General features: G+C 39.1%; 7 protein-coding genes across 8 annotated transcripts in view; 3 read left to right on the top strand and 4 right to left on the bottom strand.

Annotated features, from left to right (window-relative positions):
- Positions 1-46,050, bottom strand: part of LOC146393244 (insulin-like growth factor 1 receptor) — a 60,519-nt gene extending 14,469 nt beyond the window's left edge. Inside the window, exons 1-8 of the mRNA XM_084928444.1 lie at positions 44,984-46,050; positions 35,630-36,196; positions 4,939-5,245; positions 4,460-4,596; positions 3,281-3,425; positions 2,065-2,273; positions 1,705-1,831; positions 920-1,155 (exon numbers count right to left, since the gene is read on the bottom strand). Coding sequence (XP_084784570.1) covers positions 920-1,155; positions 1,705-1,831; positions 2,065-2,273; positions 3,281-3,425; positions 4,460-4,596; positions 4,939-5,245; positions 35,630-36,196; positions 44,984-45,074 — 1,819 coding nt within the window. The 5' untranslated portion in view covers positions 45,075-46,050. The remainder of the gene's footprint in view (positions 1-919; positions 1,156-1,704; positions 1,832-2,064; positions 2,274-3,280; positions 3,426-4,459; positions 4,597-4,938; positions 5,246-35,629; positions 36,197-44,983) is intronic.
- Positions 46,051-58,701: 12,651 nt separating this feature from the next.
- On the top strand, positions 58,702-68,900 carry ap3s2 (adaptor related protein complex 3 subunit sigma 2). Its single transcript, XM_084928433.1, has 6 exons — positions 58,702-58,897; positions 62,469-62,560; positions 63,048-63,159; positions 65,191-65,262; positions 66,398-66,505; positions 67,940-68,900. Exons 1-6 carry the CDS (start codon positions 58,829-58,831, stop codon positions 68,063-68,065), a joined length of 579 nt encoding a protein of 192 aa, XP_084784559.1. The 5' UTR covers positions 58,702-58,828; the 3' UTR covers positions 68,066-68,900.
- An 81-nt stretch (positions 68,901-68,981) lies between these two features.
- On the top strand, positions 68,982-95,554 carry LOC146393242 (aminopeptidase N-like). 2 transcript variants are annotated; one of them, XM_084928411.1, is made up of 21 exons: positions 68,982-69,326; positions 82,286-82,996; positions 83,651-83,793; positions 84,080-84,216; positions 84,388-84,514; positions 84,602-84,756; positions 85,151-85,264; positions 85,413-85,556; positions 85,892-85,957; positions 86,139-86,204; positions 86,343-86,518; positions 86,880-86,956; positions 87,098-87,231; positions 89,478-89,533; positions 89,610-89,757; positions 89,868-89,959; positions 90,052-90,162; positions 91,106-91,273; positions 92,132-92,272; positions 92,517-92,598; positions 92,728-95,554. In XM_084928411.1, the coding sequence occupies exons 2-21, from the start codon at positions 82,392-82,394 to the stop codon at positions 92,878-92,880; spliced, it is 2,895 nt and encodes a 964-aa protein (XP_084784537.1). In that variant the 5' UTR covers positions 68,982-69,326; positions 82,286-82,391; the 3' UTR covers positions 92,881-95,554. The 2 variants fall into 2 exon arrangements, with proteins under 2 accessions (XP_084784537.1, XP_084784546.1); XM_084928420.1 differs by lacking the exon at positions 68,982-69,326 and adding an exon at positions 74,966-76,755.
- Positions 95,555-95,886: 332 nt separating this feature from the next.
- On the top strand, positions 95,887-111,072 carry LOC146393241 (aminopeptidase Ey-like). The gene is made up of 21 exons (XM_084928400.1): positions 95,887-96,395; positions 99,578-100,196; positions 101,010-101,152; positions 101,481-101,623; positions 102,193-102,319; positions 102,402-102,556; positions 102,643-102,756; positions 102,865-103,008; positions 104,443-104,508; positions 104,628-104,693; positions 106,068-106,240; positions 106,360-106,436; positions 106,522-106,655; positions 106,736-106,791; positions 106,883-107,030; positions 107,222-107,313; positions 108,873-108,983; positions 109,208-109,375; positions 109,587-109,727; positions 110,579-110,660; positions 110,781-111,072. The coding sequence occupies exons 2-21, from the start codon at positions 99,580-99,582 to the stop codon at positions 110,937-110,939; spliced, it is 2,916 nt and encodes a 971-aa protein (XP_084784526.1). The 5' UTR covers positions 95,887-96,395; positions 99,578-99,579; the 3' UTR covers positions 110,940-111,072.
- An 867-nt stretch (positions 111,073-111,939) lies between these two features.
- On the bottom strand, positions 111,940-112,840 carry LOC146393240 (uncharacterized). Its single transcript, XM_084925191.1, has 2 exons — positions 112,175-112,840; positions 111,940-112,026 (listed from the first exon to the last, which is right to left on the bottom strand). The coding sequence occupies exons 1-2, from the start codon at positions 112,838-112,840 to the stop codon at positions 111,940-111,942; spliced, it is 753 nt and encodes a 250-aa protein (XP_084781317.1).
- A 4,867-nt stretch (positions 112,841-117,707) lies between these two features.
- LOC146393239 (uncharacterized) lies at positions 117,708-118,620 on the bottom strand. The gene is made up of 2 exons (XM_084924614.1): positions 117,868-118,620; positions 117,708-117,761 (listed from the first exon to the last, which is right to left on the bottom strand). Exons 1-2 carry the CDS (start codon positions 118,618-118,620, stop codon positions 117,708-117,710), a joined length of 807 nt encoding a protein of 268 aa, XP_084780740.1.
- A 5,243-nt stretch (positions 118,621-123,863) lies between these two features.
- sv2ba (synaptic vesicle glycoprotein 2Ba) lies at positions 123,864-143,439 on the bottom strand. The gene is made up of 13 exons (XM_084928388.1): positions 143,295-143,439; positions 138,785-139,513; positions 134,436-134,616; positions 132,598-132,749; positions 131,131-131,264; positions 130,553-130,642; positions 129,252-129,365; positions 129,033-129,121; positions 128,735-128,899; positions 128,508-128,641; positions 128,211-128,411; positions 127,953-128,112; positions 123,864-126,677 (listed from the first exon to the last, which is right to left on the bottom strand). Exons 2-13 carry the CDS (start codon positions 139,260-139,262, stop codon positions 126,494-126,496), a joined length of 2,082 nt encoding a protein of 693 aa, XP_084784514.1. The 5' UTR covers positions 139,263-139,513; positions 143,295-143,439; the 3' UTR covers positions 123,864-126,493.
- Positions 143,440-144,179: the final 740 nt, after the last annotated feature.

Here is a 144,179-nt window from a genome sequence, read left to right as displayed (position 1 = left end):
TTCAAACCACCAGAGGTCAGTGACAGTATGGCAACAGCCAAACAGTAAGGCCAGAAAGCCAGCTGAAAACAATGCTATGCATTGGTGGGGATACCGTAATGCCCCTTTGGGATTGTTTAGACCAAACGATAGAGGGGAGTCGAACAACACATACAAAGCTACAATGCAGTGGTGGTGAAAACATGGCCACAGCAGGATACCTGCAATTCTGCAGCTAAAGATATGGACAAGGTAAATGTTTTTTTGGTTTTTTTGACTGATTAGTTTACGATTAGCTTTGGCACTAAAACCAAATGATGAATCTTTATTTTTGGGTTGGGTTAAACGGCACCAGTTGTAGTTTGCACGGTTGCCTCATGGCAAGAAGCTTCCTGGTTAGATTGTGCTGTTTGCTTGTGTTCCCTGTGCGCATGTTGGTTCTCCCTGCATATTCTGGTTTCCTCCCACAGTCCAAAGACGTGCGTGTTAGATTAATCAGCGATTCTAAATTGATCATATGCATGAATGGTTGTTTGTCACTCTGTGCTGGCCTTAGGATGGACTGGTGACCTGTCCAGGGTGTACACTGCCCTGGACAGATGGTTTTGAAATAGATAACACACTGAAGAATAAAGCAGTATATGAACGTGTGGGTGAAAATGGGGTTTGCAGTGTCTAGCACTGAGAAGTCAGTAACACCAGAAAAGTGCTACATAAATGTCATTTTATTTAAATTTCCCTTCCCATTTCAGCTGCTTATGTTGAATGAAAACAAAGGCATTACTTGGGGATATTTAGTGGTGGCTTAGTCAAACAACAATTTTGCTCTTTAACTCCCTGGTTATTCTAACGAACAAAAAAGTACTTTCTCCACTTTCAGAGAGAAGAAAGTACAAACTGTAATAGACTAACTTTTGATCTGTGCTGTTGTGGTGTTTACCTGAGGGGCTGGTGCGGATGTAGACCACCTTGCTCTTGGCTCCTGGCATGTGTCTATCCTCCACTGTGAGTGTGATAGCTTTAACAAAGATAGCATACTGTGTCCACGGCTTCAGGTTGGACAGAAGAACTCCAGGATCTGACTCCTTGTCAGGCCTCAGCTCCACATCCACCATATTCCAGCTGTTGGAGCCACAGCCATCCTGTCCCTCAAACTCTGTGATGTTCTGGTAGGGCCTGGAAGAAAAGGGCGAATTATTAATTTATTACTGTACACCCATTTAATTCACGTGTTTTTTTATTACACAACTGAAGAATGTCAGCAAAACACAAAAATCTCATCTTCCTCAAAATAATAGTTAACACAGACAGAAAGACCACATTTCCATCGTGTTTTTCACTTTGCTGTATTTGTTTGTTGCCTGGCTCACCATTTTTAATACATCATGTCTTTGCATCAGTTTTTCCCCTCATTCTTCTGCAACGATTTAACACTTAAATGTCCACTTAAAGTCAGCTCCTAATATTTGCCCAATAGTTGTGGCTGGAAAACCATTAAGTGAGATTTCCTATTGCTGATTCTCTGGACATTTGTGAAACTACGTACCAAGTTAATATAAAACTTGATTTTATGTAAAATTTCCTGTATTTAAAGTCCTGTTAATGTTTCTGAAACCTAACCTCTGACAGTTAACTTAAAACATGTTGGCTGATAAAGTGGTGGGATTAAGATTCAGCTCAGTAACACTCAGCCTGCAGATAAACTAAAATAAACAAAAAACATACGCTTCCTTGTAGTAGACAATGAAGCTGATGAGGTCTCTGTAGTCAGGGGGCCGGTAGCGCTGCCATGTCAGCTTGATCCTCGTGCTGCTGGTGCTGTTAGACTTAAATTTCAGAATAGTGCTTTCACCTATGGAGGGAGCAAGGAGAAAAAAAAAAGCGCTTCAGTATGTGTGCATTAATATGCAGCAATTAGTGTTGACAGAGTGGCGCAGTAAATACTGACATAAGAAGCAGAACAGCATCACGCTCAAAAGAGGTGTTTGCAAACTTCTAGTAAACTAGAGTAACTTCAGCACATGAACTGGACATAGCAATTTAAATGTTTGTGGTTTTCAAACTGAAGCTCATTTTGACCCTTACAGCTGGCTCTGTCGCCGTTGTTTCGGAAATCACTCTCATCAAAGCGGGCCTGGATGCCTGTTTTGTTCCACATTTTGCGGATCTCGGACATGCACAGCTTAGGGTTGGCTCTGAAGAACAGCTTTCCTGTTTTGATGGTCAGATTGTGCTGCTTCCAGTCCCAAAGATACTGTAACTGTTGGTTGTCGAATGCAGAGAAGGCATACATGCTAGAGGGCAGAAAGAGGAGGAGATGAATGGATTACAGTCATCAATATGCTGCTTCGTTCTACATTCATTCGTGTATGTTTATCTATGAGTGTTTTGTGTGTATAGTGATTCATGCTAGGCTGAGAGCCAACTTTCCCACCAAGGTTAAGGCCTTATTTTCAGCACGTAATGGAAAACTACAAAACATATCCACTAGTGACTTGTCTATTAGGGGAAGCTATGCTAATTGAACAAAATGTAGCTATTTTACTCTTCTCGGTAGATCTCTCTTCTAGCTGGAGGTTTAATGACCCAGTTAGACAGCAGAGGGACTGCTTGACAGCAGGATAAAAATCACCTGGCAAATCCGATTAACCAGGGGCTGACATTTTTTTGTGTGCTGGAGAGGAGGGGTTTTTTTATGATTCTCTGGGTAACACCCAGACATCAAGGAATGACTGTAATGTGGGCCTTGGGACAGTAAGATTCCTGTGAACACAAACAGATGGAGGAGGGAAACGAAGGCCTCTCAATGACCCTGAGAGAACCTTTCCTGGGACTGTTGGAGGTTATACCTCATTCACAAACAAACAACAAACAAGTGCACTTGTTCAAGTTTTGTTTAACTTTTTTCACCAAAGATTGAACATCTTGAGGATGTTGGATCACATCATTCTTATATATTAGCTGAAAATGAAGTTACTCAAGAGTTGTGTTTTTTGAGCACTAATTTTTTGTGGTTCCTAGAGTTTTCAAAAGTAAAATGAGAGAGAGAACCACTTTTACCTTTACCTTACACTATAAAGCACCTTGAGGCAATGTTTACTGTGAAGTGGCACTAAACTAATAAAACAGAATTGAATAAATGAATAGAACTAATTAATATTCAGGTGAATCCTTGAGAAAAGTACATGAGAAGAAATGAGCTCAGAGTGTCCCAATGCACAAACATCTGTCTCCACTGTAAGGCATTGAGATTAAAACCTTGGCTGTATGTTTATCCACGTAGAGAAGTGTGTGTTCTTACTCTTCATGGAGGTTTTCTCCATCGATGTATCTCAGGCTCCGAAGGAATGCAAGGGAGCTCAGTGTGTGCGAGTGTATGATCCGTACGTAACCAGTCACCCTTTGGATCAGACCTGTGAAACTTTCCAGCTCTGCCACCATGTTATCTAAACACAGACCGTCACAAACACATTCATTTATCTATTGATGCATTTTACCCTTTAGTATTTCATTGCTGGCTTAAAGGGGACTTATTATCATTTTACGCATTTCCTGTCATATATATGCTGTTACAATGATGGATGCAAATTTTTAAACATGGCTAAAATTTCAGCATGTGTACAAGCAATCACCATGAGTGAAAACTATGAAATATAAAATGGGCTAAATGCTCCATTTCAGACGGTTGACTATACTGTGTGAAAGTAAGCAGATATATGTAATATGTTTATCTTAGGCACATGGCCAGGACTTATTCCTGGAACAAAATGGACCTTCAGACATATGACTAAACAAGTGTGTTTCATCCAAAAGGTCTGTAGAACCTAATTAACAGAGGTATCAACATTTTCCTGTCATTTCTGGTCATATGATAATCATAAATGCATTAAGCTTGAGAACATTAAGCCCCGCTTACAAAAAACAAACCTGGTTATTTTTCTTTGTTTAAAGTTTAAAACTGCTTTGGAGTGTGCCAGCACTTTTCATATGGGTTAAACCCTGAGAGCTCTGGCTGTGAGCACAAAAGCTCCACCCACCTACTATTTACAAACCTTCTATTTATGAAGGGAAGCCAATAAGAGAAAAGGTAGCTTAAAGGTAGGGACAGGGGAACTGAACCAGGTTGTTTCAGTCAGATTAAATCACAGGCTGCACAAAGGCCCAAGAGGAGACAAATAAGGATTATTTTGAACTGGAAATGACCTTGTTACTGTAAAATAATGTTATTATAGAACCATTTTTAAGCTGTTGTAATCCATGACGACAGCTTTCCTGAATGCACAATGAAATATATTCAAATTGTTGAGTTCTCATGTGACTTTCTCAAGTAGCAAAATCTGTGATAACTTCTTTTTGCGTCCGATTTAACGGTGTGAATATAACAGATCTTTATAATGTTCTACACCAGCTCCTCAGGCCTCCCTCACAAAGAAATGCGAGTATTAACAGTCGTATTGCTTTGTTACACCGCAGTACTTACGGCCTCTGCGGATGTTGATTTGCAGGTTGCCTTTGATAACAGTGCAGCCTTTGAGAGACTGAGCAGCAGTCATGGAGTCGATGACCTTCCCATCACATACTTTATCACACAGACCATCACAAGCTGTGCAAAACATACTGGAGACAGACAGAGAGAAAGGCAGGAGACAGTGAATGTACAGCGTCGTTCCTGACAGACATCTATTTGCCAAACTGGTTTAGCGGGGTTTTTTTCTTTCTTTTTTAAAATTTCTGTCCCTGAAAGATTTGACGTCAACATTTCACAGAAGCAGCCAAAGCATGTCTAGGTGAAATTCCTCGGCATGCTTAACGGCCTTCACTATTTTGAAGGCCATACAGAGACTATGATGGCTGGCTGTCTCTAAGCTAACAGTAAGAATTGAACTAAATTCAATATTAGCAAAGCAACAATAAGGAGGGTGTTAAACCAGGGTAAATTCAGGTTGAACAGCAGCTCACCTGTTTGGTGCAGCGCGTGTGTACCCAGATGGACATTCAGGCATGCACTCTCCTCCATGGATAACGTATCTGTCAAGGTCGGTAAATTGGGCTTTGGAGCAAAGCTCGGCACTGATGCAGCTCCAGCCCTCGAACTTGTAGGTGCCTGGGGGGCAGTCAGCCATGCAGCGGCCTTGGTAATAGTAATGCACACATGCAGTACATGCTGTGTCACTATCGGGGACTGTGCAGCTGCCCAGACACTGAGGGTGGCAGCACTCGCCGTCTGCTGTGCACGCTCGCAGTGCACACTTCTCTGGGCACCCCACTGTGGAGACAGAAAGAAAGGGGGGTATTTTAGTCAGACAATTTTCCCCAGAAAATTATAAAAAACAAAACAAAACAAAACATCAGAACATGACATTAATTTTTAGGTACATGGCCTGTAGTTAAAAATAGATTTTCTGCTTTACAAGAATTCAAAGCACTTTTCAGTGTTTCTCATACACCTATCCACACAAACTCATATACATGATGGGCTAGCACAGCAGCACTCCCATCATGTTGCTCAAAGACACTCTGGCCTATGGAGAGGCTGAGGTTCCAACAGTAAACCCTGAGTTGAGTTGATAACATGTTCTATTACTTGAGCCCCAGTGGTCATTTAGTAAAGATGACTACAGATTTAACTGCTCCCTTATACGTTTCCTATGTGAATGTTTTGCACAGATGATGCACATGTAGGTTTGCTGCAGCAGGAAAGATAATCTCACCCTGAAGGCAGACCAAAAAAGTTTTCAAATTTCCAGGTTTTAGCACAATCGTAGAGTGCCATTATTATTTACCTGGCACACTTAAAGAACAACATAAATCTTTTAATCAACATGAAACAAAAAAGCAAACATAAACTTCTTAACAAACAATTGTGAGGAAGAAGAAGAAGAAGAAGAAGCAGCAGCAGCAGCAGAAGAAGCAGCAGAAGAAGAAGAAAAGTAAAAAGCATTAAAACCTCAGCCTGGTTTAAAAGTCAAAAAATAAACACTGTGTTTTAAATGACTTTTAAAATAACTCCAGATGTGAAGGGGGCGTGTGTACCACCATTTAGGAGCAGCTACTGCAAAAGGCCAATATCCTCTATGTTTTAATTTGGACTTTTAAAAATATTTTTATTTAATATTCTAACGTCACACCATTCAAAATGTAATATTTTGCCCTTAATACCACTACAAACAAGTTAAAATTTTGGAGCAAACAACAACACTGATTTATTCCCACTGATGCAAATCCATATTTAACAACCAAACAGAGCTTGCAGTGAACCTAAAACCATAACACATAAATATAACCAGACAGCCTTCAGTGTGAACATGCCTCTCTTATGACACTACTGGCTTCAGTTCTGAACAAATGATTTGCATTTACCAGTGAATGACTGACAATGCATGCATGCACATCCGCCCAGATTAAAGCTTTTAAATACACCAAGAGCCACATATGAGGTACTCATGCAAGCTGCTTCATATCCAACCAACCACATTTGAATTTTTGTTTTCTTAGTCTTACTATTATAAAAGGCAACCCAACCATGGGGAGCCACAAGCCAGTGTACTCTTAATGCATGTCTCGATCTTGGAAAAAATGGGGATTGTTGTGTGAGGAGGAGCATCTACTGTAAAATCTTTGCCAAATCAAACACACAGATTACAAAGAACAAGATTTCCATATCAGATAAGTTGGGGTGACAGAGGAGGACGCTAAGGATAGGGTACGATTGAGACAGACGATCCACTGTGGCGATCCTTTAAGGAGCAGCCAAAGGAAGTAGTCGTGGTAGTAGTAGTAGTATTCTTAAAATTACAGAATAATTATAATTATAGAATTCTAAAAAGGTGCTTCAGCTGTGCTTTCATCCCTGATCCACTCCGGATTTTCCAGCCAACAGAGCTACAAATAACTCGTCCAGTTGCTGTGGTGTTCCTCTAAATAAGAGGATATTGTAACTGATGACAGGAAAAAGTGACTGAGGAGTTCCAGAAGAAAAACACCATATTGACATACATATAGAGAGCAGCCACATCTTGTCATGGCCTTTGTCTCTGCAGCGGGGGAATTTAAATGAAGCGTGATAGACAACAAAACACCAAGGCAGCTTATTTGACTAGCTGACACATACCTTTCACCATCACCATCACACAGCTGAGCAGCAGCAGCCTTTAACCCACCTTTACTGTCGGCAGCTCACTGCTTCAACATGACATAAGCTGATTGGCTCAAACTGACTCTAAACAGTAACGTGTCTGCCACAGAAACAAACACTAACTGCTATGGAAACACTGTAAATCCCTGCTTGAAATTATTTGGTTGTGTGTCCTTTGAGGCATAAACAAAGGGACAGTGATTTCTGAAGCCAAAGAAACTGTAATTTTGATTGTGTCATCCACATAGGTTAGCCAGAGGCTGTTTAAACCAGCACCAAACAACACAAAGTTATAAGAAATGATGTGTTGTTTATAGAATGCTGAGCGATAAAACACTGGAACACGTTTCAACATGCTGCCACCACCAACTCTGTCAAACAAACCAAAGACAACAGGCCAGAGCAGATGCGTATGGCTACTCCCCTTTATTTATATTTCAATGATTTATCCACAGAGACTTGTTATATTATATTGAAAGATCTGGACACACAGTATAAAGCATTACAAGACAGATCGTAGTGGATGATAGCACAGACTAAAACACAAAAGAAAGATTGAACAGATGGTTTTAACCTGTTTATGTTTGTGCTTAAAGAATAAAGATTAGGAAGTTTGTGTTCGGTTCAGGGGTTAATGCTGCATTAATACAATTTCTGAACAACTCTAAGACACTAAAAAGCAGCAACTTACAAAAGCATACCCAAACTGCTGTATTTATTAACTGTTAATCTGCTTTTGATTTTCTTTAAGTATAAGTAGCAGAAAGAATAGCAAAGGTATTCAGGAAAGAGGAAATCAACCAGTACAGGTCGGCTTTTCTGCTTTAATATGATTAAAAACAGAGTGCCATAGTAATTGACAAAATTGTTTATTTTTATTTTTAGATGATTAACCAATCAATTCATTTGACCTTTGGTGCATTTCAATTTCACATTTGAAATGCACCAAAACTACATGTCAACTGTGAAATTACATTCACTTTGGCACTACCTATTGGTTTGTGAAGTCGCGTTTTAAAGCCTCAACACTAACAAACCTGGTACATAAGATGCCTTCATAAAGTGCATTACACACCATTGTTGTATGTCCACGTATTGCTATCCACCCCTTATAGTGACAGTTACAGTGATTCAGAAATGGTTGTCATGAGGGAGTTTAAGTCCATTTTAAAGGAACGAGAGAATAACTCTTTCAGTCGGTGTGACCGTTTTAATGTCAATCTTAATGATCAGCTGTTGTATATTTTTCACATATTTGTACTCGTTTGTATGGACCGTTGTATTTGTTTTTAATTGTTATGTTGTTATGTGTTGTTTGTGTTTTGATTTTTACTGCCATGATGCCAGAGATTTGAATCTCTGAGATTTTGCCTGGATAAATAGAGGATTAATAATAAAACATCCAAAAGTGTGGGGGCACTGAAAGACCGGCAGCTCTGCATACAGCAGGAGAGAGGAGGGAGACACTGGAGAATTTATTTACCACGTTCAGAAAGGAAGTACCTTATGCAAAGAGCACTGAATCTTAGATCACATTGTTTAAATGCAATGATAAAAGAGTCAGTCTTCCTTACATGAACATTTAAAACCGTATTAGAGCAAGCTGTTTATTTGTATGTATAAAAGCAGTTAAGAGGCACAGTAGCCTAATATGATGTATTAGATAAAGAGTATTAGGTGTTTCTACAGTAAAGGTAGGAGTCGTTAAAGCAGATGGTCCGGCATATTTGATTTGACACAGATTTTACGCATGATGCTCTTCTTGACATAAATCTTCCATTTATCCAAGCTTGGGACGTTCACTAGTAGTACACTTGCTTGTAACCTCCTGAGGCTCGTTTCTCCTCCCAGAATCTAACCAGAGGTCCTTTGCTTGCAAAGCAAATGCATTAATCACTACACCAAGCATACACAACTATTCCATGGTGTTGGGGACCTGCAGATGATGACCAGGCTTTAAAAAGGTTTTGTTCCAGGGTGAAAACCTGCTTATTTTTATTAGAAAGTCGGACATTTTACCATAATAGTCTATAGGGAGTGACTCACTTTTGGAGCCAGCTTTAAGTGGCCGCTGGAGGAACTGCAATTCTGCATTTGCTTCATTTTTTAGTTCCAGATGCTGCTGCTTGGGTTTTAGATTAGATTAGATGAAACTTTATTAATCCCTCAGGTGCGTTCCCCCGGGAAATTCAGTAATTTCCGTTCAGTTTCAACACGTTTAAACATGAATATCACATTTATTTTTGTTTACAGAATTAGAAATGTGAGACAGAAACAACCCAAAAAAACCCCAAAAAAACAACAACAACACAGTGACCTACAACTTGCAAAAGCTGCCAACTATTTGTTGTTCAGTTTTGTGATTATGATTTTTACCCTTAATACTACTACCGTTTGCATATTTTGCAAACCCTGCATGACCAAATATTGAATACTGACACCATCTAATACAGAAACCTTTCAGTACACTTGCCTAGCAAATTCCTAATTATAATGTTAACTAGGGCTATTTGATATAACGATATATATCGGAGGACGATATGAAAACGTCTATCGTTTCATTTTACGCTATCGTTTGTTTCGTGGTGTCGCAAAATCAACTGTTTACGGCAATATTTTTTCATCGTTTTGATGGTCACTGTATAATTTCCTGAAGTTCTCTCTTCCTCTTATATTTAATATAAGCACACTACAGACAGACAAGCCATTGTTTTTATGCGTTGTAGTTAGCAACAACGACGGTAAAACCATCGTGTGGCTCCGCCGTCCACATGTTTATTTTCCACATAAACCTTTCACAAGAAAGCTGAAGATCCTGTTGAGATTTTTCAAAATAAACTTAATCACGTGAAATAGAATGCAGTGTTTACGCATGAGAAGCTAAAAAGAGCCGTCAGGTGTTAAAAAAATAAAGCTTAGAACAGGCTTTTCCCCGCAGCACACCGTGTAATAAATACTCACAAAGAAAATTGAGGCCGTTTCAATTTATGTAACACTCGACTCCAGGTACACGACGCCCACCTGAAAACACTTCACGCAAGTCGACTGGCCCGAGATTCACAGAATTAGCTGAAAATGTAAAATTTTTGTGATTTATATCGTTATCGGGATGATAAATGTCTTATATCGGGATATGAGATTTTGGTCATATTGCACAGCCCTAATGTTAATTTCAAATCAAAAATCAACTACAGAATCCATTTGTCAGTTATTTTAAGTATCACTGGCTAATTTTTCTTATTTGTCATTTACAGGAACACAGGAAGTTCCTGAAAACTGCTGTCTTTCCCCGATTGGCCAGTGACCATGAGATGACCTTCTAGCCCATCTCCCAACTGACACAAAAGCCAATCAGAACCTTCAGACTGTGTGGTCCCACCAACCATTCAGCAGGCTGTTTGTGCTCAGCAGGAGGAAACGAGCGCTGCATTTCACAGGCACAAAATGTTCTTTCTCTGCTCACAGCGTCTGCCAGTCCCCCAAAACTCCATCTTGCCCTCTGACCTCTTACAATGGGGTGATGTGAGCTGGAAAGGTGTAATTCTGAAATGCAATAATGTACAGCCCGAGGTCCACTGAGGGTTGGGTGAAAAAAGAGAGAGTCTCTGCTTAAAGTTTGACTCAAGCTGGGGCTTTTTGCATGCAAACCCCTGAACACAACTCCCTGACTGACCAGTGGCGGGAGGTGGAGAGGTCAGTGGGTGCATACAGTAATGCAGATCAGCATTCAGCTGGACATCTGCAACATAAAGCTTCTCACTTTCAATCCCCCTTACTACACTTTTAGAGACAGGTTGATGCAGCGCTGCAGCACAAGGCAAGGAAAAGGAAACAGGAAGAGAATGAAAAAGAGAAAGCGTAAAGGAAAGAGAAAGAAAAACTGCAGGATGAGGAAGAGATGGGAGCAAGGTACAGAGTGTGAAGAAGTGAAGTGGTGAAGTGAAGTAGAAAAGGAAGGAATTTAAGACGGAAATGAAGATATTGCATCTTTTTCACACACATACACACGTAATGCAGCGTCTGTAATCTACACACCACAAATTAGCAGATGAGGAAATGAGATCAAGTTTTTCAGCTACAATTTACAGATGTCCTCTAAACACATCACAAGCAGGCAACCATTTTGAAAGCTAAAAGGATCAACTCTATTGCGATTTTTCTAAATGTGGCTGTCCAGAACCAGTGGGCTGAGAGGGGCAGCTTTCTTTGGACCCACTCACCCAAACAACAGGAGAAGGGAAGTTGTTGGTCAGTAAATCAAAACGAGAGAGAGGGGGAAAAAAAATAAAATAAAATGCCCCGCTATCTTGTGTGAAGCAATTTGAGTTTCAGATCACCAGAGAGCAATTAATCTTCAAAAACTCCTTACCATTTTTAAGCATTACAATTTGTTTTATTTATTAATCTTTTTTCTATACAACATTAACACCATCCCAAAACATCAGTGATGTAGTAGTTAATGCAGAAACAAAACAAGCCAAAACAATTATTGTAAGGTGGGAAGTACAGAAAAAAGGTGATAAGTTTTCTTGTCATTGGTTGATTATGTTGCACAAATTAATGAGAGTTAAAATCTACTGAGAACAACAAACATGACCTTCACTCTGAGCAAAATTCAATTTCGGTTCATCTAATGATTATTGTGTACAAGCCTGTCTAACAAAAAAAACGTACACCAAGTAGCCATTCTTGCAAATTGTGCACTGTTGGATGACAGATATCTTGCTATCGCCTGAGCTCTTCAGTCCTTCAGTCAAAAGAGCCAAAGAAGATCGAAATGTGATTTTACTTCAAAGTTTTGTTTGTTTGTTTTTTCCTGAATGCAATGTTGGTGATCTACTCTAAACATTTAGCAGACTATTAAAACAAACACTTGAGTTCTTGGTGACCAAGTATATGTTCGCTGTGTGGTAATCTGGTTGAATACTCATTAGCCAGCTGTTCTGAGCGTGTGCTACATATATCTTACTGTGGAAAGTTACCAGACACAGCAGAGATTGTGTGTGTGTGTGTGTGTGTGTGTGTGTGTGTGTGTGTGTGTGTGTGTGTGTGTGTGTGTGTGTGTGTGTGTGTGTGTGTCTCTCTCTTGCTGTACTGGGCTGTATTTGAGTGATGTCAGTATTTCCCCTAACCTCAGAAAACAAGCTGGTTAATAAAATCATGTAAATTATCATGGAAGTGCAGCTGAAAGGAATAAAACTGCAAAAACAATGAATTAACAGTTTGATCAAAACATGCTGATTGCTGGCAAAGGTGGTTCTCGTTGTTATCACAGCATTTGCATGGGAACAGGTTGTGCTTCATATTCCCATTAACCAGTAAGGATTAGTTTGTTTGTTGGCTTGTTTGTTGGGGGTAATTGAGAGTTAAGTGATGGGATGTCAAAAGTTGTTGTAGGCAGTTGTATAGTTGTTAATGTCCATTCGGGGAAATGGTTTACCTTCTCCACTCCGTCATTATAGAGCATTCTGGCTGTGGGAGAAAGATCACTTGTTGTGCGTCAAAAAGCCAATACAGCGCTTCCAGGGAAACAGAAATACCAGCCCAGTGGGAAGGCTGGCTGGGAAACTCACACTAGTCACCACCCTAATGGCGGGAAAATGTCTGGATTTTTGCCTCTACCCCTCTACTTCACTACAAGTAAATACCACAGGATCAAACAGTACTTCATTTTACATATCTTGTTGTGCATGCCTGCTAACACTCCTCGGTTTTCCCAATATTTCAAGACCATCTGATCTCAAACTTTATTATGAATGTTAAGGATGCATGCATCAGTAAGCTTCTCATGTTCATAATGGTACCCGAGTTGCCAGATTGTCTATGAAACACAGTCTACACACACAATCCACACACTACAGACAATTTCAATCCATCTGTCAGTGTAACCTGGCAACCACCAACCAGACTCAAACACACCATTTGGGTACTGATTGAATTAGGTCACTATCTTAGCTATTGTTAGACCATTTCAACTGTCATTACATGCACACACATACAGTATGGCTCAACTCACCACTATTTCATTTAGTAAAGTGGCAGTTGGTAAGATATTCTTCAAATCAAGATTCCAAAACAGAAATGCTGTAAAAACCCAAACAATGCCTCTCTTTCCAACTGCACAAAATTCCAACCACTTTCATACAGCTTGAACATATTGATGAAAATATTTGCTCGATGCAAATAAAACAAAAAAAAAAATGTATGTAGCATAGTGTCACCAAAATCATTTTGCACATCACTGGTGTCCTGTAGGTTATGCTATCTTCATTTGGGAAAACAGACTTTTACCTGTTTATTTTTATTAGGAAAAATACTGAATTAGGAATACTGAAAACTTAATTGTTATGTTGTCATCAATGACAAATGATTTTAATGGTATAATGAATATCTTTTAACAATTACACTGGAAATAAAATGCTTTTATTCAAATCCCTCATCTGACACCACTGTTTTCTGTATGTTTTTCCTGCTTTAGGTGAATGTGTTATGCGTTCTTTACGCATATTAAATAATTACCAAGCCACCTTGACTAATACGTTAAGTATAACCAAATGCAAAACTCTGAAAGCCATACACAACAGCTTCAAAGTGGCCACTGAGAAACTGAGGCAACAGATGTTTCCACACTCACTGTTTTCCTCATTTTTTAGGTTTGGTGTGCGTGCAAGCTGTGTGAATCCAGTGAGCGTGGAAGCATCCCCGCCCTTTCTCTCAAGTTCACACACTCCATGGCCTCCCAGTGTGTTCCAGCACTCAGACTGAATTGGGAAGTTCTTCTTGGGAAGAACTTGATGATGTACAGAAAACACAACAATCTCGCTGTGTTTCCAGTCTCATACAAAGCATATTCTGTACTGGCCAGACAGACTGTCAGTGTACAGGTTCAGTCAGTGAATCAGTCATTCAGAAAACCAGCCAGTCAAAAGTCTGTGTGTGCTGTCTACAAAAGCAAGAACAAGGGTCTTGATTCATTCAGGCCATTCACAGCTCTACATGGCTGGCCACTATTGTGCTGCTCATCTTTTGAATCTCCAAGTAGATAACAGACATCACAACTAGCCATCCAGTGGTCAAGTACAAGAGACCTCCAACACATGTGACAACCTGCCTGTCAGTTCAGTCCGACAAACAGGCTGTTCAAAAAGTGCTTAGCGCCATAGAGAAAACAATGAAGACAGAGCACGCTATTGACCTCAACAGCTGTGTTTGTGTTTGGGCTGCCGACATCCATTAACCATCAATGGAGTTAGAGTTCCTAGAAATGTTTTAGTTGTGCAACTCTAGAGCAATCTTGAGAACATATGTGCCACAAAGACGAGAGCTGAAGTGAAGGTACAGTACATAATCAGTTTGTTTACTTACACAAGTTTACCCAAAACATTACCAGGAAGACTTTGGAAAAACCCAAGGCTTAAAATATAAACAGAAAAATATATTAAAATTTTGTACAAATCTAAACAAAAATGCTTTAAAATTGTTTATTGCTTTAGCTGAAGATGAGATCTGATGGACTTTGTTTATCCAAAAAACAGGAAAATGTTTGGCTACACTTAAAAAGTCTATTAAACATACCTTCCACAAAGCAGAATATGCTGATAAAATGCAGTTTTACAAAATAAAAAAGCTTTTAAAAAAAACAAAAAAAAAAAAAACAAACCAACTTTGACAGAGCACCATGTAAAATGGAAATAAAATGCATACATTGATGGAGTAATTAAGACATAATGAAATCAAATGGCAGATATTTATTTGATTAATTTAAAACCTAAATATAATTTGTCTTTGTTGGCTCTTTTGTGAAAAACTCATTCACTCAAACTGAAGAATAACATTTCCAAGTTCCTTTAATGACACCATTCGCTCCAAGTACACACAGATCGGGAGCTTTAATTTGCTCAGGAACAGGAATATTAGACGACATGCTGGATTTCTTCCTCCTCCCTCGCTCCTCCTGGCGAGAGGAGTCCCCCACTGGAGATGTGTGGTCTGAAGCTTCCTGTTGATAATTACAGTGTGTTTGAAAGCAAAACACTAAGAGATCATTATTCCTGTTAGCGATAAAAGGCTAAACTGGATTCTCTTTCTAATTTACACTCTCAACAAGAGTGGATTCACACACATCTGTCAAGACTCTACTGAGAAGAATACATTGCATTAAGTGTCTACTTTGCCCGTGTGGGTGGTGGTACAGGTTAGAGAAATGGGTCAAAATAAAGAGCTAAAGATTTATTTTGTGTAGCTATGATAAAAACACCTGCAAGATGTACTGGTGAGAAGATGAAATACCAAGCAGGAGGCCCACTTTGAAGGCTTATTAGATACAAGGACGACTATTTATTTTCGTTCAAGGCAGAACTGCAGACCTCTGGAAAGTGATTACAGTAGCATTTATTTTTTTCCCCCAATATCTTTTAAAAACAGCTACCTCCATATTTTCCATAGTTTTGAATGTTACTTTAGACACTAGACATTTCTAGTGTCTAATGACCATTCCACAGGTCTAGCCTGTCAATGTGCACACGCAACACAGCTCTGTTCATCCAGTGAACACATCCAGTGTTCACTGGATGTGTGCATTATGATTGATGGGAAAGCACATACAGACCTCAAAGCTACAAAGCTTCAAACGACGCGTCGACTATTAAATCAGTCGTCGACGATTTTGATAGTCGACGTAATCGTGACTAGTCGACTAATCGTGGCAGCCCTAGTGTACATAACTGCACAGATGTTCACATGGTCGGTTAAACGAATTATCAAAGCTAGCTCATTAGGTTCTTCTTCGTAAAATGTTTTTTATTGAAAAGTAAGTTTTAACAAATAAATAATTGGGCAATATAACCAGAAGCTTCTCCAGTAAATCTTAAACTTTATTTCATCCTCTTAGACTACAGCTGGCAGTTCTCCACCTGCTGCAGGTTCCAGTTGTGGCCCTACTACCAAACCAGGTAAAGTCCAAGACAGTTAATTTCGAGTATTTTTTTAAATCCCTGGAGACTCAGTGTTGTAGTGGACAATGTCATTTGCATTTACGCTTGTGTGCTGGGGTGTGTTCAGCAATCTGCCTTCATGAGTGAAACTAAGATGTTTATGTTGGACATGGAGCTAAATATTGATCAACAGTTAACTTTGTGGGAAGGAGAAAATATTTCAGGGTCAACTCTGAGTCTACACCTGGACTGTTTGAGCTATGAAACCGAGAAAACCAACATCTGACTACATCGACAGAATACTAGCTTTTTATATTATTATAGTAAGCGGGCTTCATACAATTACAACCTGTTACATTTTTTCCACAGAGGTGTTATCCTTGTGTAAATAAACATACTGTGTTTACATACCCCTTGAGCTTGTTGAGGTCTGTGTCGATATGATGTGTAGTTACATTGCCTAGGAAGTGCATACCAAACTATATAGGTTTTAGGGCTACACCTTAGCCTTACACCTTAGCTATGACTTAGATTTAATACAACACTGTGAAGTGGGTAAGCCCATTGAACAATCAGACAAGAACTAAATGACATCAATGACCATCACAACAGTAACCTGACCAGGGAGACAACTGGAACGGAAAACATGACACAGGAAGGGATAGAGTTAGCATGTTAGAAATGACTGATCGTTTAAAATAAGACACGGGGACTGCCCACTTGTATTTTCCATCACGGAGTCTGTTGGGCAGGCATCAATATACCTGACTAACCTGTTGAACTGAAGTTTTTTTCCACAGGAAACACTGCTTTTTGGTGTAACACACCATTCTCATTCGAGGGTTGGCAGATAAGCAGCATTTAAATAATGTCTTTAATATAATTTTTTAATTTTAAGATTATCAAGTTCTATCAAGACATAGCAACACAATAACCAGTAAACAATGGCTGCTGGCAGAACAAATGATAATGCCATTCCTTGCAATTACTAAATAACATCAGAAAAATAGTCAGTTAAAGGTAGTCTAAACAGAGCCAACCGTCAACCTTGTGACTCTTGTTGAAAAAAGTTAAATAAGTACAAGACAAGTACAGACAAAAGGAATTTCTGGCATCCCTGTGTTGACTGACCTGAGAAGCACAAAGCCAACCCCCTTTGGTCCCCCAAAGGGCACACAATACAAAGGATCTATCACATTAGTTTCTTGGTACCTGGAGTTTCACGATAAATTCAGATTAGGATGGATATTGCAGATTACAGATGCAGAGGAAAAAATAGTTTTACAGAAGTAACAACTGACACAATAGGAGTCTGCCACTTCTGGGAGTTATGTCTAGGTCAAACAAGCCTGCTGAAACCTTAGCCTCAGAAGATTTGGCCTTAGCACATAGTTTACATGCCAACCTTTCAAGAAACTACTCACTGTGTGAAAAGGGAAGAGAGTAAGGGTTTGTACCCATTATGAAACAACTAAAGATTAACTCAAAATTTCACTGTAAATACTGAAGATAATACACAAGGACATAGAATAACAAAATAATAACTGAAATGATCTCACTGAAAAGTGTTATAAAATATGTGAAGAAATCAACAAATAAATAGTTATGTTATGTCAGTTAGTCAAGTGGTGAGGAGGGCTGATATTTCAGAACTGACTGAAAACCTGATAAAATATCACATCAATGCAGGTCATGCCTAAATTCTCAAAAGTGTGTTATGAAAAGCTAAAAGCCTTTAAAACAGGACAGGCAGTACAATTTTAAAACAAAATGACTGGAAAAAAAAAAGTATCTGCATGTGCCATTTTAAATTTTACTATTAATGTTTGAATTGTTAAATTGCAGGCTGCTTGCACAAAAAAGACACCACTTATCCGGTTAAGCTGCGACAACAAACGATACTGCATACAGTTCAGGTGTTAGCTGCACAGCAAGTCGGTTTACTTTGCATAAGGGTGGAGTCGCATGTTGAGTCACCCAAGGTGGTGACACGTGTTGATAAGCAACAAGGTTAAAAAATATTAAATTAAATTACAAAAACAGTGTAAGAGTGTCCATAATCTAATGCTATACAAGAAACAAATGTTGTGCCTGGGTATTTCCGGTTTGGAAACTGCAGTATGCTTACTGGAATGCATGCAGAGTCCAGCTGGATGAGTGCAATATTGTTTTGGTCAAGCTTTTGAATTGTTTGGCTTCTCATAATTCAATGCACTGAGAAGATATTAGGGGAAATTTGAGCACGTTTACAAGAATGAGGTGGATAGACAACCATAAAATGGCTCTCCCTACAGCTGTCACCAACACAAAGACATTAAAAAAAAATACTTGGGGTTGAATTTTTTTGGCCTAGTTCCCCAGCACATTGTATTAAAACTGAACGTAGACTTTACTAGCAAAGTAAATGTACAAACAAATGGAATTTAACTCCAGGTCTAGTGCCATCCCACTTACAAACAATGTAACCATATGTAGGAGTGCCGCTCAATCAGTGAAACTGGAAAAACACTTCATGAATGCCGTCCATCTATTTACATGCAAATAGAAATACATAATAGAAGCAGCAAGATCTATAGTTCGTATAAGTAAATATGCCGAAATCCTGGTATGCATCGTGTCCACATGGCCATTACTACTATACAAACCAGGAATGTTTTTAACCTTAAATGTTATATTTCACTGTTTCTCCTCTTAACAATATGCCTTTTTGTGGGAAAATGTCAAAATAGGGAAAAGAAACGAGGATTCGTCTTTGCTGGGTCTCTTTCATCAAGCTTGCTGTTTTGTTTTTTTAATTATTTCTCGACCTACAGAGCGAAGCAGAAAAATCAATGTAAAACAATGTCTTTTTTTCAAAGTTCTCGAACCTCCTAAATAGTAAATTTGCGGAGTTCAAACACTTCCATTTAATGAGTGGATGCACAAACATGTCAGAAGAGATTCAAAATCTGAAAAGTTTCTTAATTCCTAATTCTGCTGGCAAGAACCACCAGGCACGCATGCCCTCCCCACACACAGAGCATCAGAAGGAGTTGTCCACATTCCTGATTCTTTGTGTTTGTGGGTTTGTGTGTTTGGCGAGGGAAGACAGAAATATCCCTGGAATTTGATGGAAAGGATGAAGGAGGCTGAGTATAAGATTCCCATTCACCTTGTGGCATCCTGGTCTGTTTGGCTGTGCTAAGGACCTACAGTGATTCTCCGACAGCCTTAAAACAGGCTGAAAAGTTTCATCACAACCAGAATGCTTTTTTGCCAAGCTTTCTCCGATAAGCACACCTAATGAGATCAGAGAAACGATGGCATGTAGTTTGATATTAATACTCTTTCACTGATTGCTCTTTTTACTTTAAACTGATACCTTGCTAGACTGGATAAGACCTGGTCACCGGCCCCTTGCCTGTCATACAAAAAATGCATTAGGAAGGAGCTTCAAGTCACATCACGAGTGTCACCATACAGATTGTTTATATATTTTTTTCCCCACGAGTGTTCTTTGCCAGCTTTGAATTCACGAACAAGACCTGAGACCCTGGTCACACCGCTCATCCAAAGCTAACGGTGTTAACAGAACACAATTAAAGGCCACATAATTACAGTAGGCACTAAAACACAGCCAAACCAGCAATGTTCTCTTCCAGGAATTCCAGGGATGGGTGTGTCCGTTCACTAAAAGCAGTCATGGATGTGCCTGGTTTACAAAGTTACTGCTTTTTTCCTCCTCTTACTGCTATTGCTGGACAGAATAACGTTAGTAGTACTGGCTCTCTAATTTAATGGTCTTTCTTTATTTTCATGATTATTTACATGACTCAAAACATGTTTTATATTTTATATTCTTCAAAATAGCCGCCATTTGCTTTTATTACAGCTTTGCACACTCTTGGCATTCTCTTGATGAGCTTCATGAGGTAGTCACCTGAAATGGTTTTCCAACAGTCTTGAAGGAGTTCCCAGAGATGTTGAGCACTTGTTAGCCCTTGTGCATTCACTCCTCGGTCCATCTCATCCGAAAACATCTCAGTTGGGTTTAGGTCAGATGACTGTGGAGGCCAGGCCATCTGGCGCAGCACTTCATCACGCTACCTTCTTGGTAAATGCCCTTACACAGCCTGGAGGTGTGTTTGGGGTCATTGTCGTGTTGAAAAATAAGCGGATGGGATGGCATGTCGCTGCAGGATGTTGTGGTAGGCATGCTGGTTCAGTGTGCCTTCAATTTTGAATAAATCCCCAACAGTGTCACCAGCAAAGCACCCTGACACCATCACACCTCCTCCTCCATGCTTCACGGTGGAAACCATGTATGTAGAGGCCATCTGTTCACCTTTTCTGCGTCGTTGATGTAGAGATGTGTCTGCTACTGGAATTCTGTGTGGCATTTATCTGGGGTCTAATCTGAGATGCTGTTAACTTGTGATTTCTGAGGCTGGTGACTCGGATACATTTATCTTCAGCAGGAGAGGTGACTCTTGGTCTTCCTTTCTTGGGGTGGTCCTCATGTGAGCCAGTTTCATTGTAGAGCCTGATGGTTTTTGCGACTGCATTTCGAGACACATTCAAAGTTTTAGCAATTTATCCAGCTGATTGACCTTCAGTTATTAAAGAAATGATGGACTGTCATTTCTCTTTTCTTAACTTATTGGTTCTTGCCATAATTTGAATTCTAACAGTTGTCAAATAGGGCTGTCAGCTGTGTACCAACCTGACCTCTGCACAGCACAACTGATGATTTGAGCCCATGAAGAAGGCAAGAAATTCCACATATGAACCCTGACAAGGGACACCCGTGAAGTGAAAACTATTTCAGGTGACTACATCATAAACTTCTTGAGAGAAGGCCAAGGGTTTGCAGTGCTGTCAACAAAGCAAAGGGTGGCTGCTTTGAGGAATACAAAAAATAAGACATATTCAGAGACTATTTATCAATTTTTTCTTTGCTATTCTACATACCTTGCTTCATATATTATATGTCTCCAGTATGTGTTTACAACATAGAAAGTAGTAAATATAAATACATATAAATAGGGAGCATATCACAATGAATATGAGACAACTATGAGATTGCTATGTGCTGACAAAATGGAAAACAACAGGTGATCTGATCGAAATTGAAAGGTAGGCTGGCCACAAGAATGACCTGCCAATCAACAATCAGTGTCAGTGTCTGGTATATGACAGATGCTCAAATTCAGCAAGAAGGGTCTAGACAAAGCCCCAGGGTTACCTTTCCAGATATGTGGCTCCCAACTGTGGTAGGGAGATATCTAGTTTTAGGCTTAGTGACTTTACTCTAAGCTGCCCCATAGCTCGCAACCAGCCATTGCTGTCCGGACCAAGCTTGCAGTGATGAAACAGTAGAGGAGGGCAAGCTTTACTTCTGCTTGGGATTACTACATATAAATATACATGTTAAACCATGGGCCAGCACAGACACTTTATGGTTGATGAACTGGGACAAATATAAGTGTCTAAAACAATAGTTTGGTCGATGGCTATTTTTAAAAAAAAATTGTTATTATCTACTTATTCCCTTTTGTGCCAGAGAAGTAAAAGGAATGGGTAGTCAACACCCCTGGCCTGCTGATATGTGTGGCTGTGATGCTACTGCAGGAAATTCAATGATTGGCAGATGCAGCCCACAGATTCTGTACACTATTTTTTCCCCCCAACAGAAATTACCCAAACCTCTGCTAACAACACTACACAATAATCATTTCTCAAGCCTGATGAAATGCGGGCTGGTTTTCAAATCAAGGCAGAACTGTCTCCAGACTAGCAACCCCCAATAGTACCATGAGGGTGGAGAAGAAGCAATGGAGAGCTGCTCACTTAACCAAACAAGAATCTATGTCCCACACAGGTTACCCACACAAGCACCTTCCTGAATGAGAAGACAGTAACATGACCTATGATAGAGTTAACATTCAGTAAAAGGTTGTTTTTTTGATACTTTTTGCAGGGTTTTTCTTTTTTTGTTTATTACTTTTTTTTGTCTTGTAAATCACCAAATCTGAAATATGATGTCGGGGAAAATTCAAAGTAAAAATATAAAAGTAAACAGATTAAAAAAAATAAACAATAATAATAAAATTTAGTGTCTCCCAGAAGCCAAAGAGCACCTTAAGTTCTGAAACCCTTGCACAAGCCCTGACTACCACATTTTACTATATACCTTCTAAATTATATTTATTTACTACCCATTTACCTGCCTTATAAAGCTCTATAATTGAGGCATTTTGGTCCAACAAGGGTTTTTTGCTTTTGCAGTTGCAAAACAGAGTAAGACTCAAAATCACTCTGTTTCACTGGTTTTCAATGACTGAGAAAATACTGTGATAAACTTAATTAGAATTTCTGGTGGAAGTAACACATCTCAGCATGCCATCACAGGTCTAAGCCAAAAGATCTAATCAAGAGTCCAAGATGTGTGCAGCACTTTCAGAGTCTATTGTGTGTTAAATGTATCCAGCTTTGCATGCTGACAGAAATGCTCAGCTCTTCAATGGGAGTGGGTGTTCACTGACAATCAAAAGCTCTTTTATGAATGGTGAGGACACACCCACAAATGACCCAAAGAAGGTAATGTAGAAGGTGTTTTGTTGAAAAAGTCAAGGTGATTTCCCAAAATCGCGAGCTGATTGAAATTCAGCCAGTAGCACTGGTACATCTCATAGTATGGTGAAAAGTAAGAAGAAGATCTCTCATTCACTTTAAAGCCAGGGATTTAACCACAAGCAAGCAACCACATGGTCCCAGGGCTGCTTCATCCATCTCCAGCTTAGTATAAAGTGAGAGAGTGGATGTCTGTACTTTGTGCATGATGGCATGGAGCTAATCATAGCAGAGATTAGGCAGACTTCAGCAGGAACTTATAGTCACTGGGCTTCCTTAAGCCTTAAGCACTAGCACTGGGTCACACAAGTCAGACTGGATAAGATGACCTCTCTGTTGACCCAAGTATCTCTGACTTTTATTTACAGTGATCAAAAATACCACAGTAACTTCCATTATCTTACATAATGTGTTTACTACAATATGTTACCACTATTCTGTTTGTCAGCATGCATTTTGTTACTGCTGTATACAAGCGGCTTTGCTGTCATATATGTGTGTGGTTTCGAAGCAAGCAGCAACCTTTGGTGCTGAAAAAAATAGGCTCAAGTGGAAGTGCCAAAAACTGTAGCTCCTGGAGCAGCCACTTGTGCCCATAGTTTCCCACGTTAAAGGGTCCGACCTGATTGCAGGAAGAGGTATTTACAGCCATGCGTAAAAACCAGCATTGTGTGAATTTGGATATTATTAATGCTTAAAGTCAGGGGGTGGCCACTTTGACACATGGGCCAACTGAACTGAGAAGTGTGCTGTGCCGATGGTGCCTTTTGGAATATAGAGCAAAGACTTGCTAAATTCATACAATGTCTAAAAGATAGATGTTGTTATTGATCAGTTAGTAAAGTCTTGTTATGCAGCCTCCAGGTGAGAGTTTTTGCAGTCAGCATCTTGGGTGGATCTGATTTGTGTTCACTGGCTAGCGATTTCTGACAAATCGTTTGCCAATAAGCATGCCATGGATTGTCTACATTTTCATAAATACATAAATCCAAACATGATCATTTCTGAAGTGCAGGAATTGGTTTAAAACCTCCTCCACTGAGGCTGGGTGATTTGATGACTATATCGACCATCGGCGATAGGCTGAGGCTTCAACCAATCGTTTTTACAAGAGCAATTTAGTTATTTATTTATTTGCCTGTGGTTAATTTGCTAATAATGTTGGCTGACGCTAAGAGAAGCAGTCAACACAGTCAAAATAATAGCGCTGTTCTAACGGCACCCTCTTCCAGCTGTGAGCAAATGCATCCTCGTCAGAGTGTGCAAAATGCAGCCATTCATTTACACAAACTCATAACAGAAAGAAAGAAAGGCAGTAGTCTACGTTGAGAAAAAAACAAAAAACAAACAAAAACGTTTTATTTAAATTTAAAAAACAAACAAACAAAAAACACAGGGAAACAAAGAGAAACTGCTTCTTTTTCCCCACTATAACCGTGTTTACAGGCCGTTCCAGTTTTTATCTGTCATACACACTCGACCAAACAACAAATACAAAATTAAACAAAAAGTTAAAAATCAAAAAGTCTCTTTAAGTGAACATAAAAAAACCCCGTAATGTTAAGTCTTTTGTACGATTTGGCGCATCTCAAATATATAAACGAATAATCCAAAAAGTAGCTATATTAATACTGAATCGAACAAGACAGGAAAGTAAAATATTCCCTCCAAACAAAACTTCTAAATTCTAAACGTGACCCATCAAAAAAAAAAAATCACCTGCGCGAATATATCGTCAGTTATTGGACTGATGAGTGTCGGCTGGAAAAATTTTACCTATCGCCCAAACTCATCCTCAACCCAGAAGTCATTTTACTCTGAATATTCTCACACCTAAAGACTATGTAAACAATAAAGCTTCACCTTCAGCATCATACCGCTGCAAATCCATCAACCACTGCTGAAGGCTATATCAAACTCGGTCCAATAACTAACTATGAGTGCAAGTCCCTCAAGTCCACGCTGAGCTTGGAGGAACTGCATTTAGTTCAATACATCCTAAAAATGAAGTTTTCCAGTAACCTTTGGTCTAAATTAATGATTGCTAAATATTTAGCTCCTGCTTTTTTGTTTGTTTGTTTTTACATTAGCCTATTTAGATAGCAGCTCATATCTGGTACTTATTAATATTGATGTATCTTTTAACATGTGTATCTTTTCAAGATATTTTAAGTAATCCACACAATTATAAGCCCTTGATTATTTTTTGTGTTGAAATAAGAAAGAAGTATCATGAAGCAATGAAATCATCATATCATGAAAGAAATGTGGACTTCTGCAAACACTGCAACAAACTAATTAAGGTATATGTCTCAAATAATTAAATAAAAAAATAAAATCAAGACTTTAATAGAATCCATACAAATCATACTGGCAGGGTTCAACGGGGACAACGTACTACTGGAACACTCCAAAATGTCTGAGGTAAAAACTGAAAAAGACTAGTTCACATTAAGGAAATCTGTGTTTAAAAATGGCCTCACATTTAGCACTAGAGAAGCACTGGGCAAATAAACACTGGATCTACGACATCCAAAAGCAACCAGAAAACAGGAGAGGGAAGGAGAGGCTGGGACCGAGTCCACCGATTCAGTGACTCACACACTGTTGGACTCTCTTTAGCTCTTTCACACAGTGGAAGTGCGTTTTCCTGCTAGACAGCTGATAGTGTGTTTCCTACATGCCAGCTAACATGCACAGTTTCGCTGATACTACAGACGGGTGCTCAGAATCTGCATTTTGCAATCTGTAGTTTGTTTTAAATATTTGGTGGGTACAGTGCCAGGACCAATGCCTGTAAATTTGCCAGTAACTGAAAACAACTGCATTAGGGGGCTAAGAATGCACTCTGTTAAGTTAGCTCTGTTGTCCTACCATAATGCAAACTGTGTGGCTCAAACAACTACTGCTACCGGTGAGATAGAAAATAGACACATGGAATGAACAAGCTTATTTTGTAATTTTTTTAAACTTAATGATGTGAAAATGGCTCATGAGTCTCTCCTCCACAACATTGCAGAGAAACAGATTTACTACCTCTTCTCAAACACAGTTACACTGCAGCAAAAATAAATACCCTTCCCATTTTCACTCATTTATTGATAATGATGGTCAGTGTTGGGAACACTGATCAATAAAAATAATGCCTTAAGTTACTGATTTACTCCACTGCTTCTTCATTATGACACAATATAGCCTGATATGGACAGTCACATTGTTAATATAAACTTTAATTTAATTGCCAATGCTGTTAGCACCTTCAGTTTTAGCTGAGGTCTTTGATGCTAACTTTGCGTTAGCATTATAGATTGTGTATAAACAAGATTCCAAGCATCTCTACAGAGACAACATGCCAAAGAGCTGATATACTGTTACAGTAGCAGCAGGTTGTTTTCTGGGGCATTTTACTATCAAGTTCTTACCCTTTTGTGCAATAAGAAATAATGTAATGTTCATATCTCCTCCAGAGTTGTAGAGCTCTCTACTCTTTCTATCCTTTGCCTACATTAATTATTATTAGCAGTACAGCTTTGTTTTCTGTCTTCCCTTCAGAGATAAATAAAATAGGGCTGTGCGATATGACCAAAATCTCATATCCTGATATAAGACATTTATCGTCCCGACAATGATAAATATAGCAAAAATTTTACATTTTCTTTGAATCTCAGGCAACTCGACTTGCATCAAGTGTTTTCAGCTGGGCGTCGTGTAGCTGGAGTCAAGTGTTTTGACCAATGCATGAAACTATCCATTTTTAGGCATAAGTTGTAACGGCTGCCATTTTCTTTTATTACACTGCGTGCTGCGGGGAAAAGCCTGTTCTAACGAGTCTAAGGTTTATTTTGAGCACCTGACTGCTCTTTTTTGCTTCTCATCCGTAAACTCTCTCCACACTCTTTCACGTGATTCTTGCGTAGGAGATAGAAGAGGTTTGCCGTGTTTGAGTGTGAGGTGGGGACCGGTTTCCTGCATAATTTGCATGGTACAGTTTTCTGGTCCGTGCCAGACTTTTCATATCCAAACTATGTCCATGCTACAGAGGTAGCACCTCGTTTAGAAATAAGGTACTTGATTTGTTTTGACTGGTCTTTCTGTTTGTCATTATTTCAGTTTATTTTGAAAAATTTCAACAGGATCTTCAGCTTTATTGTGAAAGGTTTAGAAAATAAACAAACGGATGCAGAGCCGCACGCTGGGTTTACAGTCATTGTAGCTAATGACAAGGTGTAAAAACAGCTGCTTTCCGTCCGTAGTGTGGTTATTTTTTAAATATAAGAAAAAAATAATTTAATATAGCCACTACAGTGACTATCAAAAAATGAAAAAAATATTGCCGTAAACAGTTTATTTTGTGACACGATGAAACAAACGATATCATAATATGAAACGATAGACGTTTTCATATTGTCATCCGATATATATCGTTATATCAAACAGCCCTAGAATGAAATACTAATACTAAAAATATAGAACAATTACAGTAATGTAATATTTTGGAAAACATTACATGAGAGCATGTGTAGTCAACCATACAATATTATCAAAATTCTTCACTTATGATACAATATTATCGCACTTTTGAACATTTTGTTACATGCCAGTTATTGCAACATACATTCCGATTTATAACCTTTATTCAGCTTATATACGTCTTAAAAACAATAAATGTTGCCAAATAAAGCAGTCAGTCTGTTAGAGTCAAATTGTTAAATGCTGTCATTGTGTTACTTAAATTTTTAAGTCTTGGTTCAAACTGTATGATCAAAGACATTCCTTTGTTTCTGACCCCCTCCTCAGCCTGTTGAATGGTGGGGGACGCTATAGTGTTTTATTATAGGCATCCTAGGTGAAGGTTCTGTTTTCTTGTTTAGTAAATTTCCTGCCTTTATTACCCTTTGGTGAACAGGAGGTCACACAAATGCACCCACAAACACACACACACACACACACACACACACTCACGTGCACCTACACACACACACATTTACAAGGGCCTGACACACCACAGGGGGTGTTACAATGGGTGGTGCCTGTGTAAACTGTAACTGTATTCAATAAAAAGGCTGCAAGGAAGGCTGTTTATTTGAAGTTAGCTAGGAAACAAAACTGTGCATAAATCAAAACTGATTGTGACCATGCCACATCCTCAAGCTCTGGGCAACCATTTAGTTGTGAATTGCCGTTGGTTACATTATGAAAAAAAATTCAATGGAATCATCAGGCAGCCACTGCTTTGTTGTACATGCGAGGAAGTTGATGTTCTATTTCACTTGTGTCACTGAACCATTTGCTTACTCTGGATTAAGACGTATATCAATTAAGACTATATATTCCTGAGGGGCCTGCAAATGGGACTGCAAAATTATATAAAGAATCACTTGCGCAAATATTGATTTTGATGATCCCATATAAAAACAGCAGAATGTTAAAAAATATAGTGATACAAATTCTAGGTTTTACTAGCCCACAATCATTTATTTTCCCCATTCATGCTAAGAAGTCAAAAAAAAAAAAAAAAAAAAGTCTTCTCAAAATGTCTGTGAAATTGTGTCAAATAGTCTATGCCACTGCATTTTTGAGTCTACCGCTACAGGTCACCAAAGACAGAAACTCTACAAACAGGTTTGGAAAATTGCTTCCATCCTTGATTTTTATCTTGATGTGCACATAAGCACATTCCTTTTGTATATATGCACTAATAATACTAACGCACAATGCACACTGCCTCATCGGGAGGGCATGCTAGCTTAAGGACTATAAATGTAAACGCTCCAATACTGACACGCCAGGTGTGGTAAACTAAGTTAACAACTGAATGAGCAGCACCGCTAAAGACAATCCTTCTAGTTTAATGTGTAATCCCCTCAGCCAGGGGTTAACAAAAGACAAAAATTCCTTCCAGTAAATCCCAGAAGTCCTACTTTGTACTTTAATGATGTGCTTTCATCTCCTCAGACCGTACAAAGCACCGGAAAACATCCCCCATGCTGTTCGATGTGTGAGAGAGTGTGTGGATTCGTGTGCTTGAGAGCGCGACTGAAACAACGTGTTTGCTTCCCAGCATGCTCGGACATGGCTCTTCTTTAGAAGCAGCCCATGAGTTATGAAGGAGACAAAAACACCCAAACCAGATTCCAAAAAACAAATGAGGAAGTAAACACAGGAGAATGCAGCCCCCCACCCCCACCAAACTTTCCCAGAGAAGAAAGCAGGCTTTGAACCTTCTTTTCGCTGTAACAGTTTTATGAATGAGTTCAGTCTAAAGGCACGTCCTTTATATAAACTCTCTGAAAACAGGGTTAGCACTCTTTTCTCTCGTCATATACTGATCCCATGAATGACTGTGTCTGGAAATAAAATGCCTTTGAATACAAAGTGCTGGCACAACAGGCTTGTGAGCCAGACACATATTTAAACAATAGCTTCCAGATAAGATTACTGAAGCTTGATACAGGGCGTTATCACAGGAGACAAATCGTGATGATGAAGTATGATCCTGTGTGGCCGCAATGTTTGCTGCTACAATTGCATAAACAGAACCAAGTTTTGCTCTATTTATTGCTACATACTATTAACACACAGGATTGCACGTAAAGCCTCTGAGCTGCAGGTAGTGGCCAGACAACATGCTTGGTCAGCCTGCTCAACTACTCCAGCCATTGGCCTTCCTCACTTAATGAAGCCTAGCTTTACTACCAGCAGACTTTTCCAATAAAGTGCCTAATAAATAGCACAACACGCAGTCTCTGCAGTGAGAGCAGCAGTGCTCATGTTGTCTGAGATCAATTCTGTTTTAAGGCAGCGGCGGCAGCAACTGATGGCCCATTTGCCCTGGCTGACACACTCCCTCTGGAGCCTCTGGTAGACTACTTACGCATCTTTGCAGGGTCATTCGCCACCCTATCTTTAGTCTAGTTAACAAAAAGGCACGAAGATGCCAGCTGAACAAAAATACACAAGTCATGACTAAAAGTGTCCAGTTAGTCAGGTTCTGAAATATTGTTGCTGGGGGTAAACAGCAACTTAGATGCTTTAGAACAAGAGTGGTGAAATTACCGGTAATTGGAAAACAGCAGACTTTTCACCCAGACACCACGTTAAATGTGCTGGCACCAGTTAGCCAACAGTATAGCAGAGCAGAGGTCTCTGTCTGTCTGTGTGTTCTGCTCTGACCTCATACAGCTGCAAACAAGAGGAATGTGGCCCCGAGTACTAGTACTTCTTACAGTAGTGTTAACAGTGGTTTTAGCAGCAGAACTTGTAGTCTTTGTGGGAGAAGCAGAAGTAATAGTACTAGTTGTAGCAGCAGATGGTTTAGCAGATGAAGTAGCAGTGGAAGCAACTTTCGCAGTGGCACTGGTAAATTAAGTACTGAGGCATTTAGGATTAAATTATTAATTTAAAAAATATGCAGATACATTTGCTGTAGATACAGCGCGCGCACACACACACACACACACACACACACATACACACTTACTTTACAGCTGAGGTCTAGTAACAGCCACCTAAGTTTATTTTTCACATTTTAACTTTTATTGTGCACCCAGGAATGATCACGGCACTCCTACGCCACTGTTATTGTTAACAATGGTTGCGCAAACTGTAATGAAATGTACTCGCATTTTTAAGTCTTAATGACCATTCAAAGCACTTTAAACTACAAGTCCTATTATGTTAACGTCACACTCTTGCAGCATTTTACTTTGAATGCTTTAATTTAGGGGTGGGTTTCGATAATCGATTTTCCGATTAAAATCGATTTTAGCTTGAATAAAGTGACATCGATTCATTAAAATCCTGAATCAATTTTTAAATATAAAATCGAGACGCCAGACTCTCAGGTTAAACCTCACAAAACCAAACTGCTCAAAAAAATAAAGGGAACACTTAACACAATGTAACTCCAAGTCAATCACACTTCTGTGAAATCAAACTGTCCACTTAGGAAGCAACACTGATTGACAATCAATTTAACATGCTGTTGTGCAAATGGAACAGACAACAGGTGGAAATTATAGGCAATTAGCAAGACATCCCCAATAAAAGAGTGGTTCTGCAGGTGGTGACCACAGACCACTTCTCAGTACCTATGCTTTCTGGCTGATGTTTTGTTCACTTTTAAATGCTGGTGGATGATTTCACTCTAGTGGTAGCATGAGACGGAGTCTACAACCCACACAAGTGGCTCAGGTAGTGCAGCTGATCCAGAATGGCACATCAATGTGAGCTGTGGCAAGAAGGTTTGCCATGTCTGTCAGCGTAGTGTCCAGAGCATGGAGGCGCTACCAGGAGACAGGCCAGTGCATCAGGAGACGTGGAGGAGACTGTAGGAGGGCAACAACCCAGCAGCAGTACTGCTACCTCCACCTTTGTGCAAAGAGGAACAGAGCCCTGCCAAATGACCACCAACAGGCCACAAATGTGCATGTGTCTGCTCAAACGGTCAGAAACAGACTCCATGAGAGTGGCCTGAGGGCCCGACGTCCACAGGTGGCAGTTGTGCTTACAGCCCAACACCGTGCAGGACGTTTGGCATTTGCCAGAGAACACCAAGATTGGCAACTTCGCCACTGGCACCCTGTGCTCTTCACAGATGAAAGCAGGTTCAAACTGAGCACATATGACAGACGTGACAGAGTCTTCAGACACCGTGGAGAACGTTCTGCTGCCTGCAACAACCTCCAGCATAACCGGTTTGGCAGTGGGTCCGTAATGGTGTTGGGTGGCATTCCTTTGAGGGGTTGCACAGCCCTCCATGTGCTCGCCAGAGGTAGCCTGACTGCCATTAGGTACCGAGATGAGATCCTGAGACCCCTGGCCCATCCGTTCCCCAGACCTGAATCCCAGACGGATTCCGCAAAAAGACGTAAACACAAAGCGTGGACCCGACGCATCAGAATCTGTGAGCTGTCGGCGTTCTCACCCAACGGCACGTACACAGGCACGCCGTCGGTGCTGAAAGCCAACAGCTCACAGATTCTGAAGCTGCAGGTTTTGTCACTCTCCAACCAAAACTGACTGAACCAGCACCAAAAGAAGATCAAAACTACGCTTCACATAAACATCGTCATGAATTCCCTCTTACTTTTGCTGCTTTGCTTCCACCGCAATAAAAAAAAAATCACAATTCCTGCACAGCTCTGTCTCTCTTTTTCTCTCAGTGTACTTCAAGAACAGTTTCCAATCTCAAATCTGTTTTCTGTATTATTTGCTTGCTTATTAACCACCAGTGTACCGTTGTTCACAGCACTGTCGGCCGCTGTTTTCTTTTTTTTTTTTCTTTTTTTTTAAATGACTTCCAACAAGAAAGCCTAATTTCTGCTGTTCAATACCAAAGAAATTTAAACTTTTTTTAAAATTATGCCAAATTGCAAAACGCTTAGCTGCGTCTCTAATAAAACCTCTGTAACTTTGCTCTGCTTCACTTCAGCACCATCAGGTAATGTTCATGTGTTGATTCTTTGTTTTCTTCTGTTTTTGTTCTACTGCAGAATATTTTTAAGGTTATCTACTATAAAAAGCCAGGCCAGGAAAATCTCCTTCATGTTTTTCTGTGTTTTATCCTCAGTTACTTTGGCACAAAGGCATCTGCTATGATGCTTACACCTCTGATGAAGTCTCACAAGTGTCAGTACTGATAAATGATCAGAATTATAATATTTCTGACTGTCTGAGTCAAAACTGAATCTAATCGAATCGTGTATCGAATTGAATCGGGACCTTTTGAATCAGAATCAAATTGATTCTAGAAATCAGTGATGATACCCACCGCTACTTTAATTACTTTATGCATCACAACTTTTAATGAAATATAATTTACTTAGTTTTAAGAGTTTCAATCATTTGTGTTTTGTTAAATTAGTCTTCAAGTGTATAAATAGGCTGGTCCCAGAGTGTCTTAATAGATACATCCAAAGACAAGATAGTAATCGCATTACTATAATAGGGCTGTTCGATATAACGATATATATCGGATGACGATATAAAAACATCTATCGTTTCATTTTACGCAATCGTTTGTTTCGTGGTGTCGCAAAATAAACTGTTTACAGCAATATTTTTTCATCGTTTTGATGGTCACTGTAGTGGCTATATTAATTTCTTAAAGTTCTCTCTTTCTCTTATATTTAATATAACCACACTACGGACGGACAAGTGCCTGTTTTTATGCGTTGTCGTTAGCAACAACAACGGTAAAACCATTGCGTGTCCGCTTGTTTATTTACCACATAAACCTTTCACAATAAAGCACAAGATCCTGTTGAGACTTTTCAAAATACACTGAATCACGTGAAAGAGCGTGCAGAGTGTTTACGGAGGAGAAGCAAAAAAGAGCCGTCAGGTGCTAAAAAATAAACCTTAGACTCAAACATTAGAACAGGCTTTTCCCCGCAGCACGCTGTGTAATAAATACTCACAAAGAAAACAGTGGCCGTTAAAACTTAAGTCTAAAAATGTATCGTTTCATACAGCGTTAAAAAAGTCGACTCCAGGTACACGACGCTCAGCTGGAAACACTTCACGCGAGTCAAGCTGCCCGAGATTCACAGAATTTACAGAAAATGTTAAATTTTTGTGATTTATATTGTTATCGGGACGATAGATGCCTTATATCGGGATATGAGATTTTGGTCATATCGCACAGCCCTATACTATATAATATAATTGCAAAATATCGTATCGCAGATCTAAATTTGGACAATCAGCATTTTCCATAAAGGCAGCCCAACAAGGGACAATGGTTGGAAATTAGCAATAGCTATAAACTTTTGTGCAGTACATCAGATTCATGTTGTATACTTGGACTATGTTAAACTGGACTGTCCCTTTTAAATAAAGAATTATTACTATTATTATTATTGTTATTATTATTTGTCTGATCTTTTCCAGCTCTTGCAGGGTCTCCCTCTTAGTTATCTGTGAATCTCTTTGTCCTCCATTGATATATCACCTAAAGACACCACATGTACCAGGTTACAAAACTTAAGTGGTGTAAGACAAGCTGAAGAGACCATAAAGTGCCTGCCAGCAGTTGAAATGTCACTTTAGGCATGTGCCGTTGGGCAGCGACAGTGAGCATTATGTGCAGGCAGCTCCAGAGTGTCCCTCCTTTAGTGGCTGGAGAAATGTGCACTGCAGCTGGTGACGATAGCTCCTTCAACTAGAGAGGTTGAAGAACTGGTTCATGTGCCTGACCAGAACAAAGACTACCGCTGCAGTTTAAAGCACTGGACTTAGTTGAGAGACAGCTGATTACTGCATTACTATAAATTGGCATTATCAGTTTTCCCACTGTCTCCACAAATACAATGTAATTTGTGCAGTCATTGTGACATTCTGGGACATTTATATTTGTTATATATTCTGGCTTTTAAGCCAAGAAGACAAAGACAAAATTTTAACTTAATCTTTAAAATAAGGATTCAAGTCCTTAATCACAACATCTCTGAATAAGCACAAATTCAAAACATTCAAATTTACGAAACTGGATTCCTAGTACATTTACTAATACATTGATGCAATAAAACAAACATGGCATTGTTGAATGTGCGCAGACTTGATGTATAAAATATTACCCAGTGCCGATGTTCATCAGTGAACCTAATCTACTGTCCTTCATCTTCCTCTGCCCCTTGAAAAACAATATTACTATCTCCGAGTGAAGACAGAAAGATGGCCTTTTATCGGAAGAAACCTTATTGTTTCTGTACAGCGCGACACTTGATCTCCTCGCTGACTGTGCAACTGGTATACTAAGACAAAAAAGTTGCTGACTTCATGAAGCAGCAGGTGGGGCGGCACATGGCCTTCCTGCAAGACACAACTTTAGACAGATTGCTTGTGGTAAATTTTCTAGGTCATCGTTCATAAAGTACTGAATGATAAAATTATCTTGTACTTTCTCCTTGTGTCTAATGCAAGCAGAGGAAAAGTCTCTAGACAAAGACTGTCCATTTCTCAAGAGGAATGACAAACAGTAAGCATTATTCTCATCCACCTAACACCTCCTCCATCCACATCCATCCATTCATCCATCCGACACATCCTCCTCCAGCTCAGTTCACCTTCTGATTTCTTTCCCATCATGCCCACACGCTGTCAATCCAACAACTCACGAAGCAGGCCATGCGTAGATGTGCTTGTCAGAGATATCTGCATATGTAATTTACCTGTTTATGTGTCTATATCTCTGTATGTGCTGTGAATGCGTTTGATGATCATTACCGTGTGTGCACGCATGTATACAGACATGCTTACAGTCCAAGCGAGCCCAGCGACAGTTCTATGTCACAAGGCAGAAAACATCAACATGCTGAGTCTGCAGCAAGGCGCCAGTCACCAGGGAAACAATTCAGACAGACACACACGCACACAGTCAGCCAAAACACATCGTCTGAAAAGCACCAGCAAAACAAGTCATCTAAAACGCTGCAGTCGTAAACACAAAATTAAAGGCCGCCTTCGCACTCATCGTAACCGGAGCGGTTTAATTAAGCTCTGTAACATTTACTCCTTCACCTAGTGTTTTCATTTTTTAAGGCAGGTGAGAACTACTGGACCATACAAAACATCTGACTGTGATATGTGAGCTACTATTTCTTTTTGGAAACATTTAAAAACATATTTTTGTAAACAAGCAAGTATACGTTAGCATTAGACAGACTAGTAGTTCCTAAACATTACACAACAAAACCATGGGCTGAGCCAAAAGTGCAGTCTGAAACGATGCCACTGTTGAGCTCTGCAGATAAACATCTGGGAAATTGCAATGCAAAGATCTGCAGACAAGTTAATCTTGCATAAAAACATCATCGCAGCTTTCCTCCTTCCTTGTGTCAAAATACAATAAAGCAGTTAAATAGACAGGTTGGTAAATTCAAATCTACACAAATCAGACCAAAGGCTGCCCGGATGATATTTACATTTTAAATCCCTGATAAGCTTTTGTCTGTAACACTTTCCTTACCTTTTTGGCAATGATTGGAGTTCCAGCAACGGTAGTTATAATTGTTGTTGAACATGGTCTTGCTGCACTGGGGGTTGTTCTCCATGATACCTGGGCAAACATCACTGCACTCCTTCGACTGCTTGTTTCCAGCAATGTAATTGTTGAATTCTGCATCCATGATGAGGGACCAGTCAATGGAGTCCAGGTAACAGAGCTCAGGGTTTTTCTCAATACGGATGGCTCCACGGGTGATGTTCCTCAGGTTGTACAGGCCGATGTCCTTCAGGCTGGTCATCTCAAAAATCACCAGGGCGTAGTTGTAGAAGAGGTTACGACCATGAATGACAGTGAGGTTGGGAAAGAGCGTGCTCAGACTGTCCAGGCCGGATACCCGGAATAGCAGCAGGTAGTCTGTGATCATGGTCAGCTTGGGGAAGCTGAGGGAGCGGAAGACTTCCTGGTTGTTGATGTTGTTGTTTTTGTCACCAATGAGGAGGATCTGCAAGTAGCCCTCCACCACTGTGCAGTTCTCCAGACGCCTGAATTCAGTGATGTCATTGCCAATATCAATGTTGGGTCCACAGACTGCAGGGGAGGAGAAAAAACAAAAACAAAAAAAAACCCAAAATAAAACATAGGTCAGTATCAGTTACATCGAAAAGAAAATATGTAACACCTCAGGTATTTCACTGCTATATAATACAGCTGCTCAACTGCAGCAAAAGGCATGATCCCAGTATTTTTCATTATTTATTATTTTACCATCATGCCAATGACAAAATTGTGAAAAATATGAATCTTATTGCAACGAATTTCCTTGAATGTTAAATATAAATCAAATGAAAAACATGAGTGAGGTGGTTGTCCCAGTCTGAAGAAAAATTTCAACCATGAAAACATCTCTTAGTAATCAGAGCAGCTGAGCCATCTAGAGAAAAACGGAACTTCAACAACCTTTAAGTCTTTCCATAACTTAACCTACAGAAACATTGCGAGTTTTACGTCTTCAAATAGATATAGTTGACCAGGTCAAAACTAAACTGGGAGTGACTCTGGGCTTTCAAGGACAAAAAGGCACTGCTGAGAGATGCAAAGAGGTCCATCTGATTATAACAAGATAGAAAATGAGGTTTGTGTCAGAATTAATGCAAAAGAAAAAAAAAGCAACTCCCAGCTTCTTCTTTTTTTTAAGAATATTTAGCAGAAGCCACAATTGCAACTAAAGCTGTATTGTGTCCTTTAATTTAAAGTTCTGGTCAGGAACCAGAACAATTTCGTCTTTACAATTGCATTCTCGGCTAAATCAAAACGGTCCTGCCTGATCTTTAGAAGCTAGACAACAAAACCTTGTTTAAAAATGATGGAGAATTCATAACTCATGGACCCACCCTTAGCAATAAATAGCTGTTAAGAATATCAGTGGTTTCCAGCTCTGCAATAGCGATACCTAAAGGTTTATCCAGTACATTTTTTTAAATATTGACAGTACATTTGAGCCGTGCTGTTGCTGACAGAACGTGTTTGCCTTGCAGCTCTCATTTCAATGGCAACTTAACATGGTGTGACAAAGTAAACACTTGAGTCACGTTCGATCCAAGCTTAGGTTAACAGTGCAATAAAGTTTTGATTGCTCTGCTTTGAGACTGTTGTTACACTTGCAGCCATTTATTACAACCACAGTATTTAGTTTCGCTGTATGTTTTTATCAACCCTTCGTAACGCATCAACATCAAAGGGTTAGAAACTATTCGACTATCAAAGACATCGTACATAAAACATGTACACCGTGTCATTTGATCAAATACATTATGTGATAAAATAACTTGTCAAACAAAGGACATAATTAATGATGACAAGGTTTTACAAGTACTGTAGTAACATAACTCTTCATGAAACAAGAGTCTGGAACTACGTGAGGTGAAGCTGTGCTTCAGACCAACAGAATCATGATGACAATGCCAAAAACCTGTATTTAGCAGTTATAATGTTTATGACTTTCAAGATTTTTTAATCAGCTGCAAAAACATGTCATCATTTCCATCTGCAACACTGTGTGTTGCACAGTGGACTTTGTATTTTGTACTATGACTTTACCTTGTCTGTGAATGTGCATTCCAGGTGTACGGATTTTATAATCCATAATTTTGTAATGGTGTTCCTTCTTGGCCAGCTGTGCCTTGACCAACAGATTTAAATCTCAAGAGAATTCCTTGTTTAATAAAAGTGAAATGAAATAAAATAAAACCTAAAGTAGCAAGAAATTACTACAAAAAGGCAGTTTTGAATACTTTTATAGGCATTTATTGCCACTTTTGATGCTTCCTCAGATGAGATGTGACAGTCTGTGGAAACCTTTGGTCAACATGTGTGTGTTGAGTATGTTGTGCAAGGTACATCTAGAAACTTGAAGATTGAGTTCAAGGATGATGTGGTCCTACCCATGAGTACATGAAGTAGGGCGCTAGAAGTAGGTGAGCCAAGGTGGTGAAGTTAGTGTGACTAATGACAAACTGGGCATCCTTTGTACTTCTGTTCTGTTCTTTTTCTTGGCAATCATCTGGGTATACAATGCCCCTTTCCCACTATACACACAGTCACACAGTCTTTTTTTATTTAAATGCATTGGTATCTTTCCATATAAGGTTTATTTATCTAGATATTTTTATATTTTATGTGAAGGCAATAGAAGAAGGACTAATCGATGTCAGTGGGATGTACAACTGTCTCTCAAACTCCTTGTGAGACGTGCACATTTTCCACACAAGCTGAAGATGACAACTAACCAACAACTCATTCAAGAGCAGCTGAAAGCAACGACCTTAAGCAACTGCTAATTACACTTCCTCAGGTGCACCTATAGAAACCTTTCACAACTTCTAGATACATCTTGGTGACCCAAACATTCTGTCATCTGAACAAAACTGGGAGTGAGCATGGAACTTGTAGGAAAAAGTTAGGAAATAAGAGTAACAGGTTATATCCTCTGAGGGCACACTGACAATAATGGCAATCCATCCAGTGATCAGTTTCCTTCACCACTGTCTTCTGGGTCACCCCATTTTTTACCTAATTTGTGTGTCCTTGTTTAATTTCAGTGCGGTGTCACAGCATTTAATGCATTTTGGACTCATATGCGTCCTTACCAGTTTCTCAAGTAGTTTCACCTTGTGTATGTGAGAGGGGAGAGGGATAAAGTAGAGCACACAGAGCTGTAGTGCATAAGAGAATAGTGCAAGTTCCCCTTAGCTTGTTAGCCTTTGACAAAAGTTTCCCAACAAGTGTCATTTAGCTCTAAAACAAAGATGGACCCCTAATGCCTCTAACCCCCTAAAAGCCGTGATCCATGTCTCGCCCTTTAGTATTCACTACATACACTAAGATGTAGTGAACTACATTAAAAGTATTATAACTATTAGAAGTATTTGCCAAGGTCAGAAGTGAAATGTTAGGGCTTTTGATCAAAGCACAGACAACAAAGGACAGCTGCCAGCCCCTCTGATGAGAACTAATTGCAAAAACATGCATTTATGTACTTTTATGTTCAGTGTAAAAATAGATTTGTTCACATTTGTTTTCTTTTTAACCTCTTGAGAAGTATTTTATTTACTGAGGCAGTCAGTGGGCTGATTCTTTTTAGACAAAGACAACCTCTAAACCAAACAAACTACAAAGTGAAGGATTTAAAAGAGGCACTGTGCTGGAATCTATGTGGAATAAAACCGAACCAGCATGAGGCATAGTTTGGCAAAACAGGTGATGATCGGTAGACTGATTTTGCCTTTCCAACTTTTCCTCTCACTTTAGGTGTGCACAATACTTAGCCTCAAGCCCCACAGCACCCACAGAAACGCGGAGGCCATTATCACACATCACTGTGAGGAGGATTTAGACTTCAAAAAGCTGGAGGGCACTGAGTCATGGAAAACTCACACCAACCAGCTAACAGGTTGTCACACTGCTACTTACTTTACTGCTGGTCTATAAAGTTTTACTGTACGAAAGCAACACTGAGAGGGGGAGATCGTACATTCCCAGAAAAAGAACTATTGTTTTCTGAGTTAATACATTTTGTGGTTAAACATTAGGTCTGGTGCTACTTAAGACTAGAAAGGGGAGTTTTGTGTTGTTCTGTTTTTTTTAATCTACCATAAAAGCAAAGGTATAGCTATAACAAATGCATTGTTTCATTTTAAACATCCCTTCAGTTTTCTAACAAATCATGTTTTATGTATGATTATCATAAAGAGTAGACAGACGGTGCGCTACAAAGTGATACTGAATAAATAACCCGAGCAAATGGCTCTCTGCAAAATGTCACAGGATCAGTTACAGACAGTACTGCCGATACCAAAATATAGAACTCTACAAAACATATGTGGTGTTTCTTCGCTCTTATTGAGGTGGAACAAAGTTTAATTTCAAAAAGAACACCATGAACCTTTCTGCTGGCAGAATGTCTTCCCAAACCACTCAATGCAGTTTAGTGGCATAGAATAATGTAATATTGGCAACACTGCAATAGCACAGTGTTCCACGTTTTACTCTGACAATAACTAATCATTTACCTTTGAATGAGGACATGTATTTAAAGTTGAAATCACCCAAAATTGAAAAACTTTGCAATGAAACCAGATCCAAGAAAATCTGGATTTTCTGGATTTTTAATTCCTCAACTGAACAAATGCTCAGAGGTCATTAAAATCATTGTATGACACCATCACAATGCAAACTGCAGGCAAGTGATAAAATCAGAGCAAGAGCGTTACTTCCCTCCAACTGTAAGCCAACTACTTGTTGATAAAGATGATCTTTTAAAAAAAAAAAAAAACAGGAAAAAAAAAAAAAAAAAAAAAAAAAAAGAGTACTTTTCACTTTGGATTATTAAGCTTTCCAAAATATGTTGGAAAATATATTAGTGACAATGTCATCCTACGTGACGTTTACAAAAGACTTGCCAATACAAGGGTACAAGTGAAACCAACATCTCCTGGATACAAACCATGAGCTACACACGGAGCTGGAGGTTTCTGTGAACTAAAGTAAAACCTGAACTGAATTTGATTTTTTTCTTTAATTTTGATTTTTAGTTCTGTTTCAGTTAGTTTGAGTAGCTGGCTTCCTTTTTATTGTTTGAAAATGTTTCAGTTGTAGTTCAGCTTTTCATCAGTTTCAATGTTAATTTTATAATCCCTATTTTAAGCTCTTATCTATCACAGTCATGATGATTGGTCCACATATAAGGCAAAGAGTCTGCATTTCATATTTTCAGCCATTTGATGAATACAAATTTATTAAAGCTTATGTAAATTAAACCCCACTTAAAAAATTATAATGAGCTGAGGTCAAAACCTCTTTTTTAATGCAGGAAAAATCTGTGGTGGTTTACTGCACATGTACACATGACTGGTCAATGTACAGTACCGGTAAAGGCACCAACCCTGTGAACTTCTTTGACGGACATATACCATCTATGACAATGTGATAGATATTCTTTTTACTCTAAGTTTAGAAACTATTTTCTTTATCTTCCAGTTTTAGTGGAAACACTGTGCTTCCCTTAGTGTGTAGAGTGTGTAGACCTCTCTAGGCAGGGCTTGAGAGCCCTTGGTGTGATTTAGAGCAGGAAGCGTGCTGCATGATCGTTATGTCTTTCTCTGTAATCTACTTGTCAGCAGGCTTCAGTGAGCCGCATACCTGCTAATACACTTCCAACACCCAGGACTGTAAAAAGACACACTGCCTGGTGACGTTACATCACCACAGGCGGCCTCATCAGTTCACCCTCTGTGGCCTCACTGCAGCACCAGCAAAGCCATCTTTCATGGGAACTGCTCCCATCCCGCTTGTGAAAAACAAAAGCTCGTGATCAAAATGTATGTTGTGCGCATCGGCTAAGTGAAAATACCAATAGCAGGTTTAGCAGCTTAATAACTCCCCCTCCCTCTCCTTCCACACTGACAGATTTTAAACAGCTGAGTACACAAGCCTATCTCTGCAGCTCTGATGAGCTTCCAGATCACATATTTACTTTTGATAACCTTTTCCGAGCCGCCTGCAGCATCCAGACTGTCCACAGACAATCACAGGAAATCCACTAGAAGCTCCATGAGACAAGAAATAGGAAGCAATACAGGCCTCTGAGCTGGTGCTTCAAACGCTGCCACTAGACTGCAGCAAGTCTGTTTACTCCTCGTTTCCGTCCCGTTAGTGACAGACTGCCTGAGGGGCAAGCGTAGTCATAAATACTTTTCCACATGAGAGGCAAGGTGAGAAGAAACGTGATGGAAAGCTTTAAGAAAGAGATCACCGGTAACAGATAAAACTTGTTTGGGGTAATGTGAAAGCTCCGTCTGCAGCAGGACTTAATCAGAGCGGTGTGCTACCAATTAAGATGAAGGTGTTGCAAAGGTATGTCAAGCTTAAAATCTGAGTTTTATGTATATTATTTTATTTCGTTTTTATGGCTCTCTTTTTACCTGGTTAGTAACTAATGCCTAGCACATAGCCTTGTTCAGAGTTCTGGTTTAACATCAGCTGAAAGCACCACCTTTTCACCCTTACTTTTAATTTTTAGCATGCTCTAAGTGTGATACAGACAATCTTTTCTGTTCATTCAAAGAATACATTATATGCAACCTTTTGAGCTGTGTCTAATTATTATCACATAAAGAAGCACTGCAGAAAAGGTACAGCCGTGCAACCTGACATGCACCTGACAAATGCCAACAATGACTCTGACTGGTTACAGTGTAGGGTTAACAGAAGATTCCAGTTACATCATAAGTTACGATGCAAGTTACAGCATAAGTTCCAACTTCTGGTTACATTGTCAGACTGTCAGTGCTTCGTATGTTTGTTTGTTTTTTATTTATTTGCATTTCTTTCTACTCTGCTTTCATCCTCTTTCCTGTTCAAACCCACTTTTCAATCATCACCTGTCTAATCTACCTGTCATCACCGTCAGGCTGTGTGCTTTTGTTTTATGCACAACTGCGTGCAAGCACACCATATCCAAAATCCTTCATATTGCAAAAGCCAAACACCTAAGCAAAGGCAGTAACCTGAAATCCACTTCAGACCTGACTGTCATTTAACTGGATCAATTTTAAAGTTTGAGTGCTAATCTGCAGCTTTCTCATTAGACATTAAAATCCAGAACCCAGAGCCCTCTGAATGTAAAAATAAATATATTTATGCATGAATTCACAAGATTTATGATTGCGCTCCTCCTAATGTCGGATCTGCCTCTGATTTATTTAAATATCCCACAGCTGAGTTTTTTATTACCATTTCTCTTATAATTTCTGATTGGCTTAAATGACTGAACAAGACATTGAACGCACCTTCGTTATGTGAACATGCACAGAGTTTGAAGTAGGAGGTTTAGGGTAACCAAAAACATTATACCTGTTATCTCCAACTGGGCTTTTAGATAAACTAGCTAACACAAAGAAAGCCCTGCTCTGCAGAACTTGCTTCATAGTACACCCTTCATGCCAGATGAACTTCAGTGCCATCTGATACTGTAAATCAGTAAAAAGGCTCAAAGTTAAGCCACACAAGGAACCTTTACACAGCTCCACACCAGAGTAAGAATAAATGCAGGACTTCGAGGGGAGAACCTCTCTGCAGCTCTCAGGTTTGTCCTGTAACCAAAACCCCATAACACACAGTTCACAAGCTCCTCAGTCTTTCCAATCAACAGAACTTGGTCTGTGTTGCTTGTGAATGTACTTTGGCTTGTTCTATTTTAAAATCCAGACCCTGGTTAAAAACCCACCTAACCCAGCCCTCCCCAGCACGTCACCATGAATGGGATGAATCGGGAAGCCCAGTTTACAGTTTAGCTGGAAACATGGAAACGTTTCAGATGGCAACACATAAAAAAGAAATGTAGGAATATAAATTTATAGACGATTTAACTGCATCAGATTAAAAGGTTTACAAGCTGACAGAAGTCGTAAGGTTTATGTGCTCAACCGAGTTTTATTTATTGCGAAAAATCCATGCAGTCTGATTAGCGCTCCTTAAAGTGCTATCAACTTTTCATTAAAAAATATATTATAATAAAAAAAGACCCCACAATATTCTAATATTCTTATCTGTGGCCTCTTGTCGCTCAAATGATTTGTGTCTGGTATTCATGAAAGCATTTCCAAGGTCAAGGTATCCCCAGGTTTGTTTGACAAAAGAGAATAAATGACTGTACAGCGAGAGGGAAAAAACAAAAAACCTGCATTAGTTTCACTCAGCCCCGAGGGAACATTACTAAAAATTACAACCTATATTGTGAATAACATGCACACAAAACATTGCCTAACTGAATGTAAGGTCCGTGTTTAACCAAGTCAGTTTCAGGTGGACGCCGTTTTCCTGGAAAACTTGAAATGTTAACGAAATATAATACGCTTACAGGAAATAAATGCTTGGGTGTGCTTCTTCTTTTTATCCTCTAAATGTGATATATGATAAGATATATAAAAGGTGAGATCTTGTTTGTTTTTCTCACCTGAATGTGAAAATATTATTTCTCAATTTTAGGGTCAAACTAAACTCAAAAAATTAAATTTTAAAATTCCTAATATTCCACTTGTTTGATGGGGTTTTATATTGGCATACCTCCACTTTGTTTGTTCTGATTCATCATGCTATGAGTCACAGTGATGTATTTAAAAACAAACTAAATGAATAGTCATAACGCTGACTCATGTTTGTGATGTAGTTAGAAACGCCAAGTAAAATATTAAAACGATCTATTATAATCAGACCAAAAAAAAAAGTTTTCACCAAGAGTTAAAATTATATTTCCTTTTGTCTCATAAAAATATTTCAAGGTGTAAAGCGCAAATTCCATGCAATAAGATAAGTGTCGGATAGAACAAGATAAAGTTTAGTTATTCCAAAGTTGGAAAATTGCCTCTAAAATAAATTCGACATAACAAACTAGCCTACATATGTAGAAAGCCCCCAAAAATCTCTCAGTGACTTAAAAGCCCATTTTGAAATTAAAATAAATACAACAACTTAAGATAAATAAATATATACACCGCAAATTGAATGTAGAAAAGTAAATCATCATCTATTAGACCCAAATAATGCAAAACTATAGTGAAACCATAAGTGACATTCCATATTTTTTTCGTTTCTAGTAACAACACACCTGTTTTTCACTTTAAAAGCATAAAAATAATGTGCAAATAGCGGAAAAAACACTCTGCTTACACAGTGCAGTATTACATGTGCGATATTTACAGTAAAACACTGTTTTTCGGGTTAACAAAAATGACCCTTTTCCTCGTGTTTGAACACTAACGAAGCATGGAAAAACACAGTTTGCCCGTGTGTGTAGTAGCGTAGAGAGGCATTACTTACTTTCTGCGGTGGCGGGCCGGAGGCAGGACGAAAGACCCAGCATCAGACCCCAAAACAAGGTCAAGCGGCTCCTTTCCTTTCGAGACCTCATCCCCGAATGAGTGAATCACACTTTAAATCCTGTAAATAAATATGCTGTGGGAAGGAAACGTGGGGAAAACCCAGTCAGAGTTATCAAAACGCCTTTTAAGCTCCAGCCAGCACCTTTTAGCTGTTAGCCGGCTAATGGAGCTAATAGCTACTACAAACAGGCTAGCAGGATTGCACTCTCACGTTTCCTAACGGGAGTCCAGTCGTGCTCCAAAAAAAATAAAATTAAAAAAACATATATAGAGAGCGATATCACCGATTTAGTCCCGAGGTCAGAAAATATGTATTCATAGTTATTCTTCTCTTGGATAGCGCCGCACTGGAGAGTATAAGACCACTGTATCTAAACTAGCGGCGGGGATTCCTCTGTAATCCGCATCTTCACACTCCATATCTGGAGGAAAAACCGTTCACCGTCCCGCTGCTGTTGCTGGAGGATCCTCAGGAGGCAGAAAACGGGTCAAACCTCCCCTAAAATTGGGATGGACCGAGATGGACTGGGGCATACAGTAACATATTCCACTCGTACAGTGCCCCGTTAAGTAAACGACACGGCGTTTGTTTCGAAATATCCAGGATAAAATCTGGCTTCAGACCGCAGCCTCCTTCTTCTCCTCCTCCTCCTCCTCCTCCTCCTCAGCCGCTCATCATGCACACACGCACCGCGTTGTTGTGGTAATTCACCTTCATACCAGCGGGCTAAAATGAATATTTGACCTTTTTGCTGCGGTTGAGGTCAAATTCTTTGGTTTTCTAACGCCCTCGGTCGATAGATAAGTAAGCGGTTCGCGCAGTTACATGGAATAACTCACAGGTACATACACACACACACACACAGTCTCCTTCGGTCAGTCTGCAGTCTGCCGTGTTAGCCGTAAACACGGCGCCATGCGTACAGATCGTATATGCATCGTGTGATGAATCACTCCGCCTCGGTGAAAGAGGGCGTCGCTCTTACTGCAGCTTAGCCACCATGGAGAGCAGTTACCATAGTGACTGCTGTGGCGCTCATTGGGAGAAATCCTCAGTTTTTAACAGTTTCGAGCATCTTTGGTCGAATTAAGCGTAAAACTACATACACTGCACACCCTATCGGATTATTTTAAGTGCATAATATCCCCACAAGGCGTGTTCGCTACGCTATTATTCTCATCAAACACGGCAGCAGGGATTATAAGGAATAGCGGGTCTCTGAAGAAAAATGGCTTTACAGGGGGATGCAATTATTCGTCGGAGCTTCTATTAAAAAATCGGATGGAAAAATGTAAACAGAGTGAGACCTCTCGTCACCTCTCGGGGCACCGCCGTAGCGACTACCTTTACGATGATGAGGTATGAAGGAAATCAGGGATACTGATCCAGGATCAGGATTGTTTTCCGCTCAAAAAACACAGTGGAGGGCCACCTATACAATGACCGTGTCTGTCTGCACGATTGCAGGGGTGTAGTTGTAAAGGGGGTGCGCAAAAGTGCACCCCCCCTTTTTTTAACAGTGGCGTGCCAACAATTTGTGACCAAGACAGTGCAATATGACACAAATGTAATAATTTACAGAAACGGTATCTTACCAAAGGCTGGACTCGGACAGAAAATATGATACTTGTTAACTGGCTTATACATTTAGCATCCGTTTTCCCATGTTCCCTAGGATGCAACAAAAGCTAAGCTCATAAAGTGCTTAGCCTGCTAAAAGATTTCTAAATCTACCACTTTAAGTTTGCACCTTAAAGAGGATTTCCATTTACAGTGAACACAGCATGCTGTTTCTGTGGTCTTCACTTGACCTTCATTAAGAATCAAATTATCAGAAGGGAAGAAAACATACGCTTTTTTCTGCCATGTTCTTACTGCCATTGGTACCCAAAGCAAATAATATTTGTGTTCCAAAAAAACCCACAGAGTTCAAGCTGTTTACTCTGAAAAGGTTGTGTCGTGTTTCAGAAATGTTAATTACTGGTTATACTGTTAGCAGTTACTTGTAAATACACAAGGGGAAGCAAGGGTTCAAATACACAGAAAAAAAATACTAACCTGGTCACCGTAGGGAAAACAAATCCACCTGTGTATCTTTAGCTGTATAGACCAATTTTTCCACATATCTATGAATGCTATCTGTCTTTTCCTATAGGATGATAACCTATGTAAGCACAGGTGTTACTAGATAGCGATATGGTGCTCGGGTATTTAGTGTTTAGTGTTTTACAATAATAATAATACAATAATAATATTGTTTTGGGTTGTTTTTTTGTTTTGTTTTTTTACAACAATTAAAATCCCTAAATTGACTTGATCTTACTTAGCATACCTAATACCAATTATTCAATAAAATGCTAAAAACAAGAGATGGAAAAAGTTGAAATTTGTGGAAAATTAACCTCTAAAACCAATAGTGATAAATAACAAAGTACTTTGTTACTGTATATAAATAGAAATTCAGATATCTATTTTTCTGACAGTTTTTTTTTACTCTTACTCAACACATTTTAACACAAATATCCAGACTCTCTACTTCTTATATTTTCAAAACTGGCTTATTACTTTACACTTATGACATTTCAGGGGAATCATTATTTCCTCTCACCTCACATCTTGAAATACCAAATTCACTTAAACCTAAATAGAGGGAACGTGAGTGTATGCATCACTGTTGTTTATTACGTCCAAAGAGATAGGCGAAAGAAAAAACAACCAAACAAAATAGCGCACCAGAAAAGGACTGAGCATAAAGGCAGTGACATGTTTTTTTAAGTGGTAGGTAATTTAAAATGCAACATTTCTACCAGCTCAACAAATATTGGCATTCACATAGCTGTTTCTGTGCAGTTTGTCACAAAATTTGTCTGCTAGCTAGTGCTACAACTGCCACATTTCCCAGGGAGAGAAAAGAATGAGAGGTAACATCACTCAGAGGAAGAGAAAGATGTATGAAAGACAAGACAAGAGAGGAAGAAGAGAGGTTATTTTAAAAATTTAAGGACTGCTCAGTGACATTTGATGAACTGGGTTATATCATGTGATGTTCTTGTTAATTTGAGCATTTGTTTAAAATACAACTTTATATCTCAAGTTATGTTTTCTTTTTTTTCATATTGTGAAACACCCTGCTAAACAAACTGAAGTGTACTAATGTTATTATTCAGAGGTTGCATGAAAATCCTGGCCAGTTTGGTGCAGGCTTCACTGGTTGGTTTACAATACCACAATGAAGTTTGTGCAGGGCAGTTGTGTTGTTCAAAGTCAGTGTGATATCACATCAAGGGTAGCACACAAATTCAAGCTGATGATGCTGATCAGATTCACTTGTGGTTTATACTAGCTCTATAGTAGGTGTGTACTGATTATAATCAATTTCATTCTGTAACATTGTGTTCTACGTAACAGATGTTCAAGCTTGGTAAATTCATTAAAATTAGAATTAAAGTTGAGGTTTCTCTTATATTACTATTGTTTAATTATGATATTAATATGACTTGGCTTGGGGGAAAAAACGAAAACAAATTTCAGACCTGTGCTTTGTCACACTTACTTGAATAAAGAATCAGTATTTCAGCTTTTATCAGAGTATTTTTTAACACAATTATGTTTTGTTTGGTTTTTTTTAATAGTACAAATACTTATCTGTACTTTCACTTAAATGCCTAATGTGTGTCTAAAAGGTATCATGCTGTCATGGCTTGTGGAGACTGTTGTAGCATCTCCTGCAACAACAAAGGAATGAAAAGATACTGAAATGCTGCCACCTTGAGGGGAACAGACGTAACTGAGTGTGGGACAAAAAAGACTGAATGGAAAATTTTATACCGCTTCTTTTTTTTTTCTTTTTTTTTTAAAAAAGAACCCGACATATTCCTCTTAAAGTTATAGGTAACATGTGCCTTTTTTTACATGCCACATGGAAGCTGTGATCCTTATAATCCTTTCCTAGGACAACATATTGATCTCTATTTGAAAAAGCAGCATAACTAAGAGGAAAAATGTAGACAGGTGACAAGTAGAAGAAAAACTAGCAAACAGTGTATTAGTAAAGTAGCATATAATTGTTTTTCAGATCAATTTCATACAGTTTAGGGACCTCCGGTGTCCTCTGCATGGGGGCATTGGCACCCTGAAAGCGACCACTCCCATCAGGACTTTGTACTGATATGAACAGATTAATCCCTGTGAGGGACAAATGATAAAAGAGCCACCTGATTTGTTCTGCATCTTTGTTATACTGTAGCCCTATGAGCTGAGTACAGGAAAGCCGAACAGGTTTCTAAAACAACCCATTAATGAAACTGACTTTTACTTACATTTGATTCTCAGACAGATACAACTGCTGTGATCTTTTGAGGTCTGAGGCCCAGCCAGAGGAAGTGGAGGGCCAGCAGCTTGTGATGCTGTGAGAGAAGCAGACAGTAAACAAAACCATCCATAGAAGAGCCCCTGACAGTTTTGATTATCCCTGTAATTACAGGCCGCTTTCATCACTTCAAGAGCGGAGCACAGAAGCATTATTTGAAAGCCACGCATTACCTCAGCTCTGGCAGACAGCACTCAGCATCCGTCACAATCCAACAATTAGCACTGAGGAGAAAAAAAAATTCACATTAAAAATGAAGTGAATATCAGTGGCCACCCAAGAGTCCAAATACAGTGAGTCACCCTCTAACAAGTGCTCACTGTACCAACATGACCCCCTGTGCCAGAGAATGTTGTGCCTGTCCACTTGCATTTGTTAAGTCCCTATTAAAGTCCCCATGAAGGCAGCCGGCGGGCCCACCTACCTCGACTGTCCCGGTGGAATCCATTCTCGCACTTCACTCATGTGGAAATAAGCCTGTTTACCACCAACGGGTCACACATGCTAATGAGCGTCTGTTTGTTTTCCACTGTGCTCATGCAAGAGGAAGGGAATTTAGGGGGGAAATAATAGATGATATGCAGACAACAGCCTGGGTGGCTTTGCAGCACTAATGATGAAAAACGTACAACAGAGAATTAATGGAAATGAAATCAGAACAGGAAATGCGGTGTGACATTTTGATGAGTCTGGGCCTGAGGTACAGAATGGCGTCTGGCCCCATGTGAAAGTAGTAGCTGCAGGTCAGGCACCTTTGACTGTGTGTGTGACAAATAAGTTGTAATATACTGTGCAGAATTATATACTTGTATGCACAATGGAATACACTAATGAGCCAGTGCATTTTTATTGTGGGTAGATATTGTAAACCCTCACAGGCAAACACCCACACACTCTCTGGGAACCACAGCGCCAGCATACTGTACGTCATATAGCCTCAAAGGGATGGACAGTAAGAATCAAGAAGAAAGTTCTGTGAAAAAATATTTGCCCCATTGCTGATTTCTTTCTTTCGTTCTTTAGGTCAGTGTTCATGATTTTGCAGAAAGAAAGAGGCTGAAAAAAAAAATGGCTTCCATAAAAAAGGTCCAAGGCAAACCCCACAGCTGACCAAAACAACACAAAGATTCGTCTCACACTGGACAAAAACATCTTGATGATCCCCATGACTTTTGGGAAAATATTCCGACAATATTCAGACTGACAAGATCTATTATATCTGGCTAAACTAACACAGGATGTCATAAGTGGTAGTGTGATGGTCTGGGGTTGCTTTGCTGTTTCATGACCTGGATGACTTACCATAATTGATGGAATCAGGAATTCTGCTCTCTGCCAGAAAATCCTAAATGAGAATGTCCGGCCATCAGTTCATGCCCTGAAGCTCAAGCGCAGTTGGGTTAAGAAGCAGGATAATGATCAGAAAGACACCAGCAAGTCCACCTCTGAAGGCTTAAAAAAAAAAACCAAAATGAAGGTTTTGGAGTGGCCCTGTAAAAGTCTGGAGTTGAGTGGCTTTCACATGAGCACATGATCCGGAAAACTCTCTAATATGGCTGAATTAAAACAATTCTGCAAAGAAGAGTGGGACAGAAGTCCTCCACGGCGATGTGAAAGACTGATTTTTAGTTATTGTAAATGCCGACTGCAGTTCTTGCTTCCCAGGGTGGCACAACCAGTGATTGGTTTTAGGAGGCAGTGACTTTTTTACACAGGGCCAGGAAGGTATGGATTGCTTTTCCCCCCTAAATTACTGAAATAGTTATTTTAAAACAGCACTTTGTATTTACTTGCGTCATCTTTGTCTGATTTTAAAACAGGAAGGCAGAAACTACTTTTCACTGTATACTGTAGAGGTGGGGACATTGTCTTGCACAATGCGTAATATTTTCCTCATTCTGCTACTCAAACTCAACACCTGCATGTAATCTTTAACTGAGCTTTGTTTTTTACTTACAAATGACCACATTGTCATCCTTTCTTTAGTTAAGACATGTTTCAAAAGATCTTTTTATTTTTCATTTGACCTTAAAAAAAGCCACCCATGCTTTCATCTCATCAAATTTGGACTCTAATAATTCCCGCTACTTTGGTCTGAGCCAAAGCCTACCTCCCACCTCCAGTTTATTTAAATTTCAGTACCCAGAATTTTCTTCAGTACACCACACTGACTATCTATTAGATATCAAACTGATTTTAAGCTTTCATTATATATTAAATCAGACTTTATGAACTGAGCAGCTAACTGTGTTCCACAGGTCAGAACTTCTCAACTGCTCCCCGAGCTGCTTCACTACAAAAAGGAAATTTTCTGTTGCTGCTGAAGTCTTTACCAGAAGGATCACTCCTCTCAATATATTTTACTTAATATTCAGACTGATATCTACGTGAAAAGTAAATACAAGAACTATGGAGGTTACATGTCTGGGGTCAATTGTGTAAATGACAAATACACTCTATTTTATTTTTATGCAATCAATCAATAAGAACTACACACAGAGCAACCTGTTGTAATAAAACTACTATTTCAGCCGACTGTCTCTCTGGTATTCATCTTTGGTTTTCAGTAGGGATACTTCTAAAGATTAGCTACATGTTTATTGTGAGATTTATCTGTTAATGCTTGCAAACTAGAGCTAATTAAAATGTAGGATATTATTTCAGTTTGTGTTATGGGAAGACAAATACTGTGCAGTCCCACCTGAACCAGGACACCTGCTCGCCCTAAACAACATGGAGGTTTATTGAGCTGTACTCAAAGAAATGGGATTACCTTGAGGTACATGCCTCACTTCCCATTCATACATTCTGCATTGAAACTTCAACAACAAAAATTAAAAAAAAAACTCTTTTGTTGTTTGTTTTTTGAAGGAGTTTAGATTTTTATGCAACTTGTTTAAAGAATGCTACTCGAGATGATCAGAGCATGAGAAGTGCACAGGCATTAGTCCCAGAAGCATATAGTATTATACAAAGACATTGCAGCAAAAAATCAGAACTTACTTGAAACACTTATGCCTCTCCTAAAGTTCTGGTACCCACTGAAGCTGACTCAGAGAAAACTGTGAAGACAGGTGGGTTTTGAAGAGGTTTTGTCATTTGCTTTTTGGACTTTGGTCCACCCACTCCTGGTCTTCTTTCTGTCCTGAATAATTTCCTTACGTGTGTCCTTTTTCACAGCTTGGCTTACTCGTGTCCTGCTTATGATGTTAAAGCTTGTGATATCCTTTTTTCCTCTGTCACCCTCACCTGTTAAATCTGTGCTGGAGCAGATGGATAGTTTGAAAGTGGTTTAGCATCCCGTGAATAGAAACATTATGCAGCAGCACTGCCACTTGGACACCTTTGTGTGACGGAGCAGTATCTCGGGAAGCAGCTGCAAGGATGTCTCAGGGGTATTTCATCATCAGCAGTGTCCTCATGCATAAACAAAGTGACAAGCCTTGGAGTTTCAGGTTGTAGTTCAAGGGATTTTACGATCTGTGTTTTTGACCTTGGTTTATGATTTCTCTCTCATTGGTAATATTAGAATTAAGAAAATCTATTGTTATTCTCATTGAAACATTTATGGGGACTGTTTTTTCTTATGTGTTGCAGCAATGTAAAACACAACAGATTGCATTTGGTCTCTTCCTGAAACTAAAATAAGAAATCATTATTTATACCTTTTGGTTGCTCCCAAACTGATCACTTCATCTCTTGTCTTGTTTGTATGTTTTAACAAAGTATAACAAAGGAATTATTTTATTTTATATTAAGTTCATTTCATTCTGGAGGAAAGGTGATGAAGCGAAGGATACCTGTAAGTATTCTGCCCGATCCCAAAGTCCATGATTGTGGATGTTAAGGTGCTTTCCTGGTAAATAAGTAAGTAAGGACTTTTAGGTTTTCCCCACTGTCAAATTATAGAGTGAGAGCTGGTAGGGGTGGGGGAAAAAATCGATACTGTGTAGTATCGTGATATTTTGTTTGCTAATAATGTATCGATACAGGGACAGCAGAAATCGATATTTTGTTACAAAAAAAGTTTTTGTGGACTGGAACATGCTCTGACTTCAGAGCATGTTGATCAGCTCCTTTTTCTGAGCAAGAATCCTGACACTGTCCAAATGTGTTTAACTTTTTTTTTGGCAGCAATAAACATGACAGTTTACTTATTTTAATTTAAGACATGTTTTATTTTAATTAAGTTTAAAACTTTTTTATTTAATGTAAAATTATATTTTGTTTTAATTTACTTTCAAATTCTTCAGTTGCTGAAGGGGCTGCATAGTTTTCATAAATTTCATAGTTCAGAATAGCTATAATTGTACCAGATGGTTGCATTCAGTTAAGTTGGACTAGACTGTAATACAAACTGTTCAGTTTGTCAACAATAAAACTGACTGAGATGAGAGAAAGACTGAGTGTGAGACTTTGATATTAGATAAAATGAATATTGATAAAGTTTACCTTTATGTACAGAATCTGAATATCGCAAAATATTTTAAAAAATTGCAATAATATCGTATCGTGCGTTAAGTATTGTGATAATATCGTATCGTGGGATGTATGGTGATTCCCACCTCTAAGAGCTGGTGTGCAATGAGTTGCCGTGTTAGAGGATTATGCATAAGGATAGGGTGAGATGGAGGCAGATGATCTGCTGCGGCAACCCTTATTGGAAGAAGCTGAAAGAAGAAGAAAAAAGGTGGCTATTAATATTTTGAGCCCTTTTGGGGTATTTTCTATATGCATGCATTCCTGGAAACTATAGATTTATCCACTGTTAATATAGGGAAAGAACATAAAAAGGTATTAAATATATCTCTAGAAGGAGAATCTGCATATTACAAGAAAAAAGTCTTTATATAAAAGTGCAAACATGTGCACCTGTTTGTTTTAAAATTAACCAGCTTCTAGTGGCTGTATGAGCACGTAAAATGCATGTTGGTTTAGTCATTCTTAGATATGTTGAAAGTGTCGCCCTTAGAAACCTAAAGTAAAGAGTTTTTTTTTAACATTGAGCATGTGATGTATTTAAATTGTATATTGGACACAGACACCTTGATGCCACCCAAAACCTTCTGTGAATCCTTCTGTGAAAATATACCTCTTGGTGCTTTAAAATTGGATGTCATGAACACAGTCTGTGTTTCACTTTTATCAAGAACACCGCACACCTGAGGAGCTTGTAGTATCAACATGTATATAGGCTTACCCTACCTACCTTGCTTTATTGTGCGTTTTTACTGTAATAGGAACCATAGTTTGCTAAATGAATATTATGTTGTATCCAGTAAGACACAGACAAAAACATGGCTTGCCATGGGCTCCCCCGTGTCACCTATTGTAGCCAACCTTTACATGGAGGAAGTGGAAAGGAAGGCTCTTGGCTCTTTCCAAGGAAGAGTACCCAGCCACTGGTACAGATATGTGGACGACACCTGGGTCAAAATCAAGACACAAGAAGTGGAATCCTTCACTGCGCACATTAACGCTGTGGATAAAAACATCAAGTTCACCAGGGAAGACACAAAGGACAACTGTTTGCCTTTCCTGGACTGCGCTGTGCACATTGAAGAGAACGGCAAACTCAACATCGAAGTTTACCGGAAGCCCACACACACGGACCAGTACCTCCTCTTTGACTCCCATCACCCTTTGGAACACAAACTTGGAGTAATTAGGACCCTACACCACCGGGCAGAACATGTTCCCTCTAAGCCTGAAGGAAAAAAGAAGGAACACACACATGTAAAGGAAGCACTCAAAACGTGCGGCTATCCTAAATGGGCGTTCTTAAAGTCAGCAAAGAGGCACAGAAAAGAAGACCAGACACCAGCGAGGGAGGATAAGAAGGACAGACGCAACAACATTGTCATCCCCTATGTAGCCGGTGTATCAGAAAAACTTAGGAGAGTTTTCTCCAAGCATGACATCCCGGTGCATTTCAGACCCAGCAACACGCTCAGACAAAAACTGGTTCACCCGAAAGACAAAACGCCAAAACACAGACTTAACAATGTGGTGTATGCTGTACAGTGCAGCGAGGAATGCCCAGACCTCTACATTGGAGAGACCAAACAGCCACTTCACAAGCGCATGGCACAACACAGAAGAGCCACCTCCACAGGACAAGACTCAGCAGTCCATCTGCATCTTAAGGATAAAGGACACTCTTTCGAGGATGCCAATGTTCACATTTTGGACAGAGAGGACAGATGGTTTGAAAGAGGAGTGAAAGAAGCCATCTATGTCCACTGTGAGCGACCATCTTTGAACAGAGGCGGGGGTTTACAACACCAACTCTCTGCCATCTATAATCCAGTTTTGAGATCCCTTCCCAGACGCCTTAACGCCCACTCACATCCTGGGCCATCTGACCTCAGGAATTCGCATGATAAGGTGGGGCCAGGTTTCACAATGAACACACCCGAAACTCTGGCTGATTGGGACCCACACCCAGTTTCACACCTTGGCTCAGGCGATTAGAGGATCATCAGGGGGTCCTTTTGTCCCTCTGTGGGGGGATACTCCCACTAGGTTTATATCTGGGACTCTCCACCATTTGACCGTAGAACTGAAGAAGCTTCTCGGATGAGAGGTGAAACGTCTTCAAGTAACTTAAAGAAGTCCAGACGCTTTTCTTTGCAAGCTCCTTTGACTACGATGACCTGGATGACTGAGAACCTTCACAGACATATCCAGTAAGATTTTAAACTAGCTAGAGTCCATAAATTTATCAGGAATGTTTTTTCTGAGATCATATATCAATGGACTTAAAGCAGGGGTCTCAAACTTGCAGCCTGTATATTGACATGAAGGAATATATAGCAATTTGGCCCTTCAAGTTACCTTTTTAAGGAGGATTTGTTTGCTGCTGAGTGCAATGCTAAAGTAAGTTCTTTAAAAAGCAAAAAATTACTTAATATGATCACAGTACAAACATGTTGAGGGATTGGCCGTGTTAGTTCAGTGAGAGTTATTTGTAAAGAAAACAATTTTTCACTAGTAGTCAAAAACTAATGTGTACACACATGTCTGCATTTTTTTGTTAAATAAGAACAAAATTATAGCATAAGTGCTGCCACGTGTCTGACCAGAAAGAGAGTGAGGGAAAGAAATTGCATTCACGTTTACAGTTTTGTCTTGTTATACAAGATCTGAAATGTAAAAAATCACAAAACAACCCCAAAACAAAACACTACATTTTCAGAAATATTTGTAGGTGTTTTCTTCTTTGTTTGTGTCACGGCGATTGTGACAGATTGGACCCAGAACAAATCCAACACAGAAGCGAAATGTACGTGGCAATAACTTATTACAAAGGGTGAAACCGTGAAAACACTAGTGCGAAGAGAGAGAAAACAGGATTAGTACAAGTATTTAGCGAGAGCAACCCCCCAAAACAAAACAAAACACGCGCCATTATTTTTTGTACTCCGTGAACACTAAAGTGGCCCCCCAATGAGATGAAAGTGCCAGCAGTGCCCCATGGCTCACTTAAGTTTGAGACCTCTCATTTAAAGGGTTCTGTACAGCTGGACTTCCTTTTGGAAATCAGAGTTTCCCCTCTGGTGGACAATATATAGAATGCAGGCTGATGGCTTTAAAATTCAGGCCTGGTCTACCCGCATCTGCTACATGGAGTCATGCAGTACAATTCGTTATCTAGCCCAAACTAATTTAATTTCCATACGTAATCCTTGTCAAACTAAATGAAAAAGTAAACAATGGATTCAAAATATGCAAAATGAAACACCGATACAACTTAAGATATAATCTTAATGTCATCTTACAATGACAGCTTTTCTTTATGGAAACATATTTTATAGTAGATGATTAAAACCTCCAAGTGTACTAGAAATGTTTAAATACCCTAAAGAAAAACTCAGCAACTTCTTATTTTGTCTCGGCAGAAAAAAATAAAAAACAAAAAAAGATCTTCAAAGCATGCTAACATGCCATCTTTCACCCTTTTTCCATTTGGGTAATTAAATTTTCCTGTTTGGCACACATGTGTTAATTGTTGAGAACTTTTGCTACAATATTACATAATTTGGGTCTTGATCCGGTTTTCTGACCACCCACTGTAGATCAAAGGAAAAAGAGTTTCCAAGGCGGTGTGAAGCAGCTGACCCAAGTACAAAGGTTCCAATAATTAACATGGTGCCTCAGCTGATGGTGCATTAGTCATGAAGACCCCAAAATTACATAATGTGTCAGGTGGATAGCCTCACAAAGTGAACAGTATAGACCACCACTGTGAAGACTGAGGACTGGGTATACTTACTGCAACAAAATTTGAATGGCTGTCTGATAGGAAGCCAAAAACTGCAGACATATTTAAGCAAGAAAAAATTAATATGTGATTTTATGTGGGTTTTAGAGGTTTTTGTTGATGTTTTTAAGCACTTTTAGCTAAGGCTTACTAAAGTTATGCAAGTGATTTTACAAAATACACTCACTGGCCACTTCATTAGGTGCACATACATTTGCCTTTACAACTGCCTTCATTCTTTATGGCATAGGTTCAACAATGTGCTGAAAACATTCCTCTGATATTTTGGTCCATAATGACATGATGCCAGATTTATCAGCTGCACGTACATAATGTGAATCTCTTGTTCCAACACATCCCAAATGTATTCTATTGAATTAAGATCTCATCACGTTCACGAAACCAGTTTAACAGGATTTAAGGATTTGTGATATGACACATTATTCTGCAGAAAGTAACTATCAGATGATGAGTAAACTGTGGGCACAAGGGAACGGGCGTGGTCAGCAACAATACTCAGGTAGGCTTTGCCATTTGTTCATTTGTTACCAAAGTGTGCCAGGAAAATATCTCTCACACCATTACACCATCAGCAGCCTGAACTGTTAATACAAGCCAGTATGGAGCCATGCTTTCATGTTGCTTACACCAAATTCTGACCCTATTATCTAAATGTCACAGCAGAAACTGAGATACAACAGGGAACTTGTTTCCAATCGTCTGTTTTCCAGTTTTGGTATGCCACTGACACTTATAGCCCCTGTTCTTACACAACTGGAGTGGCACCCAGTGTGGTCTTCTGCTGTTTTAAGGTTCAATGTGATGTGCATTCAGACCTGGTTTTGTTGTATATTAGTTTAGCTTTCAGCCATAAATCAGCAACACTATAACAAACGTACTTGCTCAGGTTTTGGGTTTATTGACGTTAATTATTTCTTGGATAGCCTGTATGGCAGACAGACCCAGAAAAAAAATCTATGCGGAACCTTTTGTCATGAGCGGGTCTGGCTGACCGCTGCGGTGCAACCGGATGTAGCTGAACGAGATATCCGGTTGCAGGGAGCTCGGAAGCTAACGTCGAGCAGAGAGTCAAAATCGTAACATTTTGAGAATTTTCCACGCTGTACTTCGATAACGCCAAAGAACAGAGATGATTAAAGCCATATTAATTTTTAACAACCACGGGAAGCCGCGGCTGATCAGATTCTATCAGTATTTTGTGAGTATTGTAGCAAATACTGCTGAAACAATTTGTTTACCTTACAATCTGTATTTGATTAGCGTTTGTGACCTTTCGTGTAATGAGCAGCACCACATATATTTCAGAAATCCTGACATATTATGAGATATTTTCCTGTAGCCAAGTAAAACTTTTAGCGGATCACGTGAGCAAGAAAGGGAACAAACTTGGAGCTCAGTCACTCTTCAGTTTTACTTCCTTTCTATTAAAATAGACCTCTCTCTATATTAAAGTATATAGGCGTTATATAATTAAGGAGTAGCTATCTATGAAGATAAATCCACTTAAATCGTACATATGTATGTATTAGCCGGACTAGCTGTCCTGAAATCACTGACTTTGCATCATCGTTGTCTGTTTAATTACATAACATACAACATAAATAAATGGTTTTACCAAGAGAACTCTTTTATCGTAGTTATCAAAACTCTCATTTAAAAATGGCGGTAGTGACTGCAGATTTGTCTGTAAGTAGGTTTATTTAATGTGTTTACTGTATAATAGAAATCAAGTAGACTTGCCTTTAAAACATATGATATGGGTTTATATCATCTTATATATTTTTATTTATAAATATGAAAAATATGACAGTGTGGAGTGTACTTTAGTCATGGGAAAGGAATTAGGATTTTATTATGCCCAGTGTATACAAGCCATTGCTTATTTATCTGGCTTCATTTACCCTAACATCATTTTGGTAATATCACAAAAAATAATATTTTAAACACAAGATGTAGACTAAAGGCAACAGGTGTATATGTGTGTGAGCAGTGTGTAGGATGTAAGCTATACGCTTAGAGGGATCTTTCCGTATCTACAGTTTGTATTCCATTCAAGTGTTTCTTGGATGCAAAGTGGTTTTAAAGAAAGTAACCAATCAACTCTAAGTAGGCTTGCATGCAAATTTTATATAAAGTCAGCAAGTACTTGTCTTAGGTTCATATTCCTATTTTAAGGTTCATAATTCAATTAAAATGTATCTATATAATGCCAATTTACAGCATCAGGCATCTCAAGACACTTCATACTGCAAGGTAAAGACCCCAACATTAAGACAATTCCTATTAGTAAGCGCTTGGCAACATTTGGAAGAGGGCGATCACTTTTAACAATTAAATGACATCAAAGTTGCTGACAGCTGCAGGGAACACGAGGAATAAAGTTACTCCTCATGATCTATTTACTTACTGATGTACATAAGAGAATGAACCTCAGTGAGCTATCAGGTTACTGAGGTTCACAGGCTTTTCCTGGAATGATGACGTTATTTTAGAGAAAATTGATTAGTCAGTGTGAGGTAGTTCTGTGTGTGTTTATGAGTTATTTTGAACTGCCTGCTCTGGAGCAGTTTACGTGTTCAGCATAAGTTACTGCGGACATGTACAAAGTGAGCCACCTTCCCATCAGGTTTTAACCCCACAGGGTTAAAACCTGAAGTTACCTGGCTAAATCCCTAATCCTTCCATGAAGTGTAGGCCTCTGCTCCACTCTTTAAACCAACTGATGGCATCTCTAAATAATCATGTGCATTTTTTCTCTCCATTATTTTATATTGATAAAACTTATTGTATAGGACAGCAGGGCTCGCAAAATTTCAAAATCCCTGGTAGCCCTTCGGGCAGGGACTCTTCAGTTTTTGGTAGCCCAAAATAAATGTAAGTAGCCCGAATAAAAAAAGAGAGCAATTTTTTGATTGATGTTTTGTTTCCTTTACAATATTATACATTAAAGTATAATATTGTAATGGAAACAAGACATTAATCAAAAAATTGTTGAAACACAAATTACAAAATTGTATAAAAATTACAATAATCAACTCAAATACTTGGTTCTAATCGAACAGAAATTTCTATGAACTTGTAAGAACTGTAGAACATGAATCAGTCTGTGTCAGATCCTGAATTTGAAATTTCCACCGAAGTCACGGGTAGGAGGCAAGTGGAACCAAGATCTAGGTCATTTGCTTTTTGAAGTTTGCAAAGACTGCTAAATTTTGCCAGTGGTAGTTCACTCTTTGCAACATAGTACGCTGTTCTAAACTGATTTTTCAGGTTTATTTTTAGTATGTTATTTGCAATTGGTGTTTGTTCCGGGAAAGATATTGCAGACTGAGCAATAATGCATTTCTTGCATTTCTCATGGGTTCTAATGGGGGCCTTTCTTAAAATGACTGGTCCCAGTAACAAAGGCGCTTGTCGACTCAGAAATCGAATGAAACTCACAACACACCCGGCAGAACATTATGTTATTTACACGGGTGCACATAAGTGGTCCGCATGTGCGCATTCGCTATCAAAATAAAAGACGCGCACCAGATAAGAAGTTGCAACGCGCGTTTGCGTCCATATAAAAGGCACTGTTTTTGTCCGCTAGAGTGGGATTTTCACGGCACATTCTGCACCACATCTCATCATTTGTTTGAAGCCAGCTCACCTCCTGCAACCACTTTTCTGAGAATACGTGCTTCTTTTGTGGTTCGGACTCCTTCTGACATTTCTTTGGAGGTGGAGGAACACCAAAGTAATTGCTTAAAGGATTTTGCTTCTTCGACATCTTTAAGAGTTCTAAACAAATGTCTGTCCTCCTCTAGAAAATCTTATGTACGCAAACACGCGTTGCAACTTCTTATCTTGTGCGCGTTTTTTATTTTGACAGCGAATGCGCACCTGCGGACCACTTATGTGCAGCCCTGGTTATTTAGCTCGTCATATTGCAGCCACAGAAATTCTTTTGTCCATGAAACCATAAAGCTGCACTTTCTTTTTGCCTTATAGTCTGATTTGTCATAACTTTTCCGTTTTGTGGTAAGCTTTTCTTTGGCTGTCACTTCTTCACGCTGACCTGTCTTATTTGGCTCAGGAGAACTAAAATATATATCCTGCTGCTTTTACACAGGCACTCACATAACGCTCAGCGATTCTCTGCGCGATCAACCTCTCACATGTTTAAGCTTGCTGCGGGAGATTTCACTTGTCATGTTTGCATAGTAAGCTAACGATTGATAAGACGATGTCAGAGGAATTGGTGCGCAAATTATCGTCACTCACCAATCAGTGCTGTCGCTCTCTATACACAGTTCGCGCGATTGCAAAGTGAAAGCAAAAAACAAGCGCAAATTCAAACGCGATTTCAATATGTCACATATTGACAGTGGCTCACCGATGCCAATGACATAATTACCCAGCTACATTTCCGAAAGAATGCAAAAGCACTGACATATATTTTTCCTTCTTATGACAGCCCGACGGGCAGGGCAGAGATAGATTTTGGTAGCCCGACTGGAAAAATCGCTAGCCCCGGGACGTCGGGCTAGCGATTTTGCGAGCCCTGGGACAGCAAATATATCAAATCTGTGATGGAGCAATATTGGCTAACCGATATATTGTTCAGGTCCTACTGTAGAGGTTTTACTTCTTAACGTGGTTAAAAATAAGTAAAACTCTAAGTAATGCATTATTGGCAAATATATTTAGACTTTTTAAAATTAATTTCTATTTATTTATTTTGACAATTTTGGAGTTAATGGAGTTTGTAACGTATTTGCTTGCAGGCGGAGGACATGCAGCAGCAGATCATTCGGGAGACTTTTCATTTGGTATCTAAAAGAGATGACAACGTCTGCAACTTCTTGGAGGGTGGAAGGTAAGTCAGGTGTTCTTTTATGCAATTCTGTTTGTATCACAGGTTACAATAAAACAAATCCTCTATAAATGCATGTGTGTACTCTAAGTACAGCTATAAATGATAAGGTTGTTACTGCTTAGCTAGGCACAGCTGTCACAAAAGCTGGTTTAATAGATCTCTGTCAGAGTGTCTTGATACATGCTCACCTGGGATCTCTGTCAGAGGCAGAGAGGCACACTTGTTGTTTGACTAGTTATGTGTTGTCACATTTTAATTTGACAAATACTAACTGTTGTAAATCCTGAGCCAGGTTTGGGCATTCTGACATTACTTTACAGCAGCTGTGGATGCAGTGGTCTAGCTTTAACCACTAGATGGAGACAAATATTCAAAAGTCTCCATCATATCTTTCAAGTGAATTAACAGCAAACAAGTTTAGTCTATTTCAGAATGAAGCTACTCCTGAATGCCTTTTGAAGTTGTTCTTTTTTTAATCTGCTTTCAGTCTCATTGGTGGCTCTGACTACAAGCTGATTTACCGACACTACGCCACTCTATACTTTGTTTTTTGTGTCGACTCATCGGAGAGCGAGCTCGGCATACTGGACCTGATCCAGGTCAGCTGCTCTTTTGTTGAATGGCTCTTTGGAAATATTTGACATGGAATCACACAACCACTACACCAAGTGAACAAAGCACCAAAGAAGCTTCTTCAGTTGTGAACTGAAGAAGCTTCTCGGATGAGAGGTGAAACGTCTTCAAGTAAACTTAAAGAAGTCCAGATGCTTTTCTTTGCAAGCTCCTTTGACTACGATGACCTGGATGACTGAGAACCTTCACAGACCTAAAACAACTTAGGTCAATAAAATAAATGCAATGTAACAAAACAGCTTGGAAGGGTAAAAATTACACAAATAACAGATCTCACTTTAATAGAAAATTAAACAAACAAACAAAAAAGAAAAAGCCAAGAGAACACTGATTTAAAATCTTAATGTGTTCTTATCACGTCCATTGTTACTGGTCTGTTAAATTAGTCACCTAGGTATGCAGTCTGCTTCTACAAACATTTGTGAAAAAATTTGTGATAGATAGATGAGTCTGGGTTTGGCGGTTTCCAGGAGAACGGTCCTTGTCTGACTGCACTTTGCCAAGTGTAAAGGTAGACACACGGGTGGGTGGGGGTGTTTATCGTGCAGGGTTGTTTTTCAGGAGTTGGACACGGCCTCTGAGTTCCAGTGAAACAAACTATTAATGCTTTGGCATACCAAGATGTTTTGGACAATTCCATGCTCCTAACTTTGTGGGAACAGTTTGGGGATTGCCACTTCCTGTTCCAACATGACTGCAGACCACTGCACAAAGAAGGGTCCATAAAGACATGGATGAGGGAGTTTGGTGTGGAAGAACTTGACTGGCCTTCACAGAGTCCTGTTCTTAACCTAATAGAACACCTTCGAGATTAGAGTGGAGACTGTGAGCCAGACCTTCTTGTCCAACATCAGTGTCTGACCTCACAAATGCACATGTGGAAAAATCGTCAAAAATTCCCATAAACACACTCCTTAACCTTGTGGAAAGCCTCCCAGAAGAGTTGAAGCTGTTGTAGCTGCAAAGAATGGGCTGACATAAAATTAAACCCTATGGATTAAGAATGGGATTTCACTCAAGTTCATATGAATGTGAAGGCAGACAAATGAATACTTTTGGCAACATGGTGTATGATACAAGAAAGAGCCTACTGAGTGAAATCTTACAAATAAATCCCTCTGTTATTATGCTTCTGTTAGCAGAGTTGAAACAGATGTGAGAGGTGAGAGGCACAGTTATTTGGATGACCTCAGCTAATGGATGAATCCAAACACTGTGTTGATCCAAACTGAATTCAAACAGAAATGATTCGAGGAAATTCTTTCAGCATCTATTGCAAGCATGGATGCATTCCAGCAGCTAACAGTTAAATATCCAGGCCAGAGAAACATTTTTTTGCAGTGAGGTGTCTAGGATTATGCCACTTTTCAATCAGAACTGGTGTATCCACATTTTATCTTATCACTCAGATTACTGTTCCTGTTCAGCCGAAAAGTATTGAAGTTTGGGAATGCGTCGGTGAAGACACACTGTACAACACTCACTGTTCTCTGTGTTCCCAGTATTCTAAGATGCTGCTGCTTTAACAATAAATGGCTTAATATGATTGCGTTATTTTGTTTACATCCAAGATTAATGAACAAATTTGGACAATGTTTATAAACGGAACCATTTAAAAACAAATTCCTTTTACTGTATTTTAAACTGACATCAGTGTGTCTCCTTGGAAACAAGTAAATTTTCACTTTTTTATGTCTTAAATTTCCTTTGGCGGTTGTGTTAAAGAAGTAACTTGTTGAAAAGAAAGCCTGTTATCTCAGATACAGGCTGTACAGACCTCTCAACAACATTACTACGCAAAGTGCTGATGCACTCACTTTGATTAGGGCTCACATCTGGCTTCACATCTTTATTGTCCCTTTGGGAAATTTGGAAGTTTTTCTACATTTGGCCTGTGACCATCTTAACTATATGTACTTAATCAGCACTCAGACAGTAATACAAATCTGTTATTGAAAATATTTCCCCTTTTGACCCCATTGTTCTCTTCACTGCAGGTGTTTGTGGAAACGTTGGATAAATGCTTCGAAAATGTCTGCGAACTAGACCTCATATTCCACATGGATAAGGTAAGTGGGGGATAGGGATGCATTTCTGTAGAGCTGCAAGTATTAGTTGAATAATTGCTCAAAAAAACTAAATGTGTCAGTAAATGTTTTCAGCTTTCCAAATGTGCGAATGTGGTTTCTGGCAGTTTTTTGGCAAAAAGAGCCGTCTCAATTTTCAAGAATTTTAAAGACAGTGATATAAAATGTTTAAAAAAAGCACAGCTTAGTCGGTCTGTCTTGTATTAAAAGCACAGAGTAGGAGTAGGCTTCCATATCGGAGCAACATACACTGGTGTTTCGAACTTGTGGGAAACTGTCCATAAATATTTGAATGTGACATTAACATGCTGCCATTACAGAATAAACGCTGTCTTGATATTGACGGTAAAGCTGTAGCAGAATAATTGTGTAGGAGCTGTATTCATGGACAGCTTTTTTCTCTTTACCCATTCAATGAAAAGGTTGAGATAAAAGGGAAGTTTGTGTTTATGACTGCACTGTAGGCCTGAACCTCAGGTAATGTGCAGTCTATTAGTCTTAGCTGTGCAGCCAGATGCTTTTTTGGAACAGCCTCTTTGCTTAACCTTTTCACCTCAGAAATTAATGATTGCATTTCAAATAATATATATCACAGTACATAATAAAGATTTTTAAAACTGTGTGCAGGGCTTCTTTAGAATTGAAGATGTATGTATGTGCTTCAGGCTACATGTAGATCTGTTTTTCTCTTCTTCTAAGCCTAGCTAGATGTGTTGCTGGAAACTAATCAGACACATCCCCGGCCATCTTGATTGAATTTTCCCAGCAGGAAATGGATGTCATGTGGTGTTGTTAGGTTTGGCCTAAGGAATTTTCCCAAAGTGAAACCTGGAAGTGTTTCTTCTTGAAAGAAAAACATGCTCTCGTACTTCTCTGGAGGATAGACGCAACTAACCTACATGGCATTGTAAAAATGTCATTGATACTTACAGTCAGGGGTTTAAAAGAGGCTGACAGATTTGCAGTAGAAGACAGTTTTATACTGCTGTAAGCATTTTGTGCCCACAGGAATTCAAACATCTGAAGGTTGTGATGGAAAGCTGCTTTGCTTTCCAACTAAACTGTATGCATTTCAGCATTGCTTAGTTTTAATTGCCGTGCTTTGCTCTTTCTGCAGGTCCATTACATTTTGCAGGAGGTGGTAATGGGAGGAATGGTGCTGGAGACTAACATGAATGAGATTGTAGCTCAGGTGGAGGTGCAGAACCGCATGGAGAAGTCAGAGGTCAGATCCGTTCTGTTAAAGGAGCGCACTTGAGGGTTATTGCATGTTTTAGCTTGAAAACAGAAACTCTTGTGAACCCGTAAAATTAATCCTTCATAATAACTTTGGTAATTGAACTTTAAGTAATAATGATTTACTGTTAGCATACAATGAATTACAAGTAATTGATTTGCAAACCTTCTATAAACATTAACTGATGGTTCTTGTAAAGTTACACTTGCTGATTATGAAACTTTGTAAATGTTTAATGTAAACATGATTTAAATGGTTGTTTTAGAACCAAAACTGATGTTTATAATACTGGAATTTGTAAGTAGGCAAGTAGCGGTGTTGCGTTGTTGTGAGTTGGCGTACTGTTTTGGTCACCATTCAGAAATCGTGGTTTAGTTACAATATCTCTTGTCACAATACGTTGGAAAATGATGCACCAAGGGCGTCTAAATGTGTGTGTTTATTTAACTCATTTTTAGAATAAGAGCACTGTGAGCACTCACTTGACGTAAAGCGACTATTTGCACATATGATGACTGAGCGTCCACTCATAATACTAAGAAGTTAGTCTTACTGTAATATACGAAAATTCTTTTTCTGCATGATCAGGAGTTGTGCAACCAAAATTAGCACATGGGCATATCTTAAGCCCCTGAAGTATCTATATTAGACATTATGATCTTATCATGTTGCATCCAATTTTGGGTTAAAATGACTCATTTGTAGTGTTTTTGCACCTATAACACCTTATAAATAATTTTAATTTCACGACAATAACAATAATCAAATTTATATTAAAAAAAACCCTGAATGTTGCCTGATGTGTTATGACATCATCGCATTGCTAACAGCCCACTACCAGCTGGCTAAAATCCTACACCAGATGGCACCGGTATGTACAAGTAGACAGAAATATAACTCCTATACAAGGTAAGATTACGTCTGCTTTAAGATTAGCTTTTCAGATTAAGATGACCTTACTTTAAAAATGCTTCATGTAAAGGTGCACCACAAAGAAAACTACTGTAAACAAAAGGAGATTTTACACAGCAAACTTGCAGCAATCTGTATTTCCTTGAGCATTGAGCAAATCGTCTCACCGAGCCAAAACAAGACCGTAGCAGTTCAGTTAGACTTTGAAATGGTCAAGAATAGCCCTTTATTGTCATTGTACATGTACACGAAATTATGGGAATCAAAGCGTGAACACAGTGTCAGTCTGACTGAATGAGGTTAATGAGGTTCTCATTCAGTCACATGATCCTTTCATAGTAAAGTCTATATACACAACATGTGTAACTTAACACTGTTGCAGTTTTACTACAGGATTTCCCCCCGCAGATGCTTAGACTTGTGCCATTACAGAGGATTTAAAGATGAAACGTGATGATTCCACACATGAAGGCTTTAAAGGTGTTTTCTGTGCCATGTTTCTCTGGGCAGGGAGGTCTGTCAGCGGCTCCAGCTCGTGCTGTCTCTGCTGTGAAGAACATGAACCTGCCCGAGATTCCCCGCAACATCAACATTGGAGACATCAATATCAAAGTGCCGAGCCTCTCCCCATTCTGAACAGCTTTCCCGCTGAGCTCTGCAGGGGTGGTGCACTACTGATATAGTCCTTCTCCACCCAGCTCTCTGGTCAAAACTGAGAACACTGTTTTGTTTATTTTTAATAAATGTACCATAAAACCACATAAGTTTACTTTCACCTTTATTCCTGTATGTACGGGAGGTAAACTGTAAGTGATATTTGATGTCTGTTGTATCCATGTTACAGATTATTTGAAGGATTTGCACAATGATATAAGGTTTGATTCTAGAAAGCATTATGCGTGCTGTTATTATATATGTACTATTGTTTGTGGGGATTTTGGGGCCACCCAATTTACCTTCCTTTTCTAAAGGATAAATAAATGATGTCTTAGCCGTGTGTATTTTTCTACACAGCTCTCCCAAATCTGTTTTCAAAGCATTCCCTCCTTTCTGGGTTGAGTTTCTGGACTACATTCAGTTCACTGAAATATGATCTTAGGCTTCTGTTTCTGGCAAACTTATTGGTTTTTGCCACTTATCCAATTTCTCTTGTTTTCATTTTCCATCTCCTTTATATATTTTCCCCCTGATGTCTTTGCGATTTGTGACTAATGGTGTCGTTCTCCAGGGTGCAGAACATGCAAATGATGTTTGGTTATGCCCAAATTTTTAATGTGCTACTGCAAGATCTTGCCAACATCTGGATCATTGAAATGTTTGTATAAAGTATATTTGTGTCTCTTTGGCTGTATTTAGTGGTCAGGTATGTTCAAATTAAGACTTTTATCATGAAATCCTTTTTAGGAAGGAAATGTGTCCTGGTGTCAAAGACCTTTCTTGCGAAGGTAAATTAAATGAATGAAAATCAAAATCCCTGTGGCTGTGCTTTATTCGGTTTGCACATAACAAACCTTGAGTTTTTCTTGGATATCAGCAGGTAAGCTGAGGCACTGGGGCTGGGGTTTATGTGCGTCATATGAAACCTTAATCAGAATGATCAGGACACTCTGTACCTCTGAGGATCGGAGCTCTTTCTGCTTGACCACAATGCAGTGTTGATACAGCCGCATTCTTTCAGTCCCCCCTTCCCACTAATTTAGGGATTTTGGGGGATAGAGGAGATTGTTCCCTCCCTACATCTCTAGAGAAACTTGTCATAGCTCTCGCCACCTCCTACCTCCGTTCCGCCAGATGCCGACTGCAAGTCTTTAAGCCTGGGATCATTCCAGCTCAACTTGAACGTCTTTTGTGGACTTAATTCCGGGCGAGCGGTGGACATGCAGCTATACAAGGTTTGGTAGGTACTGTTTTCTATATCTTTAGTAAAAATATGACCAAAGAGACCAGTCTTGTTGATCCAGTCTTTTTTTTTCTAAGAAAAGTAACATTAGTTGTCTTTTGTGCAAGTTTTACAGCCATCTGGTAAATTGTTGCACTGCTTTTTCCCTTAGAGTTTCTGTGCAGCAAGAAGTTGGTGTAATTGTTCACAAATGGTCTGAATGGATCAAAGGCAGACTTTCCGCTGTGAAGTACAGTCTTGTGATGCCGTTTAAGAAAATCCATGATACTTTGAGTTATGCTGCTCTTACTTGATATCAAAAACCAAAGTATGCAACGGCAACTCAGTTTGCAGTGAGTGCAAAGTAAATACAAAAAGCAGCTGTGAGATAAATCAGTGTTTGGCTTTAGTGGCTGTGATGTGGATTTATTAGTCATCTGTTAACATCCAGCATGGGCTGTTCTGGATGTAAACTCTGCAGCCCCCATAAACTGACTGTAGCTTATCTGTTCAGCGTGGAAGTGAGTAAACACAGAGTTGATAGTGTCGGTCACAGGTTCACGAACAGGTGGAATGATTGCATGAGTGCTAAAAGGTATTTTTACCTTTAAATGTCTGAGATAAGTCGAAATTTATTGATGGATAATGATAAATCTTGTTAAAAAAAGCTGAAGGTTAAAGTGTGATGGGACACGGATGGAGCACACAAAAAAGAAGGTGCGCTGTCCTGCATTTCTCAGTCTTCCAGTTAATCACATGATAGAAAAAAGACGTTCTTCTGTGGCTCTTCAAAAAGAATACATAGCACTTACAGAGAATGTAAGCGGAAATGCGCCTTGTCACATTGCTTTTTCACAGTCATTTTATTACTCCATGAAAATATGTGACTTTGCCCTCCCCATGATAAACATTCCCACTCCGGCTCTCAGTTGGCAAAGAGGAACGTTCTCGTGATTTGTTTGGATTATATTTCTTATTGAATTGGTCTAAAGTGACTTTAAGGGGATTTATTTGAAAGACTGATGATTAAAATTCATTCCCCTGATTGATTTCACAGACATTTGATTTACCTCCCACTGCTGAAATGGGAAAGAATAGACTTTATAACCTGTTGTTTGAAAATTAGATTTCTATTCAACATTGTTTATAAGTTAGCACCAACAAAGAAGCCGAGCCTTGTATGCTATAAAACTTTTCCGTCATTAAAATGTAACACATTGTGCGATTTTGAAGCTTTATGCTGTAATGACAGCAATACCAATAAAAAACAACAAACAATGTATAAAAGCTTTATTTCATTAAATCTATATTCTTTCTAATACCCTGCAGGGGGCAACTCCACTGTTTGCCAAATTAAATCAGATAACCCAGAAGTCTATGAGAATATGTTGTTTTTATGACTCCAATCTATGGTTTTAAGTCTTATTAAACATCACATGTCGGGACAGAGAAGTTGCTACCATACGAGCATATAGTTTTTTCCTGGAAAATTCACCTTTGTCATATCCAGTTTTATAACAGCAAGGTGCTGATATACTCACAGCTCCACAACAGTCCACATGTCACTCTCAATATAAATATGAATAGTCACACAAACACATCCCAGTGACTGTAAATAATCAAACTCATGCTCCCAAACAAGCTTTGTAAATTCCACACGCTGGATAAAACAATTTCTGTGACCTACCCAAACCCTCGATTGAATATTTATTCAACACAATGCTAAGTCTTCCAAAGCCACATTTGTAAACTGTGTAATGGGGACGCAATAATATTTTTTGAATTCTTCTTGTTATTTCCATCGATACATTCAGCTCTTGCGGCTTGCTGTTTCTCCATCAGCACCTTTTCTTTGGCGCCTAAGAAGCGCTGCTCTATTTCTCTGCCACTAAAAAGGTATTCCATTAATAACACAAGAAATAAGCTTTGAAAGAGATATAGACAATAATAATTTGAGTGCATTATTGTTATGTGGCAATGACTGTTCTGTAAAAAAAATCATCAAATTATAATCTTTCTACATGCTGCTGTGTCTTCCAGCCTGAGCTTCTGTTCCTTTTTTGTGTGTAGTCTACAACTATAAGTCAATCTTTCAAACAGTAGGCTTTTAGTTCATTTTTGTTGCGTGGGAAAAGCTCAGACATTTGAGAGCAGGCTTTCTAAGCCAGCTCGAAGAATAACTCTCTGTCCTGGCCCGCAGTATTGCATTCCAGTGTATGTTCCTCATGTTCTCCACCTGTAGGTTGTTGAGTTCACATACCACTGACTTTAGTGGGTCTTTGCATACTCAAGGAACCGACTGATCTTTTAAATCAATTGAAGTAAGCGGGGTAAGTGTTTATCGTTGTTTCCCCTCTCTTGGTCTATAAACATAAAAGCTGTCGCATTTTATTGTTTTAGCAACTCATTTCTAAAGAAGCTGAATCATCATGATGTGGATGTTATCATGGCTTTGGACTCACCTTCTGATGAGTGTTACAAGCTATCATTTCAATGGGCGATGGATTATTATCAACCATCAGTTATGTCGTTCTTAATTAGATGTTTGTGAACAAACCGAAGACACAGCTCTGTGTATACTTAACTGGAGGAAGATACAACTGATCTTTGTTAACACTTCACATCCAAACTAAACTAAGCTAAATAACACAAGCAGAAAGAGTGGCAAGTTAAGACTAAAATGTGTTAGCTCAAAATGAACAATAGCATCTTAAATAATGATGGTTTAATACACACTTAACACCATGACTCATTTTCCTTCACTTACTCGCTTTTATGACTGATCGGAAAGTTAGTCATTATGGCCTAGGTCAGCTTTTCTAACAAGTAAACAGATAAAATTGGCTCGGATGTCATCCTGTAATGGGTATCAAATTTAAGTCAAAGTCTAAGTCATAAATAAAACTTTAACACATAACACTGATGTATTTCTTCGAATACAAAAACGAAACTATTAACCTTCAACTTAAAATATAAACCTCCTGTGAAGAATTATGATAGATTCCAAGACAAGGTATTTTCTGTACACAATTCAGCCATCAATTTCTTTTTAAACTTATCCAATTTAGCGTTGCAGTGTGCTACAGCCTATCTCAGCTGTCACAGGCCAAAAGCTGGCGTACAACCTGGACTAACTGCCAGGCTGTCACAGGGCTAACACATAGAGAACTGCAGGAGGGAGCCAGAGTTTACACATATAAGTACAGGGAAGTCATGAAAATGCCACACAAAAGGCCCGAGCTGGCTGGTGGATTCAAACCCAGGTGACAGCGCTAATCACCAACTAGCTTTATTAAAAAAAGATACGATTGAAAGCATATATATCATATATATATATGCATATATATAATATATGCATATATATAATATAAATAAATGTAAAACTATATAACAACCTCATATATAGATATAAAATACTCTGTCATAAATAGAGAATGAAAAGCCTTCTTAACACAGAACAAGTCATGAGATATTTAACACATCTGTCACGGCGGGGTACGCTGCTGTGTTTTGTTGCACGGACCCAAAAACAGACACCGAAGGAAAGAACTGCATTCTCAACAAAAGAAGAAGCTTTCTGGCCAATTCTGGCCAAACACATGAACTAAACCAAAAACAAGACCAAGTCTACACGAAGATAAACAGACAAGTTCGTATGACATGAACTAAGACTATGACTTGAACTATGACTTTGACTGTGACTAAAACTGTGACTATGAGTAGATAACATGAAGGAAAATGGGCAGATGTCCTGACAGCAAACAGTTATAGAAAAAGGACTTAAATACGCACACATGAGGTGATATGGGGAAGTGGAGACACATGAGGAAACAAATGACTAGAATGAACATAATGACGCACAGAAAAATGAACACGGCGAGACGCAGACATGACACGAACATGACAACATTAACCGTGCAGACATAAAACATGACAGGCAAGACACTCAACAACAAGGGGAACTTTAACACAGGGGTGAATACCCAAAGGACTCTAAATGAACGAAGAAGTACAACTGAGGAACCTGGGTGCTAATACCAAAAAGACTAAAAATAAATAATGAATTTAAAAAACCAAGAAAACCAAGGGCTAGGTTACACGACCCAGGACTGTGACAACATCATGATGATCCTGTGTTTCAGGACACTCTGATGAGCAGTCACATGGACATGCTGTCAGGCAGGAAGGAAAAGTGAGACCGTTCATTATGAAATAAATAACTACATGGTCAGGGTTTTGGTTTGGTACAAGTCATAAGTGACACAGAGTGCTTTGACTTCGGGTTGTATTCTGTTTGTTTGTTCACTAGCAGATATAACTAGACTCAATTTCACTGAAAATACCGATAATGTGAGAAGATTCTGAAAGAAAATAGTCTCTTTTCTATATCTTTCTATATCTCTTCACTCTTTAACTGGTAAACAAGGTATTATTACTTCTATTGCCAGTTGTGATGTCTAAATAGTACAGAGGTGTTATTGTTACATTACTCTCTTTCATTTCTCTCTTTCATTTTCAAGTCAAAACCTGGTGAAGCAGACAGAATTAATAGAAAAATCTTATATTCACTTTCATTTATAACTGTTACCCTGTTACACTTTATGAACTCTTGTGCCAAGACTCCATAAAACTCGGGATACAAAGTCTTCCATGGAAATAATCAGCTGTAAATATTGAGAAATTATTGATAACAGGTTCATTAGAGTGTTTTTATGATGTCATGGCATATCTACCAGTGTAGAGGTGAAGGCTGTCTGATCTCCTACTGTTAAATATTAATGACACAAATGGAAATGAGTTAATGACAAAGTGAAGTGGGAAAAGTTACTACATGGAAATATATATTTGAATGCTTAAAACCAAAATGGACAGTCCAATATTAAAAATGGAGCTCAAATAAATACCTGAGGCATTCTTTAATATACAGCAAGTACCAGTTAATACGGTTTCTTTCATGGTCCTGGGTCGTGTGACCCAGTGTTGAGTTTTATGTATCTTTTGTATTCATTTATGCTTTAGCTTAGTTCGTCTAGTTAATTTCTAGGGTGCTGTTTAGCCCTTTGTTTCTTAGTTGTTTATGTCATCTCCCCCTGTACTCAGTCTCCCTGGGTCGTGCGTCTACCTGTCATGCGTCATGTCTGCGTGGTTATGTTTAGTTCATGTCATGTCTAATCTCCATGTTTCCTGTTTTACTTTGAAAGTCTGTATTCAATGTCAGTGTATTTAGTTTCACTTCTCCTGTCCTGTCTTTAGGTTCATGTGTGTCAGCTGTGCTCCCATGTGTGGCCACCAGTGTTGGTCAAGTTACTTGAAAAAAGTAATCAGTAACTAATTACTGATAACTTCCCCAAAAAAGTAATCCCATTACTTTACTGATTACTTATTTTCAAAAGTAATTAATTACTTAGTTACTTAGTTACTTTTTAAAAACACGATTTACAACCTGAATAGGTGATAAAGCGATAAATCTTTCAGCCCAATTCTACTTTTTTCTACATAATCCATCATACAAAATGTAATCAAATGGAAAAGTCCCTTTTTAAAACTTGTTTTATTAGTTTTAATCTTTTAACTTTATGCATCAAGCAAAAATTTTATTATATGCACCATTCACTGACTGGAAGAAATTTGTTTAATATTTAAACCTATTTTCTGTACATTCCAGCACATAAAATATTTTTTTTGTGTGTGTGTTTACACTCACTCTTTCAAATAGATGTAAGTAAAACACAGCAGAAAATAAATAAAGTCAAAGACTAGCGGTCCTTTTGCTCTATTTTCACCTGTAAAGCAGGAGTGGGGTAGGCGGAGGTTTACCCTGGTGCAGGTGTGCCGCAGCGGTCAGTGGAAGAATCCGCGAGTTTCTCTGTGAATTTCCCATTACGTCGTAGCGCACTCGACGTAAGTAACGCGTTACTGCCCATCTCTGGTGGCCACTTCCCCTGATCATCCCTCATGTGTATTTAGTCTCTGTGTTTCATGCAGTCTGTGTCGCGTCGTCTGTGTTTCCCACCCTCAATGTCCTCATGGCCAGGCTTCGTCATGGTTTTCTGAGTCTTCATAGTTTATCAGTATCCGTTTCCCAGTTTAGTTTAGTTCAGTTTTGTCACGGTATTTCTGCTTTGTTTGAGACCTGTCTTCAGCCATAATAAAGGCTCGCTTTCAGTTTAAGTTACTCCGGTCTACTCTCTTGTGTTCGCACCTGGGTCCACCACACGCACCACCGCACGGTCTGTCTCCTCAGATCGTGACAGTTTCTTTTTTTTCCTCCTGTGTTTCCAGTCTTTGTGCTAAGCTTGGCCTACCTATAGGTTTGTTCCCTGCACCCACATAAGGATGCGGGGTAACAGAGATTTTGAAGCCACTTGGCCCGACCTGTAGAGGACTTAGCATGATCCTGTTGAGAGCTGACAATATATCTACTTACTTTAGCATTTTAGCAACACATTTTGTGCCAGCTGAGGTTTTGTGTAACATACTTTTGAGTCTTCTTTTAACCCTATTTTAATTATTGTGCAGTTCTTGCTTCATATAAGGGTAAATGTCACTTTTTGCACTGTACATTTTGTGTTCATTATCTTTGTTTTCTCTTCTGTCCTCTTTGTATTGTCTTAGACTGTTTTCTGTAAAGCATCTTGTGATTGTTGTCCGTGGAAAAAAAATGTTTCCTTGTTTGCTAACTGGCCACTGGCCCAATTTCATGTTTACTGTACACACATGAGTATTCTGTCAGTTTCTTTACCTCTTGAAAAGAAAGTGAACAAGCATATTTACCAAAATGCTTTTGAATTTAGATGACTATAAGGCAAGATTACAGTCTTTGGAAACGTATGATAATATTCACAGAGGTTGTGACAAAGAAAAATTCCTTTTTCAGTAAAAATGTCACAAAAGGTCATGGCGATGAGACAGGATTCTGTGGATTTGTGGTGAAGAAAAGAAAGGAGTAGGTTTGTATGATTATAGGCCTGAAAGACAGGATGATATGAATAAATGACATATGGTGAAAACAACTCATTGGAAAGGCATTCTTGTTTACAAAGAGGCTAAATGACTGTAACTTTTGCAGGTAGTGCAGGAAAACCTGCTGGTTGCCTGCTAAAAATACAGAGAATTCAGAGTTAAGAGTTGAACCATTTGATGCAAATAATGTAGGGAGATAGGATGCACTGGTCTGCATGCAGAGTGCTTTATGATACTGATGAGGCAAGGAAGAGACGTAGCTGGAAGGTAATCTAACAGCACAAGCTGAACCGAATTGGCAGCTAATGAGTGTTCTTTGTCGTGTCAAAAGGAGTAACAAGAACTGGGATGACACTTTTGATTTCAGCAACGTCTTTTGGTAAAATTAGAAAGAATTCAGAGTCGAAGTTGGATGCATGCTGCTACTTTCTAACCAAACAGGAGTTAACAAGAAGGAATAAAGGAGCTACACGTCTCGTTGTCTGTAGGTGAAGTTTTAAAAATAACAAGAACTTCTTCTCATTATCTCTGACTCATTTAAAAATAATCACTGTTAGAATTTTAGGAATACATGACTGCAATTTTGGTTACAAAAACAAAAAGGTCAATTTTGGGTAATGTCTGAAATTTGGAACGACAGAAGAACCCCAATCGGGTACTACCTGGATTCAGGTAGAAGTTGGATTTGTGGGCTTTTCTAGGGTTGGTCCTTGACTGGATTAGCTTTCCATTTTCTGACCATAGACAGTAGACAGGTTAAAAGCTGGATGTAGCCATGGTGACATTACCCACTGGTCTAATTTTTGCTTTTTGAACATGTATTGTTATCTTTTTGGCCACTGCCACGTTTTGTAGCCAGAACTTACCTTGTATTGATGAAAGAGTGGTGTTATTTATCATATAAATTTAGCAAGCTGCATTTATAAACCATATGGGTGCAAGGCACAGACAGATATTGGTCTAATAAGTACTATGAGCTCATTAAACACTAGAATTTTATTCAAACTGAAGCAAAAATTTCTTAGGCGGTCTTTAACTTGTAGCAAATGATGATATCTGTCAGGTAATCCATTAACAACAGAGTGAAAAGGTCCAGTTTAACTAGAAAGTGCATTTTCTGAAGAAACTGCAGTGTGAATGCTTGAATCTGAATGTATGCACTGAAATGAAATAATTACTGAATTTAAGTTAAAAATTTTGAATGAGATAAAAAAAAAAAATCTGAATTTTTAAACTGAAAACAAAAGTGCTGAACTGCTAAAAGCTGACAATCACACAGAAGAAGTTGGAAAATAGCTGAAAATGTTTTAAATGTAAATGAGAAAAACCTAAGAAATGAGAAAAGAAAATTTAGAGTCAGAAAACATCTGAATGAATATTAAAAGTTCATGTTCTTTGAATCACTGAATGACTCAAATGTGATCCCTCCACTTGGATCCACACAGTTTAAAAAGTTGACATTTCTGAGCTTTCAAAGACACAGTGTTGGAAAGAGAACAACGATGGCGACGTTTTGAGGGTAAAATGATGGCTGTAGAGCAAACACTGTGGACACAGCAGCAGTTGAAAGAGAAGTGTTTAAGATGAATCTTGGCACAGTGGCAGGCAGAGCTCGTTAAGCAGGCAGGTGTGAGCCTGGTTGCTATAGTGACTGCACCCAATGGCTCCATACACACGGACACAGACATGCACCTCACTTTTGCTGCTTAAAATGAACAGAAAAGTCAGGCCGAAACAAATCCTTCCCAAATGAAAAGTACAAGTCGTATTGACGAAATTCTTTCACCGTGAGTGACAGCAATGTCTAGTCTACTGAATTCTCAGTTTTCATGCCTGTGGAGTTTATTATATGGACGTGGTGACAGTGGAAAGACACCATGCTCTTCTGATTTTCAAACGAACCTTCTGAGCCATTTTAACATTAGAGTCTATGGAAGAGTTGGAGGGAGGAGGCTGTGCATTGGTGACATTTATGAAAGAACCATAACACCTAGTACAATAGTAAACACATTGGATGAAAGAGGACAGCGATGGCTACGTTTTGAGGGTAATATCATACCTGTAGAGCAAACGCTGCGGACACAGCAGCAGTTTTAAAAAAGATTTTAAGATTAATTTTTTTGCTCCTCTCACTCTAGCAGTTGAGCTGTCTCACTCTAGCCCCAACATTCCGTCCCATACACACCCATTATAAACTCTGAAACGGGTGAAAAAACATCATGAAACTTAAACTGGAACTGAAGAAAAAGTATAAGAGATATTGAAAAGATAAATACAAGTTCATTAGTTGAATGTCTTGTCTTCGTTTTAAAGTTTGAATGGTGGCTCTATGTCAACGTATGTGGAAGTAGTAAGAGTTTACAGTTTTTCTCAAATGTTAAAACACAAAAGCCAATCCTGTAACCCAAATGACCAGTAGTCTAAACACATTTACTAAATGTAGCCACCATATTCCAGTACCATAAACACACGTCACATGAAGACACAATTCACAAAACACAACCCTCTGTACTCATAAATCTAAACACATTTTTCCTTGCTAAAACACATGTTGCAAAACAACTCTGCTCATATTCTCAAATGAAAGCCCATGTGATGCAAAATGCTTGCCACAGTCACCAATCTTTGAACACAGGGAACACACCTGGCGTCAGTCACTACACACAACGACTCAAAATTGAAGACACCTGTTGCTAATGATGTGACCCCACCTATAAAAGCATAGTTTGGTGAAGATGCCAAACAATCACAATGGATGAAGGCATTCGAGTGTGCGGAAGGAGAAGAGCTGCAGGCCAAAGAGGAAGAGGGGTTGAGATCAGAGGAGGAAGAGGTGAAGGCCTAAGAAGAAGAGGAGTTCGGAGTAGAGGAGGAAGAGAAGGAGGCCAACAAGAGAGAGGAGAAGGTCCAGGTGGGAGAAGAAGACAACCTCGCACCATCATAACAGATGATATGCGAGCAACAGTAATTGATCATGTCATTGGCCATGGCATGACAATGGCTGAAGCGGGACGAAGAGTACATCCAAACCTGAGTAGGTTCACCGTGGCCACCATTATCAAGGCATTTAGACAACACAACAGGTATAGTACGCTATTGCTTTCTTTGTCACACTACAGTTTTACAGGCCTGTGAAAGTGGTCTGTTACTTTACATGTAGTTTTACATATAAATCAGTCAATTGACAACACATGTTTCTTTCTTTAGAGCTGAAAGGATGCCACATAGAGGTGGGAGGGTTGCCATATTCACAGCGGCACAAGAAACCCTCATTGCAGATATGGTCCGTGAGAACAACTGCATTAGACTCCGCGAGATCAGAGACAAAGTCATTGCAGATAATGTAAACTTTGAGAACATTGATGCTGTCAGCGTGTCCACAATAGACCGAGTTCTCCGGCGCCAACAGATGAGGATGAAACAGGTCTACAGGGTTCCCTTTGAGCGCAACTCTGCGCGACACATAGAACAACGTTACGAGTATGTGCAAGTACGTATACATCCATGTCCACAGTACAGTTAGTGGACATACTGTGTTGCTTAGTGGCCTACATTACTTCTGGACAATACTGTGCTACCTGATTGACCGTTCTGAACACCTGTACGCTTTTTCATGTTCAGAGGATAATGCAGTTGGACGCGATGGCCAGACCCCATGAGTACCTCTTCCTGGATGAGGCTGGCTTCAACCTCCAGAAACGAAGGCGAAGAGGCCGTAACATCATTGGCCAAAGAGCCATCACTGAGGTTCCTGGCCAACGGGGGGGTAATATTACTCTTTGTGCAGCTATGGGTACGGAGGGGCTTACAACACCCAACGTCTCCTCACCTTCCTAGAGGAGCTAAAAGACATCCTCCTGGACCGTCAACAACACCATCCTAGGCTAGCACATCACATGTATGTGATCATTTGGGACAACGTCCGCTTCCACAAAACACACCAAATCAGAGAGTGGTTCACCACCAACAGTGACCACTTTTTAAACGTCTGTCTGCCACCCTACTCCCCTTTCCTGAACCCTATAGAGGAGTTCTTCTCATCATGGAGATGGAAGGTGTATGACAGACAGCCATACACAAGAGAGAACCTCGTACAGGCAATGGAGCTGGCCTGTGCTGACATCCCAGTGGAGGCCTTCCAGGGATGGATTCGCCATTCCAGGGCGTTTTTCCCACGGTGCCTAGCAAGGGACAATATAGCCTGTGATGTGGATGAGGTGATGTGGCCCAATGCAGCTCGGCGACATGATGCCGCACAGTGACTGTGTGTAATACTGTAAAAAGACCGTGTAGACAATAAAAAAGACTTCACACCCTGATCATGTTTCCGAGAGTACTGTTGTGTGCGATAGATTCTGTTTTTGCATTGAGTTGTGTTACAGTAGTGTACGTACATGCAGGATGTTTTTATAGATTTATAGTCTTCATGTGAAACTCACAAATCTAAATGCCTAATCCTCTGCAGGGTTCTATGACGATCCGTTACTGTACAGTTTATAAAAATATGCATTGGCAGTTATGAACCAAAGAACCTTCTCACAAATTGAGCATTGTGTTTTCAATTGTTTTGCTGTAGTGTGTAATGCTGTGTATAGTGTTTACAGTTTTGACAGCTTCGAGCTGCTCTCTTGGTGTGGGAGTTTGAGTTTTGCAGTGGGAAGGTGTGGTTGTGTTTATGTAGCTTTAGAGAAGGGTGTTGTGTTTGGACATTGGGGGACCTGGTGGTAACGTTTGTGACATGTGTTTTAGCATTTGAGAAAAACTGTAAAAATGAGTGAGTTGAAGGAGAATTTGAAGGGTCTCCCCATTGAAATACATGGGAAATTTTTGTTGAAAAAAGTTAAATAAAATTAAAAATATAAATGTTAAAAATGAGAAAAATAGAAGCACACTTGTCCAAAAGAAGAGGAATCTAATGGTGTTTGAATGGTTTTTCTAAGTTGAACGGTTTTGAAGGAGTTAGAGTCCATAAAACGTACGGAATATATAATAAGCGATAATAATAAAGATTTGAAGAACAATACTGTGAATGCTTTTACAAGCATTCACACTAATTAATCAGCTTCAAGTGATACCCACAAGAACTGCCTGCAGTTTTTTCCCACTTGCACACTGGCTTCATTTTTTATCTTCAGAGGTTGACAGAGATTGACTTTGACCCAAACTACCCCAGCCATCAATTACAGCAGACAGTTCCTCCCTTTTCCTCCCGTCCTGTTTTCTTCAGCTCGATGATCGAATAGCACTGATGTTTTGATAGTGTGGGAAAATGGAAAAGACTCAGAAAATAGAACAGGGATAGTTTGAATTTACCCACAGAAAAGCTAAAGGCACTCAAAAGATGAGCTCTGGCTTAATGCTTCATTATTCAGCTTGCTGCCTTTGTGACAATATTTACCCCCAATATTTCTCAGATGATTTTTTTTTTTACGTTATAGTACCACTGATCATTTTCGTTGTGATACATAAAGTTGTTTTTCGGATCGACTTGTGATGCTGAAACATTTTTGTTTTGCATGAGACCAGCGCAAAACACCAAAGCCAAGAAGTCTGAGTAACAACATCTTCAACCCTTAGGTGTCTTTTTCAGTGTTTAATCCGCTGCCTGCAGGATGAGGAATAATGATACGTTTTTCAAGTAGTACTACTGAGAACTGTTTTATGAGCCCCATATTGTTATGAGCCACCTTCATGGAATGCAAATATGAATTTAAAAGCAAAAAGGTTTTTTACAGATTTTTTTTTTTTTTTTTTTTTTTTTTTTTTTTTGTTCACACAAAGTGAAGTGCTGTTTGGAGACCAGTTTGGAAGTCTGGTTTTATAATGCATCACAGAAATGGAATGATTTATTAATGTTACATAACTCTCTCAAAACAGTAACTATGAAACTACATGGCTTGTTAAGCATCCTTGACGTTTATTACAAAAAATAGAGATGCTAAGTTATAGATTAAATGGCTGAGGTTTTCTTGTTTTTCCTCCTTTTTTTTTTTTTTTTTTTTTTTTTTCGGCAGGTGCCATGTAAATAGCTCACCCATTAACTGAGGAGGAGGAGTTCTGCCGTGCTGACATAAGCAGACTGAGATCCCTCTGATTCCTGCATTGACCTTCTGATCAGACATGGGGAAAGTCTACTACATAAGTAAAAATGTGGGCCTCGGGATGCTTGTACTCGCGGTCTGTGGACTGGCTACAATTATAGCTCTTTCTGTTGCTTACGACAAGGAAAAGTCCAAGAATCAAGGTAACGTAGGAGATGGAGCATCAGATGGCACCAGTAAAACTACACCCAGCACCACCCCTGACACCCCAAAGGAACCCTGGGACCACTACAGACTTCCAGATTCCCTCATCCCCGTCTCTTACAATCTGACCCTGTGGCCACGATTGAAGCCCAATGCAGAGGGCTTGTACATCTTCACTGGACATTCAACAGTAATTTTTAAATGTGTGAAAGAAACAGACCTCATCATCATCCACTCCAAAAAACTCAACTTTACTACCTTCTTTGGGCACCACGCTAAACTGAGCAGCCAGGGTGAGGCCCCAGTGCCCACTATACTGAATTCTTGGCTTGTGAAGAAAACTGAGTTTCTGGTTATTCAGCTAGGCAGCAGATTATCGGCAGGAGAATCCTATTCACTTCACACAGAATTTCTCGGGGAGCTGGCGGATGACCTGGAGGGCTTCTACAGGAGTGAATATGTTGAGGATGGCGTAAAGAAGTAAGACTTGTCAACACATTCTTATTCCACGGTGTCAAATACTGCTGTTCTGTCAGATGCTGCTAGTGAGATATTGGGTTCTTTTTGGAGAGCAAACATGTCAGTGTTAGGAGGTTGCAATCACAGAGCTGTCAGACAGGTAACCACTGTTAGCTTTATGTTTTGAACCTGTTCTCTGCTTATGGTTTTACTCACTAGCTACGTTTCAAGGTCAAGATTAAGGTCATATTTGTCATTTAACATGCACATTTCCATTATCGCAAGAATTTCTACTCCTGCAGAATGAGCCTTTACCCATATTTGTTGTTCTCAGTAGATTTTCATCACTTTGTGCAATACAGCCAATCAATCAAAAGAAGACATATCACTTTCTTTTTGTACTTCACACAATACAGTAACTTGTGAATTATGATTGTTAGCTGGATGAATGACTGTGTTATCGATGTTCTGATTTATTTAATATGTGATGATTTGTGTCTAATATTTAGTGAATCACATGCAAACACCAAATGAGATTGTGCATAATTTTAAGATGCCAGTGTCTGTGATAAAGCTGCAGTATTATTTGCTTAATGTTTCTCTTGGTCAGTTTTTGAAGGCTTTTGGTTTGTTGGTGAATGTTTTCCATTAATGTGTATTTCCAATGTTTTGCAGAGTTGTTGCTACCTCACAAATGCAGGCAACGTACGCCAGGAAAAGCTTTCCTTGCTTTGACGAACCAGCCATGAAAGCAGTCTTTACTGTCACGATCATTCACTCACGAGACACTGTGGCTCTGTCCAATGGCAAGGAAAAGGGTTCGTTGGATAAACAAAACCATTTCAGTTTTTAATTTTTTTTTTTCAGTGCAAATGGAAAATGGAAAATGGAAAAACAAGCTCAAAATGAGAATAGATATCATGTTGTAAGTAGTAGGTAATGTGATTGCTTCATAAACCGGTGACTGTAGAAAAGCCAATGACTGTTTCTTCAGTCATTGGTTGTAACTAATAAAAAACACCTTGTCCAAGTTATTAAAGTAAATGAGCAACTAAACACTGTTAATGCTAACAGAGTGTTTAATATTTTTCTCTGCCTGCACAGAAGCTTCAGAGGCTGTCATTGATGGTGTGGCTGTCAAAATTACAACATTTGAGCCCACGCGGAAAATGTCAACATATCTACTGGCATTTATCGTCAGCGACTTTGTTCCCATTGAGTCAAACCAAAATGATTTGTTGGTAAGAAACCTGGATTACATATTCACTTAAATCCCCAGTGAGGCCAGGATCCAAAAAGCATTTCCTAGCTTATATGTTCCCAAACATGATCTTGGGAAAATTAAAACGAGCATGAAATGGTAAGGAGCACTACTTTTTTTGGGACTCAAAGATTTAAATTACTTTTTGCAGATTCGAATCTGGGCTCGGAGAAAAGCAATAGATGATGGGCAGGGGAGCTATGCTCTCAATGTTACAGGACCCATCCTGAGGTTTTATGAGCATTATTACAACACATCATATCCTCTCTCTAAGTCAGGTAGACCATTTTGCTAAATCATTTCATTTCAATGATCTCCCTGAGCACAGCATTTTTTTTTTTTTTTTTAACCCTTCGTCTCCACAGATCAGATCGCTTTGCCCGACTTCAACGCTGGAGCAATGGAGAACTGGGGTCTGGTCACATACAGAGAAACGGCCCTGCTCTATGACCCCATCCTTTCCTCCACTGGAAACAAAGAGAGGGTCTCAACTGTGATTGCCCACGAACTCGCACACATGGTACAGCATTGGTTTTTAACCCAGACGGTCTTTTTTCTCAAAGCTTTAGGCATCACAAACTAAAGCAACATTATATTATAAAATGAACGTGATTGCAGCAAAGTCTCCCTCCTTCACTCAATAAGGACTGTAAAAATAAATCTACTTGTGTTACTCCCTTTTGCAAGAGCAGATGACAAATCGTGACAGTGGAGTAATTTCACCCTGCTCTCGACACATAACAGATGGGAAATCCTGTGGTTTGAAATGTTTTAATCCCCTGCTGATTCGGTTATTGTGTTGCTTGGATGTGACTGATAGTGCTAATGTTGGCCAAAGTCTAGGTTCATGGAAACGTTAATTCCCTGGTCATGGCAGAAATGCTCATCTGTTTACTCCTCGTGTGTTTATTTAGTGGTTTGGAAATCTGGTAACTCTGCGATGGTGGAATGACTTGTGGTTAAACGAGGGGTTTGCATCATATGTTGAGTACCTCGGAGTCGACTACGCCGAGCCCACCTGGAACATTGTAAGAGACATGCTTGCATCTCCACAGACAGCAAAGTTCAATAGAGTTCTTAACAGATGTACACTTTTGTGTCACAGATTGGTAACTTTTCACAGATGTTGTTGGCTTATAAAACCTACCCTGGTTCTCTTTCTCTGCTTGGCTGCAGAAAGATCACATCGTCCTTTATGATGTTCAGAAGGTGTTTGCTGTGGATGCCTTGGCCTTCTCTCACCCACTGTCACGTGGAGAAGAGGAAGTCAATGAGCCCGCTCAGATCAGTGAAATGTTCAACACTATCTCTTACAGCAAGGTCTGCTCCTCCGATAATTTTACACAACATTTTATGCAAGTTGATTCACAGAAATATTCTACAAATTCACCCACATTTGCAGACAATATAGCCAGATTTGAAGCCCATATGATTTTAAACTCTCATGTTTATTAAATTATATTACTTTGTGTTCAGCTAATTTGCAGTAAAACGCTCAGTTTTCCCAATTCAGTCAGTCTTCCTGCGTCCGTGTGATTCATATCACACCATCAGGACAGCAACTCGTTTTAATGTTTGCTTTGGGATTTGTGGAAAATCCCTTTCCGTTATGAGAAATTCAAGCTCACCAAATTCTGGCGGTTTGTTTTTCCAAGGGTGCAGCAGTGCTAAGGATGCTGTCAGAGTTTCTCACCGAGCCTGTGTTTGCTAGAGGACTCAGTGTGAGTATATCATCACTTCATCTCTGCTGCCATAATGTGTGTGCGACTGTCAGCAGACTAGGAATTAATGATGCTGTGTCTGTGGTTATTTAAGCCAAAAAATGTTTCCTGGTAAATTCACACTATTTTCCTTTCCTCGTGATTGCATCATATGATCCTCATCTCCGTTTTGTGTCTTCAGTCTTACCTGAACACATTCGCTTTTGGTAACACTGTATATACAGACCTGTGGGATCATCTCCAACAGGTTGGTTAACCTGCATGACTTCACTGGTATTGTGTTTTTTGGGTGTGTGTGTGTGCAATTATCTTAATTTCCTGCTACCCGTGTGTGTGTGTGTGTGTGTGTGTGTGTGTGTGTGTGTGTGTGTGTGTGTGTTGTCAGGCAGTTGAAAACACACCAGGAATACATATTCCACACTCTGTGGAAAATATCATGAACCGCTGGACTCTCCAGATGGGCTACCCAGTCGTCACTGTTGACACCCGGACAGGAAGTGTCACACAGAAACACTTCCTGTTGGATCCAGACTCTACAGTGGACAGACCCTCTCAGTTCAAGTAGGAAACTGTTTAACCTTGTGGTGCAAGTTTCACTCAGATGAGAAATGAAGGGATTTAGGCTGCACTTACACATATGTGCTTTAGGCTCCTGGTTCTCATTCACATTGAAGGGGCTGATGTCGTGTGTTGCTGACATGAGATGTGACTCTGATTTGTTTGTGTTTCTTCTACCTAAGCTGATTATTATTATTATTATTATTATTATTATTATTATTATTTATTTTATTTTTTTTCAGACAGCAGCCAATAAGAATCTGTTGTATTAATCCAGTGTACCCACTAGCAGTGAAATCGTAATATGGAAATGACAAACAATAAATTATCTTTATTCTTTTCCCATTATGTCTTTTCTGTCTAGTTACACCTGGTATGTCCCTATCAAATGGATGAAAACGGGTGTGCAGCAGCCACAATACTGGCTCCTTCAAAAAACAGGTACACTCATATCATGGTGCTGTATTAGTTCTGCATACAGACTAAAAAACAAGACATTTCCTACTAGATTAGTTGGTTTAACCACAGCTCATTAAATTAATCAAATCTGCTGTGCGTCATTCTTTTCTTTTGTTTAACTAGACACTCATATTCCGATGAGAGTGTCAGGACAGGACTGGGTACTCGCAAACACAAATGTATCTGGATACTTCAGGGTGAACTACGATCCTGATAACTGGGACCGTCTCCTTTCCATGCTCAACACCAACCACCAGGTGAGTCACAAGTGTTTTCCTGTTTGTGCTTTATGTCCACATTTAGATGGTATGACAACTAAAGACTGTACAACGGCTATTCAAATAACCAAAACTGGATGGAATAGGTGCATAAAAATAAAACCAAACTAAACTAAAATAATAAAACAAAATAAGATTAAAAAAATTTAAGAAACAAATTTACTCCAACTATATCTATGAATTTCCCCTAGTTTCTGTTGCCTATGTTTAAGGTCGGTTTGTGAATTTGACTGAGGTTCATGTGTTTAAATGGCTTAAGGCAGACAGCACCAGACTAGGCAAAGAATCTTAAAAACACAATAACTGCACAAAAACTCCAAGTTAAAAGTCTTAGCAGAAAAAAGATATTTGGTACAATCTATGCATTTTTGCCAAATTTACACACTGAGCTATAGACAATTTGAACTGCTTTCAGTATGTGTAACTCTTGGGTTTTGACTAAATTTTTTTTCTTTGAGTGCACCGATCAAAGTTTGTTGTGGAAGACAAGACAAGAGCTGAATTTGTTACATTTCAGAAACGTATCAGCTGTCCAATGTTGATATTTTCTGCTTTTTCTGTCAGTTATTTGAGCTCTGAGACTACACTCACTGACCACTTTGTTGAGTACACCCGTTCTGCACATTAATGCAACTATCAGATCCACAGCCACATGGGAGCAACTCTTTAGATTTAGATGCTCAGTTCTATTTCCACCATGCCTAAATGCAAATGATTTAAGTGATTTTGAGAGAGTCATTGTGACACACGACCCACAGATGGACACTTCTGCGTTTGAGAGTTTAACGGTGCTTTATTTACAGTAGTGAATTTCCCTGCGGTTTCTGGCTCTTGCCCCGGACGCAGCCACTCCGTCACTCCCGTTGTCCCTCTCGCTCCTTCTCACTGCAAGACATAAGAAAAGTCTCTCCTCATCAAGTCAGTTCTGGGCACCTGCTCCTTCCCGCCTCTGCGCCGTCCTTTTAATTCTTATTCTTATTTTTATTTTCATGTCTATTTAAGCGTAATTTATGACAGTATGTTTGCACTGAAGCACCGCAGCAATTTCCTAATGTTGTAAACCTGCTCAACATTTGGCAATAAAACCCTTTCTGATTCTGATTCTTCTGAGCTCACTGCGTCTCCCCTCCTCTGCAGCAGGCCAAAGACCACGCCCCCGCCACAGGCATGCTTGTTAGTGTCAGATGGGCTGGTCTAAGTGTTTCAGAAACTGGGAACTACTGGGATTTTCCCACACATCTGTCTCTATGATTTACAGAGAATGGTCAGAAAGAGAAAACATTCAGTGAGCAGTAGTTCTCTGGGTGAAAATGCCTTGCTGATGCTAGAGGGTGATGTCCAGGCTGCTTTGAGATTGAAAAGTAACAGAAGAGCATTTCTGAATACACACAAAACACATTGAACCTTGAAGCAGATGGGCTAAAGAAGCAGAAGGCCAAACTTGGTACCTCTACCATCAATTATGAACAGGAAACCAAGGCTACTATTTGCACCAAAATTGGACAAAAATGTTTCTTGATCTGAGTCTTAATTTCTGCTACAGTATTCAGATGATAGGGTCAGAATTTGTGATGAACAACATGAAAGCATGGATCATGCTGCTTTGGATTAATGGTTCAGACTGGTGCTGGTGGTATAAACTGGTGGTGGTGTGAGGGATATTTTCTTGGCACATTTTGGGCCCATTAGAAGCAACCAAGTGTTATTTAAATGCCACAGCTTACCTGAGTATTGCTGCTGACAATGTCCATCCATCTCCCCATGGCTGCTTTCAGCAGTATAAGACGCCAATTTACAAAGCTGAGATCATCTCAAATTGATTTCTTTAATATGACAATGAGTTCATAGTACTTTTAGGTCGGTACCCAAGCGTGTAAAATCACAATCTAAGTCATCCAGGCTACCCTTCAGTGGCAAAGCAATTTAAAAAACCAAGCAGTCAAGTCAACAATCTCACTTTTAGCTACCAGGCAACCTTTGTGAATGCCTTTTCAACTGCTGGAGTGCAAAACAAACAAACACATGAGAACAGAGTCCTTCCAGCTGATCTGATAAAGCCCAAGGTTTCAGAGCTTTATAAGACAGAAATATGTTGGCTTTGTTCAATGTCATTTTTCATATTGCATTTTCAGTGTATTACATTTCATAATTTTAAATGTTAAATTAAATTGTTTTGTCTTATACGTCTTATACGCTTTGCATGTGACTTTTTTTCTTTCTTTCAGGCTGTATCAATCATCAACAGGGCACAAATTATCGATGATGCGTTCAATTTAGCAAGGTAAAGAAAAAGAAAAATCTTAAGTTAAAGTATTAAACAGTTATGTGTGAAAAAGCATCCTTTTCTTTCCCCCCAGAGCCAAAATAATCAGCACCACACTGGCTCTGAGAACTACCAAATACCTGTCAAAAGAGCGAGACTACATCCCCTGGGAGTCGGCTTTGAGAAACCTCAACTACTATATTCTCATGTTTGACCGCAATGAAGTCTACGGAGTTTTGCAGGTTAGCCCTACTTTAGTTTACATGCTAATTATTATTCTTGCCTATTGTGAGTGTTTAAAGTAAAAGAGTCAACTGACAGGAAAAAAAACTAACTCTAACTCTTATTTTAGGCATACCTTAAGAAACAAATACAACCTCTATTTGAGCATTTCAAGACAATTACATCTAACTGGACAAGAGTACCTACAGGACACACCGACCAGTAAGGGCTCTTTTAAACACAGATTTTTGATATAAAATCAAAAAGCTAAGATTTTGTATATATTGTTTGTCTCTGTAAAAACTTTTTCTCAGGTATAATCAGATAAATGCTATTGGGATAGCCTGCAGTGCGGGAGTGGAAGGCTGTAGGGAGCTTATAAAAAGCTGGTACAGAGAGTGGATGAAAAATCCAAGTCGCAACTCGTGAGTACAAAGTAGTTTCGATCTGTTCTTTTGAGCCCATGAAAGTTCTCATACAAGTTTAAGGCTTTTATATCTGTCTTTTACTACTCAGTCTTGGCAAATCTTGGCAGTAACAGGTGTTTTTAGGGTTAGGCGGTTATGATGCAGCTCATAACCAGCAACATGAAATTGAGATTGACACCACAGATTTTAGAAACAAGACCTGCAATTAGTGTAATGGGTCAAATGCACTGACCCATTAGTGTAATGGGTCAGTTCAATATCAGGACAGTAAGGGCCTGTGCAATACTGGGGCGTGTGCAGTATAATTGATGTTTCTGTTATTGTTATCTATATTGTCCTCTATATCCACTCTTCTTGTCATTGTTTGTTCTAGTATAATGTGATCACTGTTTTTGTCCTTGTCACATGACCTGTAAATAGTAAAAACATACAGAGACACTAACTTGTGTTTAACACCAACCTACCAGAGGTTCTGCAGATGGAAATTAGCCCAAGGCTATAATCTGGCATATTTACATTTGTTAAAATGTTCATTAATATGTATTGCCCCTCTTTCTAAATAAATTTAAATGAATGCATCTTCATAGTTACAAATCCAGCAGATCATGACATGCAAGTAGATATGTCATTCCCATGCCGACCTCAGACATGCCACACTTTGTCAGACACTGACGATTTGCAATTGTCCAAAGACTCTTGCCCTGGCCACTGCAAGAGCAGTAAGGAATTTAGAGCGGTGTGAGAATTAATATTTCTTATAATCTGCCATAATTCAGACCTCTTAAATTTGACTGCTGAACTGTTTACAAAACTGTTAAATAGCTAGCGACCTATATGCCAAGTATGTCTGTGTGTGTGCATTCAGAGAGAGGGAGAGGAGTGAGCCAGTGTTCTAGGATACATTTGAAATTCATTGCATAATCTTGTTCATGTTCACCAGGATCCATCCCAACTTGAAAAGCACAGTTTATTGCTACGCCATAGCCTTTGGTGGTGTGGCAGAGTGGGACTTTGCCTGGAACATGTTCAAGAATGCTACTCTGGCATCTGAAGCGTCCAGGCTCAGGTCTGCACTGGCCTGCAGCAAAATACCTTGGCTTTTGAACAGGTGTGTTGTGGAAGTATAGTAATGTATTAGCAATGTAAATGCTTTTCAAAGAAGCTAAACTGATTGTTTATTCAGAATAAAACTCAGTTAATGTATTGAGTATTTGAACACAGAGAAAGAGAACCTGCTTTGCAGCATAAGAGCAATTATAGCAATTACATCTTAATGATAGAACCATTAAAAACAGTAAATGTAACACTGTGAACTGGTGGTGAAGAGATTCACATCATAGCAGAAAAACAACTGTGTCGAACTGAGCTTTCCACATTGGCTTGTACTCTATTTACCACCCATCATGGTGCTATCTAAACAGTACTATTTTAATTATATCCTCACAAACAAATAAATCTTGCTTGTGGATGCTGGCCACCAAGCGTGTTTTTATCTTGTCTGGGATGAGTTTGTTTTTATGCAGTCCCATAAACTCATCAACAAATGCACGGTAATTCATTTTTAATCAGTTTGTCAGTTCGATCAGGAAGCGAGTGGGTTACACTCCCTAAGGACCCCTTTCCAAATAATGAGGGTGGCCATGCAAATTAAAGAAAGCCTTTAGCAGCCCCCCCACACCTCCAAGATATTAAGCTGTGTGTTATTGCCTATAAATGTGCTATAATTTTGTTAAATATTAATGTGGTCACAATAGAAAATAGTTCCCATATACCATTAATGCTACTTTATCTCCTGGTCTCTGGTTGTTGATTCCCTCCCTTATAGTTTAGTGCTGCATAAATAAAACTGAATTAAACTGAGCAATATCTATAGCAGGCATTGTGCAGTCACAACTTTGAATGATCTCAGATATTTTCCATTTTCCCTCGGAAATAATCGTTGTATGTGGGTATATCGTTGACTCAGGTATCTGGAGTACACACTAGACCCAACTAAGATCCGTAAGCAAGACGCCACCTCTACCATCCAGAATATTGCCCGAAATGTTGTGGGGATGCCGCTAGCATGGAACTTCGTCAATGCTAGATGGAGTTACATCTTCCAACAGTGAGAGCTCTATCCTTTTGTTTCTAAATAGTCAGTACTCACAAGCTAATTGTTAAAGACAGAAAAGAATTTTAAAAGCTGAATTTAACAGCAGGATTTAAGTAGTAATCACATTTCTTTAGGTGCAAATCCTGCTGTTTTTTTTCACTTACTTGCCCAGTTTGAGTTTTCAAGCATGACTACCTACCTATTCCTAATTCCTTCTGCTGAACTACAGCTTTTTTTTCCTTTTCTTTTTTTTTAGATATGGAAAAGGATCATTTTCCTTCTCTAATCTTGTCAGTGGAATCACACAGAGATTCTCTACAGAGTATGAGTTACAGGAGGTATGGAGCCAACAAAACCACAACCACACAGAAAAACACAGAATTTCCCTTTGGGCATTTGGGAGAAAATAAATACAACGATTGCTCAAATTCTGATTTTGTCTGTTTTGTATTTGCTCCTCTCTCCAGCTTAAAAGATTCAAAGAAGAAAACCTCAGTGTTGGCTTTGGTTCTGCCACCATGGCCCTAGAGCAGGCCATAGAGAAGACAACGGCTAACATCAAGTGGGTGACAGAAAACAAAGCTGAAGTGCAGCGGTGGTTTGCTCAGGAGTCCACGTGAGAACACCAAAAGCCACCACAGTCCTTTTTTCAGTACTGACAGTGATATGTAATTAATGAAAATCACTATAATCATCGGAAACAACAAAAGCCTTTTCTCTTGACAAATGCAGAAGGACTGTTTAACTGTTGTCACACAATAGCCCACTTAACATCAGCTTTAGTGCAAGGGAAGAGAAGAGACCAAGACAGCGTGTTTGTTTTCTACATAGTTTACATTATAAGTTGATGCTTATCATGATTTATACTATTACCTAAGTCAGTAAATTTAATGTAGAGCAGTAGAGGCAGAGATTAATGGCAGCAATTCTACAAGTGGTTAAAATCTGTTGACGACAGCTGTTTTCATGCATGTGCTTGAACTTTCCTAGACAGAGGTGCATGGGAGAAATGTCTGATGTGGTGGGATCAGACATTAAACAGTCTCTATCCTACCAACTTCCTAGTACAAAGTGCATATGATGTGCGGTTGAAGCCATGGTAGAATTATACTTAAAATAATTCACTGAATTACAGCAAGTGCTAACCACTAAACACAAAGTATTTCCAGAAGTAAGAGCACATCTAAAGTTGTGTACTTCCTGTCACCTGTGAAAAAGGACAGCTTTAGACAAATGACCTCATTCACAAAATTTTAATTTTATGTTGCTCATCATCATGTGATCGTTTGCTTCCATCATGTGACATCATGTGTCACACCAACACTGTCCTCCTCCTTCCCTGCATCCATAAACCTCCTCTATGCTTTTCTTCTTCTCCTGCTGCTTGGCAGCTCTATATATTTGACATCCTTTGTCCAATATATCCACTATCTCTCCTCTGTACATGCCCAAACCATCTCAGCCTTCCTTCTCTAACTTCACAACACCAACCAAAAATACATGGTCGTAGAAAGAATAGTACCCATGGACACCTTTTTAGGTGAAGGGTTTCAGGCATGGTTCTCTGGGAGGAGACTTGCGAACACCTTGGTAGCCCTCCTGAAGAGCTGGAGGAGGGACCTGGGGGTTTATGCTTCAGCAGCTACACTGTAACCGCAGACCCATCTCAAATTCTATAGCCTAACCTGTGTCATAACTGGATGTGCATCTTCCCAGAAATGTAACTACACATCAGGCTGATGCAGCTCACAACTATTGCGATTGTCCAGTTCAGTGCGATTCCTCCCATGCATTTCTGGCTACTTTTTTACAAAATTTTTTAATTTATCAGCGAAAGAATAACATTGTGTCAATACAAGAAATAATGATCATAGCACCAATGTAAGGGCTCACAAACTTCAGCAAATTGTTGCAGGGAGATTGCTAAAACTATCTGAATGGATGTGAAGGAAGGTCCAAAGAAGTGGTTATGTTTACCCCAGAAACAAAGAGTGAGGGGAAAAAGTCCCAGTATTTTATTTATATCTATAGGCTGGCGGATAGTACCACAAAAGTAAATGCCGGCAGCCACAAACTGTTTCAGGGATAAACATTTTACTAATCAAGTTTAATTTTTTTTAAACCATCATTCTCAAGTAGACATTTTAGAAAGGTGTGGGTTTTCTGATTTCCTCCTCAGATACTGTTGTTTTATTTTCCTTAGTTGTCAAATTCATCAGCTTTTTTGCTTTCCTTACAACACCTTCATGGCTCCTCCATGACTGGCATTGAGATACACAATTTTCTTCCTTACAAAGAGAGGTGACAACATGCAGATTCATAAGCCAGTCACACCTGTCTAGCAATCAAGCAAAGATCTCTTACCTGGATCTGATTCACAAAGGCGCACTCAGTTACTGTGCTCCTGTTCTTTGGAACAAGCCGGCTGCTGACCTGAGATCAGTTATATCTGCGCTGACCTTCAAAAACAAACTCCAAACCTCTTTGTTCACACAGGCCTGTTTTTATCTTCTGTGTTAAGCACACTGAGCTTACATATGTATATATTTTCCAAAGTTCATGTGTGAAAACAGCTTGCCTTTAATCCAAACTTCATGTCACATTTCAAACTGATTTCCCATGAATAAACTTGCATTTGTACCTGTTCTTGGTGTGTTTATTGCAAACGGGCAGTAACTATAGATTCATCTTTTCTTCCCATCGTTGTTTACTGACAATTTCTGCAGCTTTTTTGAGTTTTTAATTGTAGTGGATGAGTTTACATTTAGAATAATAGTACATGTTTCATTACGCATTTTGGCTTTTTTAAACTTAATTGTTACATTTTTAATCACCTGCCAAATCAAAATAAAAGACCTGCAAACCCTAAAGAGTTAACATAGATGAATGGAGTCATTTTCCCCCAATGAGCAGTGACAGGTTAAAAACTTTCCCATTAAAAAATCTCATTAGAAACATAATAGGTCATAAGAAGGGTTGTTTTTCTAAGCTGAGCGCTTGGATGAACTTTCCCTGTCAGGATCATCTCACTGCAGGTCTAATCCTGACAATACAAGCTTGTACTTTTAGCCGCAGGAATGTAATCAGATGGAAAACAGAGTATGTGATCAGAGTCTTTTCCGATATATTTTTAAAAGGAATCATCTGCCGGCTGCCTGAAATGCTTTTGTTACTTTTTCTGTGTAATTACAGTCTTACTGGAAGCCTCAGCATCTGTCAAAAAAGATATACGGGATAAAGATGTCAAATTAGTCATTCTTGTTTCTACTCGTTTGAAACAGATGTTACACTTCAAGGTGAAAAGATGAGCTGATGAAAGTTTTTACCAATATGTTTAACATTAACACTAAGGTTAATAAAACATTATTCACTTTCCTTTTACACTCTATTGATTTTTTTTAAACTCAGTCTGTTTGTAATGACGGTGAAGCTGCTGGTATTCAATTTAATTTAATTAATTTAATTTCTTACTTATCTTAGCTTAATTTTAATTACTAAACGAACAAAAGAACAGGACAATTTAGGATAAGAGCGGAACAAACAATGCATGCAAATAATGACAACAACAATGATAATAATTATAATGATAACAATCATTATCATCATCTTCTCATAGTCATGGTCGTCATATGATCATCTCGGGCACATGCGGTGTATTCCTGCATCTGTAATGTAGTGCATTACACAATATCTACAATATCCACACAATAAAGATGGGAATACAGATGGAAAATCGATATAATATAACATTATAGCATTAACGTAATTGTAATAGTAATAATACCTCTATCATGAAATACCTGGAACACAGGTGTGCTGGAGAAATGCCAGTAAACATAACATTGACCTTATCAAGACAAGACACAACAAGTCCAGAAGTATCTGCAGTTCTAGCTTTATGACATCAGTGCTTGTGTAATAGCTTCCCATGTTATTTGTACGCAGTCATTGTTGGCTCAAATCTGAGAAAGTCCCAGCTGATTCAGTAAGTATTTCCCTTTATCATCAAAGTAACAGGACATATTTATTCTGGTTAAGCAGCCACTTTGCTCAAAGTTTGGAGGACAACAAGATAGTTGGATCCACAGGTGAAAAGGAAACTGAAACCAGTGACTTGATGCTAAGTAAATTCAAGGTAAGAAAAATGTTCTACTGTTTGTGTTTCTAGCTGAAGGTTTAGAGTTGCAATGTATTTTTAGTCATTTTTATGTGTGTATGTGTGTGTGCGCACTTTGTTTGACCATTTCAACCGTGAAGTATGAAAAAAATCAAGACTATCCGAAGTGATATATATCAAAAATGTTTTTGGTTTTTTGCGAAAACTACTTTAAAATAGAAAAAAAAGGACAGAGAAAGAAGATCTTTTTCGCTTTTCTTCAGAAGAGAGGGTTGAGAGTAGTGTTTGGGTTATCACTTTAGATCTCACACTTAAGACCACCCACACAGCAAAACTCATTCATAAGATGATCAAGAGAACGTTGCCAAATATCTAAACGTGAAAGATGAAAAACCTTTGAAGAACATGTCTAAACGTTTAAACGTTTAAGGACACTTCACCTTAGATGACCACCAGAACGTTTTTGAACCAAATTTAACCCCATTTTAGTCTTGATGGGTTTGTACTATCTTGACATTTTTTTTCACACATCTAGTCAACAAAAAATTGTGCTCTGAGTAAACAAGGGGTGGGGAGAAAGATCAAAGATAAAATGTACATTTAAACAATTTATTTAGCATCATAGAAACATTGGACAGTTATCTCATTAACTGCAACGATTTGCATACTTTTCCAGAAAAATAATTTAAGCAAAGGATAGAGACAAGCACAAAACTCTCATTTCAGTTTACTGTTATATTGGAGTCAAAGCATTTTATTTCTGTTCCTACATTAATCAGAAAATATTTTTGTGAGTGAAACATATTTCATATAAATCCAGCTCTAAATGATACAGTGGCTTGCAAAAGTATTCGGCCCCCTTGAACTTTTCCACATTTTGTCATATTACAGCCACAAAGATAATTGATTGATGAATGATTCCACATGAAAGATCAATAGAGGTCTGAGGATCTGAAAACTGCTGTCCATCTAATCTGACTGAGCTGGAGCTGTTTTACAAAGAAGAATGGGCAAGGATTTCAGTCTCTAGATGTGCAAAGCTGGTAGAGACATACCCTAAAAGACTGGCAGCTGTAATTGTAGCAAAAGGTGGTTCTACAAAGTATTGACTCAGGGGGCTGAATAATTACGCACACCCCACTTTGCAGTTATTTATTTGTAAAAAATGTTTAGAATCATGTATGATTTTCGTTCCACTTCTCACGTGTACACCACTTTGTATTGGTCTTTCACGTGGAATTCCAACAAATTGATTCATCTTTGTGGCTGTAATGTGACAAAATGTGGAAAAGTTCAAGGGGGCCGAATGCTTTTGCAAGCCACTGTATGTACAACTTTCATATTTTAGACAAGATGGAACTTTAGGTTCATGCATGTAAACTGGAGATCTTTGACTAGTGTGAGAAAAACACTAATTTAGGGAAAATAGCCTGAAAAACTCATGAATTGTTTTAAATGCATGGATAGCTGCTAAATATAATCCTGTATACATGTAAGATTTTGGTCCTGTTATGTGTTTTAGATTAAAAATAGTGAATTTTTAAAGAAAAAAAGATTATTTTGCTTCATGTTGCTCAGTGCAGAGGGAGCTGGATAATATAAATGTATATTATGTCCACAATATGATTATGAATCTACCCTAAACAGAGGCCACTGCGTGAACTTGATCTGCCTCAGTGGATGGTGACAGCACGTTGCCATCCTTTGCAGATAAAACCACAACATTTTCCAGCTGACAAATATCACTAAAAGGCCAAAACCAACAATGAATTGCAATAAATATGTTAAGCTCCCTTGATTCACAGTTACAATGGATAATATTTGAACATATGGGAACCAGTTTATTAAAAAACAGTGACAGAGAAGAAAAATGATTACACTCTCACTTTCCAGAAACAACTTTCTGGTTGTGAAACTTATGGGATTTGGTGATAATAAGTAAGAAAAAATTGAAAATTGCTCAAGTTAAACAAACATGCAGCTGGACTTCTCATGCAGTGCTACTGGAGCCTTGAATGCAGAGTTTTGCCTTTTTGAGGGCATACGGGAAAACATTACAAAACCGTTGTGAAATAAACACAAATGCTGTATAATATGCAGCAGTTATGAAAAGAACTGTGTGGCATATGCATGCTCTACAGCTGCCAAATAACATGGAATAAAAATAAAGTTGTGCCTCAATGAATAGTGAATATTTTCTGATGGGGACCAGCTACCCCAACACCGATTCTGTAAGCCTTTATTCTGACCCCTGCGTTGTTAGGCCATTAGAAACAGACCCATGTGACACATTATGTCACATGGGTCTGAAGTAGCTCAGATGTGACTACTAAGATTTTTGTAGATGTAATATGATATAGCTAATGTATTACAGAGAAATGTAATGTGATCACAGTACTATTTTGCTTTGCAATGCATCACCCTGTGCTTGTGGCAAAACAACCTGAATAAATGCATCCTGTGGCGTGGGTGATGTAGTAACTACGGTGGTGCTGAGCTGCTTCTCAGCACTGACTGACTCATAAACCACATCTCATTATTACAGTAAACTTTTAAAGATACATGACTCACATACGCTGAAATGACGTTGCCAACAGTATACCTATGCTTTCTGTTTAAGTGACACTCATTTTTGCTTTTCTCCTTCTCCTTGTTGACCTAAATCCAGAAATTCAACAAAATACTGTTGAACTAATCTAAAAGGCATGTGTTTTCATTTCTAACCCTACAATTTCTCTCTTTTTTAACATCTCCAGTCACTTAGCTGGAGTAAATTTAGATTTTTCACAGCATCTTGGGAAAAAATAAAAGTTTATGGCCTTGTGTAAACCCATACTTAGCCTATTTCATTATGTAATTTTGGCTTCTTGACTTGACGTTTGAAAATTATGCACAGACACATATGCAGACAGACACATAGGAGGCTCTGCCGCAGATCTCCCACCACATAGTTTACAACGCACAGAGACGAAACAGGCCAGTTTCTACAGAGGGCCTTTGTTCAGAGCCTTTATGCAGATAAAAAGTTTAAAGATTAGTAGAGCTTACTCTTATCGCTGGAACTTTTTACAACTCAATATTTTTGACTTCAGGACATTTTCTCCGCCCAGGAAATGAATCATTAACTTTGAATCCAGCAAGGTAGGATATAAATTACAATCACTCCCTAATTTCTGTCTTTCTCTTCTTCTCTGGTGAAGACATGGGTAAAGGCTTCTTCATCAGCAAAGTGGTGGCAGTGGTCTGCGTGGTTGTAGCCATCAGTGCTGTGGCCACCATCATAGCCCTCTCAGTTGTTTATGCTCAGGAGAAATCAAAGAATCAAGAGACTCCGACGACTCCGACGACTGCAACGACTGTAACGACTGCTGGACCTGGCGCCCAGACCACCACACCCTCCACCCCAAAAGAGCCCTGGCAGCACTACAGACTTCCAGATTCATTTTCTCCTATCTCATACAATGTGACCTTGTGGCCCCGGCTGACTCCCAACCCTGATGGCCTCTACATCTTCAGTGGATACTCCACGGTGCTGTTCACATGCGTGAACGAGACTGACCTCATTCTCATCCACTCCAACAAGCTGAACTTCACAATGTTTGACGGATACCATGCACAGCTGAAAGCTGTGGATGGAGCCTCTGCACCCCAGCTGAAAAAGAGTTGGCTGGAGGTTCCTACTCAGTATCTGGTGATCCAGCTCAGCAGCCCTCTGCAGGCCGGCAGCACTTATGAGCTCTTCACAAAGTTTGTCGGAGAGCTGGCTGATGACCTGGGAGGATTCTACAGGAGTGAATATAATGAAGACGGCGTGCGAAAGTATGAACTTCTTTTTTTATTAAGCTTAAGTTCATGACATGATTCAAATGAGCAAAGTGTTGCAAGTTGGACAAGTCCTCTGCTCTTTCTAAAATTTAAATGACAGAATGTTAAATTAAGACTGTAAACATGGGGAAACAGCTAAACGCTCACGAATTAATTTGTAATGTCTAAGAAGTTGCCTCATTCCCAAATTTAAGAATGTTGCATCTGAGTATTACCTAATAGCCACTCCTTAATTTTAACTGTTCTCCCACCATTAATGAAATATCAGATGTGCACTAGTTTAAAAGTAAATGGATGAATTAATACATTTAGAATAACTTCACTTTAAATCAAACCACTGGATGTTTTCATTTTTAATTCATTTTAAAAATGTAAAGATTTAATTGTCTAATCACAATCACTTTATGGTAATTTAAATATATATTTATTAAAGTGAAAAAAACAAAAAACAAAACCGTATGTATTGTTTATGATCACTTGCAGCCTAAATGCAAGCACCTTCACAGCAAGGCTATGATTCATGGACATCAACCAATGTAGTTTTGACAAAACCACTAATATTATGAAATGAAGTCAAATAAGAATTCAATACAAAACCAAGTTTTACTTTTGGACCTCTGTAATTAAAGCTGATATGTGTAGGATTTAAAATACAAAACACTCATCTTGATAAGGATTTAATGAAAGTCACGGTCAAGTTTGTTTTAAACTTTCCATTTAAAGAAAATCAAGTACGTCAAAAAGAATTCAACACCTGACTTGATTATGTGGATGTAATTATTACGTTCTCTCTTCTTCCACTATCAGAATTTTGGCTACGACTCAAATGCAGCCGACGGACGCGAGGAAAGCCTTCCCCTGCTTCGATGAACCAGCTATGAAAGCCGTCTTCCACATGACTCTCATTCACCCCCACGGGACTGTGGCTCTGTCTAACTCCATGAACTATGGCAAGTTCTTTTCTTGTTTAGTGTTCAGAGCAACATTTAACGTATCAACTGTCCCCGTGGGACGACTTTAAATTAATCTCAATTACATTTTATCCGACACCAACTACAGGACATGTAATTTTTAAGGCAAACTCACTGAAGTGACACTTTTAGAAATACACTCTTAATTTCACTTTATTTAAAATATTTCACTACTGTATATTTAATTGTTTAGTGTCAAATCTATCAATACCACACTCTTATCATTACAGCTTCAACTAGAAATGTCTATTTTCCTCTGTTTTCCTCATTTATCATTAATATGGAGCTGTCTCTGACCCCAAAACAGAACCTATAAACATCACCACTCCGGATGGTTTGAATTTAATCCAGACAAGCTTTGGACCCACAGAGATTATGTCAACCTACCTGCTGGCTTTTGTTGTGTGTGACTTTGGATTCATTCAGTCAGATCTAGGTGCAGATGTTTTGGTGAGTATTTACTAAAGCTTTCAGTTAGAATCACAGAAACTAATGGCAACATATTATTTAATATTTTTGGTTCCTTTTAAATAGATTAAAATAAATAAATAAACTACTATCTCTGGTCTATGTTAGGCCCGATAATTCAAGTTGATCTGTGCTCATGACAGTTTGAATTAAAATGAGAGCAGTGAGGCCTCATATAAAAGATTTTAAAATATATGCAATGCTCATTTCTGCTCTGGATTCTGGTACATAGGCTGAAATGGATAAATCATGGATGTTGAAGTAAACTATCAGAGATAATAGGTGCTATTTTCAGAGAGAATAGTTGCTGCATTAGTTCTTGGAAGAAATGTATTAAACTGAAAATAATCACAGCAATACTCAGTTATTTTCACCTAAACCTGGCCTTTAATGTAATGGATTTTTTTTACATCACGAGAGCGGCTGTTTTCCCTCTCTGCTGGTCACAGTGATTCTTTGCTGCCCTCTGCTGGACTCAGAGCTCCCTTCAGCTCTCAGGTCCACATGCATTTCCTTCTGTCTGGTTAATAAAGCTGTTTTCCCTTTTTCAGATCAGGATCTGGGCTCGCAGGAAGGCCATAGATGAGGGCCAGGGTAAATATGCCCTGGAGAAGACTGGACCCATACTGTCTTTCTTTGAGAAGTACTACAAAATTCCCTACCCCCTTAAAAAGTCAGGTGAGAACAAACAAATACCTAGAAAAACAACAACAAAAAGGACCATATATAATCCAAAAATGACGTCTTTGATAAATTTCAGACCAGATCGCTCTGCCTGACTTCAGTGCTGGAGCCATGGAGAACTGGGGTCTGATCACCTACAGAGAGACTGCGCTCTTATACAATCCTGCAGTGTCATCTAACGGAGATAAAGAGTGGGTGGCAACAGTCATCTCCCACGAGCTGGCTCATATGGTACCTAACAAACCTTAACTGTAAATATGGTAAGACTCAAATATGTTTACAAACCAATACAGTGACATGAAGCTTTGTCCTCACAGTGGTTTGGAAACTTAGTGACCACGAAGTGGTGGAATGACTTGTGGCTTAATGAGGGATTTGCCACCTACGTCTCTTATCTTGGAGCCAACTACGCAGAGCCAAATTGGAATATGGTGCGTTTTTTCTTTGTTGTTATTGTTGTTTTACGCAGAGGTCAATTTAAAATTTAATAATGCGTCTGGTTGGAACACAGTGCAAATATCTCTCCATGTCTTTTCCAGAGCGATTTAATCGTTTTGAATGAGATCATTGGTGTGATGGCTGTGGACGCTTTGGCCTCTTCCCATCCCCTCTCATCCAAAGAGGCGGACGTCATGAGACCAGAGGACATAAATGCACTGTTTGACTCCATCACATACAGCAAGGTGCAGTGTAATTTACAACAGAACTAAACTACAGTAGCCCAGTGTGTTGTATTCTTCAAGCTCCACTAATCAAGTTACTGACCCAGTGTGTTGTTAGGACAACTTCATTAGGAACTTCACTTTCAGAAATATGGGTTCAATTACTGGACCTGAAGATGACTACTATAGTCGTATTTAAGCCTGTGTGAGTGGTTTAATAATTTGCAGACCCAAAGACAAGAACAAAGTCCACAATCCAAGAAATGAATTACAAAAACAAGAGATAACCTGACTAGGAGCACATAGCTACATGGGGTCAACTTGACAAAGGACTAGAGGAGACTGAGACAATTTATATTAAAGGTAATCAAGGAGAGCAAACAGATGGGGAACACAACGGCAGGAAAATAAAACTCAAAAACTATAGGAAACTATAGACTGAGAGGACCAAATGCAGAAACTCAGAAGTAGGAAACTTTAATAAAAAGTGAACTGTTTACTTGGCCAGTATTGGGGATATCAAAGGAAAAACATGAACTACAGAAGAAACTGGAAACATCAAATTACAGAATTCTAAACGAGTCGCAAGAAGGAGTAAGCTGATATTCTGATGAGGGACAAAGGGAGACTGAGACAATATATACACAGCAGGGTGATAAGGGAAGTGGAAACAGTTGAGAACACAGCAGGGCCGACTCAGGAATAACATGACAGAGGAAGGAAAAGCAAGCATAACACACAGGAGAGATTGGCCACCAAAATAAAACAGGAAGCATAACCACTGAGGTAGAGACAAAGACACATGAACTTGACAGACACAAAAGAACGAAACACAGGAGTCAAAGGTAACAGGAAGGGAAATAACTAAATGGAAAGATTAAATACAAGGGAATGACACAGGAGGAAGTGGATGCAAAGCATGAGAAGAAACTTAACTAAACACTAAAACCAAAGCACAGGCAAAATCAGAAAGGAAATACAGAATCCACACAGACAGAAAGGGAAACAAACACGGGCATGAGACAGACTACACAGAACACAGGAGGAGGCATGATAACAGAAATGAGAGAACACAAGAAACCTAAAAACTAGATAAACAAACGAAGACATATTTCACCATTTCTTTCAGATTTTTACAGAATAGATAAAATATTTGAACAGAATTCAGTGAAATATGAATTTTACTCCTAAATTTTAATCTTTTTAGCACAGAATGAGGTGCAAATTGGAGATTTGATTTGACTGTTACTTACATATACAAATCTACTTCCATGTGCATCGACATATAATCAATAGCTACATAGCTATCACTAGAGGATCACAACTTGAATCGTTAATGTACAAAAAAGTACTCCAATCAAGGGTATAATGGCAGATTCTTTCCCAAGAGTTTAAAAATGAGCATAACTGGACTTTTTTGGTAGTTCTTTTAACAGCTGACGTGTTTCTTCACAGGGAGCTGCAGTTCTCAGGATGCTCTCCAGCTTCATCACCGAGGAGGTCTTTTCAAATGGACTCAGTGTGAGTACTGTTAATTCAACTTATAAGGTTCTGTCCACAAATCAGGAGAAATGTTAATGTGCTCATATCAGCATTTTATTGGCATGCATCAATCTAAGTCATTCATAATTTGTCTACAGATGTATTTAGAAGAGTTCAAATATAAAAACACAGTCTACCAAGACCTGTGGAAGAACCTGCAAACGGTAAGTTTGTAACACTTTAAAAAATTGTATTTTTTAAAATGTATTCATTCATTTGTTGGTTTATTTTATTTATTTATTTATTTATTTATTTATTTATTATTATTTAAATATGAAAATATGATTTAAAAAGGAAAATGTCATATTATATTTATTTTATTATTAATTTATGTTAAGACTATTAAAAGAATAACAACAGCAAGATGTTTCCTCATATGTCCTAATATAACTGGATCAATTATCCTCTGAAGCAAATTGTGTGATGGAGCCAAGGACTATGGGTATTGTAGTGAGTGGGACTATAGGGAGCATGGCTCAGTGTTAGCACTGTTGCCTCATCACAAGTGGGTCCTCGGTTCTAACCCAGTCAGAAACCTTCTGTCTAGAGTCTGTGGGTTCTTGCAGGGTTTTTTATTCCAGCAACAAACATGCATACTTCTTTTTCTTTTACATTTCTGTTAAAACAGGAGAATGTTGATTTTAAACATGGCCAAGTTTTAAAGAAAGAGGTCCAACTAAGCTGAAAGATCTGGCTTCAGATTGCTTTAAACGCTCCACTTCAGTCAGTTTTTTCTTCTCTTGCTTCTGAATGTTAATGCGGTTATTTCAGGCACACTCAGAGTACAGACAACCCAACAATGTCTTAATCAAAACTTTTGATTGTGTGGGGTAACCCATCAGAACAGAGTGAGTTCAAAGGCAGGGTATCCTTAAGGGTCCATTAACCCACCATATCAGTCGTGGTGTGCATAAACATTGAGGGTGCCACATCTCTGTGGTGGTTTATACCTCTGCCTATGGAAAGGTCCCTTGTTTGAAAAGAGGACAAGACACAAATGTTTTTGGAGTGTTTTGAGGGAGAGTCAAAAATCTGCCAAACTGGCTGTACTGCTGCAGTATTTGCCTAAATAACAGGTTTCGTGTGGAGCTGATGGTAGACAAGGAGAAGATTACAAAAACAGAGAGGTGCACAGCCAAAACAACTCCAAAATGAGGCTTGTGCGTTGTGAGTATAATGGGTCCAAAAGAGCCAAAACAAATTGTTTCAGACCGTGTTTCAGAACGTGAATGCGTTTCCCCAAGCCCCGCTATAAAATTAATTATGATTATTTTGAACTGTGAAACATGCAAAGCTTCTCTAGGAGAATACACAAATACAAATGTTGTACAATTGGCCTTCCATTTCTGTATAAATAACATTAATGTTTCTACTATATTATAGCTTTCCACCCAGTTTAAAGGTACTTAAAAATGCTGAACTAGTGACTTATACTTATATCAAAAATATTCTTTGTTACTGACCATACTGAAATGTGAAAAGGAGCTGACACACAGATTGTTATACTATTATATTAATTCGGTTGTTCTTGTTATCAGGCAGTAGATAATGCTGGCATACAGCTGCCCCACTCTGTGGAAGTGATTATGAACCGGTGGATCCTACAGATGGGATTCCCAGTGGTCACCATCGACACCAGTACTGGAAAAATCTCTCAGAAGCACTTCCTGTTGAACCCAGATTCTGTGGTGGACGTACCTTCAGAGTTCAAGTATTTTCATGTTTCATGAGCACATCTTTTAACATGTTCTGATCATGTCATGTTAAAATCACCCGCTCTCTTCTCTCACTTTATTTACTTACATGTGTGTCTGGCTGATGTGGCTCCAGTTATGAGTGGTTTGTCCCTATTACCTGGATTAAGACTGGTGCAGCTAAAGATCAGTACTGGCTTCTTACCAAAGAAGGTAAGATTTACTGTGTTTCGGGTCTATGTAGTTTGGCAAAGATAAATTAAAATGATTAATTCGTTTTTAATCTTCACCCAAACAGCAACAAACCCAGACATGACGATTGGTGCTAGTGAATGGTTGATAGCCAACATAGACATGAAGGGCTTTTATAGAGTAAATTATGATTCTGAAAACTGGGACCGTATCCTCACCAAGCTGAGCACCCAACATCAGGTATAACACCTAGAATACCTCTGCGTCATCTCTTAATAGCTACGATTGCCTCCAGACTAATTTTTTAATGTGCCTTTTAGGCTATTCCAGTGATCAACCGCGCTCAGATTATTGACGATGCATTTAACCTAGCAAGGTGAGGCCATGCTTTTTTATTTTATTTTATTTTTAGCAGTACTGCTAAATACTGAAATAAACAACTGAACAGCTGTATGGGTTATTTTTAGGGCGAAGATAGTCAGCACAACTCTGGCTCTGAGCACTACGAGGTTCCTCAATGCAGAATTGGAGTACATGCCCTGGCAGACTGCCACTCGCAACTTGGACTACTTCGTCCTCATGTTTGACCGCAGCGAAGTGTACGGACCCATGCAGGTTTGTAGGAAAACTTTAAGGCTCATCATCATCAGTACATCATCAAAAAATTAATCCAAACAAGTTTTTGGAACAATGATGATTTGAGATTAATCGTGTAAGTTAATCATAGAAGTAGAAGAGTCAGTGGCAATCAAACGTAGATCATTTTTTCTGCACAGTAAACAAACTGTTTCATCTTCATTCCTCAGGGTTACATAAATAAAAAGGTCACCCCTCTATTTAAACACTTCGAAGAACTCACTGCCAACTGGACAAAGATCCCTGAAAAGCACACCGACCAGTAAGGATGTTAACCTGCTGCCTGTCTTTTTTACTCTTTTGAACATGTTATAAATGCCATGAATGACAATTACATTGTAGGCTAGATAAACTTTATTATCCCAGTTGCAAAAGCCTGCAGTTTGCAAAGAATGTGCCGTCAATGTCATGTAAGACACAGTACTTCACATATCTCTTGAAAGTGTTCACAACAATCATTGATCAAGTCTGCACATAATTCTTCCCTTTCTCTCCCACCACTGCATTTCTATAAGCTAACCTAATCTGGTCAGTTATCATCAAGTTCGCTTTGTGTCCTCAATGATTTCCATTAACTTGAGATATTAGTGCTGCAATGATCTTTTTAGCATTATCAGATCATTTTTCTTGGTAACCCAAAAGGAAATCAAATCAGCTATACTGAACTTATATTGTTAATTAGCACATATTAGCATGATGATATAATAAACCATGTGATGTGAATGTGTTAAACACATTCTGCGTATTAGCACTGCCAGATAGCATTTAGCTTCATTTCAATTCAATTCAGTTTTATTTATACAGTGCCAAATCACAACAATAACGGTCTCCTCAAGGCACTTTATATTGTAAGGTAGACCCAACAATAATACAACAGAAAAACCCCCAGCAATCATATAACCCCCCCCCCCCCCATGATCAAATGCTTTGGCGACAGTGGGAAGGAAGAAACCTGCCATAGAACTAGGCTCAGGCCGGGTGAGGGAAGGAAGACAGGACAAAAGACATGCTGTGGAAGAGAGCAAGAGATTAATAATAACAAATGATTAAATACAGAGAGGTGTATAAACTTATAGTGAGTGGAAAAGGAGACAGAAGAAAGAGCTTATCTGCTTATCTGCAGAGTATGTCTGCTAGTGTGGCTACAAACTCACATTGTCTCTGCTGCTGAAAGCTAGCTGGTTAGCATGACCTTGACAACTTTTACTCCTCCTGGTGTCTAAACAGTGGTTGGTGGTCCCTAAATTCTCTTTTGCCACATAGCAAGGCTAACATCCACTGAGAGTGTGAAATGTGCAGCACTACACACTCCATTATGAGTACACTAGTACAGCGGTCCCCAACCCCCGGGCCACGGACCAGTACCGGTCCGCGAGTCGTTTGGTACCGGGCCGCGAGAGTTGAGGTTCGGGTGTGAAATGTATGGTTTTTATCAGTTTTTAGCGTTATTTTGTTATCGTTTTTGTCGTTTACTCGGTTTTTCTGGGTCGTTTCACGTGTGTTATGAATAAATCTTCTTTTTTCGGTACCGGTACTAGTTTTATTTTGTTGTATTTATCTGCGACACCTTAAAGGCCGGTCCGTGAAAATATTGTCGGGCATAAACCGGTCCGTGGCGCAAAAAAGGTTGGAGACAGCTGCACTAGTACTTTTGGGTACTCGCAGAGCCCTGAATGCAGTCAGACTTAAACACTTTGCATGCTACACACTTCTAGCATTCAGAAATGTGAAATGGAATTTGAGCCATGTGTCTTTGGCTATGCCTCGTCTTAGTGGATAGCGTCATTACTGTTTGCATTCTCCTGACTCGCTTACATCCAGGTACAATCAGGTGAACGCACTCTCCTGGGGCTGCAGCACAGGAGTAGAGGGTTGTAAGGAACTGACAACTGCGTGGTTCAAAGAGTGGATGGACAACCCTGATAATAACACGTATGTTAAACAACAATTATTACTTATATTCATCCCCTTTGCTTCTTGTATAATCATATATTCTTACTTCATATGTTTGCCTACACTATAGGTATTCACTGCCATACTTTAACTTTTATTAGATATACTTTTCCCAAACATTTTAGCTCTGATCTGACATTTATGATTCTGTTTTGGGCAGTGATTGTCATCACCTTTTTTCCTGTCTTGTTCAAACCATCCAGGATTAGCCCCAACTTGAGGACCACAGTGTACTGCAGTGCAATTGCTGAAGGAGGAGTGGTGGAGTGGGACTTTGCCTGGGGAATGTATAAGAATGCTACCATTGCCTCGGAGGCTGAAAAACTTTTGTATGCTCTGTCCTGCACCAAACAGCCCTGGCTGCTGAACAGGTCAGTTGCAATAGCAGCTGGGTAACGCTCTGCCCTTTCATTTGGTACTTCTTAGGTAATATAACATTTTACAGACTGCTCTGAGTGACTTTTACAACACCTTTGATGATGCATTTTGTCTTTCAGCCTCACTGTAATTGTGTTTTATCAGAATCAGAATCAGAGTCAGAATATTTTATTAATCCCTATTATTATGTAAATGATCTTTTAGGTATCTGGAATACTGTCTGGACCCAATGATGATCCGTAAACAGGATGCCACCTTTACCATCAATTACATTGCCGGTAATCCAATTGGACAGCCCCTGGCTTGGGACTTTATTAGAGCCAACTGGGATCACATTTTCAATAAGTGAGTTTTCTCCTTATTTAATAATAATATGGATAATACTATGCATATTTTAGTAATCCTCTGTAAGGAAATTACTCTCTGCATTTAACCCATTCACTCAGTGAAGCAGTGGGCAGCCACCAATCCAGCACCCGGGGAGCAGTGTGTAGGGACGGTACCTTGCGCAGGGGTACCTCAGGGTAGCCATTCTGTAGATTTGAGCCCCCGACCTTCCATTAATGGGGCGACCACTTTGCCTACTGAGCTATCCCTGCTTTACATAGCATAGCCAGTTTCCCACATGCATTGCATCCCTGAACTTTTCCAGGACTTACATCATCATCATCATCATCATCATCATTATTATCATTGTTTATTTATATAGCACTTTAAAAACACACAAGGCTGACCAAAGTGCTGAACAATAGAAACATAATAGATACCATAAGAATAATAAATACGATAAAATAATAAACATAGCGAAAACAATAAAATACAAGTCAGTCAACCACTGAGTCAAAAGCCAGTGAATAAAAATGCGTTTTCAATCTGGATTTAAAAACCAGCACTGATGTCGATTGCCTAATGTGAAGAGGAAGATTATTCCAAAGCTTAGGACCCACGATAGAGAACGCTCTATCTGACAAAGGACCATGTTAAAGCGCTTTAATTGTAGTTGCACTAGTTTCTAGTAGTGCAAATGCATATGACATTTCATGTGATACGCACAATATTTGGCAATACAAATTAAAAATGGATATTTCCTTGATTCTGGAGGCATATTTGGATGAACGTGCACAGCCAAAGAGCTGTTGTCATACGTAGTTGTTTGCATACTGATAAAAGCCCTCTAATGTTTGCCTTTTCTTCAGCTATGGTGGAGGATCAATGTCCTTTGGAAGACTTATTAATGGAGTGACCAAACGTTTCTCCTCTGAGTTTGAGTATAAGCAGGTACATTTTCTTTTCACCTCCATATTTTCAGAATAAATTAAATACTTGCTAAAATTGCTACAATTACAGCAAATTAGTGTCAGTTTTAAATGTCAGTTTTTTCACATTCTTCCTCTATAGCTGCTGCAGTTTAAAGAAGACAACATAAACCAACTTGGCTCAGCTGCCTCATCTCTTGAGCAGGCGCTTGAGAGAACCAAGGCCAACATGGACTGGTTGGCTCTGAATAAGAAACTAGTGTTTGACTGGTTCACCAATGAAATCTCAGGGACAGTTTGATAACTGAAACACAGTTTTCACTTTTTAAATGTAGAAAATGTTCAAATCTTTAACTTTGCTGAAAGCAAATGTATTTTTGAAATATGTATATTTTAAATGTATTGGAGATTTTTTAATTGTAAATTTTTGATTAAAAAAGGCTTTTTAAGAATAAAAAAGGATGTGATTAATTCTCTTGGTTTTTGTGTGTGTTGGCACGTTAACTTTTAATATGTTATAGGGTTAGCTTGTCGTCCCCATTTTTAAATATTAGGCAGATGTAAGTACATAGAAAAAATGTTTTGAAGTCTTAATTTGTTACTTTTTGTAACTCTGAGGGTAGATAAAAGAGTCAGTTTGTCTGCAAAATGCCACACTGGAAATGAATGTTTGAAAAGTTTTGTTTGTTCTTTGCTCCAGACATCTGTTCAGCATCATAGATCACACTGTGAAGCATCAACTCACAAGTAGGATGGGGCAAAATTGTATAAATAAAGCATCCCAATGAAACACGCTCAGTCTGTTTAACAGTCAAGTCTGAAATTATATCAGACCCAAACATTAATTAATTAATTAATTTTTTTAAAAGGATCTCAGCCATCAAGTAATGTTTACACAGGATGTTAAAAGGTGCTGATTGACTGGTTCTATTTCAGCTGTCACTTCTCTCAGTGGGGGTCTTTCCTTAAAGACTTTAGAGGGGATGTGCTCCTTGTTTAGCACCTCATTGTCCTGCAGCCGCAGTGTTTGTTTAGGAAGGAAGTGGCAGGCAAGCTACAAGTCTACATCATTCATGATGCCAAAAGTAAATGCACCAATAAGCCAAGAAGCAAGGATTAATTTGATAAATAATGTTTATTCTGCTCACAATATGAAAGTTCAATAAATACAAAGATCTATATACAAAAATAAAATGTTAGAATACATATTTTGTTAAAAATAACAAAAAAACAGAGGTTTTGTGCATAAATCTTGTCATTGTTGCAATGAAAAGGGTTCAGTGGATTGATCACCACATCTCTCAACACAGTCCAGAGAAGGTGACATTTTGGTTTTGTTGCTGTAGCATCCAGTACTGCTCGCTATTCAAGCAAACTCCACCTGGAACCTGACAACAGAAGACAGTTTTTTATTAGAAACTCATTTAGCTTTAACATGTTGGAGAACATTTTGGACTGTAATCAAAAATTGTGCTGCAAATCTTTATAGAAAATATTTTTTCAATAATATATGTTATGTTTATTATATTAACATACCTGATATGAATTCTGCAGAAAGGGCTGCTGGGCTTTGCTCATGGTGTTACAGCTTGGCTCCTCGGGACTGTAACTGGCTGCTGGCTGACCCAGGAAATTGTTGAAGGTTTGGGTATGCTCCACTGAGTTTGAGGATTTCTTCTGCTCCAGCACTTCCTCGCTGAGGCCCAGTTGGGCTGACAAGAAAGAGATGTAGCGAATGGTGAGGCGCAGAATCTCAATCTTGGTCAGAGTCTGGCCGGCTGGTGCCACTGAATGTGGGAGGTATGATCTGAGGTGATGCAGAGCCTTGGTCAAATCCCTCATCCTCAGCTTCTCCCTCTCGCTGGCAGTCTGGCGCTTTTTACCCGGGTACCTGGATCTGGACTTCTTTGTTGCAGAAGAGGATTTGGAGCAGAGTGGAGTCTGGTGAGTGAGATGAGGTGCTGCAGGGGTATTAAAGATTAAGCAGTCCAAGGGATCTTGTTCACTTCCAAATGTTAGGAGGGAAGTAGGGGAGAAGCAGAAGGAGTCCACAGAGGAAGTAGGAGACAGGCTGTTGCCAGTGCTGCTGTAACCAGCGTCTGAGGCAGGATCAGAAGCCAGAGATTTTTCTAACAGAGATTCGCAGTCAAAGAGGAAAGAGTTCTCCTGGAGTGGGAGAGGAGAAAAGTAGGATACCTCCATTGTGGCTGCTGTAGGCTCTTCTTTGAGAAGTCAGCTGTTAGTATGTTGCTGGTAAGGCAGGCAGAGGATACTGAGGAGGTACATGGAGGCTGCTCCATATATGTGGTGGGAGGTGTGAGGTTGCACCTCTGACAGCCACCTCTGGTCCTGAGAAACTCTGGGACCACAGATAACACCTAGGCTAGGGGGTCCCATGGGAATCTGGCATGCTTCAGCACAAGGTGTAACCTGGCAACTTGCGTGGTCATTATAAACTATACAGGTTCACACTATATGCTCCCACAGCCTGGGAACATGACCCTGGCACGACTGGGGTTGTACCTGGGTCACAGGTTCTTCTCTGAATCTTAGAATTTTATTAAAAAACCCAAAGGCACCGATTGGAAGCAGCAAATGTGTATGTTACCAAAAACACATCTCAATTTCTCCACAAAAGGAAAAATGTTCACTTGCTGCTTCATGGATGCTCACTGAATGACCATTCAAAATATGATCCTACTTAAAAAAAATGCTGATGATGTAGCTGTTTACTAACTGTTTTTAGTTCTGGCATGTGGTAACAGAGGTCAGGCTGGAAGAAGTGTGTCTGGGCAGCTGTGAGGTGTGAGGATTTTGCACCTTGAGCTGTTTGGACAGCAGCAGTGCTTCTGGAAGGTAAAACTGTGGATCATCAAGAACTAATGCCAAGATAATAAAAACAGGTATGATATTATTGTGGATATTTTTTTCATGTTGCTGTGCAGTATATATCTGAAATTCATCTTAATTATGCTCAATAACACCTATAACTACAAACACATAATATTCACACAATCACATCCCTTCACTAATTGCCCATTGGTGGGTTTTGTTTTCACTCATGAACCATGGATCTGAGTCCTGAGCAGTGTTCCCACAAACCAGCGCGTCACATTTGTCTCCTTTTCTGCAGCAGAGGTGAAACCTATGTCTAGGAAGTGCGAACCCGTTTCGCACAGCACCCACCAACACACTTCCCCAAGACAAACAGCCACCTTAATTCAAAGAAAACACTTTTTTTACATTTACATTTGAATGTTTTTTGTTTTGTACATATTTCTGATGTTGCCTATTGAATAATGTTTTTGAGAGCTTGGCCAACTTTGGTTATTTTGAAACTTGATTTGATTTTTTTTAAATTAATTAAGCTTCAAAGGGTTTTAGGAGACACTAAGCTAGTCAGCTCACTTAAACATTGCAGTCTTTTGTGCTTAAGAAGGTTCCTAATGAGCGAACAATAAAGTATCAAAGTGACAGCCACAATATGAGTTGGACATCTGATCTAGATGAACAGAGTGTCGGTATTTATTCATTCCAGAAGAAAGCGATTCCACAATCCAAAGCAAGGCACCATCACAACATCACTGGCAGGAGTTGTAGTGTTTCACATAAATTACTGTTGTGTTTTCCATCTTATTTTATCATTCGCTGAAGTGTGGATATATTTCGAACTCCCAAAAACTGGGTAAACTATGAATGCTATATTAATGTGATCAGATCTGCTTAGAAATAAAGTTTCTGAGCTATACTGAAATGATCAAAGAGACATTAAAGTCCACAGCTGGAAGAAGGAATAAGTCCGGGAGAGGTGAAAATTCTGTGATGCTGTAACAACTGGTTCATTCTATTTTGTGACCACTGTTATATATTTATGATTTCTCTGGATAATATTTTTCCTCATTCACCAACACAATAAGTACAGACAGGTGCATAATAAATTAGTGCCAAAATTATGCTGACAGACCGTTCAGTTCAGTTCAGTTATCAACACGATAAAACAATGATCTTTAAATTTCAGTTTGTAGTTTTGTGTTATGAATCCCATCCTGTCCTTATTGTTGTGGAATATAGCACAATACTTGGGATTTCGTGTAGAAGATTTCATTGAAATTTTGAAAAGTTCCATTGAAACAAAATCTACGTGGCGGCCATGGTGGTGATGAAATCAGTGACTCAGTAATCAAATAACAAAGACAAGACAAAAACACTTCAGGACAACGTTCATGATGACAACATTCAAAAGAGGGGAAGCACTACAGGTTGGCACAAGTAAAATTGCATACAGAGTCTGTTAAAACACACACATACCGGCAAATGCACATGTGAAGATAATGTTGGCACAGTTGCAACCTTAAATTTTAGATGTACTTTTTGCAGTTCACCCTCAGAACACTGTAATTTCATTACAGCACGTTACATAAAGCATTTTAAATTTCTGTTGATTGGGGCTGACCTTTTTTCTCTAAGTCCTCATGAATTTTTATTTGTTAATGAGGAAAAGACAATGGACATAGTGTAAGCAACTAAAGCCTACAGTGACCTTTGACCTGTGCCACCGTTAAAAACAACATTGCATTTATGTCTTGATGCATGCTCAATCATCCAGTTAAGTAAATCTCCAAAAGTTGATTCTGTTCATCTGGACGTAGCATTTTCAGTGGGAGAAACGTTGCATTTATATATGTTTGGATTTATATATGTTTTATTATTCATTCATGTGTTTCTGTTACATATTGAATGAACTACCAGCTGGTCCAGTGCTCTTGTTACATACAAATGACTTTTTTAGCACAAGCACACAAAGGTGCTATATGTAAAGATATATATATATATTTTTTGACAGAACTCGCTTCAACTCTGTATTCACATTTTATTCATTAATTTCTTTTTCATTTTGAACTTCTGCACATTTTCCCCGGCTGTCAACTGTCTTCTTCCCTCCCAGGCCGGTGATAAAGAGGATCTTCCTTCTCTTAATCCACATTAGCTCTGATGTTGTTTACTCACATGTAATGAGTGAATAATCAGCACAGCGGTGCTAACCCTTTCATCCCAAACCCTTTTAGCACAGAGTTTATTAACTCTACCACGATGAAAGACCTCAGTGAGAATATTAGGCTTTGTGTTAGGCTTACTGCTCGCATATCAAATGAAGCACATGTAGGTGGCAAATGAAACACTGGGGCCTAATTCTCCAGCCTGATATGCAGATCCACTATTCTCTATGAATATTAAAGTGCTCTCAGTGGGCTTAGCAGGTAATTAGGGCATGAGGTGAAAGAAAAGGGAAAGAGCAGGGAGGGATCCTAGTCTAGACTCAGTGGTGCCAGGAACCTCTCTGTGTTTGCAGTGCCCCATTAACAAAGATACACTAAAAGAAAACTAGATAACCAGTCACAGAGACTGATCTCTGACATGTTGTGGAGATTTTTCAAGTACTTTAGCCCCCCAACAGAGACATTTTTAAGAGGCTTCTGGAAAGGCTAGTTTCCGGGGTATATGTGTGTGTTTGCACTAAAGAAAGATGACTGAACTTGTAATATTCAAATGAAATTTTTATTTTTCTCATTTATGTGAAATAAACAAAAACGACTGTTATTCAAATATAAGGCCAGGCAGTTTCATATAGAAAGAACTTTTGTACACACAGACGTTGTGCGGGGAAATTAAAGCAAAACACAAGTTTAAAAAAAATGAAATCAAAACAGCACAATTCAAACTTACACCACTACAGTCTGGTGTTCATAACCTAAAAAATGATGACAGAGTGATACAAGAGCAAAAGTAAATAAGATATGAAGATAACATGATTCGATTTGATTTGAAGATGACGGCTAAAATAATAAAAGAGAAATGAATCCATATGAAAAGTAATGATTATTTATGGATTATCATCTACTGGAAGATGTGGGGTGCTGTTATGGAAATCATTTTCTTTTTATGTTATTAATATTTTTCTGTATGTGTTTGCAAACTAGTTAAGGCTATAAATGCCTTCAATGTGGCACAGTTCACGTAACATACTTATCCCTAACAAAACTGAAATGAAACAAACAAATCCTGAACCCAATGAATGTAAGCTCAACCAGTGCTATAATATAATATAATATAATATAATATAATATAATATAATATCATATCATATCATATCATATCATATCATATCATATCATATCATATCATATCATATCATATAATATCATATCATATAATGTGAAATTCCCATCTAAAATTATTTTTTTAAGCTCTGTGAAATATTATATATTTTATTGACTATATATATATATATATTTACTAACACAGATAATATTTACCATTATAGTATTTTTATGCTAATCATATTTATTGATAATCCAATGATTCATATTTATTTTGAATTGTAGGAGAGAACTCAAACTGATGCAGCCTCACATTTAATCAAGATAAACTGGTTGAGTAGTTTGTCGATATTTCCCTCTATTATTCCCAGTAGATTGTTGTTTTATTCTGAATTCACATTCGTGTTCCTTTCAAAGTATTACAGCTACAAATGAGTGTGGGAGATGGGTTCTTCTCCTCTGTATTTGTTACCAGCAGAGGGCGCCCTCTGGTAAATCCCCAGAGCTCCATGCTGCTTTCTCAATACTAAATTATACAAGAATGGACACAAAATATAACCACAAACATACATGTTTGTTTTTTTATTGTCAAAAGTGCATTCAAAAGTGTGCTCACTTATATTTTATTTAGCTGTGTGTTATCGCAGTCTTTCCTTTTTCACATGTGCACACCTCATCCATGCACATGAAATGTGAATGAAAGAAACTGACTGGCGTATTGTGCGAGAGAAGCTTCGAATCCGGACAAGATATTTTATATTTAAATGGTTTATTATAAATAGTGGTATACAGAAATAGAAAAATAACTGTTAGTCATATCAATATTTACATGGAATTTTTCAGAGGAGAAAATAAATAAAAGATAGAATTAGAAGGATTATTTCAAATAAATAACTTGATTCACAGTGAGGCAGTAAACACAGTAAAGTTTTTGTCTTTTTCTGCTGAGGATCACACAGAGATTGGAGCGTTCAACCCCAGTACTCCCTTGGAACCAGCGGGGTGCAGAAGTCTTTGCCACACATCTGTTTTGAAGAAAGTGGAAGATATATTAGTATTAGAAACATGCAAAAAAAATTATTGTACTAACAGTGAATTCTGAATTATGTGACTGATTTAATATTCACAAACCTGACAGGAAGGCTGTGGCACTGGAGGCGACTGTAGGATACCGTCCATGCTCATATCTCTCTGGGGAGCTTCATTGTATGGTCTGTGGTGCTGATCCACTCCAATACTACAATTCCCAGAATGCAGCACAGTATTCTGGCTATAACATGGTGTTGGGTACAGGCTGCTCTGGATCAGATTCTGGCTCTGCATCTGAGTCACTTGTCCTCCTGTGGAAGCACTCTGGAAGTAGCTGAGGATGTCAGTGGATGACGTGTCACTGACTGAGGTGTCTGCTCGTTCCCTCCTCTGAAACAGCACCTCTTCGCTGAGGCCCAGCTGGGATGAGAGGTAGGAGATGTAGCGGATGGTGAGTCGGAGGGTTTCTATCTTCGTCAGAGTTTGTCCGGCAGGTGCCACTGAAGGTGGAAGGTAGGACCTGAGGTGATGTAGAGCCTTAGTCAGATCCCTCATCCTTAATTTCTCCTTTTCGCTGGCGCTCTCCCTCTGCTTGCTCCGGATCCGAGTGGGCCTCCCAGTCCTGCGCCCACGTCCGGACAAGGAGCACGGTGAGGACTTGAGGCTTTGGGAATAACCGGTCTTGGCTCCCATGGGAGTACACTGTGGGAGCTGCTGGTAGCCAGGAGAGAAGCTGGAGTCCATGGAGTGGACAGGAGAAAGTGTCTCTGGGGAGGAGATGCTGGAGAGGTCCGAGTCGGAGAACCACTGGTACTGCAGACTGTAGTCAAGGTGAGGAACTGAGGAGGTATCCATGTTGTGTTAAAGGGTCTCAACAGTGTGACCGGAGAGACTGGAAAGCTTTAAGTGCTCCTCAGCTCTGCTCCAGTGCTTTATAAGCCCAGGCCAGGCCACAGAGGTGCGAAGTGACACCTCCACAGATTCTCACAATCACTGTCTAAGCAGAGGCTACTGCCCCTGAACACACACACACACACACACACACCATGAGTGGGACCCTGTCTCTGTACCTCTCCCTCTGGTTCTCCCTCTTCTCTGAATCTGGGAAAGCTCAGCTACAGCAGTCGACGTGTGAATTTTGACTCCTTCTGAAAACAATAAACAGATTTTGGTTTTTTGGCTTTTTGTCCCTGCAGCGGGCCAGATGCATTTTGCACATGTTTAAGGGATTTGTTTGGAATAATCTCATTTCTCTTTCTTACATTCACTTGCTAACAAACACACACACACAGGCAAACATGCAAAAAGGTCAGCGCACTCAACAATATGACAGAAGAGTGTGAAGAAGACATACACTGCTGAAATAAAGCAATGATATACGATACAGAAAAACCTGCCTGTATGCTGACTTAACCACAGTTTTTTACATTGGCTCCTGAAGATGGATGTTATGTGCATATGTACTTCACACTAATCTGCAAAAGTACCAAGAAAAGTCAACGTTTACTATAAATTAGAAGTATGTGGAACTTAATCAGGATTCTGATCCATTATCAGCAAATATCTATCAACGAGCTAAATTAGAGTTATTATAGTACTGTTATTATAGTTTCTACTTAGCTTTCCATTTCCATTTTCAATTCTCGGTTAGGGTTTCCAAAGTTGGGTTCTTCTTTAGTTACAGTTTAGTAGTAACATGCAAGATTTACATTCAGAACAGGTTTTTATAATGCAAACACTTAAACATGTATTTCAGCAACCAAGCAATATGTTGCATGAGGCTGTAAACCCCGACACCCTGTGTGATCAGCTCTTAAATTCTTCTGTGAAGTGCAGTTTATGCCTAAATGCATGTTTTATGGATTTAAACCAGTTGAGGCAAGCCCAGATATTAGACTGCTCCTATTATCTGATTCATTTCGACGTCAGATGTAGCAGGTTGGTCTGTGCAGGGTTTGAATTGGGTATGAATATTGTTTATGACTTTATTAAAACACAACACTAAAAATATTAAAAGCTAGCGTGCAGAATGAAAACGCTAAATCGAGAGTCTGGGATTGTGTGTTGTTTTAATCATGTGTGGCATGTATTTGAACAGTGGATGTGCTGCTTCAACAGGTCTTTGCCTCTCCTCACCTCACTCTAGCCTTGAACCTGACAGCGTCCTCTATTCTTCACTTCATCTCCTTCATTTTACATCCCACCATTTCACACCTGTGTGATCATTTTATTGTCACAGCAAATCAGGCGTGAGCGCCAATCCTCTTCTGTCTTTACCTCGATCGGTGAACTGAAACCGCTGCTCTTGTTTTATGTGCTTCAAGGAAGAAAAGTTATGTCCTAAATGGCTAAAATGCAAATATAATGAGGTTTAATGGAGCCTAATGAACCTCTGTTATCCAGTTAAAGCTGAGGTGTGATTATTTCACACTCATGGGAACTGATGAGTCTGAAGGCGTCACTTCACACCTCAGCAGTGAGAACCAGGAATGCTGGAAAATATAGTCGCTGGTAACCTCTCTGTGTCCCCAGTCTTTCTGTGTTTTCCCTGGAAAAAGCTCGGTATTAAAGGAACAGTTCACCCCAAAATTCCCTTTAAGTGTTCTATTTTTTCCTCTGGTCTGTAATTTCCATTATTTTGATGTGAGTGTTCAAGTTTTTGAGAGATTATACTTGATTTATGGTGCTAAAAGTACCAAATTAAGACATTTGAAAAACTAAACAGAATTTATCTTTCTGGAAATTTTGGCTAATGTACTTAGAATAATACACAAATCTTACTGTGAACAGTTTCTCGTACGAACTATTGTCTTTCCACTACACATTACCAACCAAGAGATGGGTGAGACCCACAAACTCTCTACACATATAGATATATGGCTTTTTCTTCAAGGATAAGGCTGGTAGAAATAATTCCTACATTAAATGGCTCACAGTAAGTTTGTGGATTTTTAACTAAAGGAAGATTTTTGGAAAGAGACATTTCTGTCAAGTTTTTGAAATTTCTTTTTATGTGTTTGTACACTTTAAGCAAGGCCAGGTGAGCACAGTTTAGTTCCAATATATCCAAAGAGAAGGCAAACATTTCCCCAGTTCATATCTCCCAAAGGGGAGACCAGTGTGCCTTCTGTCCCCTTAAATAAAAACGATTGCCCTACTGAGGGCTTTTTATGGGGTAGATTTAGAACATAACAGAGATGATAAATTTCCCATTTTAGTGAAAAACTAAAGTTTTAAATTTTGCATTCTTGTCTTAAAAAAATATGGCATCTTAAATCTGAAACCTATTCCAAATAATAAAACAACTTCACTAAAAAAACAACATGACATGTTTACTGATTGTCTGTGAATGCTGAGTCTGTGCATTTATGCTTTTTCACAGCATTTTCCAGTTGGATGCATCCCCTTTTCTGAGTTAGGAGGCAATTTGTCTTTCCTGTCTGTGTTGGACTGTTTGCTCTTTATTAAATCATCTATTAAACATCAAAGCTGTCATAAATCCAAACCCTGTTCAACACAGCAGTTAATTCTGTTCTTTCCAGTTGGCTTTGTGTCAATGGCGTATTCTCCTTGATGGAGAATTGGCATGCTGTAAAGCAGGTGATTAAATAAATACATGTTTGTAGACAGTGTCCTCCAGCTGGGAGCACATTCAGTTGTTCTGACTAGAAAACTGAAGAGCTGGAAGCTCCAGAAGGCTTAAATATGACAGATAAAAGGATATAAGTGTATAATATGATACTGTTGTGGCCTGAGCTCAGAAAGTGATGGATAGGTATGTGCTATGTCAGGCTGCAGGCAGAGTGAACTGGGTTTGAACCCGCTGTTCGACCCTGCCAGTCACTCTGAGCAAGGTGAGGCTGTGGGAGCCTGGCTGAGAGTTTGGCACCTCTGGGTGGATGCCCACCCACAGAAGGCTCAGAGGCTGGGCTGCCTGCCACCTGTCTGTGCCTCCCTCAACCCCACCACGACCTCCAGGGTGTTCCCTCTGCTTGGACTAAAATCTAGTTTGACATCATTTATAACATCATTGTTTGGATATTCTGGTAGTGACATAGCAAATAAAATTTTTAAAAAAAGATAAGACATATGAAATTTGATGAATCACTGTAGAACACGGTAGAAATCAAACATATTATACATGCATGCATAGCAAAATAGTTTGCATAACTACATTATTTTGACTTTTATCTCATTGATGTGAAACTCATTTCAGGAGCAACAGTAAAAGAAAACTTTATAGCAAATATATCACTGTGCACAACGCTGTAGTTCGCGACTATTATGGCTCTCAAGGGTTTTAGATAATTCAGGTTCTCTTGATAGTCAGATACACAATTTCAGGGTTAGGTTAGTCTTACTGTGATTTCTCCTTCATGTGAAACACCAAATATCTTCAAGAAAGATTAAATTGCACAATATCATTGGACTGATAGAGGATAGGTTTGGTTATGGGGGGAATTTTGTTGTTGTCGTTGTTGTTTGTAGAGATGTTAGACATGTTCAAACCTAAAAACAAATCCCAGTGCCTGCTACAGTTTCCAGTTTAAAATAGGTTTCCTCGAAACAGTCTGCAAGAATATGCAATGGATGTTGCTCTATAAGCAGAAACATGAGTATCAGCTATCGCAATGGCAGTGCACACAATTCACTTGGGTGACAGAACAAAAACATTTTGCTAAATTTGGTCAAGGCTAAAAGCCTTTTTTTCAAATTCCAAGAATCACTGCATTACCTTAATTGCAGATCAATTGCGAAACATATTAAATATATTCATTTTAAAAACAAAGCAATCAAATAAGACTTCACAGGAAACAAAACGGAGGTTCTGGGTGTCAGGCCGCATGTCTCACAATCATGGTCTACACTACACTGCAAGTCAGGCCTCCCAAGTGGACTATAAATTAATATTATAAGAGTAACTACTTATCTGTGGTGTCTACAACTATCCATGTGGACATCCAAGGCATTATAAACCTAGATTTACACTTTTTGCTACTGTGTGGACACCCATGTAGCTGCAATGCAAGGGCGCCAAAGGAGTAAATGAGTCCTACAAAGAGACTAGAAAATGATGATGATGACTGAGGATGAAGAACTCTAATGTGCCGAAAAAATGTCAGTCTGGTTTTTTCTTCAAGAGCCACAGCTGCTTTAGTTATAATACGTTTAGAGAGCTCACAGGTTAACTCAGAGGTCTCATTATTATACAAATGGCATTGATGGAGTTGACAGAGGCAGTTAAACATAGCAAAAAACAAAGTTGTGAAAAGCAGTATCACTTTAGTCCTATGTGTCCCAAATTCATGCGGCAATAACAGCTATTTTGTTAGATTCCGTGTGTGTTTGTGTGTGTGTGTGTGTGTGTGTGTGTGTGTGTGTGTGTGTGTGTGTGAGTGTGTCAGTGGGTGAGGTGGCATGTGAGCGGAGCACATTTTACACCCTAGGTGTGAAACAGTGCTGGAACCGGAGGGGTCAGCCAGAGGTGCACAGTAAATTTCATCTAGTTGTTAGAAAGTGACGTTCACAGAACATCAAAGAATCCAGCTGGCCAACACGACTGAGGTAACTTCTTCTCCAAGCAGGAAGACGCTGTCAGGCTGTAGAAATAGGTCAAATTGCACAAAAGTCAGTATGAGATTAAATTTAAATATTAGCTTCAGAGACAACATTTCACTGGCCTCTACAGCCATGAGACATTCTGATAAGCCTGGTAGACACATCAGCAGAGTGTCTTTCACACCTTAGCCAGAGTAAACACATCCTCCTACTACTGGCACTTGCTCACACTTGTGTGCTGCCATGTTTTTACTAGTTCCCCACAATCACACAGCTGGCTCTGACATGGGAACAGCTATTTTTTTCCGCTCCCTTTCGCAGTCATCGTACCTGAAGGAGAAAACAATTTGCTAGAAAACAATCGAATGAAGAGGTCACAAATGCTTACATTAAAAAATAAGCAAGATATAATTTCATTTTTTTTATCATGTTTACATGACCAAATAAATAAATTCAAATGACATTTTGCTATGCTGATTGTATCTTTCTTCTTTATCTCTTAACAGATTTTTAAATGTTCTGCCAGTATTCATCACTGTGTCACAGTTTATATTCAGAGTGCACCTCCCACTGAAAGCACACCTTCATCTGTCAAGCAAAACACTATTGTCAAATGTTTTCTTATGGGTATTTTGTACATTGTCAGATTATATCAAATGGACAAGCTCAACATTTTGAGAAATGCGCTTATTTGCTTCCTTGCCAAGACTAAGATAAGACTATTAGCGCTGACACACAACCCCCCTGTGATTATTGCTTTGTTTTTGTGTGACTAAATCAAATGAGATGTAACATTAGAGTTGGGACACTTCTGCAGGGTGAATCAAAATGAAGCTCAGTATTTACTGAGGATTAAGATTAACCTCTGGCAACAGGACAACAGTGAAAAGTGAGCCCTTTAGTGTGATGATGATAAATGCACATTGTGTCTGAATAAAACATAAATAAATATCCTGTTTCGTTATAAAACGTTGAAGCTTGTATGCAGAAGATGTGCAGGACATAAGTCTGAGATGGATCAGGCAGTGGAAAGACGAGCACTAAGGAGCCCAGTGTTGACAAACTGAAAACACCTGCAGCTCAAATCAAAGCAGTTTGAAATTCTTTTAGTTTTCAGAAAGATTCATAATCACTGTTCCAGTTGACATGGTTGGCCAACCTATTCCTTAAATACGCTTCTTATTCCTTATAGGTGTTGTAGTATAAAGGTCTTGTAGTCTGCGTCACACCAAAATGCATTCTCCCTGCTTATTATATGAGGATAAACAAACAGAGGGAAATGGGAAATGTACTTCAGGGTGGAGCTGCTAATGAGCCCAAAATACTTGAGTTCACACATCTTCATAGACATCTGGAATGACTGCTTAGTTGTATCTTAGCTCTCCTTTATATGTAAACAAGCACATAACCTACATTATTTCTCTACTATGGGAACCAGTCCATGTCTTGCACAAGTCTCCAAGTTTTTATTTATTATTTTGCCATGGTTAGCATTTTGCCATGGTTAGCATTGTCACCTCACAGCAGTAAGGTCATGGGTTTGAATTCATACCGGGGCCTTTCTGTGTGTAGATTGCATGTTCTCTCTGCTTGTGTGGATTCTCTCCAGGTTTTCTGGCTTTCTCCCAGAATCCAAAGACACGCAATGGCTATGCTGAGCTATCTATTGGTTTGGAATCAACCCTGTCTTTCAAATATGGTCACTGTTGGCTCCAAAATTAAAAATGCAAGTCCACAAACCAGTGGGTGACCACAATCAGATGTGGTGTGTCTTTGAGCCAATCACACCTGTACTTAGAGGGTCATTGGATCACATAGAAAAGATTTTAATCCCCAGAAGGAAGAGCACCTCCATTGCTTTTATATGCATCTGTCAGTGACTTCTAAATCAACTCAAAACAGGTACTAACAGTATTCCATAAAGTTTAAAATGTATGACATTTTTCATGTGTTCATGAACCAGGAAACCATATCATGAGCCCTCAGCTTTATTCAAGTCATGATGCAGCTATTATGTTACAACTAATATACACAGGTCTATATGTACAACCACAAATACTATACTGGTATTCAGACTGTTGTGATTCAGTGAATTCACAGATGTGTGGATAACAGCCACGCGCACATACACACCTCAGTTGTGCCAAAAAAAAAGTAACACCTTCTTTAGAAGTCTTGAAACATAATATGCAACAAGTTCTGTAAATCAGTTCTTCATCAGTATGTTAAAATGAGAGCATCATATCAAAACATCTATTTTCACAGTCATTCTTAAAAAAAAAAACAGACAAAAACAAATTAAACAGTTCCTTACACTTTGTCATGGCAAGATGTGACAAACAAGACTCTGATTCTACATTATCACCAGCAAAACACAGCTCTACCACTGAGGACAGACACAACGTCTCAGAGTCGAGGACACGACGACAGACGAGGAGAATTGTTTTGGTTGGATACGCTGGGAGAAATGGACGGGAGAGGATTTCATTTAAAAGAAAAAATCTTCTACATTATTGAAAATGGTGAATCTGGATTCAAGTCCACAGAAAACAAACCAAGCAACAACTAAAGAAGACTACAGACACCACAGGACACCGCAGAATAAACAAAGACTGTGTGGGTGAAATGGGTGTTTTCTCTGAATATCAACACCTGCAGTGATATTGCTGCTGAGTCTCTGCGGTGAATACAACAGGATTCTAATTCATTTCAAGTTATCACTACAAGTCCTTTCTCTGAGAGGGAATGAAATCAAAGCACAACATGGTAACAAGAACTACAACACCTTTCAAGTACACATTTTCATCTCATATTAATCTTTTACACGAACCTCAGACAACACAAATGTTACTACACTGTGTGCAAACGCAGGTTGGGAGAAAGATGGAGGGAAGACAAAGACTATTTTTTTTATTCAATGTGACAGAAACGCTGGGCAGCCTGAGGTACTTAGAGACAGAACAGAAAGCAACCACAGGTTTATATAGGCAACCAGACAGGTTTTCAATAGTTTTACTCATATAACCATGACACACACATCTAGCACAATGTGGCCTTTCTTTATTATCTTTCTGTTTCAGTTTAAAAAGCTGATACTTTCCCCAGAATATGCGGCTTCACCCATAGCTAGATTGCGTTTGGGGCCCAGAGGCTGCAGGAGTTTGGCTTTTCAGGAGAGGATTTTCTCCCGGGTTTCGGGCAGTTTAAGAGCCACCATGCCTCCACAGACGAGGGCGGCGAAGGCCAGGAAGATGGGGATGATCTTAGTGATGCCGATGAAGGCGGCAAAGATAGAGCTGGCAATGATGGCCGCAAACTTACAGATGCCATTCAGGATGCCGAACGCAGTTCCTCTGCAGAGTCAGAAAGACAGAGAAGGGTTAGAGTCATAACTTGGCTGATTTACTGATGAAGTGAATGTGTGGAGAACCGAATTGGCCATGGATGCAGGTTAACGTTTGAGTTCATTTGTTCTCCGCTGGCATTGTTTTGCACAAAGGTGTTCACTTCTGTCTGCCAGGAAAAAACATCAAATATGCCTCACAGGTGCTGTGAGGTGGGAAGCACTACCTGCAACGTTAGGAACCAAGAACAAAGCTGCCAAACTGAAAGCTTGAGCCTCACAGAAGACAAAACAGAATGCAGGCAATAGGACATGAGGCATCAGCAGAAAGAACAGCGAAAACGCCTGTATGTGCCAAGCATTGTGTCACCGATGTTGAAATATCCAAGTCAGGTTTGCGCAACTAGGGGGTGTCAGAGTTTAGATATCTGATAAAATGATTTAGGGAGCCAGCTATGAGCGCAGGCCACAAAGAGTAATGCACAAGTTTGTTCAGGAAATAGCTGGTTTTAGTTGAGCTACTTTGTCATTTTTGTATTGGTTTATATATTTTTACACATTAGCGCGATGGCACGTTTCATCTCGGTGGTACACACTGGTGTATGCTTTCCTTATTTCAATCATTTCTAAGGGCAGGTGCCACATTTTGAGTTTAGTTAAGCTACTTTGACATTTGCAGTGTGTTGCTGTGCAGTAATGTTATACTGTTTTTCATTCCTCAGCAAACCGCAGTAACACAGCTAAGATTGGTGTACTAACAGCTACCTTTCAATATATAATATGTATAATTTTGTTATCAACTGCAAAATAACTCCCTTTATATCAGGCATTAAATTCACATACAAGCTCCTGGTTGCATATTTTTTCATTTTCTCCCCCGGCAGATGTGATTACTCAGTTACTCATTAAAGTCCTGCCTTTACTAGTTACAGTTCTCATATGTTGTAAATATCTCACTCCATTTGAAACAACAAGTCTTCGGGTTTACTCAAAAAACCTGGATGTGGATGTTACACTTTGCCTCTCCCAAGCATAAAATGGACATGCATGCCTAAGCTGCAGTACCAGCGGGGGGGGGGAATTCTATATTTAAAACCAACGAGTCACTACTGAACAAAGAAGGCATGAAGTGCATTCCAGGCTATTTTTGGTTAAAATGCAGCTGCATATTTGTTGTTCTAGCCTTTACTGAACGGTGGGTTTGGCCTACCCTTTTGGAGGAGTCATAATAATTTATCTGTACTATAATGGAGCTCATATTACACGGAAAAATGGGATAGATTACCGTTTAGAGGACGGGTAGAGTTCCACAGAAATTACTTCTAGTCCATTCCAGGCTGCCACACTGACGCCATAAAAGAGACACTGCCAACATATTACAGCTCCTTGACTGAAACTTAACAGCAGAAGGAAAGTGCAGGCCGATGACGCCAGCATAGAACCACCTAGAAAGACAAATAAATGAGGACATACTGACAAATATTTGACTGAATATTTGGCTACGTAAGCTCATCGTTCCTGTGCTGCTCTCTCCTGAGGTCACCTATTACGCGGATCCTTCCTATCTTGTCCATGAACAACGCTGAGATGATGTTCCCAGGCAAGACAGCCAAACTGCCCAGGAAGCTGACCATGTAGATGACGATGTCATTCTCCTCCTGAAAGTTCAGATGGCAGCCTTTCTTCGGGTGGAGAAAGGTGGCATTTTCCATTCGACAGTTCTTGAACTTGTCCTGCCAGAGATCTGAAGAGTACAGAGGGTTAGACTGTAAAAAGTGCTTACAGGAGAAACCTATTGCTTTAGCTAATTGTACAGTTTCAGTGCAGTCTGGTCTGGTACCTGTGTTATAGAAGACGGTGTTTTTAATAGTGCAGTTCTCAAAGAAGGTGTTGGTGGATTTGATATCCTCAAAGTAGCAGTTTTCAAACAGAGAACTCTCAAACTTGACCGACTTGATTTCAATGTTGGCGAACCTAAATGAAAATAATGACATGAAGCAGTAGCACAAACAAACTAAACTGTGAAACTGAGAAAAATTTATAACATTAGGTGTTACAGAAATGTACTTGTCATGGATGTACTCCCCCTCACGGTGGATCTGGTTGACCAGAGAGAAGTTAAAGTGGAAACGCTCCACACGTTCTCGATGGAATATTCGGACTTTGGACTCGTACTCTTCATACTGCATGTACTTGATCATATCAGGAAACCACACTCCAAGCCCGTGATAGCTGATACACACAGAAAGATTGGAAGCATGAGTGGAGAAAACTAAAATGATCCGCCTGAGATAGAAAATTTTAATTTTTTTCTGTAGATGAAAGCACAGGTGTGTTTTGACCTCAGCTTTCAATGTAGATCTACCTGAAGGCCAAACAGAACCAGACAATAACCAGAAGGAGGCCTTGTAGTCGGAGCTCCGGCGCTGATAGAGACATGATATTGGCCATCACCTAAGGAAGGAGAAAGAGACCGACAGACAATCAAACTTGACATGCAAGGTCTGCATTAAAAAAGAAGCAAAGCAAAAAATTGTCTATTTTTATTGAATTCTGTTTTATTTTACTGTAAAGTGTTGCAGACCTGTTGCAGCATGGTCATTTTTCTGACAGTCCAGCGCTGGAAGGCAGTCCCAGTCTCACTCTGGATCTCTATGAACTCATCCTCCTGAGTTTGTGGAGTCTTGATGTTGGTTACCTTGACAAAGGCATCAAGTTTTTTTGATTTTTTTTTTTCATGTAAAATTACAGATGACACAAGTGTGACATAAAAAAAACATTAAAAATAAATAAAACTTTAATTTAAGCAGAAAACATGTAAATTAATATATGATCGAGTTTTTAAAAAATGTTTTTGTGTTAGATCCTTGAGTTGAAACAATAAAACAAACAAAAAAACAAACCTGTCAGGGATATTCATGGTAATTATTGTTGCACACAGACAAACAAACATTGGAAATTTTGATCAAAGTTTCCTAACCAGATTAATTAATAAAAACAAATGATTATCAGGACTTGTGAATAACATTTCATTAGTATGTTAACAGATGGGGCTCTGTGATTTATGTTGGTTTTTTGGTTTTCTTATGAAGCATCTTCATCATTACTCTAGTCTAATTAGTTAATTTCTTACATGCATGTGTTCCTTTCAGTTATTCTGAATTTCAGACTCTCATTTGTCCAACCCGACTCGCCCCCATCTCCACCTCATCCTAGTTGCACAGAGAACCTCAATCAAATCTTCAAGTCCATCACCACCAGTGTCTAGAGTTGTAGGTCCTGTTATGTTAGTTCATTGGAGTTGCTGAATGGTCGACTCTTTGGTTCAATAAATTATTATTTTTTGATTCTTTCAAATGATTTCTCCTCAATGATTTTTACTTTATTGCACAATCAAGAGCCCAAGAACCGTCTTCAGCTTCATTTCACCAAGGCCTCTCCCTCTGACTGCCACCCTATCCACACAGGCACTTCCTGGATGAGTTATTTTGGGCTTTTCCAGCTGGCACGTGCAACTGGACAAAAATGTTCCTGCTGAGCAGGAAGCCCCAGGGCAGGCTCAGAACATGCTGGAGAGATTATGTTCCTCAGCTTGCTTGGGAACCCTTTGGTGACCCACCAGAAGAATTGGAGGAGGCTGCTAGGGAAAGGGAGGTCTGGGAATCTCTGCTTAGACTGCTGCCCTTGGACCAAGATATGCAGCAGACAATGAATAGATGGACGAAGAGATGTAAGACTAACTCTAAGGTATTTACATAAATTACAAAGAGATGTCACCTGCACAAATGCAGGGAGATTGGAGCTACATTTATTTTATTTTGTTAATAAGTAGATAACTTTTCTGTCAACTGACTGAGCCAAACATGAGTGTAAATGAGGGCTTACAGTGAAAACTCTCTCTGGCTCCCCCTTGGCTTTCCAGTTGGTGTCATGAACTTGTCGCAGGATCATCCACGCCTCATCATGTCGTGCATTCTGAAAAACCACACGTACAAACATATAAATATCTATTTAAACAAGTTTAAAGAGCACCCTGTGAAACCTCTCGGGGTTTTCCAATGTGTAGTTGAAATTATAAAGTTTAGTGAACTATATATAAGAGTGACTCTTTTAATCATGGGTTTTGGTTTGAGCGCTTAAACTTTCCCACCAGCACTGCAGCCAGATGAATGTTCCCATTAGGTCTGCCTCTTATTAGAAGGGGTAATGTGTGATAACTTGTGGTGCAGCAGTAGCATACAAATACAATACCACATGTGGTTAAAGCCCTGATATTGTCCAGGATGAGAAACAGGGGTGGGTGGTGTTCTGGTGCTGTCTTAGCAGCTCATCGCTACCTTTGCACAGCAGTGGGATGTTGGTGTGGTGATGACTCAACATTCTTAACCAATCACAGCTGGATGCTTAATCCTGACAATCAATATTATTACTACAAACTGGCTACACTGGTTCCAGTATCTGACCTCCAGGAGGAATCTCGGGCTCTCCGGCATGAACACGAGTCCGATGAGTGCGGCCAGTGCAGGAAAGAGACACACCAGGATAAACAGTCTCCAGCTGTGCATCTGAAGATGTGTACCGATGGCAAAGCCCCAACCTGCAAAAACCACCCAGTGAAGAACACATTAATATTTCCACAAACCTTGTTTTCTGGAATGCTTTAATTATGAAATCACAGAATTAATGTGTTGCAATTTTTTTTCTTGAGTTGTTTACATTTGAGTCATCAAAAGTCAATTACAAGCAGCCAACTGTGAGGCTGTTTGGGAATCTTTTTCAAACTGGATGCTGGCGGTATGTTTGGTTTTATTGTGAATAATTAATTCAGAACATAACTGATTAGATAAAGTTCCAGATAAGCCATATTAATGAGCTATTCAATACATTTCACCACATTATGCAGACTGAGAAAGGAAAAGAAGAAGCAAAATGTTCCCACTATGAGAAAAATTCCAACAAAAAGCAAGGGAGGAGCCAAGGGGTGCCCAGTGGTGGCCTTGGCTTCTCTTTTGAGCAGAAACCTGTTAGCGGGCTACACACAATTTTCAAGAGCAGGAGCTACATTCTCAAACATGATTAGATGACATTTACTAATAGAGAATCAAGGATGGATAGTAAGCAATGATCTTCAGAGTTCAAATCCTCCTCTGGCATAAACAGCAGCACAGAAACCGTGTACTAGGGGCTTTGTGGCAGCTCCTCTAAGTGTAATGGCCCAGTATTTTTGTGAATAAAGGGTATGTGGGGCAGGATGGTGTTCATAGACATAAAAGTTAAAAGGCGAGTGTATGAGGTGTCAAATTGCTGTTGAACTTCAGATAAATTGCCTCCAGAAATTACATTCAGTAACTACTTTTTTGTCATTGTCATTTCTCTTTACTGTCACACATGAACACATTTTAATAGCGCAAATGCATTTTATTGTAATATTATGAACACGATTATTAAGCAAAGAGATTAACTTCAGTAGCATTTCAAGAATTTTGGGCAAATGGGAGTAAGAGGCAAAAAAATGTGACATTTTGGACTGCAGTGACTTCCCATATGGCAGAAAAGATTAAGACATCAGCTTCTGTTCAGCAAGTAATGGTCTCAGCCACTGATTAAAACTGAAATAGTAATGCTGTTCTCCCTACAAACACATTACGAATTGCTAATACTGCATTTGATTTCCTAACACAACTATCACATACCAAAATTGGGGTATCATCACTATACTACGCTATTAAATGTCATATTTTTAGAAGGCAAACATTTAAATTTGCAAACTTCTGCAAACATTAATACACGAGGCATTTGAACTGACAGCCGTGAGAGACTAACAGAGAACACTGTTATTACAGACTCCATTTGTGGGGGTCTCAATTATTCATCTTATATGTTTTAATACTCTACATGTGTTTGTCTGTTTATCAGAGTTTGTGCGTTACCATAATGAGGGATGATTCCCCAGGCGGTGAAGGAGGCGTACAGGCCTCCAAACATCCAGAACATGCAGAGCCAGCTCAGATGTTCTCCACGTTTATCCATCTGCAGGAACTCAGTAAAGTAGGTGTACACAATTGGAATGGAGCCACCAATTCTGGAGGAGGGATCATAAAACACAAAATTAGTGTAATCTTACACAGATGTTTTTGATTTTGATGTGATTTTGTCAAGATTTTAGGACATCCTATTCCTTTGGATGTTTGTCAAATTTGCTTTATAGACAACTTGTCACACATTTGCATTTTAAATGAAAAATTATGCAAGGCCATACCCTAACTGGAACTGGAAAATTCTTATCTAAAACTCATGATGATGCAAGCTTCAAACACTCGTGATTAAAAACATTTTGTTATATAATGACAGAATTACTGGCATTGATAGAATATTTGATAGATTTTTTTAGAGCTCATTTTATTGAACAGGCACGAGTTAAGTCAAGATTTTGGTTCCTTTCATGAGGGTGATTATTGATTTAATTCTGGAGCCTTGCGATAAGGAAGTTTTAGTGCTGGCGATGGTCACAGTTTAATAACGGCATCAGCAGGGATATTTGATCGTTTTGGTCAATGCCGTTTCCATTTCTCAGATCTTTTACATACTTTGTGGGACATTAAAACATTTTTTGAACTGTGGAAAAAAAATATCAGATTATCATATCTGTAGGTTTAAAATGACTTCAAGGATTATTGGCATTTTAGAAGATTCCTCCCTTTTTTATGACTGTAGCAAATTTTTTCATACAGGGATGTGCAGTCAGCCTCCTGTTAGCATGCCAGAAAAATGCACATAGTTTTTCTTCAAATGTGAGTGTTAATGACTAACGTGGGACTCATTATCACCGCGAATCAGCGACAGCAGAACAGTTTATTTCGGTGACCTTGTATTTTGTTGCTGAACAACAAGCTCAAACATCAATATTGCAGATCTGGCTGGAACCATTATCAAAATAAATGTGTCTTTGAAAGTTGCAAAATCAATCAGTGCGCACAAATAGCTTCACCGTAAGGTGCTGGCAACAGCAGGAACTGAGCAATAAAGCTGAAAATAAGAACAATCAAACAGCACTGTTTACTTGTTTTAATTAGTGTAATAAAGAAATGCTCTGTTGAAGTAAATAAGCAGAAATCACCTCGTGTGCAGCATGCAGTCTTTGAGGTGGTGTTAACAGTGTGTTCTCGTGGCGTGTGCCAGCAGGCTGCACATGATAGCATGCAGAGTAGAAGGTACTACAAGACCCCTACTTTACTGTAATCTTCCTGGCTCTCTCCTGCAATTGTTAAATGGCTTAAACAACAGTTTTTGCTTTACACTTCCTCATGTAGTTGGAGGACCTTGCATAGTACTAAAGAACTGATGTCAAACTGCCCAACACAGTAAACGCCAATTAGACTCAAACACTGGGTCAGTTTTTCTTTTAGAATACCAATTAAACTAATTTAGCAGTCTGAAATGTCTAATATAGCCCACCAAATTAAAACACTCCATTATTAAAGCACTAAGAAGTATAATAGGTTAGATACAATAGAACATGTAATGTTTTTAACATGCATATCAGTTACTTTCTTCTGAGCAGTCTGACTAAATGTACCACAGACCACAGTCTTTTTAATGTTAGTTCTACCAGGTACATTTTTTTCTTTAAATGTCAGGGGTATTATTTTGAAATCTCTTTCTACTAACTTATTTATAGAAAAGGTCAGTCAGTCTGACAAAAGCCTGTGGATGTTTTTTTCTTTGTTTGAGTAATGTAAATGTAAATTTGGCTAAGTCAGTGTCTCACCCAAAGCCGGAGCAGAACCTCAAGAAGAGGAAGAAGCCGTAGCCCTGAGCGAAGCAGGACAGGAAGGAGAAGACCAGGTCGATGGTCAGGACGTAGATCAGACACTTCCTCCTCCCCATTTTATCACACAGACCACCCCACACCAGTGCACCCACCATCATGGCCACATACACCAGGAGACCTGCAAATACACACGCACATATTTAATCACTTGGGAACCTGGTTAACTTGAAATGTGAGCTTTACAGATTCACATGTCCACACACAAACAAATGCTTCACTTTTAAAACTCAAGTCAAACACAAGGGGGCTCCCTTTACCCTTGTATGAAGTAGGAAGAAGAGAAATCGTCACACAGTGTTTCAGTGTGACACATTCTTACATTTGAGAAAAAGAAATAAAGGTCACAATAATTTCCCAGGAAGAGCATTTCGCTTCTACAACACTCACCTTCCATATTTTAAAACCTGCTTTCAGTTTTGTTCACAAGCGCCAGTCACCTTTTCTGTTATTTGGGCTTTCTCTGACATTTTATTGTTTCTTTGATTACATGCTTTATCACTGCAGACTCCCACTCTGAGTCAGGCCGGTCTGGAATCTGTCAGCATGCAGCAGGCAGGTGGTCCAGCCTGCCATTTCTTCTTGTTCTGAAGCTGTTCCACAGCTCCACACAAGAGCATACTCCATTTTTCATTTTAATGTCTCTGGGGAGAGAAACAAGCTCTCCTGTCTTAGCTGTTTAGGGACTCAAATCTACAGCCTCAGCTATCTTCTTCAGCGTGTTGTTTAAACCACTAGAACAATGCATACTTCCTGCCTAGTCTGTGTTTTTACTACACAGCCATAACTACAGAGGAACTAAGCAGCTTAACAGCACGTGGAGCCATAGTGTGCACCTTCCCCGTGGATTACTAGACTATCCAAATGCTCTGATGCTCCACACGCCAAGTTGCATATCCCATTCAACTCGAGACTGCACAGGGGAAAGAAGAGTAAAAGCTATCATACCATCTAATATGCTGGCCAAATAGTTGCTTAAGGAAATGTGTACGCCTCAGATATCTGCAAGGATAAGTTAACAGGATGGCCTTGCATTTAGAAATCCCATCTCTCACATGGAGGCCTAGGATCTGTCCTGGCAGCAACAAGCTTGCAAAAGTGTCCTTGAATACAGTGAAGACACTTAGTCCCTGGAGGAAAAGGGAGAATTTATCTTTTCCTTCCTGTATTAAAAGTGAAAGCACTGTGCTGAAGTGCTTTATCACAACTGCAGGCACAGAACAAAATACAGCTGCAAAAGATGCCAGAGATACAAAATATATAGTAAAAGAGACCCCATGCTCTTGAACGTGAATAGATGCTGTGTAAATTAATTTCCAAATAAAATGAATTAAGCCCACTTCCTCAGATAGCACATTTGTGACTATTTCAACTGTTAAATCGATGCATTTTTCTAATCAGGTGAATGATCCACATTTTTGCTACCTACTTTCATGAATCAGTGCAGTTTTTCTTTGTGATTTTATGATATTTGTTAACTTACTAATCCATGAGTCCCTTGAAAACTGGGAAGCAAACGTCAGCACTTGTGAAACAAGTGGGTCTTTCCCTGCATGGGAGTCACTTTGTTTAAGAGAATATCATCTTTTATAAATACCCAACATTAGACCCAACATTATCAACATTTTACAAAATGGTTTCAAATCACTGAAAAGCCTTTAAGTGAAAATGTTGATCATTGCTGCCATCTCACACAGGGACCAAACTAAAGGATGGAAGTTATTTTAATTGTTAGCTTCTGGCTCAGATACTTTAGGTTGTTTACTATGTTTAAATGCCTCACTTTTTAAAACACATTTATCACAAATGAGTTCTCATATACATTGTTACTTCAATTAAAAGCGTAACTGTTGTTAAGATAACCAAACTCAATTAAAAAAACTAGCATTAGCATGTTCATTTTTCCTTAATCGACTGTTTCCATGGTTGAATACTTTTCAAACTTTACTGAAAGTACTTGAATTTATGTTTTAAGAAAAATGTATAATGCGTTATGGCAGTAGTTATTCAACATTGTTGAGTACATTAGCAAAGTTTTCCTGCTAAACTAAATGGAAAAGAAACTACTGAATCTGCGAGATAAAAAGAAAATAAGAACTGAAGGCTCTGAATGGGCAGTGAAGCTGCTGTTTTCAGAAATCTCTAGAAACATGTGAAGATTCAAATTCTGAGCATCACAGACCTTGACATTTTGAACGATTAGCGTGATTTCTCCCAGTCTGCCAAAACATTTCAGTAATAGACATAAAGCACCAAAGACAATCTGGCAGGTATCATAAAATTATCTACGTACGCAGTAGCTGTGGATCAAGTATAGCAGCTTGGGTTGAGATTAAATCTGAGCAGAATTTCTGATATCATCAATCAGGTGTAGGTTCCTTTTGTTTGTGTCCACCACTGTGTCTTCCTCTATTGAACACTTCACCCTGCAGATTAAACAATATAACTGTCATTAAAGGTAAGTGTGCTAACCCTCCTGTGTTTAACAAAAGCTTTGGGAGTCTGTCTGCTTTCCAAGACTAAGGTTACGATTAAAATAATTTCTGTTCCTGTGTGTCTAGTGGACAGAGCATGAGCATGAATCAGACAGGATCATTCTGCAGATCTACTTCATATTCTCAGCCAATGATCAGCTCTCTGCCCCCATTCTGCGCAAACAGACGCTGTGATTTCATTTTCACCAGGCCTTCCTCCTGCTACCGCAGCCTGTCAGAGGCCTGAAGCATATCTGACAGCTCTGCACCAGCTCCGCAGGCCGCCAGGATCTCTGACTGCTGCAACATGCTCTATATTAGCCTGGGAACACACACCGAATGCAATCACCACCGGGTTCCTCATCAATCTCTCGCAATGCTTCATCCCAGGAGCCTGTTGTTAAGATGAAATGAGCGATGTGCAATCTGCCACATCGCCTGGCTACACACGAGGTCTGGGAAATAAGGTGAAAGGCTTTAATTTGCAGTTCAGTTGTCCGCACAGAAAGTGAGGAACTGACGTTTTCAAGGTAAATCTCCCGATAAGTCTACACTGCATACAAATTTCAGTTCTAAACATAACTAAATAATTAAAATATATCTGTTGGCACCCTCAAGCCAACTCCCAGACACATGGAGGACCACTGCCAAGGCTCAGTGAAGCTAATCTGGTTGCTCACAGTGGACCCAAACTCCATTAGGACACACAATGTTCATTATGTTCTTTATTTTTGCATTTGCCTAGAAAGATCCAAGCCTTTTTCCCCTAATTTGCTCCACCGACTGGGGGATATTTTTATCTGAAGCAGTGGGCTGCAGCCATGTGCCGTCAACAGCCAAGCATATGCGGGATTTTGTTCCAGCCAAGCACAACAACAGATCATTTCACTGATGAGATCCTCCTGCCTGGGTAAAGAGTGAAACTCTTCGACAGATGACTGTAATTAGGTAGTCTTGCAGGTTTTTATGTGTCTACATATAATTTATGTTTGTCATGCTAGCCATATGATGAATAATGGCAGAGGGAGTAGTTTGTCAGTACTAGTCTGTTCAAACTGACATACTTCAGCAACTGTTGAATTGATTTTTTTAAATAGATTTAACTCTACTGACTTTGGGGATGTCTTGATATTTTTTTAGCCTTGTGAAGTTGAGAATTATGGCAACTATTGGACAGAATGCTATGAGTATGCCATCTTTTGGATGAATTATAGGCCTCTCCGGGCCTTTCATATGGGTAAAAGTTACATTTTCTGACCAACTGAAAATCTGTGAACATGACTGTGATCTCTAATAACCGATATGAGGATATTTATCATATTATCATATTAAACAATATAGATAAACTGTCAAGAAGGAACAAGATTTTTTTTATGCTGAAAGTTTTCTGGATTAATCATTTTTAAACATACTCTGGTTGCCATGCAGATAAAATGGCTGTGTACAAAAAAGATAAACAGGTCTTAGCATTTGTTGTCATTGATCAAATTTAGCTGCAGTTGTTGAATTCCACACTGATGGACATTTGGATAAGATCAGTGTTATCCACTGTCCAGATATTTTGTACCTGAAACACTGTCCCAAAAGGCAAGTCAGCAAACTACTGCAGTTTTTAAAAACAATTCTTAATCATCAGTGGCTCAGAAAGTGAGCGGATACACTTAATATTCACTATATCTCACATTTGTGACCTTAATTTTTCTCATTTAACAACGTCAACATTACTTATATTACCTTGACCCAACTGTTGATTTGATTTGGCTCTTAACAACCCTTGATCTGCATAAAATCTAATTGAAATTCAGTTAAACTCACCCAGTAATCCTTTGTCAGCGTTAGATATGCACATGTCCTTTTCAGCACTGGGCAGGACAAAGCCCACCACGAAACCATCCACGCCATCAGCCATTAGCGCCAAGCCCAGCACAAAGAAGAGCATCCACTGGAAGCGTCCATGGCCACAGTCCTCCATGATGGTCTCGTATTGCTCTGGCAGGCTTTCCTCTTCCTCTTCCTGCTGGGCAGCCATCCGGGCTTTCCTCCTGGCCTCCACTCGAGCTGCCCGTCGTGCCTCCTTGATTTCGTCGGGGTGCGGGATGCCTTGGTACTCCCCCTCATACATCTGATCATCCTCATCTGCCCCTTCAGTGGCATCACTAGCAGCATCCTCGTCCTGTGGAGGGTAGTCCGTCTGATAAGGGTAGCTGTCTTGACCTCCACCATCTTGGGTGTAGGTGTAATCTCCACCTTCGGTCATCTGCTGGTTTACATTGTTGTGATAGGGGTCATCCATGGTTCCTGCTGCATGTAAGGAGAGCAGGAGTGACTTTGTCTCGGAGCCGTCGTGTGCTGAGGAAGCTCAAGTTGTCAGCTATAATGGCATAATCCTCCCAAGAAGCCGTGAGCTGCTCTCGTGTAGCTGCAGTCTCCTGGTGTCAGAAGAAAACTGCAGGTCTTCTGTAGTTAAGTCTCAGGTTTAAGGCCTCAACAAGTATGCTGAAAGACTGTTACCTTCCTTGATACGTAAAGTGCTGCATGCTGAACCTGGAAAACAATGAACACCACACATTACATATTGTCTGTTAGCCTCACATCACTTGTAGAGGAAAAGCCATTGCTATGCAACGGTGCCCTTTGGGCAGGTAACAGGTAATGTCTCAAAGGACTTCCAAACAATCATTTTATAAAACTTACATCAAAATTCTATAAAAGTATCGGGGAAAGTACTAGAATAAGATTTAATGGCTAAACTTTGTTTAAACGTGTTAATTTTTGAAAGATTTTTAAACCTGTTTTTATCTTTGTATTGTATTTATTGCATCTATTAAAACAGATTTTGAGTTGATTTCCTTTTTATTTTTCCAACTTTTAAAAAAACTTGCTTGTGAACTAAAATCCTATCCTTCTTCCAAAAATTACATTTTTCAAAGTGTCTTGTGGAAGGAAAAACAAGTTTGGTAATGCTTTTCTCCCTCTCTGTAGGCTGCTTGTCCTTCCACACAAGCAGATAATCTCATCGTCTCCCCGCGCAAATGCTCTGGCGCCATTTTGATCCATCACACAGCACTGCTGCAATGACACATTCAGATCTGTCTTGATTTTTCTGGTGACCAGAGGCCAGAGCATCTAATGCCGACGAACAGAGAAACACAAATTCCATTAAATTTTAGGATTTTTGTTGCTGCATCCGTTCCTGACATGATTAAATGAGTATCACAGTGAAGCCAAGCACACACATGCTTGTAAAATCAAGAAATTGCTAACCTGAGGCTGTTATCCTCTGTAGTTTAGAGATAAAATATGATGTCATGGTTTTTTTTAATGCTTTGTGTCAGATAACTAAATGGCTGAATACCAAACACAGCACACAATTCAGTCACACAGTTAAACATTTAAACAAGACAAACCTTTATTTAACCTCTAACTGTATAGTCACAGGCAAATTTTAGCTTTTTATTCCTCCTCCAGCTACAGCTTCACATTCACACTTACACACATCTGTACTACTTATGAAGTATATAGTACTGTAAAGCAACTGTAAAGCAACCTATTAAACCTTTACTGCAGAAATTACATAAAACTGGTAAAGAAGTAAATCTAGAAAACTGAATCTTTTTTGCATTAGTTAACATTAGCATAAACTAGCATTAGGAGCATAGGTTATTGGCCACGCCAGACCAAGTAATGCTGTACTTGCAACTGTATGTATTATAATTATTAAGATCTTGTTTAATTATATATATTTTTTAAAGTATTAAAAAACACATTTCAAAAGGTAACCCACAAAGTTCACCTTAAATAACAGAATATATTAATTGATTTTTTTAGCCTGACACTAATTAATGCAAATGACAGTCTTTAACATGATTAATTAATAAATACCTAGATCACCTAAATAACCCAGATCTCCACACAATCTCTGTTTCTCTGACCTCTGTTGCTTTTTGATGGCAAACTGATTGTTTCCCCAGAGTAAACTATACCTAAAGGTTTTAGCATATTTGTCCTCAAATTTCATCAGCCATACATTCCACATATGCGTTTTAATAGAATCCTTAATAGTTTCAATGAATAAGATGAATGATAAGTTTGTTTGAAATAACTAAGTGATACAAGTTAGAAAGACTGTTTGCTAACTGTATAAAAGCAGTGGTGTATTTCCACCTGAATCCTTTCATATAACTTTTATTGTGATTTGAACCATTTTAATCCTGATTTACTGCAGTTTTCCTAATGGACCATTTGTGTCCACCTAAGTGTTAATGGTCTAACTTTCATCCGGTGGTTATTAGCCCTGTATATCCAAGTAGAAATATTTGTAGTCCTATCATATGACAGTGCTTGGTTTGGTTTGGGTTGGTCTGTGCTGGTTTGGAAGCAGGATGACGAATACTGTAAATTAATCCAGATTACAACAGCAGGTTTTTTTTATTCTGCCCTTGTTGCCTCACATCATTGTTTCATCATGAAAGTCACAGAGGTGGTTGGTAGCAGCGATGGATTACACAGTCTGGAATGATGCACTGAAATGTAGGCTGTTTGGTGCTTTCAGATGCGAGGTTTTTGAAATCTGAAAGTCTGTGTTAAAATCTACGCTTGAATCAGTTCTACTGTCGGAAGTAATGAGAAGAAGTCGAGTACTGTGATAGAATCACCATCATCTATTTATTATTTCTTCAAGCGGTGTGAATAATACATGAACAGTTCATGAGAGGGAATGTGTTAGGATGGATGCGCAGTCATGTTGAGGGAAGAGAAGTTGCTTTCATCATCCTGCTGCAGTTCCTTTTCTCACACAGCTGGCGCTTACATAACAGTTGGGCTGCCTAGTCTTTCCCCTCTATCTCCCGCCCTTGTTTTCTAACCTATTGATCCAGGTTTGCGTTCACAGCCGTAACTCACACTGCATACACACTTACACAGATGTCAAATCACCATTTGTGCCTCTGCAGTTTTTGAATAGGTCATAATCTGCCTTTCTCTGAGTGTGTCCCGTTGTTGAAAAGTCAGAGAGCCCCTTTGAAATCACGAAAATCAATGTGAGTCTGAGGTTTAACAGGAAGCAGAGAGGTTGCCACCTAATTTACAGAAAGCTATTTCAATTTCACAAATGACCTTTTACCATTCAGATCATTTATTATTTTGACTGAGCCAAACTCTGTAGCTCATTCTACAGAGAGCAATGGAACCACAGACTCGTGTGGAGTTACATATTAATGCTGCGATAATGGACTTTGGAAGAATAGCTCTACAGACACACACACACACACACACACACACACATGCAGTGGATAGAGCATCAGAGCTGCCCAGTGGTCTACGTTTTGATTTTTTTTCCCAATTGCAATTCTTATATTTAATTTTTAAGTTACCGTAGTTACCAGTACCACTGCAGGCAGCTCCAGTTTAGCTGTAGGAGCCGAGCTTTATTCATTCACTTTTTCATACCCAGCTGGTCCAACCTTCTGCTTTTTAATCTATGTTTTAATTACATTTGAGGAAATGTAGAAATTGACAAAATCACAAATCAACCCTAGAACCCACATCGTTGTGCTTATTAATTGTTTGCAACAAGTCACTGTCCTCTAATTAAATTTTAGCCTTCAGTTTTACAATCGTATTTTTTAATTTGGCCCCTTTTGGTGACTGGATCACCCCCCACCCACCCCTATTTCTGCAACACAGCTGTTTGATCAAAGCCTTACCTACAGCTAAGCAATTCTGAGAGGATCTAAACATTTTTCTTGCTCGCTAAAAATTGTTAGTCCAGATTGAAATGGCTGAAATTCTTATCAGCCTACAAAACCAGGATCCCGCTAAGCAACTCGTGTCTATTGAGATATAACACAAAATCAGTTGCACTACATCTGCTAAATGTCGTGCATCTGTTGATAGAATAACTGGACCATAACAGAAACAAGTTACTTTTAATCTCAATTCTGCACTGATCTCCAGAGGTCAAAGGAGAATCCCGTTTGATTTCTTGGGACAACTGTCTGCTAACTGACCCATTTCTATGTCTGATAGACAAGAGATTGGAGATTTTCCACTCAACGCATAAAATCTCATCAAGCATTCAGCTTTATGTCTTTTTGTAAAAGACAAAGCAGTTGACACAAATAATTTCAGACTAAAATTTCTCTGTTTTATAAACATCAGAATTAGTGCTGAGCATAAAGGAGCATTTGCTGCATATCATCAGGCCTGTGTTGCTGCACCACATCAAACTCATACTGCAGCTATCTTTTCCATCATTGTTATCTATTTCCTCACTAGTTCATCTCACAAAGCAGCAAGCATTGAAAAATAACAAATGTTATCTTACCAGAGAAAGCATTCCTGTAATATATAAAATGACTTCTGAACTTAAAAATGTGCTAAAGTCCAAGTAGCATTTTCAAATGTCGATCGCCTCCATGTCAGTTTATCCTAAGGCCGTGCTGTAGCCAAACCTAAGGGATTAGGGTCCAAGCTCACAACTCCCCCACCCCACGCATACACATACACACCACACACTACCCCTCCCTCACCAGGGCTCATCCCCACAGGAAACTCCCCAGAATTAACCCCACCACCCCTCTGGGAGGTAATGGTACAGTCCTAAAGGTTTAAATAGCAACAGGCTGAACTGACACTGACTGCAAACTGTGTAGTTGCTCTGCAGGATTTTTGGGATATTGCTGATTTGTATTAACAGAGGTCAGAGTTTATAGTCAGCTGTCAGAACAGCAGCCTTCAGATTTTCTGTTTTCCTTTTCTCTTTTTGGCTCAAGGACACATCAGCAGGGCAGATGCTCGTTGTCATGGGTACCTGAATGTGGTTTCAGTAATTTACATGAAGAAAGTTCCAAGAGGTGCACATTTTAGTTTACATCTAATCACCACACCAAGTGGTTTTCACTGCCTACGCCATGTTAGGATAATGACTATCTATAGCAACCCCAGTCAGGGACACTCCCTTTTGTCCCAGAAGCAGAAGAGCTGCTTCCTTTGAGGAACAGCTGTATGCCAAAGTATCCTTGAATGAGACATTGGCTCGCTTTGCTGGCTGCTCATCCATCCTGAGAAACTCTGGATAAGCATATCAGCAAAACTGGATGAAATATTCCTTTTCCGTTGAAGCAGGAAGGAAGGGCTGGCAGTTTTATTTCTCTGGGTGTGGATGAGTGTAGAGGTTATTATGGATGTGTCTGAGTGGCACCTAGAGCGG

The sequence above is a fragment of the Perissodus microlepis genome, chromosome 1 (assembly GCF_051167445.1).
Source record: "Perissodus microlepis isolate ML-2025 ecotype Zambia chromosome 1, ASM5116744v1, whole genome shotgun sequence".
In the NCBI taxonomy this organism is placed as follows: Eukaryota; Metazoa; Chordata; class Actinopteri; order Cichliformes; family Cichlidae; genus Perissodus; species Perissodus microlepis.
This window is presented reverse-complemented; position numbering and strand designations above follow the sequence as displayed.

Bases quoted from the DNA above. Each gene is read 5' to 3' on its own strand.
- sv2ba (XM_084928388.1), bottom strand. From the start codon at position 139,262: ATGGATGACCCCTATCACAACAATGTAAACCAGCAGATGACCGAAGGT. The intron at 131,265-132,597 runs GTAACGCACAAA...TGGTTTTTGCAG, and splicing joins GGGAATCATCCCTCATTATG to GTTGGGGCTTTGCCATCGGT. The intron at 128,113-128,210 runs GTGACCTCAGGA...TTGTCTTTCTAG, and splicing joins AGGAAGGATCCGCGTAATAG to GTGGTTCTATGCTGGCGTCA.
- LOC146393241 (XM_084928400.1), top strand. From the start codon at position 99,580: ATGGGTAAAGGCTTCTTCATCAGCAAAGTGGTGGCAGTGGTCTGCGTG. The intron at 102,757-102,864 runs GTGCGTTTTTTC...TGTCTTTTCCAG, and splicing joins CAGAGCCAAATTGGAATATG to AGCGATTTAATCGTTTTGAA. The intron at 109,376-109,586 runs GTCAGTTGCAAT...ATGATCTTTTAG, and splicing joins CAGCCCTGGCTGCTGAACAG to GTATCTGGAATACTGTCTGG.
- LOC146393239 (XM_084924614.1), bottom strand. From the start codon at position 118,620: ATGGATACCTCCTCAGTTCCTCACCTTGACTACAGTCTGCAGTACCAG. The intron at 117,762-117,867 runs GTTTGTGAATAT...TCTTCAAAACAG, and splicing joins TGCCACAGCCTTCCTGTCAG to ATGTGTGGCAAAGACTTCTG.
- LOC146393242 (XM_084928411.1), top strand. From the start codon at position 82,392: ATGGGGAAAGTCTACTACATAAGTAAAAATGTGGGCCTCGGGATGCTT. The intron at 84,515-84,601 runs GTAGACCATTTT...TCGTCTCCACAG, and splicing joins ATATCCTCTCTCTAAGTCAG to ATCAGATCGCTTTGCCCGAC. The intron at 89,534-89,609 runs GTAAAGAAAAAG...CTTTCCCCCCAG, and splicing joins GATGCGTTCAATTTAGCAAG to AGCCAAAATAATCAGCACCA.
- LOC146393240 (XM_084925191.1), bottom strand. From the start codon at position 112,840: ATGGAGGTATCCTACTTTTCTCCTCTCCCACTCCAGGAGAACTCTTTC. The intron at 112,027-112,174 runs GTATGTTAATAT...TTCTGTTGTCAG, and splicing joins TTCTGCAGAATTCATATCAG to GTTCCAGGTGGAGTTTGCTT.
- ap3s2 (XM_084928433.1), top strand. From the start codon at position 58,829: ATGATTAAAGCCATATTAATTTTTAACAACCACGGGAAGCCGCGGCTG. The intron at 63,160-65,190 runs GTCAGCTGCTCT...TCTTCACTGCAG, and splicing joins GCATACTGGACCTGATCCAG to GTGTTTGTGGAAACGTTGGA. The intron at 66,506-67,939 runs GTCAGATCCGTT...TTCTCTGGGCAG, and splicing joins ACCGCATGGAGAAGTCAGAG to GGAGGTCTGTCAGCGGCTCC.